At 45.5% G+C, this 122,697-nt stretch overlaps 15 protein-coding genes and 1 non-coding gene across 25 annotated transcripts; 8 read left to right on the top strand and 8 right to left on the bottom strand.

Moving 5' to 3' along the window:
- Nucleotides 1–2,281: 2,281 nt before the first annotated feature.
- MIR159B (microRNA MIR159b) lies at nt 2,282–2,479 on the bottom strand. Its single transcript, NR_126964.1, has one exon. It is a non-coding gene; the product is annotated as a microRNA MIR159b (primary transcript).
- Nucleotides 2,480–9,282: 6,803 nt separating this feature from the next.
- Nucleotides 9,283–14,735, top strand: LOC100830011. The gene is made up of 9 exons (XM_003567703.4): nt 9,283–9,682; nt 10,765–10,961; nt 11,603–11,775; nt 12,334–12,618; nt 12,851–12,909; nt 13,023–13,059; nt 13,170–13,241; nt 13,571–13,874; nt 14,049–14,735. Exons 1-9 carry the CDS (start codon nt 9,541–9,543, stop codon nt 14,415–14,417), a joined length of 1,638 nt encoding a protein of 545 aa, XP_003567751.2. The 5' UTR covers nt 9,283–9,540; the 3' UTR covers nt 14,418–14,735.
- A 2,681-nt stretch (nt 14,736–17,416) lies between these two features.
- On the top strand, nt 17,417–20,912 carry LOC100827574. Of its 4 annotated transcripts, none has more exons than XM_014898692.2 (8): nt 17,417–17,684; nt 18,305–18,538; nt 19,375–19,446; nt 19,591–19,658; nt 19,738–19,888; nt 19,969–20,049; nt 20,188–20,277; nt 20,502–20,912. In XM_014898692.2, exons 2-8 carry the CDS (start codon nt 18,311–18,313, stop codon nt 20,616–20,618), a joined length of 807 nt encoding a protein of 268 aa, XP_014754178.1. In that variant the 5' UTR covers nt 17,417–17,684; nt 18,305–18,310; the 3' UTR covers nt 20,619–20,912. The 4 variants fall into 4 exon arrangements, with proteins under 4 accessions (XP_014754178.1, XP_003567743.1, XP_014754179.1 ...); XM_003567695.4 differs by having other exon boundaries at nt 20,493–20,912; XM_014898693.2 differs by having other exon boundaries at nt 20,476–20,912.
- A 178-nt stretch (nt 20,913–21,090) lies between these two features.
- Nucleotides 21,091–24,039, bottom strand: LOC100825409 (EEF1A lysine methyltransferase 2). The gene is made up of 7 exons (XM_003567689.4): nt 23,582–24,039; nt 23,277–23,393; nt 22,917–23,051; nt 22,198–22,294; nt 21,931–22,034; nt 21,704–21,755; nt 21,091–21,432 (listed from the first exon to the last, which is right to left on the bottom strand). Exons 1-7 carry the CDS (start codon nt 23,887–23,889, stop codon nt 21,235–21,237), a joined length of 1,011 nt encoding a protein of 336 aa, XP_003567737.1. The 5' UTR covers nt 23,890–24,039; the 3' UTR covers nt 21,091–21,234.
- A 2,966-nt stretch (nt 24,040–27,005) lies between these two features.
- Nucleotides 27,006–28,331, bottom strand: LOC100846693. The gene has a single exon (XM_014898694.2). The coding sequence runs from the start codon at nt 27,964–27,966 to the stop codon at nt 27,379–27,381; it is 588 nt and encodes a 195-aa protein (XP_014754180.1). The 5' UTR covers nt 27,967–28,331; the 3' UTR covers nt 27,006–27,378.
- A 1,777-nt stretch (nt 28,332–30,108) lies between these two features.
- Nucleotides 30,109–36,706, top strand: LOC100837986 (eukaryotic translation initiation factor 3 subunit A). The gene is made up of 14 exons (XM_003567645.4): nt 30,109–30,268; nt 30,510–30,591; nt 31,204–31,685; nt 31,878–32,093; nt 32,169–32,537; nt 32,621–32,650; nt 32,732–32,959; nt 33,063–33,224; nt 33,876–34,097; nt 34,175–34,375; nt 34,545–34,748; nt 34,837–34,917; nt 35,188–35,389; nt 35,904–36,706. The coding sequence occupies exons 2-14, from the start codon at nt 30,546–30,548 to the stop codon at nt 36,410–36,412; spliced, it is 2,952 nt and encodes a 983-aa protein (XP_003567693.1). The 5' UTR covers nt 30,109–30,268; nt 30,510–30,545; the 3' UTR covers nt 36,413–36,706.
- Nucleotides 36,707–37,431: 725 nt separating this feature from the next.
- On the top strand, nt 37,432–39,755 carry LOC100846913 (sarcoplasmic reticulum histidine-rich calcium-binding protein). Of its 2 annotated transcripts, none has more exons than XM_010232086.3 (3): nt 37,432–37,588; nt 37,992–38,053; nt 38,683–39,755. In XM_010232086.3, exon 3 carries the CDS (start codon nt 38,711–38,713, stop codon nt 39,533–39,535), a length of 825 nt encoding a protein of 274 aa, XP_010230388.1. In that variant the 5' UTR covers nt 37,432–37,588; nt 37,992–38,053; nt 38,683–38,710; the 3' UTR covers nt 39,536–39,755. The 2 variants fall into 2 exon arrangements, with proteins under 2 accessions (XP_010230388.1, XP_003567721.1); XM_003567673.4 differs by having other exon boundaries at nt 38,649–39,755.
- Nucleotides 39,756–39,963: 208 nt separating this feature from the next.
- On the bottom strand, nt 39,964–42,590 carry LOC100844875 (fruit protein pKIWI502). Its single transcript, XM_003567666.4, has 5 exons — nt 41,933–42,590; nt 41,342–41,441; nt 41,171–41,266; nt 41,015–41,095; nt 39,964–40,528 (listed from the first exon to the last, which is right to left on the bottom strand). Exons 1-5 carry the CDS (start codon nt 42,415–42,417, stop codon nt 40,466–40,468), a joined length of 825 nt encoding a protein of 274 aa, XP_003567714.1. The 5' UTR covers nt 42,418–42,590; the 3' UTR covers nt 39,964–40,465.
- A 616-nt stretch (nt 42,591–43,206) lies between these two features.
- On the top strand, nt 43,207–44,608 carry LOC100843348. The gene is made up of 4 exons (XM_003567661.4): nt 43,207–43,567; nt 43,684–43,866; nt 43,961–44,020; nt 44,140–44,608. The coding sequence occupies exons 1-4, from the start codon at nt 43,331–43,333 to the stop codon at nt 44,425–44,427; spliced, it is 768 nt and encodes a 255-aa protein (XP_003567709.1). The 5' UTR covers nt 43,207–43,330; the 3' UTR covers nt 44,428–44,608.
- A 152-nt stretch (nt 44,609–44,760) lies between these two features.
- Nucleotides 44,761–47,960, top strand: LOC100840915 (alanine--tRNA ligase). The gene is made up of 8 exons (XM_003567652.3): nt 44,761–45,028; nt 45,149–45,301; nt 45,424–45,539; nt 45,722–45,811; nt 46,005–46,107; nt 46,178–46,252; nt 46,756–46,851; nt 47,564–47,960. Exons 1-8 carry the CDS (start codon nt 44,936–44,938, stop codon nt 47,621–47,623), a joined length of 786 nt encoding a protein of 261 aa, XP_003567700.1. The 5' UTR covers nt 44,761–44,935; the 3' UTR covers nt 47,624–47,960.
- A 265-nt stretch (nt 47,961–48,225) lies between these two features.
- Nucleotides 48,226–55,452, top strand: LOC100836760 (leucine--tRNA ligase, chloroplastic/mitochondrial). The gene is given in 20 exon segments (XM_024460233.1): nt 48,226–48,506; nt 48,859–49,003; nt 49,094–49,150; nt 49,801–49,920; nt 50,131–50,235; nt 50,374–50,597; nt 50,686–50,752; nt 50,821–50,975; nt 51,402–51,663; nt 51,746–51,940; nt 52,100–52,179; nt 52,435–52,544; nt 52,547–52,647; nt 52,910–52,987; nt 53,071–53,172; nt 53,250–53,422; nt 53,513–53,690; nt 54,188–54,265; nt 54,570–54,701; nt 55,043–55,452. Coding segments are annotated over 20 exon segments (2,877 nt in total). The 3' UTR covers nt 55,277–55,452.
- A 171-nt stretch (nt 55,453–55,623) lies between these two features.
- LOC100846082 lies at nt 55,624–58,230 on the top strand. Its single transcript, XM_003565223.4, has 2 exons — nt 55,624–56,460; nt 56,599–58,230. The coding sequence occupies exons 1-2, from the start codon at nt 56,334–56,336 to the stop codon at nt 57,840–57,842; spliced, it is 1,371 nt and encodes a 456-aa protein (XP_003565271.1). The 5' UTR covers nt 55,624–56,333; the 3' UTR covers nt 57,843–58,230.
- A 442-nt stretch (nt 58,231–58,672) lies between these two features.
- Nucleotides 58,673–68,034, bottom strand: LOC100830725 (SNF1-related protein kinase regulatory subunit beta-3). Of its 3 annotated transcripts, XM_024460236.1 has the most exons (5): nt 67,885–68,029; nt 66,531–66,644; nt 66,408–66,452; nt 59,347–59,394; nt 58,673–59,239 (listed from the first exon to the last, which is right to left on the bottom strand). In XM_024460236.1, exons 2-5 carry the CDS (start codon nt 66,630–66,632, stop codon nt 58,931–58,933), a joined length of 504 nt encoding a protein of 167 aa, XP_024316004.1. In that variant the 5' UTR covers nt 66,633–66,644; nt 67,885–68,029; the 3' UTR covers nt 58,673–58,930. The 3 variants fall into 3 exon arrangements, with proteins under 3 accessions (XP_024316004.1, XP_024316002.1, XP_024316003.1); XM_024460234.1 differs by having other exon boundaries at nt 66,408–66,944; nt 67,885–68,034; XM_024460235.1 differs by having other exon boundaries at nt 66,408–66,644; nt 67,885–68,032.
- A 1,814-nt stretch (nt 68,035–69,848) lies between these two features.
- LOC100828889 lies at nt 69,849–73,532 on the bottom strand. Its single transcript, XM_010232082.3, has 6 exons — nt 72,895–73,532; nt 72,738–72,800; nt 72,504–72,626; nt 72,202–72,339; nt 71,786–72,070; nt 69,849–71,344 (listed from the first exon to the last, which is right to left on the bottom strand). The coding sequence occupies exons 1-6, from the start codon at nt 73,079–73,081 to the stop codon at nt 70,149–70,151; spliced, it is 1,992 nt and encodes a 663-aa protein (XP_010230384.1). The 5' UTR covers nt 73,082–73,532; the 3' UTR covers nt 69,849–70,148.
- An 11,660-nt stretch (nt 73,533–85,192) lies between these two features.
- On the bottom strand, nt 85,193–111,665 carry LOC104582992. Of its 4 annotated transcripts, none has more exons than XM_024458251.1 (22): nt 111,616–111,665; nt 109,724–109,787; nt 100,590–102,063; nt 100,014–100,460; nt 99,760–99,924; nt 99,295–99,648; nt 98,808–98,890; nt 93,738–93,960; nt 93,246–93,587; nt 92,700–93,152; nt 92,295–92,435; nt 92,156–92,197; nt 91,650–92,042; nt 91,478–91,498; nt 91,329–91,393; nt 87,934–87,988; nt 87,453–87,848; nt 87,071–87,208; nt 86,791–86,969; nt 85,873–85,944; nt 85,578–85,676; nt 85,193–85,508 (listed from the first exon to the last, which is right to left on the bottom strand). In XM_024458251.1, the coding sequence occupies exons 3-22, from the start codon at nt 102,060–102,062 to the stop codon at nt 85,454–85,456; spliced, it is 5,196 nt and encodes a 1,731-aa protein (XP_024314019.1). In that variant the 5' UTR covers nt 102,063; nt 109,724–109,787; nt 111,616–111,665; the 3' UTR covers nt 85,193–85,453. The 4 variants fall into 4 exon arrangements, with proteins under 4 accessions (XP_024314019.1, XP_024314018.1, XP_014753861.2 ...); XM_024458250.1 differs by lacking the exon at nt 111,616–111,665 and adding an exon at nt 110,318–110,512; XM_014898375.2 differs by lacking the exon at nt 111,616–111,665 and adding an exon at nt 110,318–110,512 and having other exon boundaries at nt 85,193–85,676.
- Nucleotides 111,666–119,950: 8,285 nt separating this feature from the next.
- Nucleotides 119,951–121,199, bottom strand: LOC100845170 (tetraspanin-3). The gene is made up of 2 exons (XM_003565220.4): nt 120,477–121,199; nt 119,951–120,357 (listed from the first exon to the last, which is right to left on the bottom strand). The coding sequence occupies exons 1-2, from the start codon at nt 121,071–121,073 to the stop codon at nt 120,064–120,066; spliced, it is 891 nt and encodes a 296-aa protein (XP_003565268.1). The 5' UTR covers nt 121,074–121,199; the 3' UTR covers nt 119,951–120,063.
- Between the last annotated feature and the right edge of the window lie 1,498 nt (nt 121,200–122,697).

Below are 122,697 nucleotides of genomic sequence, written 5' to 3'. Positions count from 1 at the left end.
GAACATGCTAAGGATTTTATACTCGCAGTGCTACGCGTTGTACTTGAGCCAATCATAATTTGGTGAGTCAAACGAACGCAGAAGCTCGAAAACGAAAGGATTCTATTTTATTCTTCTCGCGGTCGCCCTAAACTCAGAAGAGCTCACCGTATTATGATTATTATTGTCGTGGTAACCGATTTGATGTATAAATTGCCGCTAATTTTTATTTTTCGCCGGCACGACCACGATCATGGCATGCGTCAGAGAAACCGCGTGGTCGATCGGTGGCGCGCTTGGGTTCATCGTCATTGTCGGAACTAGAAAAACAAAAAAAAAATTAGATGAACTAGAAAAACAATTAAGGCAGGCAGAAACCTATTAACCTTATTTCAGCTTGATCGCCGGCTTTGTGGGCTCGCATCGCGTTTGAAGCAGATCATGGGCCCCTCAGGGGCCTGAGGGGGAGAACCCTGCCCGGGAACGCAACGGACCGAATCACGGTTTCCATGGGCTGCAGGTTAAGGTATACGGCCCGTGGGCCCGAATTGCAACTAGTAGTTCCTACCATTGAGAACCCATGGTGACGACATACGTCTCGGCTAAACTCTTCGGAGATTTGGAGACGGAATTAGCTTGGCGTGCGATTCTTGTACGATGCAGCTTACCAGCCATTCAAATTGAAAGACTGAGCGGAGCCGACCCAATGATGCACATGATTTGCGTGCTAGGCTCTGAAGATCCGAAGCTCCTGGTGCGATGCCATTGGCCGATTTCCATAATGCAAACATTTGTATACGAAAAAAAATTGAAGTAATGTCGGCTGATAAGAGAGGAAGGACACAGCGCCCGTTATTGGTCGCCATATCACCTAAATAGCCAATACATACAGAACTTGGTTAACTTATGAATCCTTCAGTAATATAAAGATTGACATCGCTAGCTCTACCTCCTCTAGTTCAAATCTAGGCCAACCTTTATAAGACGGAAGGAATAGAAAGAATTCTGATACAGCCAATTGACGGCTAAAATTTGAGGTCGTATTGCAACTGATTCTTGATTCCCAGCCCGTTTTTCTTCTTTATCATGTAACTAAGCAATTATTTAGGTTCCTACAGAATGTTTGAATCACTACATTTTCCTATTACTGTGTTTACAAAATCACACAAATAAAGTTAGCGAGAACAAGTGGATTGGGTCTGACTATCTGATACTCGAATGCAATTTAATAGAACTGGTATATAAAAAGGCTAACTGTCTTCCTACAATATTCTTAATTATCTGCATACAGCAATTCCGGCTGATCTATACATCACAAAGATACAACTTTCATTAACGACAGAAACCACACGAATATATTCACTGCTTATAAAAGTTACAGATCTATCACCCATTGTTCTCTGGCCAGCAAATATCAACTAAGTACCCCCATTCAGTAGCATCCTTTCAGGCATCATGAACCTTTATACAAGAACAATGTAATAGGCCAATATTTCTTGCTAGATGTTGCTTCAACCGCCTCTCGAAGCTTTGCCAATATTTGCACGATTAATACAACCTACAAAACTGAAAGTCTGCTACCACAAATTAACCATGTGACAGGAAGCACGCGAGGAATCATACAACAAATCAACTAAAGCAATAGCATCTTCAAAGCACCTAAAATAGAATGCCAGGACAAGCTAGCAAGCAAAGGCAAGGGAAGAATCTTCTCAATGGAGCATGTGATGAATGCATAGAGACAAAAGCAAGCCCAGAGGACGCATGTGCCGCGCTCTTGATGCCAGATCCATACGGTATCTGATGCAAATCTACAGGCCTGAGCAAAAACAAATGAAAACCAAGAAAGAAACATGTGGCTGGCTGGCTGGCTGCAAGTAGCAAGAGGGGATCAAAGCGTCCAGAGCAAGATCTAACAGCCCCACCGCAAATGCACAATATGCCACAGGACCTGCAGGACAGGGGAAGGGGATAAAAAAGAACAGTGACATAAACATCTCACCAGCAAAGGAATAAAGCGTTGGGCAAAGTACCAAAGCACAACCTGAATCAATCTTTTTTCTCATTAGGAATAAAACAAATCGAAAACCTTGACATGCAAAACATAGATAAAAAAACTAATGAAATTAGTGAAGTAATAGACTGGTGGATCCAAGCAAGCAAGCCGCCTCAAGGGATCTGAAAACAGCATGAGCAGATTAACTAACTTGGCTCTTGGCTGCAAAAGGTTCAGATCTGAAGCGTGGTGTAAGAACAAAAGAAATGGGAAGTACTACATGGAGTTTCAACTTTGAGATAGCTAGAAAGATCAAGATGCAGAGCTCCCTTCAATCCAAACAGCGGTCGGCAAGGGGTGGATGCGGCTCCTCGGTCATGCAAACCACAAGCCTACCTCCTCCTTTCTAATGGAGATAGGATAAGTGGGAACCATGAACAAGCAGCTGTATCACCCTTCTGACAGACCTTTCATTGGAATGATAGGAGCTCCACCTCAAAACCAAACCAAAGAAACAAACAACCACATCAAAGAAAACACATCAAGATCAGAAAAAAGATGAGATCTGTGTGCTTCACAGCAACAAACAACTCAAAACGAAGCTCGAGAGCATGGAGGATGAACCCATACAATGAAGAACATGACAATAGGCTACATCTAGAAAGCCAAACTAGGCCAAGATGAGGCGAAAGACGAGTCTACATCTAGGAGAAAAAGAGGACTATTCTCTTGTGGTGTTGATGCGTGTGGAGGATGAAGAGGAAAGGGTGGCTTTATAGCGGGGGGTAAAGAAGAGGAGAGGAGGAGTCCTCTTTGGAAAGTGTTTAATGGAGAGTATTGACTGCCATTTACGATATTCCTGATCTCTCTCTATTTTTATTTTTCTGTGGTGCACGCACGAGGACGGTTTCGTATCTTTCTCCCCTCTCTCCGTAGCTGGAAGGAAGGGGGGGAAATATACTCGTGTTTAATGGAATGGTCTAGAGGAGATAGCTATTGATTTACTTGCCAAAGTTAGCCATCGACCGGCTCCTGTAGGTCCGTGGATACCTACCAACCCATATGGGTAGCGTACCGGCCTCTTCATGTCACAGGAGTATAGAATTTCTCAAAGTACCGGTACAAACAAAGCATCAAATGCACCATATATTTCGTGTACAGTAATATGTACAAAACTATTTTCTCTGATCTGAATTAATCGTCACAACTTTATCTAGACACACATGTTACTACCACAGTTGGTACCGTAACATGTTTAGAAGAAGAAGAAAAACTAACTGGCAGCCACCCATCCGCCACTACCAGTTTTTTCTTTTCCTTTTTTCTTTCCTCTTCACCATCAAGAGAAGTTGGAACGATTAAACATCCTACCGTGGGTGTTGCGGTGAACTTCCGATACAACGCAGAGGGGGCGTGCCAGGGCTTGCTGAGGAGAAAAAACCTTCTCTGATGTTCCTCCGTCTTTTGTCTTAACCGCCACTTATGATTGTCGTGAGGGCCATAAAGCTACTATGCCAGACAATTTGTAACGATGGAAACACCTTCTCTAATATCCTCCATCTCTTGTCTTAACTGTCCCTTACGGTTGCAAAGGTTGTAAAGTTCCTGCGCCAGACAATTTTGTAACGGTGCAAACACTTTCTCTAATGCTCCTACATATGTTGTCTTAACCGTCACTTATGGTTGCCGCGAAGGCTCTAAAGCTCTTGCTCCAGACAATTTTGTAACGGTGCAAACACTTTCTCTAATACTCCTCCGTCTGTTGTCCTTACATTCACTTATGGTTGCCGCGAAGGCTATAAAGCTCCTACACCAGACAATTTTGTAACGGTGGAAACACCTTTCTAATACTCATCCATCTCCTGTTTTAACCGTCACTTATGGTTACCGCGAAGGCTATAAAGCTCCTACGCCAAACAAAGTATGTAACGATGGACGGAACTAATGACAGTGAGTCATAACTTTTTCAACGATTGCTTACGACAATGCATATTAATGGCGGCAACCTCGTGCGGGGAGATTATGTGGGGATGCGGAAATCACAGCCAATGAAAATAGATTGTTTATAACGCCTCTAAACTATATACGAGTTCCCTAAATTAAATCTTCCTTAAAAAACTGTTTTCATTTATGATTTCCCTACTTTTCATGACCGGAATGACAAGTCACCCACACGTACCGAGTCCATCCATTTTCTTGGTTCAACTTCGACCATCGTTTACCAGATCAAGATTATGTATTTTATGTTGTATAAAAAACATATGTTAATTTTTTTTAGAAACACAGTACAAATGCAAATGCTCACAACACGCGCTGCACTCACCCATATGAAGGCACACACGCAAACCTAACGGCTACAAGCACCTCCGAGAAACTGAGTCGACTGATCTTGAGTGATTACTTGTGACAGATTGAGCCGATGGATTTAGTGATTGACGAAATCATTTTAACGGACACATCACCTAGCACTGAAATAAAAAACACCGATTAAATTCTGAAATAAATCCAACGATCACGTCTACGGCGATACAAGTTCTTCTAAATTCTTTCCACACGATCCTCCTAATGGCATCGAATTGGCAAATTACGGCAGTGGCAAAACGACAGACACTCAAACAAAAAGCTGAATCGCCAATACTTGTTCGAACACGTGGATCCCCGAGGGTTCGTAAGCATCGCCGGCTCACAGTAATGATGCGTGAATCGGCTAAAATACCGCCCTTTGGGAAAAGGAAATCGTGTTATCTGTCCATTCAACAAAAAAATGAGAAAAAGAAAGATACTGTGCTAGTAAAACCGTGGTATCTTTTATTTCCTTTCTTTCGCTCTAGCTCGCTCGATTCCCCCGAGCATATATTCATATTCCGTGTAATCCTTTCTTGTCGGCACGTGCAGCATTTAAGCATGGATGTCTGCATGGTAAAAACACGAACGCACGATCAGTGCAATATAACCATCGTCCAGAGAAAAAAAAACTGGACAACATTTCGTTTGTTTTATCGGTCGTTCAGTTTTGTGGTTCATAGTGTAATCCTGATACTTTGCGTAAAGTAAAAGTAAAACAGAGGCCGAAATCGGATGGTAAAAAAAGAGTCCTTCTGTGGTACCCTGAAATGAATAGAAGCCGTCCGTCCGTGGAGATCCAACAGTCCATACCGACGGAATTTAGACTAAGTTGTCCACTAGGTCTCTGGCCACCGCCGTCGTGCACCTGCCGGGGAGGTTTCCGGCCGTTGCCCGTCGCAGCCAGGCGCCTGCCTTCCGTGAGCCCGTATGCTCGTCCTCCAGCGTGCGAATTCAGGCAGGTCATGGGAGATCATGGCGATTTTACGAGTGAGAAGTCTACGAGGGATGGGACTGGCGGCAAGTTCAACGGACGGAGGTAGCTTGCCGGTTTTGACCCGTAGCCGGCGACCCATCAGGCTATCCTTTAAAATTCTCTGTGTTATTAACGTTTGCATCTTAGCCTTCGTCTCCGTCCTGGACCGAGAAATCATTTTTAGAAGCGCATGTTAAGTTCGGTATAATTTTGGGAAATTTGGACACTCGCCGCGAACACACACACCCACAGATACAAAAGACATGTCCCTAAACACCCGTTTAGCATCATCGCTCCACGGTTTTATGCTTGTCCTCTCGTCCTCGTAGATCTGAACCTGGATCTTGACCGGTCAAAGCATCACGGGGAGCGGCGCCTAGTGCGATGGCGCAGCCCGGCCATTGGGTGCAACGCTTGTCGGCCTCGGGAACCGCGCGCGTCGTGGCGGACGGCGACGTGACTCTGCCACCCACTCAGCCCCCTCTCTCTCTCGTAACTTGATTTCTCGCTGACCTGCGGGGCCGCGCGGGGTTTGTTCGGTGCGCGCAGCGACTGAGACGTGCAGGCACGATCCCCCCTTGGCCATTTATTTATTACTGCTGCACTTGTCCCCACGCGCTGCCCTGCTGCTCTGCTCCACGGGTGACGGGGAATTTACTGCGGCGCGGGCCTCGGGAAGTTGGGAGGTTGCATCGCGTGCGCTCCTTCCTTGGACGGAGCATATCATCTTTCAACCGCGACATGGAGCTGCTCTTGCCGTGTATCTGGTTGATTTCTAAACAATTAGAACTATTCTCTACGTTTCACAGGATATCTCGGATTTCTCTTGATCTAAGGGCACAAATATATACGATATATTCTAAGAAACGGAGGGAATACCCCTTCGATCGGCGTTACTTATCATCATTGTTTTAATACAAAATTGTATTAAATCAACGACACCTTCTATTGCTTTGATAGAAAAGAACAGTAAATTACAAGAAAGAAACTACACTTTCAACTACTCCTGCTCTTAAGTTCCCGTTAGTTTAGGGTCTTCTGTTTTGCAAGATAGAAAAACACATGAATGAGAAAGAGCACGTTACTCTAATATCACGTCAACTCAAATGTGCACCGAACTTTGTTTTGATTCAAATCAAGAGAGAACAAAATGGTGGAAAGTTTCCTATAAAATGTAGTGAAACGAATCCTCATTAAATTTTCCTATTAGACTCAATCATGTCAGTCAAAGGACCTTCTATCATGCATCATCCGATTTGAAGGATAGCAAACTGTATCATTTTCCTTGAGAATTTTTATGGTATCCTGGTACTCCCCAGAACGGGTCAAGAGTACAAACAAATCTGTCCATCCATCCGTTAGGATAGTTTAGACCTTTTGCCTAGAATGATTTGGACTTTCACGAGCGCCTCCTGACTGAACACCGCGCCGCCGCCTGATCGATCGAACTCCATGCTCCATGTACGAGAGTACATGACCAATCAAGTTTGCCATCGGTGGCTTGGGCTGGCAGCAGGCTCGGCCAGCCGGTGTGCTACTGCTTGGACTAAATTTTCTATATATTGGAGCCAAATCTCGCCACCTTAATACTGGCCGCCGTAATTAACTGCGCTAAGTCCGTCCATCCAGCACTTACCCGGTTAACCCCTGTCAATTGACTTCGTAATTACGATTTTAGCCCCACAAACGATGGTGCTCCCAATTATTGGTCGATGGTACTCCCCGGTTGCTACCTTGGAGTACAGATAAAATCTGTCCGTTAGGTTAGAAGAAATTAACGGTTTATTTTAGTTTGTGGGTACATTAAAAGTGCTCTTTTCCTTAGAATTCATCTACACTAAATTTCATGCTTTCCATGCCCGCAAATGAGTGATTGGAATTTGTATAGTGAAAAAAAAATTATATCCACCAAGTGTTCAATGTTCTTTCTTCTATGCACAAACAAACATTGCTCGAAAATTGTACTATTCAATACGACATGCCAATTTGATCTTGCATTTGTTTTATGAATTATGCGGATCAAAAAGGGCCGAAAGCACTCCTCTTGGGGCTTTGCCCAAAAGTTGTTACTCGGGCGATACCTGAAACCCCACGCACTAGGATACCCTATTAACACATGGAATTGCTACTACAATATGGAGTATTTTAATTTTGTTGACAACAATCTAATCTGCTAAACGCGCTTACTAATGGATGAGTGGTTTGGAACGCCCAAACTCTTTTCCCGTACGTCGACGTTGTTATCCGGGTGATGCCAACCCCTTTGACCTTGCGTTTCGATCGAGCGTGCCGTGCCCGTAATGCTGCTGCTCATCGACTGGGCAGGTGGCCGTAAATTAATCCACTCAATTATTGTACACGGTCGCTCTCTACGCCTCCCACTCATTTTCATATAACTGAAAAATATATCGTTTGATGTGATTAATTAATAAAGTGGTTTGATCTGTTTGTTACCCGTCGAATCGAAGCTTATCGACTTCGCATGGTTTGCCTGTCATCTCATCTACAGCGAAGAATTCCAGGATACTACTTGCAGTAATGTTTTGTTTAACGCGTATATGGGGGCCGCCCATATGGCCGCTGGGTATTGGTACGGAACGGAGCAGCGTGCACTTTAGTATAGTAGGAAACTTTGGGCCTGGAAATTGTGTGCTTGCGAAGGCCCGGTTAGTATAAGCTACTCGCCACTCGGCCCATGGTCTTGGAACGAAATTCGGCGAGCGACATGGGCCTGCGACACCGGCGGCCTGCACCGTTAACCATTCGCAGGCTTCGCTCAAAAAGAAAAAAGGAAAAAAAAACATTGGCAGGCGTTGACGGCCTCGCGGAAGGCCCGAATACACAAGGATTTCGTTCGTGGCAAGGCTTTTGGTTTTGCTCTGCCTCACTTCTTCTCCGTACTCCCCTCTCAGCAATAAAAATAAAAAAATAAAAATCTTGCCCGATCAGTTCTTTGCTTCTCAAAGCAATTGCATACCAGTCCTGCTCAGTTCGTTTCTTAATACTGCGGGCCTGCCTGGGAAGGACGACGAGCAGAGCTGGTGAGGCGCCACACGAAACGAGTTTGTAGAGTTAACCAAAATAAACCTTGAGCTAGGAAGAAGTAAGCACCTACTAGCAACTGCTTGATAATCTCTCCAGGAACGCCTCGATTTCGGCCACGTGTCGCCTGCACGTCCGGGCAGCTGTCTGTCTGTGTGTCTTGTATCCGTAATAAAGGGGACCGACCGATCAATACCGTTCGACAGACGCAGCTGACACGAAGATGGAGTGAGCAGAAGCAGCTGGTGCCAACGCTGTGTGCATGCAACACGGGCCGACCTCTTCCTCGACTCCTCGTGTCATCTTGCTTCGACGGCAAGGATTTCCGAACCTCTCTACAGCAGGCAGCAGCAGGAGGTAGTGGACTTCACAATCATGCACGAAAAAAAGCAGATTTCAACGCGCGAGATCTCCTTCTTTCCCAAGCTTTCCGCCCGTTTGCCCGGCCACGGAAAAGCTCTCCCGTTACCGCCCTTTATTGACCCAACTAATTCACAAAACGAAAAAAATTGAAAACACGGAAAGCTTTTCGCAAGAACGTGGGTATCGAAAAGTTGGTTGTCACGACGCCCAACACGGGCGACACCTGCATATGCGTAGAGGCTAGCTGCCCGGCGAGAGAGCGACGCTCGTTCCACGTATCCCCCCGTCTGTAGATCGGCCACGTAAAACCGGAACTCCCGAAACTACCCCCCTCCCTCGCAGAGGCCTGCGTGGGCCCAGAAGGCCCAGATCGTAATTTTAGCGCCGACAAGCGCAGCCCAGGTCCAGCGGGGCCCACCGGCCCGTCGTCGGCCCAGCTCGGCTTTTCACCTGCCACCGACGCGCGGGGCCCGGCGTCCACGTGTTCCCGTCTGCCAAGCGGGGTCACACGCGGCAGAGTGGCACGGGCGCGCCGCGGGGCTCGGGGCGTGTCGCCGCCATGTCGATTCCGTTGGTGAAGAATGCCTGAATGGGACGGGAGAAGAGAGAGAGCAAAAGCAATAGCCGAGAGTGGGAGTAGCTAGCGGAGCTCCGCGCGCTGTACTCTGTCGACTAGCGCTTGTGGTGGCGTCGTCCTTCCTTCCACAGTTCCACTCACTCACACTTGCGCTTCCCACTCCCGCCGTTTTCCTCTCGCCCCGAGGCGCCGCCGAGGGAACCTGGATGCGGGGGACGGGGTGGAGGGGGCCGTGAGTTCCGGCGCCGGCGCGTGCCGATCGACATGGGGGGCGCCTCCACCGCCGGTGTGATGGCTGCCGTCTTCGCCGCGGTGGCGGTGTTCGGCGCCGCGGCCGCCGCTGCGTCGGGGGAGGACTCGCTCGCCGGCCTCGCCGGGGAAGCGGGCGGGATCGACGCCGCGCCAGGTACGTCCGAGCCCCAGCCCTAGCGGCGGCGATCTGTTTGCCTGGTCGATCCAAGGAACGGACTAGCGAGCGAGGGGGATCGATCGGGTTGCCGCTGTTTCTCTCCAGTAGTCCAGTTCGATCGGTGGTTTTGAGGTTGCAGTCCCTTTCCGCGGCGATGGCCGGGGAGCTCTGATTCCGTTGTCCGTCTGCCAGTCAGCTGTGCGTAGGCGCCTCTCGTTCGACAGCAGCGGCCGGCGGTGATTGGGATCGTTCCGTCCTGCCCTGCCCTGTCCTCTCCAAAACGTGCGGTGTTTCGCAGTTTCTGGTTAAACCCCCAACTCCCAAAACAGGTTTCGTCGGCGTCTGCAGAGAAACGTCGCCTTCCAGCGATCCCCATCGCGCTCAACTCGGTCGATCCATTCGAGTTTTCTAGTACTAGGATTTAAGGGTGCTTGGCTTGACTGTTTCGTGCCGCGCGGAATTGTCTCCGATTTGATTCACTGCGCTCGTCGTGTAGATCCTCTCTTGACACAGTGTAACTAACGTCTGCTTGACTGATTCCTGCGGTGTGGAACCGCGCTAGTCTTAGATCTTCCCCCAGACAGCTTATTCTTCTTCTTTTTATCGCGTTTAACAAGGCCTCTGGGTCAGGGACGCTAATTTTAGCAAACCGTATTTTATTTCTGTTACTACTGCCCCCAAGTTAGAACTAGTCAACACTGGATATTTATATCCATGTCGGTGCTGTGATCTGCTCTCGTCTTCCTGACAAGTTTGACACTGAAGCATTTCCTCCTAGGAAGCAGAACTGCCCCTTATTCCTAGGATATAAGACTCGTCATTTTCACTGGTTCATGTGACAAAGGATCTACATCGTGGTGATTCATAGGAAGGCGCACTTGGATGCTTTTCTTACTATACAAGCAAGTGGCCAGCCATTTTGTTTTGTCTTTAGCCTTGTACTAGAAGCATGTGGAACTTTAATTGTAGCTGCACTAGTTTACTAGCATATCAGCCGTGCTGGTACTGAATTATTATTATCTTTTTGGAGATTGGTACTGAATTATTGTTTGTTTGTGCAAATATTTCTGGTGCTTTAGAGGTGAAGAGCTTGGGACCATGGGCGAATGGGCTGCTCAAAGGGATGCCGGCTTCGGCAGCAGGGCCGGCAGCTATGGGCCCCGTCGCCAAGTACCCTCTGGTTCTGGCGGAGGAGAGGACGCGGCGGCCGGACGTTCTCCACCATCTTAGAATGTATGAAGGTGGTTGGAACATCACCAACAAGCACTATTGGGCGGTATGTGGCTTTGTTTAAAACCTTACACATTTCATGGGTGTAGTAAAGCTTTAGTTTGTTAGAGATGTCATTATATGCCGGTTGTATTTATGTGGGTTGTTGGAATTAGGTTAGGTTTGGACCAGTACAGTCTAATAGTCTATACCCACTACAGATCCATCCTTTTGCATATTGAATACTGGTACTTTGAGGAATCAAGAATGATCAGAGGTAAATAAATCACCATGATGATGGAAAAGCTTGATTCCTTTCTTCCCGTGCGAGGAACTGCTCTATGGGCTAGACAGTATGGCACGTACCTAGTTTACATTTAATGGCCAAAGTGTGCCCACATGTACCGGGCGTGTACAAAGCTATTGGAAAGTTACATGATTTAAGACATTGAACAATGGACAGCTTTGTTAGACAAACTAGGTGCAAACGTTGACTTCGAATGTTATGTGAAACAAAATGGACAGTGGCATCATTGCATCAAAATGGACTGGAATGGCACAAATATCATATTTCTAGGCTTACATAATTAGCCACAATGATGAAACTTGTTTGACCATCATCTTTCAAGTCGTCTAGTTACGGCATGACTGCTTTCTTTGTTCATTCTGCATTGCACTGCTATGTTAACTGAATCAAGTATGTTTCAGTCTGTTTCGTTCACAGGAGTTGCTGGATTTCTTCTTGCTGCCTTATGGCTTATTTCATTTGGGATTGCTGCAGCTTCATTCTGCTTTTGTAAATCAAGAATGGGCAAAGGAAAGGTTTCTCATGCAGATGTAGCAAGGCCTGTATTGCTCGTTGTCGCTGCGCTTACTTTAATGTAATGCACTAAATCTCTTTACCATTCATTTGTTCTTCTGTTTATTTGTAAGTTTGGTAGATTTTTGGGTGTAAGCAGATGATTTAGTTTTATGACATCCATAACTCTAGTTGATGTTCACTCTTGATCGCCTCCCCATGGGTAACCTAGTCCATACATCAAGCCTTTTGCATTACACATTAGAAGTATGGGTCCAGTATTGTGTAAATAAATCTGTTCGTAGATGTAATTATCGTATAGATAATCACAAATTACGTTTCTTAGTTTCACAATACAAACTTTGGTAATAAATTTTTGCATTACGTTATTGTTAACTTGTAAGTTCCTGATTATATGATGGACTGATTTATAACGTGAAACGTTTGTAAATACCAAATAGTACAGTTTTTTTTTTCTCAATGTCCACTTAAATCTGATTCCGAATCTTTGTAGCCTTTGATAATTCAGTTGTTTTTAAGATATGAATGAGGAATTGAGGATTATACACCCATGTCTTTGCCCAAATTTAATCTGTGAACCACTAGTTCTAATATCTTCCATGATTTTTCTTGGTGCCAGAGCTGGATGCATCGTCCTTTTGTATGGGCAGAGTGAATTCCATGAAAAAGCTACAGAGACTTTGGATTTTGTTGTCAACCAATCTGATTTCACTATTCAGACACTGACGAATGTTACAGATTACTTGTCATTCGCAATGACGGTCAATGTGGCAGCACTCTATCTGCCATCAGATGTTCAGAGTCAAATTGACAATTTGAAGGGGGAGTTAAATAAAACAGCTGATACCATATCTCAGAAGACAACAGAAAACTACAAAAGGATCAGAAAAGTTCTCCATAATGTGTACGTTTGACACTGTCCTTGCTTACTCATCATTTTCACCTTCGGAATCAAGGAGAAATAGTATGCATGTGACTATTTATCACTCGGCTGAATCCTTCATAGAAAATAACACCAGAATGTTGGTGAGATGTGGTCACATAGCAAAATGATTATTATGGCATTTTTTTAATTTTTTTGTTACAGTATTGCAAATGGTATGCTTACACCTGAAAAATGATATTCATATTTTCAGGTCTGTTGCATTAATTTGCATCGCTGTGTTGATGTCTGTTCTTGCATTCCTTGGATATGGTATGCAGCCGACTCTCATAATGAATCTATACATGTGTTTTTTATGTTTACGTTTTTCCACTCTGAGTCTGTGACCACTCACTGCTGAGCTTATTTGTTCCTCTCTTATGCAGTGCTAGATCTGTACAGACCAAGACACACAATTTACATGTAAGTTTCCTGACCGAATAACCGAGTATTATCCTTTTTTTAACCGAGTATTATGTATTGGAGTGGGCATGTTGTGCACCAAGTTTGACACCTTTCTACTTCAACTTCAGATTTGCTACCTTATGCTGGACAATAGTGACAGCTCTCTTCATTCTTATTGGGATTCTTTTGATAGTGAGCAGGTAATGTTCACCTCACATACTGCCTTTCATATTCTGTGATGAATTATGTTTAGGAGTGGTAAGACTTCAGCGCTCTCTAGGTGACTAATCAGGCTGTCCTTCTTGCTGAACCTCTAGTCTTTTTTTGGTTATGCAACCATGGAAGCCAATAGAAACATCTTTGTAGGACTATTTGTAATGAATTTGCTTGTCAATTGATAGATGCTATGTTTCATAATCTTACCAATCAGCATAGGTTGTTTTCCCTGTCAAACTTGCAACATATTCTGTTGCTATGAAGAGGATGCAATCCATTATTTACTAATTGTTATAATTATTTTCCCTAACAGTGCTGCAAAGGATACATGCCAAGCAATGGACGAGTGGGCACAACATCCTCAAGCAGAAACTGCTCTGAGCAACATCCTTCCATGTGTGGATGAGAGCACAACCAATCGAACGTTGTACCAGAGTAAACATGTTGTGGTGCAGCTCGTGAGCTTAGTTAACAAAGCTATATCCGCTCTTTCAAATCGAAGACCACATCATATGCATCCCGGGCAGTTCATGCCTTACCTGTGTTCTCCCTACGATTCAAGTCTGAATGATCGGCAGTGCTTATCTAGGGAGGTGACATTTGACAATGCAACGACAGTAAGTAATTGTTATACTCGCATTACTTACTTCAGATAATGTCAACACCTTCCAGTTGAATTCTTTGTGTAATCTGTTATTCCTGTTGATCTGGGTCATCGCTTTATTTGGCTGCACTACTCATATTGTCGTCTGTACATATTTCCTTACAACAGAATAATTTCTACCTTTCAGGCATGGCAGAACTATACATGCATTGCACCTGACGCCGACGTATGCTCTGGCCCCAGAACCGTGACCCCAGAGATCTACAGCCAGCTTGTCTCGGCCGCGAATGCGAGCTACGCTCTGCACCACTACGCTCCCCTCATGCTCAACTTCCAGGACTGCAAGTTCGTCCGCGACACATTCAGCTCCATCGCCTCGCAGTACTGCCCTCCTCTAGAGCACGACCTCAGCTTTGTCTCTGCGGGCCTAGCCCTCATCGCCTCTGCCTTCGTGCTTGGCCTTCTCCTGGTGCTCTTTACGGACCGCCCCCGAAGGGAGGAGGTGTCCGAGCTGCCATCAGGGTTCCGGATCACACCTGTAAACCGCTCCCCGTGACAGACAGTGGGGATGCAAGAGAGTTTTACTTCCGTGGTTATCATATCCAAGTTAGTACAGTTCCATGGTTACCGAAACTAGTATAGCCGAGTTTCAGGATTAGTTAGGAATAGGAAGAAGGCCGAAAAGCAGCAGGGGCGCGAAGCAGAAGCCCCCATTTTGCAGTGGAGAGTTTAGGCGAATGAATGAGTGCTTCCTTCCATTCCGTGGTATTGTATATGCTGTGCCTGTGCTTCAGGATATAGTTGTAAAAACGATGGTAAAATCAGTATGGGGGGCCAAGACCCCCAGTTATGCTCTGGACTTTACATTCTGTTACATGACTTGCTCTACCTCCTGCACATTGTTGTTACTCCAGATTCTAGAACTGGTATGCAAAGTTCATCGAGCTGAGGACAAGGAGTCAAGGATGATGATCGTCAGAGCAGTAACACAATTTTTTTTTTCATCGACATGATCTCCGTGGCTTGAAAATTTTGCCACTAGACTCAGCCTGTGCCTGTCAGTCAGCCTACGAAATTACCGGGTACAACAAACATTGCAATTACAGTAATCCGAACGTACGGTACGGCGACATCATCCAAGATTGCATCTGTAGGACGAAAGTGGCAAATGGAGAAGTTCTCCAGGCAGCATCTTAAAAACGCCTACTAATAGATTTAGGGAAGATTTTGACTTCAGCTTCAAGTAAAACCATCTTTACCATTTTCACCGCACCTTTGGTGGCCAAAAAAGTTCATTGTTTTTTACTCCCGTGCGTTGCAAGCTAGGTTCCCTTTCTTACTCTGTTGGCGAGCGGTTAACTTGCACCACTGATGGCTTTAGCATTCACTGATAGCGTGTGGTAAAAGAAATCACAACAACGTCATGATTAGTTCACTACAGCTTTGTCGATGATCTTATGGTTACAAGGTTAGGTTTAATGCAGGGTTACATGGTATGCACAAATGCACCTGATAGGCTATATAATAGGTTTGGACCAAAATTAGGAGAATTGTTTCCCCTGATTAACTAAAGCTGGTCATGCTAAATTTGCATGCAGCCATCAGCCATGCATGTATGCTAAATCAGAATCCTCACATTTGTCAAAATGTATATTTTACTAGTGTTTCCTTTTTCAGTACAAAAGAAGAAGAAAAACTTAATTTCAGATGTATATATTTGATTAATTCATTTCAAAAATGTGCAAATGAACACATATATGTTCCATGCTTCCACAGGTACAGAACAAACAGAGACGAGATAATGGGGTGCGTTTGGTGTGAATACAATGGAAAATGTAATTCAGTACGGCACTTTCACAGGTGTGTTTGTTATGACTTACGACCAATAAGACCAAAGGCACAAGATATATAGGTCAACAAGAAGACATCATACGCACCTAAACAACTAGGTTTTCTTTGCATGATTCCATATGGCACCATGGCAGCATGCTTATATAGATGCAGCGAGACAGGTCGCTTAATTAACTGCTCTGGGGTTCACCAACCCTACTCTAACCAAAGTGCCAAGCTGACTTGTGCAGGCAAACTGTTTAGAAAATGGGAGCCCTCTTTTTGGCCAACTTTTGGGGGTCAACATCTCCATTGACCGAATCAGTACAGAAATCATTATGTTTTTTTTTCTCCTCAGGTTTCAGAGGAAGAAGAAAAAGAAATTCGTAGGGAGTTGATGATGTTTTTTTTTTCTGTTGTGCCATTTTGTGTTAGAAGAAAGCGTCCGGATAGAGAAAAGCAGTTGATCTTTGTGAGAAAGAGGGGTTTAATTTTGTCTGATCTTCCTAATTTAAATGGTGACCTCAGCTAGCTTCTAAGTGAAATGAACGGCACAGAGGCCTTGTTGAACCAACCCCAGCTACAGCACAAAGAGTCAAAGACAAATGGTTATGATGCCATGCATAACTTCCCTTGACCCAATGTAGGGAAAAGGATCAAATAGTGCACTTGAATGATTAAAAAAGCTTGTAAATCTGAGATCTGCATGGCATTGAACTCTGTCATAAGCAAGTCGATAATTACCCTGCCTTATTTTCCAACTTTGGAGCATTATTTTTCTCTACGATCAAGAAATTTATCGAATTATGCAATACGTGAAAGTAATGTCAGTAGAAACAAAGCTTAAAAGCATTTTCAGAGGAAGTGGCCGTAGTAGTGGCGGGAAACGTGTGCAGGCCGTTAGTTAACCTACTGCCTCCTACTCCTTAATCCTAGGACTGAGGGGTAAAACCGTAAATCGACCACCTGCTCGTGCAGTTAGTGGTGGGCCACCTACAAGGGATCCGCATCCTTGGAGCACACAGAATCTTCAAAGCCAACTAATGAATGAATGGTCTCACAATTAGCACGCAAAGCAGGTTACATCTCAGCCGTCTACTCCTGATCGTACGGTCTTGTCTTCGCGGCTGCTGTCTCTTCTCCACCACTTGGGTAAAATTTCAGATCTTTTCTGCTGCTTGAATACAACAGTGCTGATGGTTTACCTAGAAAATTCTGAATTGTGGCCTGCAAGTGTCAGTAAGAAAATAAGATGAAGAAATACACTTTGCCTTGATCAAATGGCCCTAGACTTGGATACTAAAAGTTTTGTTATGCAATAGTTTTACAGGATCAATCATACACTGCTATAACTGTAAATCATTCTGGGTAGAGGGTAGTACCACATGCATTTCAAATTAGGCAAACATCAGTCTGAAATCCTGAAGAAGCCTTGACAATGCCTCCAGCTTACTTGTTTAATCTGCCTAACCAAAGTAACCAATCTGTTCCCTGAACTCCAAAAAATAAAATTTCAGAAAGGGGAGAAAAAGAGAGAGGAGAAAGGTGGCTCCTAAAAGAATGGAAAGGCTTTTGGAAAGTGAGAAGGGATCAGAGGCTACACATTCCAAAGAATGAAAGATCACAAAAGAGCAGTAGTAGTATCAGTGAAGTTGTTGTGAGGTTGATAGATTCTGCTGCTGATACTTATTCATTCCCTCCCCCCAATCCTCCCCTCCTTGCCTCTCTTCCAATTTAAATCTGAGAAGAGTGAGTGGTTTTCCATTCCATTCCAGTTCATTTCATTTTGATCTCCCTTGGCTTGGCCTCCATTCTTTTCTTACATCCCCCTCCACTCCATCTCTTGCTTCCCTTAACCCCTCCTTCCTCCTCTCCCCCTCAACCTTGCCTTAACCACACCCCAAATCCACCCTTCAAAGCTTTCCTGTTTCCTCCTCCTCCTCCTGCTGCTACTTCCTGCCGTCTCGATCATCTTCCTGATAACTTGTGCAAGGTAAAGATTTCCTCTTCTTCTTCGTTTATCTACTTCTAAATAAATGCTGTGGTGGTATAGTTAGAGCATTGAAATCTGAAAGCGCTCTTTGCCGCCTTCATAGCCACGGTTAATTAGCTTCCCCTTCTGCTTCCTTGTCTCTTCTCTCTCGGTGAGTTCTTGCTTTTCGCGCTCAATTGTTCGTCTCTTTTATTGACAGGATCTCCAAATTTTTTTTTGCCTGAATATCGTCTCTATATCTCTCAGTCTCTCCATAGAAAGTCCAGAATTGGAGTATTTTACTGTATTTCTTGTACGCTTGATGCTGCTACTGCCGCTGCATTCCAAATTTCCAATGATTTCAGCTGCTTCAGATTAGTAACCGTTTTCTTTTAATAATTAATATCGATTCAGTGGCCGACCTCCCTGTTATCCTAGTTCTCTGCGGTTATTAAAATTTACTTACTACTACTGGTAGCATCCAGCGGTCGGATACCGTAGATTCCTAACGACAAGAAACAGTTGCACACCCTCATTGGCATTGCATCCCCTTCCAGCCAGCAACTGCTACTTGTCGGGCAACACGCATTGGTCTCGCCGAGGCCGCCATGGACGGTCGATTAACTTAACTGCGCTTGCAGGGCCGAATGGGGGATCATCTGGCGCTGCTTGTGGACCGGCTGCTGACGGAGTCGACGCTGGAGGCGGCGATCGGGAACAACAACAGGAAGCTGCAGGCGGCGGAGACTGTCGAATACTGCTGCGAGGCCACCGCCCTCTTACCGGCGAGCAAGATGGTGGAGTGCAGGATCTGCCAGGAGGAGGACTGGGACAACAGCATGGAGGCCCCCTGCTCCTGCCGCGGCAGCCTCAAGGTTAGTTAACACACCAACATCATTCATTGCTCTCCCTTTTATCCCTGTTCTTGAACGTGTGAAATTCGTAGCGAATTTGCGGCGATTTCACCGGAAGCGGTTGGATTATTCCTGTAGGAATCAGGAAAAATTGCCGGCGCTCCAGATGAGTGTGCAAAAGAGTAGTAGTGCATTGCTTTTTTCTGTTCTGTGGGATGGAAAGTTTGATCCTTTTTGTTTAGTGCAGGATGGATGGACTAGCTAATTGGTGTTACTGAGTAATTATTTTGGGGGTCTATTTTTGTTTCTGGTTTTATATTAGTGAGTGTGGTTTGACTTTGCTTTGAGGGATTGTTGGTGATTATGGTTGGGGTTAGATGCAGTAGGTTGTACTACAGCTTGATTAAGTATTATCTGAAAAGGGTTATTTGAGGAAGAAATCAACTGTGTTTTGACTCAGTGTACTTGCTTTGAAGGCAATGTCTAATATTGGCTTACCTTTTTGGATTGTGACATAGTATAATAAAGTGGAATAGAGAAAGTATTTTCAAAAACATATAATGGAAGTAGGTGTTTTGTTTTCGCGGAGTGGCTACTTGGAAGGAACAGAAAGAACTATATTTAGACCCTCACCTAATGTGTGAGACAACCGCTCACATTCTCTTCCATGCATGGTCAAACTGTAGTTGAGACTTCACAGAAACATTATGGCTTTTCCCCTTTCTTGATGATGCTTGTTGTATCAAATGATGCTTTATCATGGGTATGCTGAGAATTGACTAACATAGTAGCAGTATTTCAGTCGATAATACTGTTGAATTATCAGATTAAAACTCATAGCTTCTACACTACTGCAGTATGCGCACCGGAAATGCATCCAGCGCTGGTGCAACGAGAAGGGCGACACCGTCTGCGAAATATGTTTGCAGGTTAAAAAACAGCCTGCTTGGTCAATGTATTGATAAAAAAAAGCCCGTTAAAACGGATAAATATGTACAACAGTGATACATTTCTACATCAATGTGTAACTAGTCATGCAGGTGCTTATGTGAGTGTCCCCTCTGTTTCTGCAGCAATTCAAGCCTGGTTACACTTCCCCAGAGCAGCTGTTCCACTATGGAAGCATACCAATGAACTTCAGGTACTCATTTTGTAAGCCTCCTTTGATGGAAACTATGCGCTTCTGTTGTAAAACATCTCTTGTGTTGGCCCCTCCACAGGGGGAACTGGGAGATTGCTCGGCAAGATCTCCATGATTCCCAAGTCATAACAATGGTGCCCTCTGAGCGTGATTTCATAGACGAGTACGAGGACTATTTGCCCATCAGGACAAGAAGTAGCGCCCTTTGTTGCCGGACAATTGCCATAATTGTGAGTTCATCTAGGTGCAGATTGTGTTTGGAAATCCATGGAACTGTCTAACGTTCAATTTTGCCATTGTGATTGAACAGTTCATGGCCCTCCTAATTCTTCGACATACTCTTCCTCTTATGATTGGTGGGAACGGCGAGTACTCATTTGCTCTATTTTCGGTAAGATTTATTCCCAATGTCATGTTAAGATTGTGAATCACTGGCATCTTATTTTTCGAATTTGATCTCTCTCTTTTTTTCTGCATTCAAGCAAGCCACTGATATTGCATTTCTATGTTTTATTGGGGAAAAACAAAGCTTCTTGTGCTGAGGACCGCGGGAATTCTGTTTCCAATCTTGGTCATGGTGAGAGCGCTGGCAACCTACCATCGTCGTCGTCGCCAGCAGGTAATTTCAGCACTGAACGACCTGCCATTGTTGGATTTGGGACCTGTTCAGGCGTAGTGATCCTGATAACAGTTAGTTAGAGCAATGCAATACTGATGCCAGCAATAGCATGCTAATATCACTTAACACAGCACAGAGTCCCCTGCATATATGTAGAAGAGCCTACACTATTTTCTGATGCATAACTCTCGGGTCTAGATCATTTAACACTGCAGGAAAACCAGGAAACCTATATGTCTTCATCGGACAATGACAACGACGAGGAGGAAGCAGAAGAGGAGGATACTGACACCGATTCTGCATGGCTGCACACGCAACCACGCCTTGTGCCGATCTACTGACACCACACGATCAAGATCCGAGAGCAATGCCTCGGTGTTGATGACAGAAGCAAAGATCACAAGAAAGGTTCCAAGAAACAAAGGAAATGTGAAAAGGGATGACTATATCCTGACATGGTAGGGTAGTTTGAAGCCACTCGCTTCCGTGTGCACAAGAAGAATGTAGTGGCTCTGTACATATGAGAATACTAACCAAGATGATGTAACTGTTGAGCTTCCCTAGCTCTCCTGTGCGTTGAAGAGATTGCATAAAATTACTTGCAAATGGAAGGAAGTACAAGTTGGCCCCCTGTATTCAAAGGTTATCAATTGATGCCTCACGCCTGGCCATGTAATAATGTATCAGGCTACAGGCATTTCATCACCTCATTGATATGTGTGTGGACTGTTGACTGTTGATTCAAGTCTCCAATCATACACATTTAAGTGCATCTTATGCTTTCAAAGAGTGGAGGTATGAAATATCCGGACATAACAAAGCAACATAACAATGGATGAACCAATCTGACAATGTAAATTGATCCATAGAAGAACAGCTGTCATGGGGGTACATTGTTACTCACAAGTTTGATAAGTTAGGGATAGAAAGTGGGGAAAGGATAGATACATATATATTTCACATATGAAGGAAAGCAACGGTGGCAATGCAGGGACTATCCACGTTCGGGTAAGCTTGGACATGGTCAAGGTACTTGAACACCACAGCATCACTGCCCAACGCTCCTTCAGAGACCGTAGCACCTAACTTCCTTTGGTTGAAGTTCTCCACCTCTTGCACCAACTCATCCTTAGTTCTGCTGCATGATGTGATAACCTAAACATACGTGCAATGCAGGTGATATCAGAGGGTAGTCATCTTTCTCAATTCGCTTACAGGGATATCTTAATCACCAAATAAACAAGAAATATTTGCTGTAACAAAGTAGGTTATTACAGTTAAAGAAGACATCAAATAGAAACGTAGACAGCAATTTCAGTGAGTTATGATTTCATCATCAGTATGAAATAGAGGGGCTGTAATTCTGATGTAAATGTACTGCCAACCAATGCAATATTTTTAGTTGAATTTAGATGGAAGCACTGACCAGTACGCCGCCAGGAGAAACCAAGCTAGCCACTGACTGCCAATACATCATTCTGAAATACAGCAAATGAAACAAATTAGCACATGGAAGCAAACAAGTAATCCCATCCTTTATTCAAAATAAATCAAAGCAATTTAATGTGTTAAATTTTGTGCTACAAATATTTATGATAATGTCAGACATTACTTAAGACTAAGGTACACATCAAGACCTACACACGAATTTACCTCTTTACAGGTCCATCAGGATGGAGCCCAATTGCATCCAGAGTTCCTTCATCCATCACAAGTTCAAATCTTCTCTCCAATTTTGACTCCAAGACATCATCAACCTGTAATAGCAGCATTAATAAAAACTGAAAGGTTTTTTCTTCAACCTTCAATTTTGAGGGACCAGATTTAACATTAAATAAAAAAGCACAAGCAGGCATGTAAATATGGAAATGAAATATGATCATGCAATGTGAACGTCTAATGCTACACTGTTCAACCCACCAAAAAATTAATGTGCTCAAACCCATCACGGATTGAAAGATTTCGAGCATGTTCAATTGCAGCTTCACTATAGTCGATGCCTGTTAGATCAGAAAACCTGCATATTGACTTGACACATCAGTACTGCCAAAGAGGTATTAATAAATAATAATGTGGGATAGAGTACATGTGAATGAATTTTACCCACACAAAAAATATATGAATGAATTTCTCTTATATGCAAAAACCTTCTAACGTCATAGAGATGCAGGTGCGTTTCAAAAGGGACATGAGATTGCCAGCACGATCTTCCTCAAAGCATAGAAGTATTATCAGTTTCCAATAGCTAATCCATTGCGAGAATTAAAAATCATATGATCCTTCAGAACTTGTAACATGTCATACATAAACAGGATAAATCAATACGGACCGACTATCCTCGCTTTGCCTCTATCTGTGATGATTACATAAGCATCCAAATTGTAGTGTCTCCTACTAAAATCACAGGAGGAAACAAAATTTCAACTCAAACCATATGCTCAACTATTGCAAGGCATAAAAATCTAGGATAAAAAAGATAGCCTACCAGTTTATCTCATGTCCATTAGCAAACAATATACAAAGGAACTTTGCTAAATTTATAGATGTTTACAGCAAAAGCAACATTAATGCTAAGAGCAGGCATGGGAAATGGAAAGTAACAAGTTGCAGGGTCAGAGTTTTCTGTTTCCTCAACGTACCCTTGCTTTGCAAGCTGCTGCAAGAGTCGTCCGCTCCCAGTTCCGATGTCAAGTACGCTGCAGCCGGGCAAATTTTTGCTGGAACACAAGTTTGTGGTCCAGCCTACAAGGACATCCATGACCTCGGTGCCAAACCTGCAAGAGATGCCACCCAAACCATGATTTCGAATTGATATTATGCTACACATTTGTTCAGAGGCAGGAGAGTAGCTTAAGTGTGCTCCTTATAGCTCTTACTTTGATACTAACAAAGCTAGAACCAAACTTTTGTGGTTCCGTTAAGTAAGATCCACCTTTGAAATAATTGTTACTCTACATTTTAGCTAGTGCTGTGCTGCAGACATAGAAATATAATCTTACCAGTCATCTGCGTGGCTGCGTTCGTGGTAATGGGCAAGGTCTTCCGCGTACGCACCGTCATGATAATTATGCAAGCCTAGCATGGGCGGCACGACATCGGGCACATCCTTGTCAAAGCTGTTCAGCACGAACAAAACCAACAATTTTCGATCCACTCAGCAAGACCAGACGAAATAATATACTATCGGGAGACAAGTGGACCAAATCACACGCTTCGGGGCGCGAGCAAAAACAATCGTCCCCTTCGTTCCCCCAAACTGAAGGAACCAGATCAGGGTGGCACGGCGCGGATCGGGCGGGCTGACCTGAAGTCGGAGGAGTGGTGGGCGCTGAGCGAGGAGGCGGAGGAGGGCGCGACGACGGAGGAGGAGGCGGAGGATGCGGAGCAGGAGGAGGCGAGGAGGACCTCGGCCGTGTCGGCGTACCGCTGCTCGTCGTCGAGGGTGCTCCCGTAGTCGCTCTTGATCGACCACGAGTCCGCCGCCACGGACCGGTCGTCGTCCGACGCCATCTCGCCGGGGGCCCCGGCTCCTGCTCCTGCCCAGACGCCGCTGCCGAGCATCCGCGTCGGGAACATCTCCGGGTCCTCCGGCGGCCACCGTATCCCCGCCATGCCGCTAGGCTAGGCTCGCCGGAGATGGGATGCGCCGCGGCCGATCGACGAACCCTAGCTCGCGCTCGCCGGTGCGGTCGGGACTCGGGGACGAGAAGGGAGAGGGGATGTGACTTGGGAAGATCCGTGCGCGTGTGGGCGGCTGGGCCTGGCCCGCTTGTCGGTGGGGGTAAATGGTCAATGCTGGGTGAGAAACTGAGAATGGTCCACGGATAATCTCGGCCAAGCACCGGTATTGTGGGACCCGCGTGGCAGTGACGCTATTAGAAGTGGCATGTGGGATTTTGCGAGAAGACCCTCGTGTAGGCATTTCTGCTAGGCGTGTTATACCCTGACGGAAATTTAGAAGAAGAAAAAGTCCAAAAGCAAAATTCGATCCAGTAATCTCTCAGTCTAAACACAAATTCAGTTATCTTTATGTCATTATTTCTTTATTTCAAATGGTTCATTGATACATCACATGTCATCGTACGGTTAGAAAAACCACAGGATCAGACTTGATGGACACAGTGCCTCATGCAGTCGTCCATCGTATGATAGCAGAAGTTTTTTCCCGTCAGACAGCAATAGCAAAACGACTTTGATGTGCAAGCCGGAACGTTTCCCTCATAAGCACAGAGTCCATGTGGAAATTTAATCTTCTCGTCCATCTCTTCCATGGTTTTGCCTGTACAATGACATAAGCTACTATTGTTTAAACACTTTAGCATAATCCAAAGTATGAATAACAATCTTCCACGGCTTACATTGTGCATGGATACTGAAGCAGGTGAGAATAAGAAGCACCGAGAGCAGAGCTGGTGAATGGAGAGGATTCATGTACTTGTGCTCCATGGGATGCGGATGACACAACACAACACTTGGTGTTCTCGTGTGTTGTTTTGGCTATATTCATGCCCCATCCACGAGTGTCCATATATATACCAAAAAAAAGAAGGAAATCTAGTGCTATGATTACCATTAAATCCCCGAAATTAATTATCGTGATCTTGACATATTATTATCATCAATTGGAATACATCAATGCATGTTGGCATATCCTTCGCCATCTCGGACTACATTAATAGTGCTAGCAACTAGCAAGTCATTATTCTGGTAGATTACTCCATGTTTTAATTTAAAGGTAAGATTGTAGCTATATTTGCTAAACTTGTATGCATATCGGAATGTTATTGGACATGACAATGACATTGGTATTGTTCCTTTATTTCAAATCTTTCATCGATACATCACATGTTATCGCAACGCATGGTTCGAAAACCCATATGATCAGACTTGACGGGAGCGCAAAGGGGAACGGATCGGGGACGAGGAGGAAGAGTATGCTACACATTGTCTCATGCATGCGTCCATTGTATCATAGCATATGTACTTTTCCACCAAACAACAATAGCAAAACGACTTTGCTATACAATCGGGAATGTCTCCCTGAAAAACACAAAGTCCATGGGGTATATTGATCTTCTCGTCATTCATGTTTTCCATGCTTTTGCCTATACAATGATACAGATCAAATAACTATCGTTGTTTAAACACGTTGCAATTAGTGGCAGTATGAGTAGCGATCTTTTTGCAGCTTGCATTGTGCATGGGTACTGAAGCGCATGAGAATAAGAAACACCGAGAGTAGAGCTGGTGAATGGAAATGATTCACGCACTTGTGATCCATGGATGCAGACAGTACAACACAACACTTGTGCCCTTTTTGGGTATATGCATGCCCATCCATGAGTGTCCATATACATACAAAAAACAAGATAGAGGAAAAATCCAGTGGTACAATTCCCATTAATTCCCCAAAATTAATTAACCATACCTTGATATATTATCATTAATTGTATATCAATTTAGGTTGGTGATGCATATCCTTGAACTTCTCTCGGACTACATTAATAGTTGGCTAGCAACTCATTATTCCGGTAGCATCCCCTATTTTAATTTAAAGGTAAGATTTTAGATAAATTTGCTAAACCGGCCTAGATGTAGCTCTGAATGTTTTTGCTCTCTTCACTTTCCCGAATATTTGGGTCTTCATAAAGCGTAGAGGCGAAGCGCCCGGGTGACGAGGTATGGCCTCTGCCCCTTGCTCTGCCCTGTCCTGGTTCATTTTATGAGCCAAAGTTGATCAACTTGTTGACGAGCAAAAGCATGAACAATTATTTGGCCAGCCAAATTTTGGTAGGGGAAATATAGACTCAATCCAAACACACCCATAGAAACATGGAATCGATAGAAGAGCTACAAGACATTGCCTGGTATAAGTTGTCTCTTTGGGGCTGAGTCTTGGGTGGGCCGTGCAACATTGGGCCTTTTTCAGTTCTGCCCGATGAGTGGTAATACAAAATAGATCGATCTATTTCGACGTCGCTAGCTCCTCTAAAAATATCTATTTCGTATATAGTCGCTAGCTCGTCTTCCTCGATGCCTCGAGGTCTAACCGTATGTCCCTCTGAATTTCCATTGGCTTCCGTCCGGTCTGTCCCCTACTCCATTGGCCATACTTCCCACGGGCGGTCAGTCTGCAGGCCATACGCAGCCGGGGAAGCTACCCAAATTGGACGAACCGACGATCTCAGAACTCAGAATTTTAGATGACGCCTATGAAGAAGATTAGCCAGGTATTTTTCTATCTAGATACGTTCGCGCACATATTATATTTCTTGCAATGTCAATTAAATGTCGTGTCGTATAGTTTAGTGTATCCGTTAGACCGTTACTTTGCGCATTGTCACTTCTCGTGCTACCGGTTTCGCCACACCAAAATTTTAGTTCGTCCTCCGCCGCAGATAGAACGGATCAAGTGAACTCACAACCAAGTCAAAACTTCCTGATTAATCAAATGTGGAACTTGATAAAGGAGGCAGGGTGCATTGGCATATTATCTTTTTGGATATCTCATTGTTAGCCTTACAGGCAACATTGATTAAAATAAGGCCCATTTGTGGCTTGCCTCAGTTGTTCTTTTCCTGTCAAGTGGCATATGTACAGCCGAGGTCCAGTGCACAAAAGATATCCTGCTCAGCAGCACACAGCTGCTGCTCCAACTCCCCTCACTACAACCTGTGTGCCGCCTGGCTACCAATCAATCATGGCACACCAGAAAATAATAGGGACAGATATGAAACCAGTTCACAAATATGAGATCATTTTCACAAATCCTTTTGGACCACGTTGCACAAAAACGGTAACACTATCAAATCTACTTGGAAAAATGCAGTACTGTCAATTTTTTCTGCTGGCCAAGAACAGGATCAAAGTTTTGTGTCCAGGACCTTTTCTATTGTATATTTTTGGGGTTTTGGAATAAATTTGAGAACCAGTTTGTCAATTTGACATAGGCCAAAAGAATATTGGGCTTTACAGAAAGAGAAAAATATAATAAAGGCCAAAAAAGAAGAAGCTAGTCAACTGATGTACACTCATGGAAGAGCCAGCTCAAACTAGCTGCCTAGCACTATAGCAAAGCATATCACCAACCAGCCGTCGTCCTCACGGCGCCTCGTCGATCGTATCCAGCGCCGGCCGCCACGCCCGGTGCTGCCGCCTCATCAACCCTCCGCCGCCGCCGCCCGGCTTGACGACGACTCGAGCCGCCGCATCGCCGCCGTTATCCGCCTGAATCTGCTCCATCAGCCCGACCACCGGGAACACCCTGCCATCGGCGTCGCCATTGTTGCTGCCGATCCTCTGCTGCCCGATCCTCCTCCTCCGCCCGTGGCGGCGGCCGCGGGTGATGACGATCCTCTTCCACGGCGACGGCGCGGCGGCGCCATGGGAGGCGGCGGAGAGCGCGGCCATCTCGTCGTCCGTGAGCACGGAGTAGAGCATGTCGAGGGGGAGGAGGAAGTAGTCCGCGCGCGGGGAGAGCACCTCGTCGGCCCCCACGCCCGGCACGCGGCACCCCACGGCGAGCCGCGCCGCCTCGCAGAGGAACTGCCCCGGGTGCTCCGCCATCACCTCCGCCGCCCTCGCCGCCGCCACTCGCGTCAACCTCCCGTCCGCGTGCACCACCTTCACGCTCCCGCCGCCGCCGCCCGCCATGCGCGGCAGCTGTATGTAAGAATTCCTGTTCCCCATGGGCGCCGCAAGAGCGAGCGAGAGAGAGAAAGAGAAACTCAAAGTTGAGACTTTTGCGTATCAGGTGTTGGGGAGAGCCTGAGAGGAGAAGTACTCCAGAGTATATGAGGCTGGAGAAGATGAAGAAGAAGAAGGAGCTAGCTGGTTGAAGGTTGGTGGTGCATGGAAAAGGACAAGCAAGCAGGCAAGCAAATGATTAGTGCGTTGCAGGGGAGCAGCTAGCCAAGTCACAGCTACTTCAACTCAATTCAATTCAATTAGGAAACGAGCTTAATTGATAAGTATGGTTTTTCCCCAGCTAGCAGCTGATAGTAGCAAATCACGGGCGGAAGAACTGCGACGTGGCGAGCGAGAGGGCGTTAAGACGGCTTAATTAGCAATAACAAAGAACAGAGCAAAGGCGATTTGGATCTTAGTATATGTGACAGAGACGATGGGCTTGGTAAGACGTCACTGTATCCGCAGGGTGCCGAGATTGTTAATTTTAATACATGGATGGATGGATGGCCGGACGACGACGGCAAAAGCTTAAATTAACAGGGTTCGGTCCGGCACCAACGGCCGCTTTACTTGCTAGCTAGCCAGTGCTTAGTTGGAAACCACAAACACATCATCAGAAAGATTGGGCCAATTAAGCTGTCTGAATTCTGAAATGGAAACAAGCAAAAGGGGGTCGGCTGATGGAGTCAGGTTAAGAAGAGAGCTAGTAGCTCAGAAAGCAAAGACTGTTAATCTGAGGGTTTTGTGTATATGCTCTTTCCTCTGATTAATGTTTGACATTTTGCAGTGGAGCAAATGTACTATACTACGATCTACCCAAGACGCCGGTTGTTCGAGTTCAAAGGCTAACTGAAACCCCAGAGGTTTACAAGGAGTACAATATATGCATTAGCTTCAGCACATTATGTTTAATATATGGGGTATAATATATGGACGAATACAATATATGCAGGATTTGATGCTGTGGAGACTTGGCCTGGCAGGCGTTGCAGGGGTGGCGAATGCGACGGATCCAGCTTGGCGTCCATCCAACCTACTGAAAATCTGAGGACCTGGCACCATATATTCCCACAATCTCTGCCTGCCTACCTTTGTGTTTTAGACGGCAATCAAGGGAACATGCCTTTCCTTTCTTGTTTATTATTATTACTCGTATCAAGGAGTATTCAGCAATGCGACGTGTTAGTATCATCTAGCATCTGCCGCATGTGTATCTCAAATAGTGCCCTTTAAATTTGAAGGCCTACAGTCCTTCCAAAATCCATTTTCTTCTTAACAAGTGCTACATTTGCATATACTTTTCCGTCATGTGATCATTTTTTTCTTAACAAGTGCTACATGTGATCATTGAGCTGTAACAATATTATTTTCCCGTAGCCACCTTTTTTTTCAACCTGGGAAAAGTTTTTTTTCATCTGATCCAAATTAATTGTCACAATTTTTTAATGAGCGAACCTTCACACTGAAACGCGTATGGATACATGCGTATCTACACCAAATCTGACCAAATTAATTGGGATAAAAGGAAGTACCAAAATTTTCATAATTCGCTAATGAAAGAATAGAATTTTCATATGGACGAGACAAGGAGGAAATATCTCCTCAGGTAAGCTTGAAAATAATAATAATGAATAATTTCAAAAGTTTCGCATGTCCATTTGTTCCTTTTGGAAATGAATGCAAAACCTCCCGGGATCCTACATCCTCGGATTCGCACAATCATACTTTTTTCATAAATCTTTTGTGCCCTAGAAAACGCAATTTCCAATGCTTTAAAAATAAAACTTAAAGCGTCAAACTCTGGGCTCAAATCTACCTCAAATCTCCCCCAAAGTTTTCGCTGGGATTAAAACGGACAACGTGCTAGTGCGCCAAACTGGATTAGGATGGGCCTTTAGATCCGTTTAAGCAAAGGCCCAAGTAAGCATGCCAATGGGCCATACATTTTGCTCAACCCCCCCTTACTTCGTGTGGATTCCTATGAAATCCGGTTTTCTGGAACACACCCAGGAGAGATCGCAACCGCTCGCCTGAAGATCAGACGGCCTGAAAAGGTCCACGGCCCGCGAAAACGGACGCCCGCGGAGATCGGCTCACGTGGAGACCTGCGGGAAGCAAAATTCCTCAAATACCCCCGCATCTTATTTCTCTCTCGCAATCCCTTGGCGACTTCGTTCGCAGCCACGCACGCAACCCTAATAAACCCTACCTCTCCTCGACCGCCGCCGCCACTCCACCCCCGAGCCCTCCAGATCCTCGCCCCCGCCAGCGCTCCCCGCCGCCCGTCTCCGGCGATCTACAGGTACCGTAGCCTCCCAGTCCCCCGTCGGTTCCTAGCTCCTTACCTCGGTCGGCGGTCGTGCCACCCCCCCCCCCCCCCCCCCCGCGCCGTGGCGTCCTCGGTGATTTTATTTTTTCCGGGGATTTTCCGATCGAACCGGGCTGTTCGTCGAGTGATGGTGTTCTATTCGTGTTTTTCGGTTGATGTGCCGTGGATATGTGAGTTAATGCAGCTGCTGACGTTGGTTTTGGCTGGGATGCAGGAGTAGATCGCCCCCGGAGGCCTCCCCGATTCAACCATGTCGACATTTGCGAAGCCTGAGAACGCCCTCAAGAGAGCCGAGGGTGGGTCACCGGGATCCGTTTTAATTTGGCCACTCAATTACATCTATCTAGGCGTGATTTCTGATTGTTTTCACGGTGGCGTCGCCGTGTTGCCTACCGCCTTCCGCGAGTAGGGTTTGTTATGAACTTAGGACAGCGATATGTTTTGCTGTAGGGTCTATATTTGATACCTTGTTATGTGAGCTAATCGGTAGCTCAATGTCGCCACGTGACTGAATTCGCCGTGTACTTGTGAGCAGTGCGTTCAAAACGTTCAGTAGTTTGGAACCATTCAGTTCATTTCACATAGGGGAGAGTAGAACCAGTTGCAACTTCTGAACAAATATTTGCCATTTGAATGTCGTACCTTATTACCTAGGCAAAATTTTAGTCGCACTAGTTATTGCCTCCTATTGGACCACATAACTGAGCAAAGGCGAACCATCTGTTGACTTCAGTTTCATTTTGTATAAACGTCTTAGGATGTTTCAGGGGAGTCAGAATACTGTTTTTAACTTCTCACGCTAAAATAGTCCTCAGTATTTCTCTGCATATGCAAAATCTTGGATATATCCTGATATCACATTTCAGCAAACCGTGTTCACAATGTTTAACGCCTTTGATTTATTCCAGAGCTGATACATGTTGGGCAAAAGCAGGCGGCGTTGCAAGCGCTGCATGATCTCATTACATCAAAAAGATACAGGTCATGGCAAAAGCCTCTCGAAAAGATCATGATGAAGTATGTAGAACTGTGCGTAGATCTAAGGAAAGGCAGATTTGCCAAAGATGGCCTTATTCAGTACAGAATTGTCTGCCAGCAAGTCAACGTGTCCTCTTTGGAGGAGGTCATAAAACATTTTATGCAGCTGTCCAATGAGAAAGCTGAGGAAGCTAAGAGTCAGTCAAAAGCATTAGAAGAGGCCCTGGATGTCGAAGATCTGGAAGCGGACAAGCGTCCTGAGGACTTGATGCTCAGCTATGTTAGCGGGGAGAAAGGGAAGGACCGATCAGACAGAGAATTTGTCACTCCATGGTTCAAGTTCCTGTGGGAAACTTACAGGACAGTGCTTGAGATACTGAGAAATAACTCAAAGCTTGAAGCTCTATATGCTGTAAGCTCTTTTCCTGCCTTGCCCTTTCAATGTGTCTATTTTACTAATTTATCTTCAACTAAATGCTTTTCCCTAGCTAATGTGTGTCTTCTTTTTAAACCTTTCGATATGCAGCTGGCTTTTACAGCTTTATATTCTACTAAATGCTTTTCACTAGCTAACGTTTCTCTTTTTAAACCTTTCGATATGCAGATGACTGCGCACAAGGCTTTTCAATTCTGTAAGCAGTATAAAAGATCCACAGAATTCCGTAGGTTGTGTGAGATTATCAGAAACCATCTTGCAAATTTGAACAAGTACCGTGACCAGCGAGATCGTCCTGATCTGACTGCCCCTGAAAGCTGTCAGCTGTACCTTGATACTAGGGTTGAACAACTGAAAATTGCGACAGAACTTTCCCTATGGCAGGTCTGTAACATAACTTAACCAATCTTCTTTGCTCCAAGGAAATGAATTTCACCCACCAAACTCTTCTTCGTGCAGGAAGCCTTTCGATCTGTAGAGGATATCCATGGCTTGATGAGCATGGTCAAGAGGACGCCAAAACCATCTGTTCTGGTTGTATATTATGCCAAACTAACTGAAATATTCTGGATATCTGAAAGTCACTTGTATCATGCATATGCGTGGCTTAAGCTTTTCAATTTGCAGAAGAGCTACAATAAGAACATAACTCAGAAGGATTTACAGTTAATAGCATCTACAGTTTTGCTTGCTGCACTTTCTGTGACACCATATGACCATAAATATGGTGCATCTCATCTTGAGCTTGAAAATGAAAAAGAGCGTAGTTCGCGCATGGCTAACCTTGTCAATTTCTCACTGGACTCCAAGCGTGAGAATAGAGAAACGGTCAGCCTTCCAACTGTTTCCTGAGTGAAGATTATTTTCCATGACATAATATTTGTTTTCTGATAATGTCCTCACTTTTTCAGGCTTCAAGGGCATCTCTTCTTTCTGAGTTGGTATGTGTTGAATCCAGTTTTGGTGTCAGTTACTTTTTTTATAGCTCGCTTGCTCGTATTTTGACTGTAACATGAATTTAGGCTGCCAAGGGGGTGATAGCTTGTGCTTCCCAAGAAGTGAAAGATTTATACAACATTCTGGAGCATGAGTTCCTTCCTCTGGATCTAGCATCGAAAGTAGAGCCACTGCTTGAGAAGATATATACGGTTACAGGAAAGCTTTCAGCTGCCTCTACAGTTCCGGAGATTAAGTTATTGCAGTACAAATCTGCATTGGAGAAGCTTACGACGTTGAGGGTGCTGCAGCAGGTCCTATTCTATCCACTAAAGAAAATATATGTATTTGTCACTTTATCATACTCTACATTATCTTTAAAACAAGCGGGTCAGCTCTTCTTTTAATCATTTTCAGGCCTCTCGGATTTTCCAGTCCATGAAAATTGATATGCTCGCAAGTATGATCCCATTCTTTAAATTTGATGTTGTGGAGAAGATCTCTGTTGATGCTGTTAAACACAATTTCGTTGCCATGAAAGTGAATCATTTGTCTGGAGCTGTTCATTTTGGCAACATGGTATGTGGCTCTTCTGTGCACTCTGACGTCTTCTCTGTGCTTCTCAGTGTCATCATTGAAGAGGAGTGTTCTTGCTTTATTATCTATATATGGTCAAAATGCATTGGCTGCTCTGCTTTTATCATTTGTCTTTCCTATCTCCTCATGTTTCTAATGTAGCTCTGGGCTTTGTACGTTTTATTCCAGAACCGCATGGATTGTAGTGAGTGGTTTTAATTTTATTGATCTTATCAAATAAATTAGTCATCTACGAAGCAACGCCGTCCAAGCATGCATTGAAAGTTTGACTACTAACATGCAAAAGAATAGTTTGATTGGTAAGGTAAAATAGTATCAGTAGACTTACTCATGAAAAATATTTTCATATTATAACATTTTATAATTTTCTACAATATGCGGAAAAATGTAACGGTGAATGATACATATTGGAGGTGTCTAAAACGGCATCTATCTACAAATGGATGGAATAAATGTCTGCGTTGTTTCTTTCACTTAATTTGACATCCAAACATTTGTTGAACTCTAGTTCTATATATTGAGCTGATTTTGATGTGCTATTTCATCTTATTACAAATACATGAAAATTCACCTGTGCCCGATTTTTCATCTTCTCATCTATTTGGTGTTATTCTGACTGAATTTTCTTTGCAGGACATAGAATCTGATGGGCTTAATACTCACCTTAGTGTCCTGGCTGATTCTTTAAGCAAAGCAAGGAGTCTCATCCATCCACCTAGGCATAAGCCATCCAAACTTGGTGAAAGTTTGATTAGTCTCGCTGGAGTGGTGGAGAAAGAGCATAAAAGGCTTCTTGCGAGGAAATCAATTATTGAAAAACGCAAAGAAGACCATGAGCGCCAAATACTGGAAAAGGTTTCCTATTTGCATAGCTCCACGCGCTTAACTGTTTTTTGAATTCTTTATTTATGGTTTATAATTCTTATTTCCAGGAAAAGGAGGAGGAGACAAAGAGGCTGAGTATTCAGAAGAAATCTGCAGACGAAGAAAGGGACAGGCTCTTGAAGGAACAAAGACTTAGGGAGCAGACTAGGATCCGTAAAGAAATAGAGGAAAAAGAGATGAGGGAAGCACAGTCAATGCTAGATGAAGTTAAGCCAAGGAAGAAAGGAAAGAAACCTGTCATTGAGGGGGTAAGGAACAACTTAGGATTTCCAATAATTAGTGGTCCATGCTAACTATATATACGCACTTAATATTTTTGTGTGTAATCACTGCTGAGTAGGGACATGCCTGTGCTAGGTAGTCTGATCTTTGTAATGATGCTTAAAGCCTGTAAAACTCTATTCCAATACATGACAGGAGCTTACAAAACAAAGCATCATGGAAATGGCATTGACTGAGCAGTTGAAGGTGCGCCAGGAGATGGAAAAAAAGCTGCAGAAGCTTGCAAAAACAATGGATTACTTGGAGCGGGCAAAACGGCAGGAGGAAGCACCACTGATTGAGGAAGCTTTCCAAAAGCGCCTCGAGGAAGAGAAGATTCTTCATGAGCAAGAACAACTGGTTTGTCTTTATTGTTATGTTGTTTACAAGATGCAGATGCTGATGTTTTTTTTGCATAGTCACATGTACATTATAATTTTTTTCGTAGAGAGAAATTGAGCTCAGCAAGCAACACCATGCGGGTGATCTACAGGAGAAAAATAGACTTTCTCGGTTGTTGGAGCATAAGGTATGTCACCGTAAAAGTGTGTTTTGTTTGGATTGTTAATGTGTTGTTGGTCTACTTGCTGATGAGGTTAAAAGGGCTTAGGTTTAAATTTTGGCATGTATTTTAGCTTGTAATTTTTCCTTTTTTTAGTTTCATGGGTATCGTCAACCTGTGAGATTTTTTCATCATGTAATGTTTACTTGTTCAGACTATCTTCACCTTGTTAAACTTGTCAGAAGATTGACTTATATTTGCTCATTTGTTTTATCAAACCTGTTTTTGCTATTTCAGAATGCTTTCCAGGAAAAAATTGTCCAGCACCGTGAAGCTGAGTTTAGTAGCCTAAGGAAAGAGAGGGATGAAAGGATTAATCAGTTGATATCATCAAGGAAGCGTGAAAGGGAAACTGTGCGGAAATTGATGTATTATCTGAACCTGGAGGAACAGCGGATCCAGAGGCTGCGTGAGGAAGAGGAGGCTAGAAGACGTGAAGGCAAGTGGATTCTTGGACTAGCTTTATTATTGCTTCTACTTGCTGGGCACAATATTAGAGCTTTATTATTGTTATTCTTGTTCTTGCTTTTGAACTGGAAAATTGGCTCAGTTTTCTGTTGTCACAATATAGATTGCTCCTACTTATATTACGCAAGACTAAGGCGACAAGACAGTTCTTATTTGACTGCGCTAAGATTAATTGCTCCAAATCAAAATTGATCATGCTACTTTGTGTTATTATTACAACCTTAGATGAGCGACTGCAGCATTGTACTACTACCTCCGATCCTAAATTCTTGTCGTGGTTTTAGTTCAAACAAGAATTTAGGAGGGTTTATTTTATTCTCATGTTTGGGTAATGGATCGCTGAAAAATATATATTAGTAGTCATATGTAATTGTGATTCTCTTTTGCTTTCTTGCTATTCTGTTCTATTTGTTGCCCTTTAGAAGCTAGGAAAATCAATTCTAGGTGATTGCTGTTGCCAATGATGTCGCCTCTTTCATTTGCAGAGGAAGAGAAGAGGAAGAGGGAGGAAGTCGAGAGGAAAGCCAAGCTCGATGCTATTGCAGCTAAGCAGAGGGAGAGGGAGAGGGAGTTGGAAGAGAAGGAAAGACAGAGAAAGGAGGCTCTCTTAAGAGGGGCAGAGACCCCGCGCAGTCCTGATGCTGCACCTGCAGCTGTTGCACCGCCAGCTCGTGAACCACCAGCTGCAGCTCCAGCCGCTGCAGCAGCAGCTGCTGCTCCTGCTCCTAGTAAGTATGTCCCCAAGTTCAAACGTGGTGACAGCAGCAGCCAGAGGCCAGCAGTTGCACCTGAACAAGACAGGTGGGGTTCTCGTGATGACCGTCCCCGTCCGGATGTGCGTCCACTCCGCCAAGATGCTCCTCCTGCACGCCAAGAAGCACCCTCTGCCCGTCAGCAGGATGGTGCTCCAGCTACTACTGACCGCTGGCGTCCTGGATCTAGGACCTCGACAAATTCTTCATCCTCTTCATCCACCTGGGGGAGGCGCTCTTGAGGGGAACTTTGAGCTGCCTGTCCTGAGATGTGCCCTGCCAGGTTGTTGAGATTTTTGCCATCCTTTGAGGCCGTACACAATGTCTGCCTGTGATAATGTTTAGTATGGTTGCTTGAATTTGTCTGTTGCGCACATGTTCCTAAAATTTTGAAGCAATGACTTCTAGGTCCAGTGGTACCTTTTTGAAGTTATGTTTGATATTTCGAGGCACTGCTCCATACTTGTCATGTTGCTATTTGTTATGTTACTTAAAACTATGCTACTGCTAGTATTACCTGACGTATCTTGCATGCATTTTGGTTTTGTCTCATGTGCCTGTTGTTTTTGATTATTTCGAACGCCATTCAGAAGAAGCTGTTGTCACGCAGAGAGTTCCTAAGATATCTGTTTTGGAAATACGTACTGGAAAGTATTTAAGGTTTCCAACCATGATTCCAAGTTTCCAACAAGCCCTGTACACCAGTTGCCTCAATTCTTGTATTCAGCATGTATGTATCACTGAGCCTCTCACACTGGTGTACGCCGTGGCAGTCGCCAGCCAGCTAGTTCAAAACAAAATATTTGTAAAATCGCAGAGCAAAATAAGTACAACTTGGTAAACATCGAGGTAAAATTGTTCGAACACATTTTGTGAACCGGAAACTAGTACATTATAAAGATTTTTTTTTTGTGGGGAAATATAGCTTGTTCGATTTCAGCTCGAAAACGCAGGATTTGTTGGATGGAGCAATTGTTTGCCATGGTTCTCACTTGAACAAAGGAAAATTTTCATGAGGGAACTCAAATGTTTGTGTTTCTCATATACTTTCTTTGCCATGGTTCACCTGTTGACTCTTGACTTTTGAAGACGAGCCGTGCCCGTGGGCATCGACGGCCACGATGGACCCATGGACGATTGGACGGGGCCAGCAAAGCTTGGCAGCCGTGTGAGCCCAGCCGACTTACAGGAAAGGGGACCCACCTGTCAGCGTCTCGGCTCTTCGTCTATATATCTCGTTCGGGTCCATCGCAAGTCGCCTTCCTCTCCGCAGCCCAACCGAACCCAACCCAAGTAGCACTTGTCCTCTTCCTTCTCTCCGCTCCTCTCCCCCCTGAGCCTGAGGCCGAGGCGGCGACCGCGGCAGGAGCGCGCCGCAGCTACCGTTCCTCCCCCGCCGGCGATCTCCGATCTATCCGGTGAGTCGCAAGTCTCTGCCCCGGAATTTCCAGTTACGTGTCTCCTACCCCCGGGAGACGATCCTTAGGAAGGAAGGAACGCCGGGGTGGGTAGTATGGCCGCGGGTTCTTAGATCGCGGCGGTGCTGCGCGACCGTGTAGGGGTCCGGATCGGGATGGGTAGAGCTGGATCCGAGCGGTGATGTTCGATTTTTTTTTGAACTCCGTGGTCGGTTCGTTTGCAATTCTAGGGTTTCCTCTGTCGACGATTTGGATCTCCGGTTGTTCCCGGAATTTCCGTGGGGGTGATTTCGGGACCCCAACGTTTCGCCTCAGGCGTTTCTAAAAGAAAAATCATTCCTTTAGCGTAGAAGACTTTCTCGAAACAAATCTTTACGTTGCCCTGGAAATTCTGTTCTTGCAGGCGAATTTGGGGCGGAGGAAACGGGAGCAACCCTCTCTCGGTACCTGGAACTTCAGGACAAGGTAAGAAAGTGTATAATCATGCATGTTCTGTCTGTGCTTCTGTTAGTGCCAGCGGCAATTATTCCTAGCTCTCTTTTTTTTCTTCTGAATGTTAGTCAACGCTTGGTTGGTGTAGCTAACAAAAGCTTGGTTTTTAGCTAATGTGTGGTTGAGTGCTTGCATCTTGGAATTGTTTAGGGGGCATAAAATCATTAAGTCCTTCGGTCACATATAATTGGTATTACTTTCAAGTTAAACCTGATGCCATATGAAGAAACCTTATTCTATGGATCAATAACAATTGACAACCTTTCTCACATAGGGTAACTAAGGTTGCTATTGTTGGCATAGTTTTTTTGTAAGCTCTAGAAGTTTAGCAGCCTTGAACCTTTGAGGTACCTTTTTTTACATTAGGGAAGTGAATTACATGAATCTAGTTTTGTACTGTTTTCGTATTATCCTAGGCTCAACTCACTTGAAATTTTCTACATTCAAGGATTAGCTTCACTATATTTTGGTATGCCTGATTTGGTTGCACACTTAACTTAATTTTCTGCTAGATTCCTAGATTTTAGATGTTCAATGAACTAACAGTGTTTTCTCTCTCTTCTATGAGATGCACTTCCTTGCATCATTTCACGGCCCTGCAGGTTTAAAGTCTTTATCTGTTTCGCCTGGATGGATGCCAAGAAGTTCCTGCAGATGGTTGAAGAAAAGAAGAAGAGACTCCTTGATAAGAAAGAAGCACCACTAAAATGGCAGCAGAAGCTGGAAGCAGCAATCAAGGCCACTGAAGCAAAGGAGAAGAAGCTGAAGTCAAGAAAGCACAGGAGGAGAGGTGACTCTTCCTCTGAATCTGATAGTGACTCTGAGAGTGATGGTGATCGGAAACATAGGAAGAGGAAAGACCGCAGAAGGCACAGGAAACATGGTCACTCTGAATCTGATGATGCTAGGAGGCACAAGCGCAGGTCAAAGAGGAGGAGCTCAGACTCGACAGATGAGAGTGACAGCGATGAATATGGGAGTGGATCTGAAGTTGAACGGCGAAGGAAGAAGCACTCACACAGGAGAAGGCATCGCCGACATTCTTCAAGATCAGATTCTGACTCTTCAGACTATAGTAGTGATGATGAAGAGCGGAGATCAACCAAGAAGGACCATTCTAGGAGCCGTAGGCGCCACCGCCGATCATCAGATGATGACTCTGAGGAGAAGATCAGGTCGAGACACAGGAAGCGTCACCGATCAAGTGATGAGGATGCACCATCAGATTCCAACCACCATAAGCGCCATAGGAGCCGCTCCCTGGGGGAGTCGACAGATGATGGAGCTGCCGGTGAATCAGAGAAGATGAACAATGGCAAAAGGTCTCATAGGAATGGACATGGTCACCACCGCCACCGCCATCATGATCGCCATAGCAACTCCGCTGAACCTAATGACAAGAAGCAAGTCGTGAAGGATGGCCAGGAAGCCCTTGAAGGTGTCAACGCTGACTAGAAAATGGTGTGCAGAAAAGAAATGAACTAAATGGAGTGATGTGCTGAAGGAGCTAAATTTTCTTACATAATGTGACCGTCCTGCGGTTCAGGTTGTACTGGTGATACATTGGTGTCATTTGGCGTTTAAACTTAGCTCGTGTCATTTGGCGTTTAAACATTAGATGTTATTTCATCATTTGTTGTGCAATATCAACCTTTGGGTTCTTATTCACCGTAAATTCACTGACACATTTTCTTTCGTTGAGTTCTTCTGTTATGATCCAATTTTGCTGCCGTTACCCTCCCGCATGATCTCTTGGAATACGCCATAAATAGGGGAAATATAAAATATCTCACACATTAGTCCCTCGAAACTATGATAAGCAGGTAGATATAAATCCATAGATCAAATAACTTTCTTTTGGAAGTTGAACAAAGAAAGAAAAATGCATCCAAGAGTGAAAACACAGCATTCCACTCGAATTTATGTTAAATATCATATCTCTAAAACACCAAAACTTCAGCAGCACAGGTACACCTGACCGATCATATCTGAAGGCGTGCTACATGGAAATGATTCTATTAACATACAAACATACAACCTAAATTTCCATCTATTTTTCTGAAGGGGGCCTTTTGGAATACATCCACCTCCTTCCCAGTGGTGGTATTGTCTCAGATGCTAAAAAACATTTTCTCATCTAAGGACCTCTGGATTCAGATGCCCACAAAGTGTTTGAGATAAATACATCAGGTTATCAACACCCAGCAACAAAATTGTTGATATTGCAACTCCGAACGCGAAGGAAAATGAGTTGCCCTTATTTGTAAGTACGTAGCTGTATCTCTTTCACGAGCTTAAGTCGCACTTGATGTAAAAGAATTGCCCTCAGATTGCACTGGTAAGTGTACAAGAGCCAGAAGGGCTGGAAATGTGTTCTACTAGCAGTCAGAAGTTTGTTAAGATTTTATCTTTAGTCATACCATCAGCCACGAGAGCTCTAGTAATTTCCTGCAAATATTAATATAGAGGAATATCAGCATGCAAGTATAGAACCAAGCCAGCAAGTTTAGAAGTATGAACACACAGACTCATGGAGTACTGCTCCTGAATGACAACAATCACCATCATTACAGGTTTCCAAATCAAAACTATCCAAATATTAAAAGAATTTGGCTTTAAATCCTTCAAATATTATGTAACTGCAAACTTCTAAATGATGGTACTGCAAATTGTTTGGTCTGGGCTGCAAATTTGTACCGGTAGCCTGAATGTAGCATCAACTCTAGAGCATCAACCACAAGTCCAGAGCAATAACAGTATGTGACCCACAAGATATATGTAGCTTCATATACAGCAAATTTAAACTGATCCTATACTACTGTTAGAAGGTTATGGTGTTGAAAAAGCATTCTGACACATGGAAAACAATCAGTTCGCAACCCATATCATTAGCTTCAATAGTTAGAAATGTAAACAGAAGAAAGCTTCACATACCGCAGACATCTGTTTATGTCCACACAAAATTGCTCCCATTGATGAAGGATCTACAACCTTCTTCATCCTTGAAAAAGCATTCTGCAATATGCAACATAACATATAAGTTACACCGAAGCACAATAAGCTACCCAAATGGCGAGAAGATAAGATTACCTGAACATAGCCTCGCTCGCCTGTCCATTGATCATCTGGTCTAGAGAGAACAGGTATAATTTTTATTCCTCTCGATTCCCAGTCACTGAACCTCTCCTGTCAGAGCACAACCTCCTGCTGTTATAGACAGAAAAAAGAACCCTACGGAATGTAGACCAAATGAACACCTACCTGATACGCCATCCTCTGAAGGTTTCTAACCCCATAAAAGAGGCTCACATCAATCTCCTTATTTTTGCCAAATCCGGATTCGATGAGTGACCGAATAGGACTACATAACAAGCCAATGCAGAAGAGGATATGTGAGTAGAATACCAGATGCTTTTGGTCTACGAGCAAATGTTGAAGAGAACACATGAGCAACAGCTATGGGTTGACACGGATGCAGCATATGCAGAGAGCAGAATTCCAGATGTAGTAACATTGTTCCAACTGAACAGATCAGATAAATGTATCCACAGGAAGGATATTGCTCATCCAATCAAAGTACTCCAGCATTAATACAATCAAGGATGGGTAATCACCCATCAACAACTTGGTATGCGGTAGCCTAAGAACAGATTCTGCAGTTACAAATATGGAAGTAACTGATGAAACCGTCGTGCATTGTACAATTTGTGCCTATGTAGACAAATTGTGCATCTAAGATTTGATCAATTGTGTATGCCGCAGTGCAATTGATGCGGTTTTGACCCATGTCATTGGTAGGCAGAAGCAAATGAAGGAGGTCACAGAAGCACAAGGGTGAGGTAAGCTAGGCACCTGATCCCGGATCCGGTGGCGAAGACGAGGACATCGCGGGCGTCAGCGATCCTGCCGACCTCGAACCCGCGGCCGACGACGCTGCCGCCGACGCTGACGAGGTCGCCGGGGCGGAGGTCGCAGAGGCGCGCGGAGGGGGTGCCGGGGAGGCGCTTGACGAGGAAGTCGAAGGATCCGGACGCCGGCGGCGGAGGGGAGGAGATGGCGAGGAAGATGGGGTAGGGCGCGGAGGGGAGGCGGAAGGGGAGGAACTGGCCGGCGGCGACGTGGGAGGCGAGCAGGGAGCCGTGGGCGGAGAGGTCGAGGGAGACGTGGAAGAGGGATGCGTCCGGCGTGGCCGCGCGGACGCGGGAGACGGGCGCCTCCGTCCACTCGGTCGGGGAGAACGGCGGGGGCGCGAGCGCCGCGGCGGCGCCGCTGGAGAGGAGGTGGTGGTGCGGGCGGAGCAGGTGGAGCCGCCGCGCCGCCGGCGACCGGAGGAGCATGTGGGAGGGCGGCGGGAGGGGGTCAGGAGGAGGGAACGCCACTGCTGCCGTGCCGCTGCCGGATCTCTGTCTCTCCCGCGAGGAAGCCAAGTTTGTACAGGATGCCTCATGTTTGATTTCTTCTCCTTTTCCTTGGTCAGGAGGAAAACTTCTCCCCCAGAATAGAAGAGAAACAAGAAAAAGAAAAAAAAAAGGCTATCTGAACAGATGAAATTGTAAACGTTACGAGCAAAGTAGTGCGACAAAATTGCCACAGCTATAATTATGATGATTGCCATGTATCTTGTAAACATTCCAACTATAATTACGATGATTTCATCATCGTGTGTATAGATTAAAGTAGCACGGCAACATTGAACATCGAAGACACAAACCTTGTCTCCTCAGTCTCATGATTTTATTAATATTTGGTCTACGTTTGCAAGTGCAAAGATGTTGGCTATCCCCGACGGTTCCTCCTCCACCACATCACAACGTGTCCTTGCAATTTATTCACGCAATCTTCCTCTTAAATCCGCCGACGAAAAAGTCGTGAAAACACTCAAACGACGGGTGCATACATTATACGTGAGAACACTCACATCCGAATTCCACCTACGAATCAAGAAAAACACACACAAAAAATGCGAATAGCGGTGAATGATGAAATTTGGTACGACGGCTACTAAAATTGGTCCTTCTGTTTCCACAATACATACGATCGTACGTACGTACTCCAGTTCCATTTACCTCAAAATTGGAAGTGGAGTTTCCGAATAACGGTGGCCAAGTGGCAAGTGGTGGCCTTGTCCACGTCCGTCTTCCTCCACAGCCACACAGACACTGGCTCGTCTCTCTCAGCTGCCTTGCTACGCCTCCGCCGGCATCCAGTGGAAGGAGAAGAACCAGAAGTCCAAACACAAAGAAGACAGCCATGGCTTCTTCATCCGCCTCCCTGCTCCACTACTCTTCCACGCTCCCCGCTGCCTTCTCGCCGCCGCAGCTTCTCAGACGCGGGCGCGGGCTCCCCCCGCCACCGCAGCAGCTCGACCTCAGGCCCATCCGCCGCTCCAGCCGCGGCCTGTCACTCGCGGCCTCCGCCGCCGCGTCGCCGGACGTCGAGGAGGAGCCCTCGCCGTCCCCTCAGCCGCCCGACGAATCCGCTCTCTCGGTGAGTAGTTCGTCCCCTGCCAAGCGTTGATTTTCTTTTCGTCAGTCCTAAAATACCTGAAACCTACTCCGATTTGGTTTGGAGAGATGAGAACTTGTTGCTGGATTCTTGTTCAGGCCGTGGCGGAGAGCGTGGCGGTGCTGAAGGCGGCGGCCAAGACGAGGAAGGTGCCCGCCACGGAGGTGCTGTCGGCGCTGGGCAAGATCAAGAAGGCCAAGCTCGACACCTCCGCCTTCTTCAGCACGCTCGGCGGCACCGAGTCTCCCGGCCGCACATGGATGCTCATCTTCACCGCCCAGGTTCTTCTGTCCGTGCTTCATTCCGGCTCTCGCATTGCAGTTCGTGTTATTGGTTGATTTGGTTCTAAAACGGCCGTCTTGCATCGCATCGCAGGGCCGGCTCGAGAAAGGAAGCTACTTCCCGGTCACCGCCGTGCAGCGCTTCGACGCCGCGGTGAGCTTCTTCTGGCATGCGATACTGGATGAAACAATGTCCATGAGCAAAGGATGGTTCAGCAATCAAATTGGGGGGGAATTAATCGATGTGTTGCGAATTTGATTTTGATTGGGCAGGGGAAGAGGATCGAGAACGGGGTGTACCTGGGCCCGGTGGGGAGCCTGACGTTCGAGGGGCGGCTGTCGTGGAAGAAGAAGAAGATCCTGGCCTTCGTCTTCGAGCGCCTCCGCCTCAAGGTCGGCCCGCTCGGCCCGCTCGAGATCGGGCTCGGCGCTGCCAGTGAGGAGGAGCCGGGCACCAAGGACCCCTTCTTCGTCTGGTTCTACGTCGACGAGGAGATCGCCGTCGCCCAGGGCCGCGGCGGCGGCGTCGCCTTCTGGTGCCGCTGCCAGCGCGTCCCCTGAAATGTTGAAGGTTCAGTTCAGTAACAGGCCGTTACTTACTGTAAAGAGAAACAGAATCCTTCTCTTTGCCTAGTGTATAGCTAATGTATTATTTCATCTTCATACTTTGTAGCACTTTTAGTCAAGGTTTTTGATCCGTATGGACTCGCTAAGATTCAACCCAAGATACTTGTCTTCCCTTTGAGCTGCTGTCTGTCTCTCTGTGTGTGTGTTGTCTCTGTTTTGTTTCGTTGGCAGAACAGAACTCAGAAGGAAAGTTCAGAACCAGTCAAAATACTTACTTGTGGATCCAAATTCATGATGATCACCTGGAAATTTCCGGGAACCAAACCTGCAATTGGAACATCATTTTCACCTTAGCCCCGGCCGTAATCGGATTGGCTTTGCTTCTTTTTACTGCACGTTTGAACCACTCGGAGCCAGCAGCAGCCGCACTACCTCGGAGACCCGGTCCCTTACGATCGGCGCGCGCGCGCGGCGCGGCGCCCACCTCCGCGGCGGCGGGACCATGGCGGCGGCTGCGGGGCCTACTACGAGACTGGCGTACTTCGACGACATGTGGGCCGTCCACTCCCAAGCTGCCGTCCTCTCCCTCCACCAGGTTCTGCTGCCCCCCTTCCTCTTCTTCTCTCCTCAGGGTACTCACACCGGTCGAGCTTCCGTGAGGCTCAAAAGTCAAAACCCTAGGAGGACCCTGATTCCTGTATGGGTGTGCCGGCAGGAGGAGGGCGGCCGGCGCGCGGTGGTGCTGGACGCCACCATCTTCCACCCGCAGGGCGGCGGCCAGCCGGCCGACACCGGGGTCATCTCCGCCGCCGGAGCCGGAGCCGGCGCCAGGTTCCTCGTGGAGGATGTGCGCATGAAGGATGGGGTGGTGAGAAGAACCGAGACTTTCGCGATCCGTAAAGAGGGGGACTCAGAACTTGTGAACCGATCATTGGCAGCGTGCTGAATATTTTGCCATTTGAGACTCGTCTGTGTTACGTTGATGTCTAGGTTTTCCACTACGGGAGATTCGAGGATGCTGCTGGAGATGGCTGCAGAACAGAGCTCATCGAAGGGCAGAATGTTACCTTGGAAATCGACGTGGAACGGCGCAACCTAAATTCCAGGTATGGAGCGCGCACGATAGCAGACCATTCATGATGTCTGTCTTCTGTGTTAGCAATTCAGCAGGGGAGAGGGAGTTTACATGATCTCCAACCAGCACCGTTTTTCCGTTATGTATTCAGTATTTGCCTTGCTCTGCAATTTTCGTGACTGTTGTTTGTGCTAAACCTGTATAATGCTGCAGGCTTCATTCTGCAGGGCATTTATTGGACTTCTGTGTGAGCAATGCTGGCCTTCACTTCGAACCTGGGAAAGGATACCATTTTCCTGATGGGTATGAGCATGGCTACTTTTTTTTTTAGGTTCTTCATTGTACTGTTCTCTGTACCTCTGATTGATTGTCTCTAGCTCCAGCTTTTATGTATGTTTTCTTTACTCGCTACAGGCACTCCAGTTGATGTCAATTTTTTGCTATCTTGGTCAGAACTAAATTACTGAGTATGCTGTTTGGCTTTTGTGCATTGCAGACCTTTCGTTGAGTATAAAGGAGTTGTTCCACCAGATCAATTGCAGGTTAAGAAACAAGAGTTGGAAAAAGTGGCAAATGAGCTGATTTCAAAAGGAGAGAAGGTAGAACATAAGAAACTTAACATATAAAAGTACAAAGCTTGAGATGTTTAATTACTTACTCATGTTGCAGGTTTTAGTCTCTGTTTTTCCTTATGAGGAGGCAGCTAAATTATGTGGAGGTGCTCTGCCTAGCTACATTCCAGAAGTTAGTTCGTCCGGTTATGTACTCCTTTTACGCAAATTTGTGTTGCTTGTACTAATGTATACTCACCCAACATCATGGATAGTTCATGTATGTTTGGATGACTTCTCAGTAGTTAATATTCCATTTTAATGTCCTTTCAAAAATTGCAGAAATATTTCATATCTCATGATTTATTGACATGCATCTGTTTGACACTGGCAAAAAGAATTCAATTTGAAAGCATGCTTGGTTGCATCTAAAATTTGCAGAGTGTTTGAATTCTGTTGGGAGTCCATCTTGAATTCTCAAAGAAATCAAGAATCGGCAAAATAACTATTGTCTGGAATAATCCAAGAGTGCTTATTAACATCTACTATTAGTTTCGAGTTTTATCCTGCTTTATAAACATCAATCCTGTTATATTGATAGTGCCATTAGTGTAAATTCCATCCTTCAGTTTTGTTTTTCTCTAACTCCAGCACTTTTATGAATTAAATAACGTTCTCTGTTGCCTTCTATTACAGGATAGCACTCCCCGCATTGTGAAATTTGGTGATCATCCTGGTTGTCCCTGTGGTGGCACTCATGTAGCTGATATCGCAGACATCGGCAACCTAAAGGTAGATTCTCTGGCCTAACAAAATTTCCTGAAAACGTAACTGCAAGTCATAAAAACTACCCAGCTCAGAAACTATGAGTGTTGAGTGGCTTCTCTGAGGCTGACAACGAGTTTAAAATAGAACTTAAACATATAGTCCTGTTGACGATGGTTGGGATAATGCAGATGGTAGTTTTGAGCAATATTCATGAAAAATGGACATCCAGAAGTGTTTGATGCTGCTAGAGGGCTAGTCCCTGTATATTGATCGACTCTCATCTCTGTTTAACTGTGCTCAGCTAGTCAGCTCCACAGTATAAGCAACATGCTTTGAAGGACTTTTTTTTTCAATAGGCCAGTTTGACCTTTGGGGGAGATTTCAAGGCCAGAATAACAGTCAATTACAGTAGCAAACTATGAAGTCCAACTATTGCACTTTCGATTAAAAAAATCCAGGTCATAAACTCATACAAGTAGCATTGGCCGAAATGACTTACTACCTCAGCTTATATAACATGACTGTTTGGTAAGAGTAATCAATAAATCTGCGGACTTTAGGAAATGAACTAAAGCAACATAATGGTCTAAGCATTCAATTGTGTCAAAATAAATAAATAAGAGAAGTTACACTAGAAATACATTCACTTCGATTTTGTTTTGGCACATGGTCGTCTGATCATTTGCTTTGTCCCGCCCTTTCATATATCAGACTGATTTCATCTGCCATGCTCCAGGTCACAAATATGCGAGTCAAGAAAGGCATTACCAAAGTCTCCTACAGCATCAGCCTATGATCTTTTCCACACGTCCTTCGCACCATGGGATTTCTCAGAGAAGTGAAGGGATGATTGTTACTCAGTGATTCAGAAGGCTTGGCATTATCGTTTCATAGACACTGTTTTAGGGATCACACAAGACATGTGCCATCTGGAGGGACAAAATAGATTATCACGTGTAACATTTTATGATAACTTTGCTTCATGCTTTTCGTGGTATTATTATTCGATGCCCGAAAAACTAGTGCTCTTTAACTTCTGTGGGGGTGTATAACAAAAATAAAATAAAGGTGTCATGAGAAAAATCCAGATGTTATTTTTTGTGTGAAATATACGATCATTCTCTGTTTTTTTAGTACTCTGTACAACTTTGTACTAAATCAGCGACAGTTATTATGGATCAGACGAGTAGCAAATTGTTTATTTTTAGAAGGCTAGAAAATTGTTTCTAAAACCTTAAAGTAGTAGTACAGAAATGGGCCAATTCCAAAACCTTATCCCAAAGCTCTCATCGTCTCCTTCTTCCTTCCCGCAGAGCCACCTCCCGCTCCCCCTTCATATTTTCCTTCTCCACACCCTCCCGCTGCTCCTCGCCCGTCCTGCCCGAACCCAGGACCCCGATGGCTCTCGCGACGCGTCCGCCGCTCCAGCTCCACGCGCGGCCACCCGCGCTCGCCGTCCGCGTCCTCCCGCCGCGCCGGGCTCGCCGCTTCTGCCGCTGCCGCGCCGTCGCGGACGCGGACGCGGGGAAGGCGAGGAGGGCGTACCCGTACGACGAGATCGAGCCGAGGTGGCAGGCGCACTGGGAGGAGCACCGCACCTTCCGCACCCCGGACCTCGGCGACGGCCTCGACACCTCCAAGCCCAAGTGCTACATCCTCGACATGTTCCCTTACCCCAGGTACTCCGTCGAGTCTCTCCTCCGCCGCGAGGTCCGTGCTCGAATCGCTCGGACTACGTGTCTACGTGTTCTACTTAGCTACTCCAGCCACGAATTTGTGCTTGCATTGCATTGCGAATTGTTTTGAGTTTATTGTGACTTTGCGTAGCGTGTAATGCTATGCGATGTGCATGCGGTGCTGTAAATGGGTTGTGGTCGGCCTGAGTTCTAGGACACAAGGGTGTAATTTAGTTTTACCAGATAGTACATAAACTCATCCGGAATTTAAAAATCCTACTAAGTACTAACCTTCAATTAGATACATGATGTTTGTTTGGTGCTTCACATTCTGTCAAAAAACTTTGTTGTGCAGTGGCGCCGGGCTGCATGTTGGGCACCCCCTTGGGTACACGGCGACCGACATTCTGTCGAGGTTCAAGCGTATGCAAGGCTTCAACGTTTTGCACCCGATGGGATGGGATGCGTTCGGTCTTCCTGCTGAGCAGTATGCTATCCAGGTAATTTGAAATCCTCATCCAGGGTCTAGCTCGTTGTTGAGCTTATTCTTGTTCGTAAGTTCTGTGATCTGAACGGTATACTCTGTGCAGACGGGAACCCACCCTAAGTTTACGACTGCACAGAACATTGACCGCTTCCGCACACAGGTAAACCGTAATATAACGCATACTATGTTATGTTGCGTCTCTTGCTTCCAAGGTTTAGTAGATATTACAGATTTGCATTAACCAGTCAACTATGCTCTCATGCTTCATTTGGGTCTGCCAATTAGATATGCTTTGCACCTACAATTTCGAGCGTTTCTTGTCCACTAGGTTTGCATAACCAAAACAGAGTACCTCTTGCTGGCTGTATTAGCTCTGCTACTAAGTTATGCATGGCATTTAAGCTACATTGCAAATATGACATTATCCATTTAGCCAAAAAGGTCTTTGTAAGTTGTAACGGCGTAATCGTGGATGCATTATAACTTACTACAGCTCTTTAGATGAGCTCTTCCCCTGCGATGCTTGTAGGGTCCTTGTTCTGATTGATCAGTATGTGATCATTTCTATTAGTTTACCTCGCCATACATATCCCGTGGCTCATACTGTGGAAGTCCTTCATGCTCTTTGCCACGATTCAAGTAGTACTTCTATGAGTCACACAGTTTACAACCAACTTGCTCCTTCATTTGTAATTACCATGAACAAGATATAAAGCATGTGACTGTTCTTACGTGAAAACAAAAGTTAAATGTTGATGTGGTACTTTGACTACTGGTGATTCATTAGGAGAATGATTTCTTGTGTCGCAGCTTAAATCATTAGGTTTCTCATACGACTGGGATCGTGAAATCTCCACAACAGAACCGGCCTACTACAAATGGACGCAATGGATTTTTCTTCAACTACTGAAAAGAGGACTGGCTTACCAGGTTAGAACTACCAGTGTCCTTGCTTGTTGGATATATTGAGTTCCAAACACGTTCATCGTTTGATATGACACTTTCCTGTTTTGCATTTATTTTATTTCAAGTGGTCATTTGCTTTGTACCATTCATTTTTAGGATTCTGTTTTTAAGTTCTTAGTGTTGTATCTGTGGTTTTCAATGATTTTTAGGCTGGCATTCATATCTTACAATCAGGCCGAGGTACCGGTTAATTGGTGCCCTGCTCTTGGAACTGTTCTGGCGAATGAAGAAGTAATTGATGGTGTCAGTGAACGTGGTGGTTATCCTGTTATAAGAAAGGTATGGTGTCAGTAATCCGCTTTCAGTTTAGCATATCCTTTTTTTTCTATCTATGTTCTGCTATGTCAATGAACCTGTTGCTCAACACCTTTCTACAAAAGACATATTATATTACCCACTTTATATTCTGTTGTCTAGCCAATGCGCCAATGGATGCTGAGGATAACATCTTATGCTGATCGACTTCTTGAGGATCTGGATGATCTCGATTGGCCTGAGAGCATAAAAGAAATGCAAAGAAATTGGATAGGGAGATCAGAAGGTGCTGAGCTTGAATTCTGTGCAGTTGACCAGGAAGGACATGATTTAGGTGCTAAATTGACAATTTATACAACAAGGCCTGACACCATTTTTGGTGCAACGTGTGTATTCTGGATTCTTTTTTCATCAGTGCCAACTTGTTTCAGTTTCTAGATCCAGGAAAATATTGAACTGCCTTTTCTGCTGCAGATATCTCGTTGTGGCACCTGAGCATGTTCTGTTGCCTTCTCTAACGTCTGAGGAACAACGTGGACATGTATGTATTTTTCTCATGTTCTTACTTCAGCGTCATTGAACTTTAATATGGACTAATTGGAAAAGCAGGTAGAGGAATACACAGAAGTTGCTACAAGAAAGAGTGAACTTGAGAGAACTGAACTTCAGAAGGAAAAAACCGGAGTTTTCAGTGGTTCTTATGCTAAGAACCCAGCAACTGGGAAGATTATTCCAATTTGGGTGGCAGATTATGTCTTGGGAAGGTTTGTCAATTTATGTTTGTCTCTTGTTTCTTTCATTGTTGTGTTGTGCATCATCATTGTTTTCATGCTCTTAAGAAATTGAAGTTCTAGAAAGTCTAGACTTCACAGGCTTGTAGTGAAACCTAGAATTCTACATGTAAACAATAAATACTTCATGCTGCTTATTGTAGCATTTAACACAAGAGTCCAGTTGTCGAATCCAGTTTGTCTACTTCAGTTTGAATTGTTGTTATTATTTACTTTTTCTGCCCATTTTGAACTTGCTTTATCCAGATACACGTAAATGGGCTTGACAAAATTTTCAGTAAATTGGCCAAAGAATTATAGGTTGTTATCTCTGTCAATTTAACTAATACTGAGAAAAATGAAAACCTTGTTTTACATGTTAGCTTTGCTCTCCCTAAGCTAATATTCACTGCTTTGCAGCTACGGCACTGGGGCTATCATGGCAGTGCCTGCACATGATTCCCGTGACCATGAATTTGCCTTGAAATATGAACTTCCAATCATTAAAGTTGTAAATCCACCCAATGGCAATTGTGATCCTAAGGAGGCTTATGCAGATGATGGTATCATGATGAACTCATCCGATTCTTCATCTGGATTAAATATCAATGGCATGCTTTCCCAAGATGCTGCTCTAAAAGTTACTGATTGGGTAGAGAGTAATGGCTTTGGAAAGAAAAAGGTGCATTCCTTTTCCCACTTCATCAGATAGCATTCCAGATGCTTCTTTCGTCATCAATTAATTGAGCAGATCCAATTACTAGGTAAACTACAAGCTTCGAGATTGGCTTTTTGCTAGACAGCGCTATTGGGGCGAACCTTTCCCTGTGGTTTACCTTGATGATAGCAATGAAATGGTGCCTCTTTCAGAAAACGAGTTGCCTTTAACTCTTCCGGAACTGGATGACTTCACTCCCACTGGTACTGGGGAGCCCCCTTTGACCAAAGCAACAGAGTGGGTATGTGTTTTCAACAATTAACATATACCTCGCTACTTGAGGTCAAGATATCTAATAGAAGCAACTGCTTTTTAGTAAATTGGCATAAACATATTTGTGTTGAGTTTCATTTAGATTTGCTCATACACAGCACATTAAAATGTTCTGCTGCCTTTTCAGGTTAAAACCACCGATGTTGTAACTGGGAAGCCTGCAAGAAGAGAAACAAGCACCATGCCACAATGGGCTGGCTCATGCTGGTAACTTTTGTCATGATATACTTTCAGCTATTAATACTAAGCTAATAAGCTGTAATTACTTAGACAAGTTGTGTTTTATAGTAGGAAGTAGGAACCTTTTATCGTAGTGTACTGTATACATATTCATAATTGGCTCCAACATGAGTACAGTTTCCCATGCTCACCTTAGTATTGCAATTATAAGCATCATCGTTCCTTGTGTTTGTGAGTGCCTTCTGAACCGTTGCATTTTCCATGTTTCAAATGGTTATGCAGGTATTATTTGAGATTCATGGATCCAAAAAATTCCAGCACATTGGTTGACAAGGCTAAAGAAAGGTGCATACTTCTTTCATATATGATCTCCAGAAGGGGATGCGTGTATAACTTTGGTTTGTATCATGCAGTTATTGGGGCCCCGTTGACATCTACGTTGGTGGTGCTGAACACTCTGTCTTGCATTTGCTTTATGCGAGATTTTGGCATAAGGTTCTTTTTTTTCAAATACAAACATCTCCCCTTCTATAATTCCCTTGAAGACTATGGGAAAGTTTGTGACTCGACTTATGAAATGTATGCAAATCATATAGCTTAACTTTTTTGTCGTTGCTATCAGCTTGCCACCTGTGCAATTGTATGAGGTTTTGCTTCTCCAATTCTTACCATGAATTATTATGATGTTGTCCTCTAGTACACAAATCTAGTAATATCGTTTGGCCCTATGTTTCTTCTAACCAAATGATGTCTGTAGGTTCTGTATGATATTGGTGTGGTCTCCACTAAAGAGCCCTTCAAGTGCCTGATAAATCAAGGATTAATACTAGGGGAAGTAGGTGGAGCTATATTTTCTTTGAGGCGTTCTGCATCTTCATTGTGCATTTTGATGTTCCTAACTAATAGATATTGTAACAGGTTGAGTATACTGCATATAAAGACAGCGAAGGCGGATGGGTTTCTGCAGATTCAGACGCAAGTTTGATTGATTACTACCAAGAAAAAGTACCTGCAGAAAAGGTCTGCTCTGGTCCTTGTATGCCACTTGGATAATAAAAGTTTGGAGATTGATATTTGCTTGATTCTATGTTTTTAAGGTCACAAAAATTGGAGATCACTTTGTGCTGAAGGATGATCCAAACATACGTCTAAATGCCCGTGCCTACAAAATGAGTAAAAGTCGAGGAAATGTCATCAACCCTGATGATGTGGTTTCAGAATATGGTGCCGATTCTCTCCGCTTATATGAAATGTTCATGGGACCATTGAGGTATTTTTCTTTCACTCAAAAAGTTGCACTGAATTTTACAGATGAAATAAAACTATTTCAGAAACTTAACAGAATATTTGATGCCTACAGAGATTCGAAAACGTGGAGCACAGGTGGAATTGAAGGCGTGCATCGGTTTCTAAGTAGGACTTGGAGACTTGTAGTTGGTGCACCATCATCGGATGGATCATATAAAGATGGAACTATAGTCACCGATGATGAACCAACCTTTGAGCAGCTTCGAGTTCTTCACAAATGCATTGCAAGGGTAGGTCACAGTTGTCACCAAGGTGAAATAACATCATGCAAATTGTTGGATTTATTATCTCTTTGCCTATTTGGTTCGGGAACTCCTACCATGTTTCAACTTCCAAGTACACAATAACTGAGAAACTAAGATACACTATGTTCATTTGGGCATCTAATTTGGCGTGGAAAAAAGAATCTGTACATTTTTAGAACTCATACCGCCTATCATTTCAATTAATTTTGGAACTCACTATGATTCCAGTATGAGGGTGGAGCAAACAAACGAAACCTTACTACCTTATTTTGTACCTCTATATCAGTTACCATGTGCAATCTTTGCCCACGTATAGATGGACTTTGGCCCACCTGGTTGTTACCGAAAGTCCTATACATTTTTTTTTCCAATCTTCAGTATGATCTTAGTGCAACACATAATTGGGAAGTGATCTCAAGTTATGTTGTTGCGATGATAATTACTTTTGACTCCTGTCAAACGTGTAATGTTTTCGTTTCCAGGTCTCGGAGGAAATTCAGGAAACTAGATTTAATACTGCAATTTCTGCAATGATGGAATTTGTGAATGCCGCATATAAGGTAAATCAGGCATCATCTTTACATCCATTTAGTGCATGCAGTATCTCATCATTCATTTATTCAGGTTATACCTGGTAAAGTATATTAGCACAGAATATCCTGTAAACTGGTCAGTAAATTTCATAGGATGTTTATGTCTGAGAGTATTCAGTGTAAGCACAAAAAGGAAGAAGATATCATCTGTTTCAAACAGTACTGGCAATCAAACGTGTGTCTTTTAGCAAACATACTTTTCAACTTCTCTGGTTGCACATTCCACATCATTTATAGAAGAAGCTGACGTGACATTGTCTTTCTTTTGCAGTGGGACACCCAACCTAAGTCGGTCATTGAATCCTTTGTTCTGCTGCTTTCACCTTTTGCACCACACTTGACTGAGGAGCTTTGGTTTCGCCTTGGACACTCAAAATCATTGGCTCATGAACAGTTTCCAGAGGTAAGCTTTAAACATTTCCTTCTCCTGCACGTCACCCCATTGCAGCCAAGCGCCCATAAATTGCTGATGTGTTTGAAGATGAGAATTTTGTCAGAAAGGTTGGACTGTTTGAGTAGGTGGGCAGGATAATTATTTATGCATAAAACAAACTCTCATGGGTTGAAAGCTGTTACCTAGCAGTTACTGATGAATTGCTAGCTATACCTTTTATTAGGGGCATCTTTTTGGATTGCTATCATATTTGCCTATTCAACATATGTGCTTATTTTTAAAATGTCACCAAGGTGTGGAATTTTGTTTCATGGCACATCAGAAAATTTGATTAAGTGTTTCCTGTCCAGGCAAAAAGTGATTATTTGAAGGAATCAAAGCTTGTACTACCAGTCCAGATCAATGGGAAGACTAGGGGTACAATCCTTGTTGACAAAGAGTGCTCTGAGAATGATGCATTCCAAATAGCAGCCACAGATGATAAACTCTCCAAATATTTGGATGGGAAAGGCATCAGAAAGAGAATTTATGTGCCTGGAAGGATCTTAAATGTTATACTAGATCAACAAAAGGCTAGGACCTGATTATTGCTCTTGATTTTCCAATTTCCATAGATCTTGCTATGAATCCTGGGAGAGTAGTTGATAGAGATAATTGGGACGCCGCAGATTTGTAAATTTTCATTCTTTCTAGCATTTTTGTACTGTCATCGAATACAACTTTTAGTGGAAATCTGCAGAAGCTTTTTTGAGAAGTGAAATGCAAGGTTACACTTGAACTCTAAAATTCTGTTGGGTTACTAAAAGTACTACTGAACCTAACTGAATATGTTTGCCCATTTATTTCTGCAATTCTGCTGCTGCTCAGTGCATAGTTGCTTCACATTTAGGCAAGGATGATTTGACTGTGAGCAGAATCCTCCATGTAGTTATTCTAACAACGAGCTGGACGACCTGATTGAAGCAGTACTTTCTTCAGTGTTACAGCTAACATATGAACTGTTGCACTGATGTAGACGTTTACACAGATCTGGCACATCCGTGTGTGTCCACCAATTATTCTGCTAGACTGATATACAACTTTGTCTGAACAGGTATATCTTCAGATTCCGCTGAACATGTTCTGATTACTTCTTCTGCATCATGTTCTGTTTTCTGCACTAAATTTTATTTAGGTATGTGGAATCGTTATGATATGAGACCTGCAAGCCTGTTCCCCGTACTTGAGTTATTTTGTTCTGGAGATTTATCTGCTTTGGTCTCGGGATACCATCAGTCGTCAGGTATGCAAAACTTTACTGTATAGTGTAACAAACCTGGAGACTTTTAACTGCAAGAGAGACATAATTGTGCCATTCCTTGTCCCTACCAATACAAAAGGTGAGAGTGACACATGACTTGCTTCATTTGTTGCGCCTTTACCCTGGTGGAGTTTGCTCGTCCAACTTTACACAACATATAAAATCTATTCTAGGCCTTAGCTGCATATTCTGCTGTTGAGTCCTAAGAGATCTCCCTAACAAACATTACCTGTTTAAGTTGATGCTTGAACTAACAGAGCTGGTGAAGATGGATATAAGCACAGAAAGTCCTTGCTACTCTTTTGTTGATTAGTTATAGACGAGGATCCCAGCATTGCAAGATGCCGAGTGAGAAGAAGGTCATCAGCAGTTTCACTGTGAAGGTCGGATTGGCGCTGTTTGCAGGATGCATTCTTGCGCCGATTTCGCTCATGACGATGTTCAGGCTTGCAGTTCCTCTTCAAACATGTAAGTTGATGTTGGATCAGTGTTTCGTCATATTAATGAATATAGACCGCTCCTGGCAGTTGCTAGAAAAGGAAAACATCTTGGTGTCTTGTTTCTGCCTGTCTGATGTTTTAACTCTTTTTTTTTTTGAGGTTGCAGTGAGGTTGCTGTTTTCAGTTGGTTCAGTGTCTTCAATGACACTGGGAGAACAGACGGGCTCTGCAGATGGAGCAGCGCTGTTCTGTGACATGTCAAGCCCAAGGTCAGACGTCTGCGAGCTGAAAGGCGACGTCCGGGTTTTCCTTCCCAACACCACCATCGTCTTCCTCCATCCCACCATCAGGCGTCGGTCATGGAGGATGAAGCCGCACGCGAGGAAGAACGACCGCCACGCGCTCTCCAGCGTCACTGAGGTGTCGCTGTCAGTCGTCGCCTCGTCGTCATTGCGTCATGCTCCGTCAGGCTGCACGGCGGAGAGTGCCGCCCCTGCTGTTATCTTCTCGGCTGGCGGCTATGCGGGCAACATGTTCCACGACTTCACTGATGTGCTCGTGCCGTTGTTCATCACCGCCAGCCGGTTCCACGGCGAAGTGCACTTCCTCGTCAGCGACGCTCCATCGTGGTGGCTCGACAAGTACCAGCCACTGCTCCGCATGCTCTCCCGCCACGCCATCATCGACATGAACCGGCGGAGTTCAGAGGTGCTCTGCTACCGTCACGTGATCGTAGGCCTCAGATTCCACAAGGAGATGAGTATCGACGCCGCCAAGACTGTCGGCGGGCGCTACTCCATGGCCGACTTCGCCCGCCTTGCCCGGACATCCTACGGCCTCGAGCGAGACAGAGCCATCCAGCTGCCACGCAACGATAACAACAATGGCGGCAGTGGTGTCGAGAGCCACCACCGGCCCAGGCTTCTCATCATATCACGGAAGGCAACACGGGCGTTCACCAACGTCGACGCCATTGCCAGGACTGCATCCATACTGGGCTACAATGTGGTCGTCGGCGAGGCAGACCAGCAGTCAGACCTGGCCGCCTTGGCGCGGCTGGTGAACTCGTGCGACGTGCTGGTGTGCTTGCACGGCGCCGTGCTGACCAACCTGGTGTTCCTCCCGGCGGGGGCCGTGGTGGTGCAGGTGGTGCCGCTGGGCGGGCTGGAAGCAGCGGCCGTGGAGGCCTTTGGCGCCCCGGCACGCGACATGGGGCTCGGCTATGTGCAGTACAACATCGCCGTCGAGGAGAGCTCGCAGGCGGCGCGCGTGCTGGCGGAGCCGCCGGCCGTGAGGAAGGAAGGGTGGCTGGCGCTGTGGTCGGCGTACCTCGTCGGCCAGAACGTGACGCTCGACGTCGCTCGGTTCCGTGGCGCCTTGTCGCGCGCGCTCGAGCTTCTTCGCCACTAGACTACTAACTCTGCAGGCCGTAGATGCTACAGCAAAAGCTTGGGCTATGGCAGACGAGACAAAATTAGCTTGATTGCAAATCAGGGATGTTGAGCGTGCTAATAACGACGGTGGACATCAATCCTGGGGAAGATTCAAGGAGTGGGCATATCACAGCACAAGATGAAAGTGGGGTTCAAACTTGTAAGGAACATTCTGAACTGGAATTGAAACTACTCCTAATACTAGCAAAAATTCATTCATATCCGTATCCATCGGAGTTCCATGCCAGTGGTTTGACACAAGCCGCAATTACAGGCTACTAGTACTGACTGACTGTTGGTGTTTCCATCACAATTATGTGCTTTGATCAACCCATTCATATTAGCAACTTTCTTTTCAGTTTGTACTTCTTTCTTTGCGGCTTTCACGTGAATTTTAGATCTTTCCTCAAATCTGCAGTTTTCTAGTCCCGAACGGCCGTGCAATTTCCATCGTACCACACACAAAAGCAAGCAAAGTAATACCATTCCACAACACAATTTGAAGCAAATATCACCCGACTGACGCTTTGAAAAACCTGTTTCAACGAGTCATCTCATCATGCTGATTTCATCTTTGAAGATGCCTTTGCAGCTTTGGCGTGAATTGTTAAAATCTTTCCTCCAATCTCTAGTTTTCTGCAGTTCCAAACAACCGTGCAATTTCATTTGTACCACACACAAGAGCAATGTAATACCACTCCACAACGCAATTTGAAGCAAACACCAACCTGCTTCAGCAAGTCATTCGATCATATGCTGATTTCATCTTTGAAGATGCCCTCCACGGTTTCAGACATGCATCACAACTAGGTAACTTGCTCAACATTTGCAGAGATGATAACCATCATTCAACTAGACCATCATCATCATCAAGACCAGCGGCAGTCAATTAAGTACAGGACTAAATCATTCGAGTCTAGGTTTCTCTCTCTCTCTCTCACTCACTCTGTTTCTCCAGGACTACAACAGTTGGGGTTCTATTCGTTTGGTATGTCGCTACAACCCCAATGGGAACCAAATGGAACAAGGCAGGAACATAGAGTACACAGATGTTCGCCACCCGCCCTACCGCCTCTGTACTGGCTTGTAAAGCACAACTGTCACAAACTTCGCCTTGAACCGGTGCGTTATACCCAGCGCCACCACGGATCTCGAGTTCTCCTTTTCTATGTAGAGGTGGTTGAGTACCACGGGTTGGGGCGGCGGCAGGCTGCTCGAGTCGTCATGGCTCGGCGGGAAGCTCAGTAATGTATGCTGCAGATGAGGAGGAACCAATGGAGGCTCTCGAGCTTCATCTTCGTTTCCAGGAATAGGGTTACTGTAGCTTGAATCTGGTGATGTTGGGACTTCAAACCCAACAACGCGCACTCCTTCCTGCACCATAAATACAGAAATAATCAGGACTGTGCTTTATTATCAAAGAAAGCTAGGAGCATATTTGGCCTCTGAAAAAAAATAGGAGCATATTTCAATGTACTTACATGGTCCTCCCTGCCTTGTGGGTCCATATTGCAGCAGGACTCTCCTGCCTATCCTGATGAATAGGCATATGAAAATAAAATTGATGTCAGTAAGAAATATGAGTAATTTGTATGCACTGGGAAATTCAAAGTAGAATTTGAGCTGATATAATTACAAAAGAGTTACAGGTTTGCAACTTGTGTATTTTTATCATTCACTCCATATAAAAGATGTTTTCGAAGTTCTGATGAAGTAAATCGATCTGAGACACCATTACAAAAACAGCAGCAAGCTTTGTGACATACATGAAAGGCTGTGAACATAATAGCTAAAATAATGCGGTGCATTGATTCAAATGGTGTTCTCCCTGCTGAGCAGATTTAGCCCCAAACTGCTCCAACAGGACGTGAGGGATCATGACCATATACAAAAATATTTCCTTTTAACACATGAATTCAAATTTATTTTCCCAGTGACAGATTTTCACCCGGAACTAATCTTTTAAAAGGGGCATGATAAATTATACCAGCTAAGATTTCAATTCTAAAAACTCATTCAAGCTAGGCAACTCAGCCTGCAATGATAGTTGTGGCTTTCACAGAATCACTTGAAGTTGATAGAAAGTAAACAAGAAAAATAGAAAGTTATTAACAACACACAGCAAAAAAGGAAACACCATGCCTCATTTAGGCCTATATACAAAGTACAAAACTAAAGGAAACTCTTAATTTCCACCACAACAACACCTGCCTCATACAACTGCTCTACTTAGCTGCATCGGCATGGAACAGAGATCCATCTGAATTGTTTTATTCTGTTAGTAACTGGTAAGGAAGCCAAACATGCTTTGATTCGTTTTGCTTTCATCTAGTTCAGCTGTTGATGTATGGTAGGGGCAATAGAATTAAAACCTTCCTCACATGACAATACTACACCCAGTTGCATTGAATTGTCCACTTATTCAATTTTTCACTGGTACTTCACTACCCTGAATGTAATCCATCCAGCCATTCATATGTTCTGGAAGCCAAGGCACATATCATCCCACCGCACAACCTGAACAGCTACGCTCATTTTACCTCCCAATTCCTCAATGCTGTACCATAACAGGTGGTTAGGCCCCTTGGGTAAGAAAAGACAGATATCACAGCAGGGTTGGTGGGGAATCAGCAGATGGCTTGGCGCTGCTTCATGCCAGAGCAGCAGCAAAGACAAGCTGGAGCTAACAGAAGCAGCACCGGCTGCAATAGCATGGCAGCTCAAACAAGGGTTTTGGATATCATTTCAAAAGGACACTGGGTGTGGTGATAAGAAAGGTTTCGAAAAAAATATGAAATTGTAGTTCCAAGTAAAGTAAAAAGGTGAGGGCTCATGAGAAGAGCAGAATAACACTCTCAGGGTAGTGGTTGAGGTCATGCTCCTTTGGCGTGGCATTGCAGGTTCGAATACCCCCATGCCAATTTTTTAGTTTGGTACTATCTATATCATTACCTGCTAGTATCCACATGCCAGCCTGTGTCGCGGACAAATTAGTAGTGAAAAAACAACTTAACGTGTGAACTGTGAAAAGTGGGATTTGAAACCGGGACCACTTGTGTGTAAAAGCTAGCGAATTATCAAAGAACTAGCACAGGAGATGTTTCCTAATTGTGAATAGCACACTCATTTATTTGCAAACTTATGAGTTTAGATTTGAATTTCAGCGAGATATTTGACCGGTACACTAACTAATCAGGGGGCACTGGGATTTTCATAAAACTCAGCCGGTTCCAAGAACCCTGGATCAAAGAGAGCATCTGTGAACCAACCAAAGGTTCGGGCCAAAGTGTGTCCATTATCTCTTAGCTTAGCTCGAATTTTATGCTAAATTAATCATAGCGGAAAGATGAGTGAGTTTGAAGTGAATTGAGAAATTGCATTTTTGCCAAGTAAATGGACAAGCCACATGTGTGGGTACTGGGAAGAAGCCAAAATACCGGCAAATGTCGTCTAGTTACTGCGTGGAATCCATTTATTCTGATGTGTTAAGATCGGTTCAGGACTTCATTTGTTGCATGTGCGCATAGAGATAAATAAAAGGAAATATGTACAGCTTCCCTAAGCTGTGTTGCTAGTTATCTTATTGTTTCTAATTTGGAAAATGCAGGGATCAGGGTTTAAGGGGCTGTTTGGTTTAGTACCAACCCACACCCAGCCAATTTTGGCACGCCTGTTGCTCCAAAGGCTGCAGTTTGGTTCATTGCCCACGGATTGGCTTGCCAACACGTCGCCTGCAAAAAGTCGCTCACAGTAGTTCATTTCTACGTCCACGCGCGGGCGAAAAGCTGGCGGCGAAATCGTCCGCCAAATCCTGGGTGAGCCATGTTTTGGTGTGGTGGGCTGAGGCTAAAACCAAACAAGCCCTAAGATGTAGGATACTACCACTGATACAGTATGCAAATGGTCGCTATAATTGTTGCTGCCAAGGCAAAAGCTCAGGAGATTTCTTTTTTGGTTAGCTTGTTTTCTGATGCATTACTAAGTTGAATTGCAGCGAATAATCAGTTTGACATCCATGGAGAAGCCATATATAGCCCACAGCATATATAAATGATGTTATAATCTGTCTGGCCATAGCAGCAAATTCAAGCAAGTGAAGGGTTAACAGCTAGCATACCAAAGCAAATGTAATAACTGACTCACGGGCGGAGGACCCAGTAGGGCAAGGTAGGGCGGCCGCCCTAGCTTGATTTTTGCCTCAGTTACGGATTGGGGAGGCCGCCCTACCTTGATTTTTGCCTCAGTTACGGATTGGGGAAGATTATGAAACGGGGAGCTAAAGGGCGGAATCCGTTCGTTGGGTGATGGGAGGAGAAACGGTCCGGAGCGAGAGAATCGAAGGGGAGATCAACCTGCGGTGGAGGCGCTCGCGCGAGGAGGAAGACGATGGGCGCTCGGCCAGCGGGATGGGCGGCGGCGCTCGGCCGAGAGGAAGAAGATCCAGGGAGCGAGGGGGCTGGGTCGCTTGGCAGAGGGACGGAGGGGGTATTTTAGCAGGAGTAGTAAACCAGCTCGCTTACGCGTCAGTAAATTACAACACTTTACTCCATTCATCCGCGTATGTTTCGGTTTAAAATTTATCCTTTCTCTCTTTTAGACTAAAAATATGCTTCTCTCATCGCACAACAGAAATCAAACCAAATAACAATTTTTCATGCACTTAGCTCGTTGCATGTAGGGGAATTAAAAAGAAAAGAGGTGGTGGTTGGCATCTTTCAATGATTTTTTATCCCAATGTTTAATTTTCTTGAAAAACCCTAAACATACACTCTTTCGCCGATAGAGGGAGTATGTTCTGATCATCGCTTAAACACGCAAAAGCTCTCATCGGTGTAAAAACGCTTCGCTTAGGTCCTTTTTGGTTGGGCTTAAAACCGCTTTTTGACTTTTGACTTTTAAGCCACAAAAGCATCTATTTTTAGATGATGGTATAAACAAAACCCAAAATCAAAATCACCTAAATAGGAAAATCACCTAAATATGTGCTTTTGTGGTTTACAACCCAAAAAGAAAAAAAAAGATGTTTTAAACACAACCAAACATGGCCTACTACTTAAGGGTTGATAAGGCTCATTAGCACAATTCTCTGCCGCAGGGCGCCTTCTCTCTCTCCTACCTGATTTCCTAAGGATCCCTCCAATTTTTCCAATTCACCTTTTTCCTCCAAGTATCCCATCAATTTTCTCGGGGCGGCCAACAGAATCCTACCAATTTCTCCAATTCGCCTGGATTTCCTCTAAGGATCCTGCCAAATTCTCCTGGGCAAGCAACAGTGTCTCTCAGATTCTCCAATTTTCCTTGATTTTCTCCAAAAATCTCGCCAACTTCTCAAAAAAAGAGTCTGTACGGAACGCTTAAGCTTCAGACACGACTTAGTGTATAGATGCATTCAAATTTAGTCAAGGTTGAGACATCCTTTGTTGGACGGAGGAAGTACTAACTTAGTACAAAGTTGTATTAAATGTGAGACGCTTATTTTGGATTTCTTTTTTGTGCGTGTCATCCGTGTTCGTGGGTCATTTAGTTTCTATACATGCTTATATTTGCTACTAAAACAACGACTAGTATTTAGAAACGGAGGGAGTAGCAAGAAAACCAACCTAAGAATCATTATCGAATTTACCAGTGGTCGGGTTCCCCTCTCCAAAAATCCACCCAATCATCTTGTACATTTTTCCTCGGCTACTCTGACGGTTTCATCTAATTAATCTACGCACCAGTCCTCCGTCCACTGCTCACTTCGCCCGCCATATCTTACTTCTCTTTGCTTAACCAGTATACATATGTATTAATTACTTTACTTACTACTACGAGAAGAAAACTAGTGAGTACAGTAGAAGTGTCAAAACAAGCGATTAGCAATTCACTGGAGCTTCTTCTTGTTAGCTCTGACATGAGCGAAGGCCTTCTTGAGCAATGGCCTGCGACGTCATGCGGGGCGTGCACGGCGCCGGGCTGACGAACATGGTGTTCCTGCCGACCGGCGACAGCTCCGCGAACGGCGCCACCTCGTGGTCCCCTTCGGACACGACGGCCTCAAAGCCGACCTTCTCGGCTCCGCGCACGATCTCGGCCAGGTTATCGAAACGGCGTGTTCTGGCACGGGCGCCATTGACGGGGGCTGCGAGGTCTGAGGGGGAGCTTGTATTGTATGTCTGCCGCATGAGCTTGGTGAAGTCGACCATGGAGTAGCCGTTGGGGGATCGGCTAGGGTCGATGCTCAAGTCGGCAATTTTTAGGTGTGATAAAAGGTTTCTGGTTTTTCCCCAATTCCAACTATTCTAATTAAGTTTGACCAAATTTATAGAAAAGAACAACATTATTTACAATATCAATTGAGTATAATTAGATCCACTATGCTTCTTTAGTGTGGTAGATCGATGTTAATACTTTTGACTATAAACTTAGCCAAAGTTTGACTAGTCACCAAAAGCACAAAAACCAGTGGATTAAAGAGGCACCCCCACTTCACTTTAACGCTTGCTCTCTGTCCAAGCAAAGCAGCATATGCCATGAACTGTCACCGAAAGAAGAAAAACTTGGCATTCGCATTATCATTACAGAGCGCATTTAACTACAAGTGTGGCAATGCGACATACTACAAGGAATTAGCTTCCAGGTCTCTCCATTAGACCATGATGACATGCGGCCACTCTGCAGTGATGAGGAAGTCGGCACAGGGGAAAGAAAACAAAGGTAACAAGACGCAATTTCTTGCTTCCAGTTCGTTCATGTCGATCACAATTTCATTAATTGTGCTAGCTCTGTGGACCTCTTCTTACCAAAAAAAAGCACTGTATGTAATTAACAAGGTGAAGAAGACCCCCTGGCGGCTGTCCAGGAGCTGTGGAACCTATGGGAGATCCAGTGCCTGATCCTCCTCAGCCTTTCCCTGCAAGTCTTCCTCTTCCTCACTGCGGGCATGCGTAAGCGCAGCACATCCATGGTCCTGCGCACACTCCTGTGGCTGGCCTACCTATCGGCCGACACCGTGGCCATCTTCGTGCTCGGCCACCTGGCGGTCCGCGCGAGCGAGCCCGGCCACCAGCTCATGTCCTTCTGGGCGCCGTTCGTGCTGGTCCACCTGGGCGGTCAGGACACCATGTCCGCCTTCTCCAAGCAGGACAACGAGCTGTGGACGCGCCACCTGCTGAGCCTGGTCACCCAAGTTGGGGTCGCCGGGTACGTGGTGGCCAAGGCGTCGTCCTGGCCGGACGCCCGGGTCACGGCTGCCATGGTCATCATGTTCCTCTCCGGCTTCTTCAAGTACGCCGAGCGCACCTTGTGCCTCTACCGTGCGAGCCCGGCGAGCCTCAGGTCCGATGCCTTGCATAGTTTGTCAGGCACGTTAGAGATCCAACAGCATATGCAAACCAATCAAGCCGAGATTTTCGACCGTCTTATGTCCATGGGATACATGAGGGGCATGCTTCATAAGATGTCGAAAGGTAGATCGATTGGATTTGATAGAAGCTTCAGGTGGGGAACAGCCGGTAGCGAAGCCAAAGCTAGTTCACTTGGTCTGGGCAACCAAACCAAGGATACCGGCGCCGCCTTTGACATCATGTCAGTCGATACCCCCATCAATAGAGCCGAGGTCATTCTTGTTGCAGACGATCTGCCAGTCTTGCTGGCGGAGTTCATGTCTAGCGCAAATCGCTTCAAGGCCTACGACTACGTGGGGGCAATTCTGGTTCGTTGCTACAAACTCCTCTACACCAAGAGCCCACTTCGACAATGTCTGTGTAATTTTTACAGGGAAACCTTCTTTCATCTTGGTCAATCCTTCTGCAGTTTCCTCTATGCAACCTGTCTATTCAGCCCTAGCTTGCTATACTTCCTTTTCCAGTATGCTTCAACCCCAATAGCCCTTGTGCTCTTCACGGCCGCAGAAAAGGGAGGGAAGCTCCATACTTCTAGCAGAGTTGATATCATAGTGTCCTACATATTGCTTGTAGGAGCAATAGTCCTGGATGCGTCCTCTGCCATCATGCTCATTTTCTCCAACATGTCATTAAATCTTCCTGCGTGCAGTAGCAGGAAGCAGTGGTCCGAAGAGCTAACACAATACAGCATGATCAAGAGGCACGCCGTGCAAGAGACTTCAGGATTGGCATCCATACGGCAATGGGTCGGCAAGCGCTTGGGTTCCTGGGGTTTCAAGTTGGGTTTCGGGTTACTTGAGGTAACAAACACACCCGTCACCAAAGATCGCACACACATCAAGGAGTTCATCCTCGATAATTTGTTAGGCTCTGGAATAAGAAAAGAATGGAACATTGCCAGCTCCCGCGGTCGGCTAGCGCTTCAGAAGTGGATGGACGGACGTCGATCAGGTCGTCCAGAGTCTGCTTCAAGGGCAACAAAAGCACTGGTCGGCAGTGTCAGCAGCAGCATTGATTTCCCAACAAGCGTGATCCTCTGGCACATTGCAACAGAGATATGCTACTACTTTGGGGACAAAACCAGCACTGATGATTCTGATGATCAACTGAAGAAGCACAAGGAGATGAGCAGAGAACTATCAAGCTATATCGCGTACCTCGTCTTCAAGTGCGGTGTGATGCTTACTAGCAACTCCCAGCTTCTGCATGACAAAGTTCATGATGAAATCAAAGAGCAGCAACGTGGTAATAATCCAGGTGAGAAGGATGTTGTGAGCAACCTGTTCAAAGCCAAGAAGGATGAGGAACAGCAAGACTCCACGGTTGAAATCCAGAGGAATGAAGAGCCAGGTGACTGTGACAACGCTGACGATGACAGTCATATGCAGAAACTCCTGCAGAGCTCTCAAAATCTTTATGCTCCAGTGTTGCCCCGTGCATGCGAGGTGGCACAGGAGCTTATTAGCATCACCAATGATGCTGAGCGTTGGGGCCTCATCGCTGCGGTGTGGTCGGAGATGCTTTTCTATACAGCGCCTCGTTGTGGAGGTGCTTTCCACTATGAACACCTAAGCACCGGTGGGGAGTTCATTACCCATATTCTCCTCCTCATGTTTCATCTAGGCCCTTTCCTACCGCCACCTGATTCTTAAGCACCGTCTCGTTTTCTAGCTTTAGTGGACAAGGTGATCCTCCTGCGATTGTATACATCTTTTGTCGGCACAAAGAATCACTACATGCAGGCACCTCTAATAGGTAGGCTACTCGTTGTGTATTTTGGGGGAACGTCAGGTTCTGATTCTAAAATTTGGGACCTTGGAGTTTATGGATTGATTAAGTTTGAGGTCTCTAGTTATTTTTATATAATGAGGTTGATTGAGGGAAACAGCAGGTTTTGGTTCTGAAATTCGGAACATTAGATTTATTGATTTGTTAAAGTTTGAGGCCATGGTTGTCTTTTGTATAATGAGGTCTAGTTATTTTTGTGCAATGGTTCAGACTTCAGTCTGAGACAAGTTTCTGTTATTTTTGTATAATGGTGCAGACTTCAGATTGGGACAAGGTTCAGGTTAAAGTTTGAGGTATCTAGTTCTGACTAGTTCTTTTTATATCTAGCCGAAAGTTGCAATGGTAATTGATCTATATCAAATTTTACAGTGGAGAGAATTTCTGGGATTCCAGGGTGTATTTTTTACTAAGATTTTATCTACTGGTAGGGTGCTCCTATGGATAGGTTTTGCTTATATGTTTGATTTCTCGAGTGGCAGCGGACCGCGGTCGTGCCGACTGTTGCATTCAAGTGTGGGGAGTAAGATTGCTCGGGCAAATAGTGAGTGATTTGTTCGGCGTGACTTGAGGATGGAGGCCTTGTTGCAAGACAACCGAACATATGATGGGCGGTGGGCAAATGCAAATTTTGGACAACTGCAGAAGCTGTACGAAGAAGGGAATTTTTATATCTTGACTGAGACCGGACGCACAATCTACAGTCGGCCCTAAAACCTAGTAGTACCAACTTGTCGAAACTACAGTGCATCGCTACGGCCAGCGGGGCTCGGCGGGCGCCTGACACAGGTTATGTGGCGGGAGTAAGGAGATGATGATGATGGTGATGGTGATGGTAAGGGAGCTCACCAGGCTAGCTAGAGAAGCGCCGTCGGAGAGGCAGAGGCGTTGGGGTGCGCCGTCGATTCCAGTGGCCGGAGGAGGAACGTCGCTGGGGAAGGGGGAGGCCGGAGGCGGAGGCGAGGGGCAGACCGCACCAGGGGTCTGCTCGGTGGTGGGCCGGGCAAGCCCAAAGCCAAGCCCACTCCCTTTTTCCTGCTCCTATTTTCCAGAAATTCCTTCCTCTCAAAAAGGAATTTTTTTCTTTCAGAAATTCATATTTTCTCCATTAAAAAAATTCCATAAATAACCATAACGATTACTGAGGGAGTAGTACATACCAGTGAGTAGCCACGTATTTGAATGTATTTTTTATATCGAGGGATTATTGATTTAGTTTTTCTTAATTTTGCGCTAAGTCTTGATTTAGTTGTCGTCTGGACAGAATTTTGTCAAGTACTCCCTCCGTCACATATTAAGTGACGTTATTACATCTATCTATCTAGACGTTTTTTAAGCATAAATACATGTATATTTGAGTAAATTTGAGTCACTTGATATGGCCGGAGCGAGTATTTCATAATTTTTTTCCACGACACAATACTCCAAACATTGTCGTTCGTACCACCAGCTAGCTAATTAATCAATCAACCAACAGCAGCGGCCCGATCGATGCCCGAGAGTGCGACCAAATTAAGCTATAGACAGATCATCACTATCAAGCAGCCGTTTTCATGGAATGGAATGCCGCAACAACCATACCATATATGAACTGCAGCATATATATGCCACCACTGTATCCATCGACCGGCCCATCTGCAATGTACGTAACGCACACATGCAACGACACAACGCCGGCCTGTATTACATGCTGCACCTTGCTTAATCACTCCTGGTACTACAGACTGCCATTGCTTGATTACTTGCTCCCTCCGTCCCAAAATAACTGACATAAATTTGTATAGATTCTTATATAAAAAATGTCTATTCCCTTTTTCCAATAAAAGATGTCTCAAGTTTGTTAAAATTTGAACTTAACTAGACATGACTTAGTGTACAGATGCATTCAAATTTAGTCAAAGTTGAGACATTTTTCGTTGGACGGAGGGAGTAGTTAATTACTGGTGGTACTACCTGTGCTGTTTATGGGTTGACGATCTTCTCCGGTCCGTACCTATCTTCGAGATCAAGCTAGCAAAGGACGATGTTCTGACCGTCTGGGCGTACATGGGGACTGTAAATGGAGTGTGTTATACGATCAGATGTGCAGTATTCATTGCACTCGGCCGGTTCTTGGTGCAGCTTAATTGCAACCACACACTGACACTACCGGGCAATGAAAGTTTCTTTTTCCGGCCAGGCGCGGAAAATTCAGCTTGCGAAAGGCTCTGCCAGGAACAGCCGCATCTGGAAACAACCGAGGACACAAAAATGTCCCTCCTCCATTTATGTTCTTCTTCCATCGTAAAACTTTTTTTGATATGAGTATACTTGTAAAACTTTCCTTGCAAGATCGAGTTAACACGGTTGGCTAGCTTTCTGTTTCGAAGCCACTAAATTAACTGATCAGTCAGTCAGTCAGTCCAACGGGGACCCTCTAGCTGTCTATTTCTACACGTACGTGTTCCAGCGGAGAAGAATGAATTTGGGGATTGGGGACTGGTGATGGCAATTAAGCAACGGAATTAGCCAAGGCATTTCCTGGAATTGACCTCTTTCGCCACCAGCCAGAGCAAAGGAAAACGATGAGGAATACCGATCGATGAGGAAGACCGATGGCAACTGCTAACCGTGAGCAAGAAAGTTAGTTAATGCGGACAGCGGAATCATAAGCACATTCCTCAACAAGGCAACTCTCTTCTGTGCGTGTCCGTGTCCATGGGTCATTCAGTTTCTATACATGCTTATTACTATATAATTTTTTTTATTTAAAAAAGGGAATTTCCCCGGTTTCGTTAAGAAAACCATGCTTATTACTATTTGCTAGTAGTAAGAAAAACAAACAAAGAGTCATTAATCGAATTTACCAGTGGTCGAGTTACCCTCTCCAAAAAAAAACATCAATCCATCCATCATCTAAGCTCTTGTACATTTTTCTTCCTTGGCTACTCTGACCATCCTCCTCATCTAATTAATCTACGCACCCTTCTCCATCCACTGCTCACTTCATCTTCTTCCTCACCGTGCCCGCCATATCTTACATCTCCTTGATCTCAATCTGCCTCTCTAATAAGTACACTTACACGTATATATTAATTACTGGACTACAAGACGAAAAACAAGCGATTAGTAATTCACTGGAGCTTCTTGTTGGCCCTGACATGAGCGAAGGCCTTCTTGAGCAACGGCCTGAACCGCCTCATATCAAGCTTAACATCCTGCTTGTCAAGGTACGCCTCCTTGAGCGAGTCCCATCCTTTGCTCTTGACCCCTTCGGGGTCGGTGAAGACGGGGTGGTCCGGCGGGTACTGCTCGGACAGCGAGCTCTCCGCCGGGGCGATCCGGTACTCGAGGTACCGGAGCCCCATGTCGGCCGCCGGGCCCCGGAAGTAGCCGGCCACGAACTCCAGCCCGCCCAGCGGCACCACCTGGATCACGGCGCCGCCGGTCGGCAGGAAGATCATGTTCGTCAGCCCGGCGCCATGGACGCCCAGCATGACGTCGCAGGTGTTCGACAGCTCCGCGAACGGCGCCACCTCGTGGTCCCCTTCGGACACGACGGCCTCAAAGCCGACCTTCTCGGCTCCGCGCACGATCTCGGCCAGGTTATCGAAACGGCGTGTTCTGGCACGGGCGATTATGAGGAGCCGGGGCCGGGCGCCATTGATGGGGGCTGCGAGGTCGCGGGGGAGCTTGTATGTCTGCCGCATGAACTTGGTGAAGTCGACCATGGAGTAGCCGTTGGGGGACCGGCTAGGGTCGATGCTGAAGTCGGCGTGGCAAGTGAGCCCGACCTGGACGTGCTTGAAGCAGTGTACTCTGCTGTCGGCGGCGAGGTCGATGAGGGGATAATTGGACAGGGACTTGAAGACCGGCATGAACTTGCCGATCCACCACATCTGGAAGTCGGAGACCATGAACTGGACCTCGCCCGAGTACTGCCTGGCCGTCAGGAACAGCGGCAGGATCACGTCCGTGTAGGCGTGGAAGTAGTTGCCCGTGTAGCCGCGGTCCGAGAACACCAATGCCGGCACGCCCTCGTGCCGCTCCGTGCACGCGGGGGCGGCATTGGCGGAGTTCGGCGGCGTGGAGCGCACGGTGATCTCGCGCACGAAGCGCATGGCGCTGGCGTCGGCCTTGCGAGGGTACGGCTTCACGCGCCACTCCTCGGCGGCCATGGCGGCGTCGACGAGCGTGACGGTGCCGTTGGCGCCGTGGACGCGCACGTCGCCGTCCAGCTCGCACCAGTCGATGCGCCGGTTCGACGCGAAGTCGCACAGCGGCTTCCATGGCCGCCGCCGCGCCGCCGCCGCTTCTGAAGAAGAAGAACCTGTTGACAGAGATTAATTAAAACACGTTGCTTGTTATCAGAATGATTGGAGCACGGAGATAAAAGAAAAAACTTTTTTGTGCGAGGGTTCACAGACAAGAAACATTGTTCGTGTAGGACCCCCACGAAATGATCATCAAGAGGTCTAGAAATTGGGCAATCCATCAGCTATGGCCCTATGGGAACCCACATTGCTCTCCTCTCAAGAAAGCTGAGGAGATAGAGTCAGACTCACAAATGGTAAAACACAGAGTGGTCCAGAACAGGAACACCATTGCTTGTGTTTTTTTAGGGACTTGGAGAAAGTAAAATGGGTGAAAACGCAACCAACATTTTACATCTAAAAACCTGTTTTGTACAATTGGTTTTATAGGATTTGAAAAGTTCTAGGGAGTAGTCAATTTACAGACTGAAATGAAATGCAAAGTTTTGTTAGTATACCTGTCTGCTTAACCTCTGGGGTAGGGGGAATCAGCTGAACTGGAGTTGCCTTGACCTCTTGCTGCTGCACTGGAGTTGGAGGAATCTGCTCAACTGGAGGAGCCTTGACCTCCAGCTGAGGTGTTGGGATCTGCTGGGCAGGAGCAGGAATCGTGGCAGGGTCCGACTGAATCACCGACGCCGGGGAGCTGCTGCCATTGCTGCCGCCGCTAATCTTCTTGGAAGCATTAGCAGCAGCAGCAGCCATGGCATCCTGCACCTGCAGCTCCTCGTCCTCAAGAACACCTGAACCCAGCAACGAATCCAGCTTGTAAAATCCAGCATTACCTTCGCCCTCTCAGGAAAGTAGTAAAAAAAAAGGTAGGGGTAAAAAGAAGTAGACGTAAAATGTGGCAAGTGGTTAGTTGGTTCCTCACCTTGTTCTTGCGTGCTGTTGGTGGATTCCTCGGGCGACGACAAGGGAGGAAGAAGAGTGCCGCCTCCTTCAGCGGTGGCATTCGGCGGCGCCCCCGGAAAAGCCTCGCCTTCTTTCCCCGTGTCCCCCATTGACGCATCTAAAGGGAGGAGAGAAAGAGAAATAAAAACATGATTCTTTTTCATCATATTGCCTGGACTCCGGAAGGCCGGCCGGGTAGCGTGCGAGCCAGGAGAAAGAATGAAAGAAGCACCAAAGGGAAGCAGTAAAAACAGCTCGAGGTAGCCATGGCCAAATAATCACCTGGCCCGGAAGAAGCGGGGAGATTCATCTTGCGGCTGAATTCGTCGTCTGTGTCGAGCACCTCCGCCTTGCTCCCCTGCTTCGAGAGCGCGTCCTCCGGGTCCTGTGCGCCCAAATCTGGACCTGGACAGAGCAAAGAACAACAACAGGCAGTAGCAGCAGATAGGCCGTCAGAGTCTTGGATTGCTAGAAATGTCGGTGCTGCTGATGGAAATACACGGACGGATGAACCACCTAATCGGTGCCCGGAGCCGTCGAAGGCCGTCAGCGGCGAGCCAATCCCGTTCTTGGAAGGCACTGCACGTGAGTCATGAGCCGGAGGAGATTAGAGGCGCAGGAAGGGGGCCGGGGAAGAAGCCAATGCAGATGGGAGGAAATTAGGGGAACTCACTGAGCGCGATGTGGATGGCGTCGAAGTTGGCGGTGGAGAAGTATGCGCAGGTGACAAGGAGGAAGCCGGCGACGAGGCCGATGCCGAAGTTCCGCGGCTCCACCGTCCGGCTCAGCGCCTTGAGCAGCCGAGCCGTCTCGTGCTGCCCGCCCCCGCCGCCGTAGCCCATCTTGCCACCGCCCTCCATGGCCGCCGCCCTCTGCAACAAGCCCCTCTCTCTCTCTCTGTTTTTGCAGAGTCGTGGTGAGACTTTGGGACAGCTTTGAGCAGAGGGGCGGCCCGGCCGCGTATATAGCAGCCTGACTGAGACCTCACGTGATAAGGAGTAAAAGAATGCTAGAAGAGCTAGCGAGCAGCGCCGCCCGCCGCCCTGGGAGATTTGAGGTGGAGCTGGTGCGTTTATACTATACTCGTCTCGTCTCTTGAGCTAAGCTAAGCAGAGAGAGAGAGCGAGCCGAGGAGCGTGTGAGAGAACGGGAGGGGGCGAGCAAGAAGATGGAAGCGGGCGAGCAAGAAGAAGAAAGTGCGGGGGGATGGCATTGCGACGGGAGGCCTGCCTGCCTGCCTCCGTAGATCCCTCCTTAACTCGTGGCTTCCATTGATTACTACGTAGTTTATTACCCGGATTTTGCTGACTAGTACCGGTGTGCGAGTGAGTGTTCTGCTCCTAATTAGCAGCAAGTCGTAACGTGTGCAGCTCGTGCGTCTGACTGGATCCATGGATCCCTCTGCATCCGGTGCATGCATGATTGATTGCCTGATTGGGGGGCCGGAGAGATCGGAGGCGAGTCGAGATCTGGCGGCACACGGCAAGGAAGGAAGGAAGGAAGGAGCACCGACGATGCGATGCTGGGAATCCATCCATCCTACTTATTACTGCATGCACGAGCGTGACGAGTTTTAAGTTAGTATGCTAGTAACGACGGCTCTGCGTCCATCGTGTGACCAACCAACCGGCCAAAGGCTGGATTGGATCCATCTGCTGTCTGTGACGCGTGCGGTGTTGCCGCATCTTTGCCGCTATCCGGGCTTTGGATGGTGAGAGAGACCAAACGAAGGCCGTCAGTCAAAGCCGTCCGTTACTCTCTTTCGTCGCTCCGCGATTCCTGTGTCCACTCCCGTTCCTTCGTCGTCCCACGACAAGCAGACAACGAGCGGCATTAATCGCTGGGCGCCTGCCTAGCTTGCGACCCCGCCTTGCCAACTCAAGAACGCTCGTGCACCGGATTTCATTTACTCCGTATTTGTTTTGTTACTACCACGTGAGTTTGTTTGTTTTTATTTTTCGAGGGAAAAAAATAGTGAGTTTTTTCTTTCACGTAATGGGACGGAGATGGTACGGGCCTGTTTGCTCTGCATCCGGCTTGTGCCTCCCAAAAGTTGTTGGCATGCCAACGCTTCGAGGGCAGGCGTTTGCTTCAGCGCCAGAAGGTTGGCGAGGACCTGGGCAGAAAGCACTGTTTGGTTTGAACCAAATCTAGCCCTATCAAAATATTGGCGGCCCACTAAAATTTGGTGCTTGTTTACTTTGTTGTCAAAAATTTGGTTGCCAATAAAAATCTAGCCATTCCACAACGAAGAACGGAGATCAGTCGTCAGTCAATCAATTGCACGGTCTTGATCGAATCGCTCTCCTCGTCTGTACCGATCCAACCGGTTAAACACAATTGGACGGTCATTTCAGGTTTTTTCATTCCCCTCGTTTTGTGCCCATTTTGAAACATTGACAGCATGTTCTGTGGATAGTAATGAAACCGTATGTCTTTTTGCAGACACGGTACCTTCAAGACGGTGACAGATTAAGGATCTCTTTGATTCGTAGGATAGGAAAAACACAGGAATAGAAAAATCACATGATTGCAATGTCATGCCCATTCATATCCTATAGGGGTTGTGTTAAACCAATGTTTGTTTGATTGAACACAAGAAAAACAAAGGAATTTGAAAAAGAGGTTGGAGTGGATGGAAAAATTCCCATGAAATTTAGTGCAATGGAATCCTTAGAAAAAATTTCCATGGATTTCAATTCTACAAATCAAACAGCTCATATAGGAAAAAATCCTAAGGATTCAAATCGTCTAAAATTCCTATAAAAATCCTTTGAATCAAAGGTTCCTGATCAGTGGTAACAAGAACAAACGTCATCTGGTTCGTTGCCGCACGGACAAGCTCCTAGCTTGAGACTCCACGTCTCCCCCTGGTCAACTTTGGCGTGTACAAGAGACCCCAAACTTGGGGATTTTTTTTTCTTTTGTTTATCCGAAGCGAATCTCTGGAGCGTAGAGCGAGGTCGAGTGGTAAAAGTTTCTTTTATAATTGCGAGGGGGGGCATGCAGATTATTTATTTACCTTTACCGAGATTTTGCGGGTTGGAGTGGCAAAAGAAAACGATTAACCTTTACCTCGGACTCGGAGTAGCAAGGAGGAGGAGATACTAGCGTGATAGCAGCGCACAAGCTTGGACCGTTGCCGACGAATCTGCACATGGGACAACGTGAGCACGTTTTCGCGCTCGCAACTCGCAAGCTACTTCAGAGTTTCAGTCTCGATTGCGTCAATCAAGGAAGCAACAAGCAGCATTATCAAATCGTAAACACTCCTACCAGGACCACTTAAACAAGCTGCTGACACCATCACACACACACGCTAAAGCACCCGCTCTTAAATCTTGATCAGCCCCTCATCCCTCGTTAATTAGGATTCCGATCGATCAGGCACACTAGAGCGCACAGTGAGCCATTGATCTACCCATTAGTACTGCTTCATGATTGCTTTCTTTTGGGTCGCCCCTGAGGGCACGAGGAGGGCACGTACGACGCGATGCCTGGCCGGCTGTCTCGTGGGGAACTCGGCTCAATTTGGTTGGTACAACTTCAATGGAGAAAGGACGATGCTAGATGCCTGTAGATAGCTACAAGTAATTGACTCTGGAACTTACATGTGGGCCGTTTGCCTAGCTTTGAATACGTGTCGGCACACCGTACACCCGTCGTTTTCTCCCAGAACCATTGACAGCCTCGGCACGTACGTTTCGTCATACAAACGTCGACGTCCGTTGATCTGGTATCGTGTCGTCGACGATGCACGCTGATTGCATCGATGGAGGAAATCATACGGGAGAAATGACGGCATGCAGGCATGAACTAACCGGCCGGCCGGCTGCACCGACGGCTCCGATTAAAGGCAGCGGATTTGGATCATACGTCGTGCATCTATAGTGTATATTGACCGTATATATGTACCGTGCCAACCTTCTAGTTTAAGCCGGGGTATTGGCCTGCCATGGATGCACGTTGGTAGCATCTAGATTAATTAATCATCGTGCACGGATCAAGCAGAAGCACATGACCCAGGAGTGACCTGAAGAGGTGGCATGCAAGCAAGCACAGGAAAGAACGTGTTGAGATTGAGCAAGAATAGATGGGGTCTACGGAATCGTCTGGCTGCTAGTAGCTATCGAGATAAACAACGATTAGTAAAGTTGATCCCTGAACTGTTCTGAAAATCTCAAGGGCGAAGCCCATCAAGCCATGTGTGTGTGTCAATAAAGTGTCGGTTCGGGTTTCGGGCGCCGGTTTCAGCGTGGTCCGAACCCACGAAAGACTGTCTGCCGTTGGACTGGCAAAGTGGCAATGCCCGAGCTAGTACTATAATGTTGACCTGAAATTGAGAAAACAATTAATCAGCTCAAATTAGTTTCATGTTTGCACGGGTCGAGACAGAGAGCTTGCCGTTGTGTCACGTGAACGGCGCTGTAATTAACACGGCAAACGACGCGCCAAAATGCATCTCTGACTAGTCCTCTGTTTTACAGTGAAAAGGACATGGTAATACTGCCCGTGCAGAACAGACTAGTCAAGTCCAGCAGAGACGCCGCCGGCCGGCTTTTAGCTAGCCGAACTCTGCCGATCTTTCTCTTCCGTCCTACGACTTCGCCCATCAAAGTTTGGCGTATGCCAAGCCAGTTCTTCATTCTCGCCGCCCCTGCTGCCGTCGATCGCGGGCAGCCAGGCAGGCAGGCAAGAGCTAGCTGTTCATAGACAAACAAAGAACGAACCAACGAACGGAAGACGATGAATATTGATGCGTGCTGGTGGTAGACGTGGGCGGCTATGTATGTACTCCTTCGTTCCATAAAGAACTCTAGTTTGTGCTAATGGAACAGAGAGCATGTCAAAAGTCGTGGCGTTGACGATGGATCGACCTTGACGTGCGTGCCCGTTGGCGATACAGCCATTTCATTTCAGGTTTCACATGCTATCTCCAGGAGGATCCAAGAGAAGAAAAGGCTGAACGCGTCGATCGGTCAGGTGTAGACTCATATATTGTACGGTGACCGGTTAATCGATCGGTTGGCTCCATCATTTCCCTTTCAAGGTAGAACGGTCCGAGAAATGTTAGGCGGTACGTACGCATGTCTCCGGCCGCCTCGTCGTGAACGTGCAGACCACAAGGGAGAAGAAGAAATTAAGAAGCAGTGCCCCTCTGCCACTAGTATATACTCCTCCGTACTGTGCTTCTTTTCCGGTCAGATTGGCCTGGAAAAAAGAGGCCACACGGGCATTTGACGACGGAGGAATTCGATTCAATAAACTAAGACGCCTTTTGTTTCTGTTGCGGAGCCGGCAGCAAATGCAGAGAACATACATGCATAGCATGTGTGCGCCGCGAGCACACGGAGAGGGAATCGCGGCGCAAAGAACGCAAATACGGCGATCGAGCCCACCCGCCGCCGGCCGCGCGTCGTGCGCTTTGGAATCTGCAAGGGTTCAAGTTCAACTCTTCACCGGCCTGGTATGTTTAGTATTGTTGCACGAGCAACTAACGGATGCTGTGCTGCTGCACCCGGCACTCTAACCGATACGTACCCCTGTGCCGGTACTCTGCTTGTACCCCTAAAAAACCCTACATACACTGTTTCATGGATTTAGCTCTTTTTTTTTTGGGAGAGGACTTCATGGATTTAGCTAGTGAAGGCCTCCAGCGGAAGCTTCGCTGCGAAGCCCAACTCCTTTTCAACAAACTACTACCACTATAGAAAGAGCCCACCTTGTCACTCACTGGCCCACAAGCGAACAGTTGTGCAAGAAAGCCAAGAAGAGACGTGCGCTGAGCTGGGCTAGGCCCAGGAGATGTAGAATCGTAGTAGGTCGTTTGTTCCTCGGCGGTCGATGTGCTTTCGTACGCTCCAACTCCAGTAAATCTAGGCCCAAGAAGAATCGTGCACCGAGCTTAACGCAGCCCATCAACCATCGATCAATTATTATTTTTTATTTATTTATAGCTTTTTTTTATTCTCAAAAAAATTATACAGTAGTTTATTTTTTACGATGATAAAACCGGCACACTTCCATGCAAATTTGGGCTAATCGAAAATAAATGCCGAGAAACGCATGGACACGATTGTTTTTTCTTTGCTTCGTAGTTCCGTTCAACCCAATCTGCACCTGTGCGTTTGGTTTCCTCCGAAGTAGGCCTGGATAAAAAGATCGAAGTTCGATAATCTTATTGAACGTTCGCTAACTCGGTTCGTTAAGGTCTCGGTATAGAGAAAACTATACCGTCTCTACATTTCGTAAAGACATTAAATTGTGTCTTTATATTCATGTGCTAAAAAATATACATTGAAAAAATCATGTTGAAATCAATCCTCGAACTCAAGACCTTAAGGAAAATTACACACTCACCTAACCATCTCAACCTGATACCAATTATTACTTATACTTCTAATGAATCTATTATGAGTAGTCTGCTACATGTCTCAAACTTGCTAAAAATGTTTCTACACAACATAAAATTTGTCTCAAATAGTGTCTCTAACCATACTGTAAGGTCATTTCATCAAGTATCTCAAAACCTTGTCTCTACATGAGTCTTGTGACAATCTATTAAATGCCTCAAAAAATGTCTCTACACCATAATGTCTCAACTAGTATCTCTATATTTAAGACATTATCCATAGTGCCTCATGTACTGCCTCTACATGAAACTCTGTCTCAAAATTGTCTCTAGGTAGAGACAAATAGTATATTGCCTCAATAAAAATGTCTCTATAAGATATTTGTGTTGTAGTGTACCCTGACTGCCTCATTCCTACGCAGCCACCAACTTTCCATCGAATACAGCGATGGCAGTACAAACCTGGCGAGCAAACACACACTGCGAAAAATTATGCACAGCACTCTCAGGCTATGCAAACAAAATGGGCACCACTTGTTGTTGTTGGTCAAGCCTTTCTTCTCAAGGAGGTCAGCCGTGGGCACCCTATGCTGGACAATGGAGGAATTCAATCCAATAAATTAGGACGCCTTTGTTTCTAGTTTCTCCGCAGCTCGCGCGCGAAAAGCTGGCCGGAAGAATCCCACCTTCGCCTGTCCGCCGGCAGCAGATGCAGAGAACATAATAGCACGGAGGGAATTGCGGCACAAAGAAAGTACACGGTGACGAGCCGCCGCCCGTCGTGGGTGTCATCTGGCCTGCCTGGGTGGAGGCCTGGAATCTGGAAGGGTTCAACTCCGGTTGTTTGTTTTCTCTCTGCGCACCCCTCACAAAAACGACAAACCCTGCTTTGTGGATTAGTGAAGGCCTCGAGCGAAGAAACCGCGAGAGAAATGCCTTGTGATGGATTAGTCCGATGGAGAAAAAATGTACTCCCTCCATCCCATATTAAATAACAAAATATTATATGTATCTAAACGTTTTTAGGACATAGATACATTCATATTTAGACAGAGACTGAGGAGGCACACCGTAATGAAGAAAAAACGGTTTGGGGAATTTCTAATAGCCCAGCCCAAACCAGACGTTTTAATTGGCAGAGTATATAGCCCAGCCCAACTCTTTCTCAACAAACTACTGCTCTGGTAGTAATAGAAATAGCCCACCATGTCACTAACTAGCCCATAAGGGAATAATTGTGCCAAATAAACAGGTCCATAGGGGAACAAGAACCCAAGAAGAAAAGAGCACCGCGCTACTGTATCTTCAGTTCTTCACATGCTACCTCTTCCCTCCTGCAGCTTGACGCCCTGCCGAGGGGAGAGGATAGCAATGCCAAAAAGAAGTTGGAGCTTACTATGGGTGAGGGGCACCACGGCTTGCAGCTGACCGTTCCCCCTCCGCCACCGAAGTACGTGCCCCCCCGGGACAAGAAGCGGGTCAAGAAAGGCGATGATCAATCTGCCGATGCAGCAAGTACAAGCAACCAGGCGGCTTCCATGGTGGAGGACCGCCAGGCCCAATGAGTATCTTTACGTGGAACTGTCGCGGCTTGGGCAAGGCGGCGACAGTTCGTGAACTTCGCGATCTCGCGAAGGAGTGTGCCCCTATGATTCTTTGTGTAGTGGAAACTCAACTACATAAGGATAGAGTTGAGTGTCTAGCCGGTTCTCTAGGCTTTGATAATGCTTTTGATGTAAGCAGCTCGGGCCGCAGTGGTGGCATCGGGATGTTTTGGAACAACTCAATAAAGTTGGAAATTTTACCTTATTCTCAGTATCATATTGATGCGATTGTAAGGGAAGGAAACTACGATACCTAGCGCTTCACCTGTGTCTACGGTGAAGCCCAAGTCAGGGAACGGCATAAGACGTGGGATATGCTTAAGTTTATCCGCGTGTCGAATGATCTACCATGGCTCTGTATGGGTGATTTCAATGAAGTATTACACCGTGATGAACATGTTAGCGTCAATGAAAGAAGTCATGCCCTGATTAGGGAATTCCGGGGGGTGGTGGACGTGTGTGGACTCCAGGACAATTGGTTATATTGGAGTTCCCTGGACTTTTGGAAGCGCGTTGCTGACGGCTTCTTTTGCCGCGTGCGGCTGGATAGGGCACTCGCGTCATCATCCTGGTGCACGCGGTTCCCTGAAGCGGCGGCGTACCACCTGACGGCTGCCTCTTCTGACCATTGCCCGATTGTGCTGTGTTCGGCTCCGGTGCGCACATCGGGGAGGAGAAAGAAACCCATTTTCAGGTATGAAATTATGTGGGAATCTCACTCTGATTTTGCTCCGATGTTTCAGCAGGCCTGGACAGCAGAGGAGAAGGCAACTACTATGCCCGATCTAAACTCTAAGGCTCTAAGCTCCAAAAGATGTCTGGATCTCTGGATACGTGGGGTGTCAATACTTTTGGCCACGTCCGAAAGGAGATTAAGAAGCTAAGCAAGGACCTTGCCGAGCTTCGTGCCGCCCCGAACCGGCAAGGACCTGTGCATCTTGAGTTAAAAACCGTTGATCGCCTGAACGAGCTGCGTGGCTGTGAGGAGATTATGTGGCGCCACGGTCTCGCATTGAGTGGCTTTCAGCGGGAGATAAGAACACTCATTTCTTCCACCAGCGGGCCAGTAGCAGAAAACGGAGGAATAAAATAACTAAGCTGGCTCGGCCGGATGGAACTTTGACAGAGTGTCCGGTTGAGCTTGGACATCTCACGAACCAGTTCTATGGGAATTTATTCGCCTCAGAGGGTGTCAATAATATGGAGGATGTCCTTGATGTTGTGCCCAGAAAGGTCACTGATGAAATGAACTGTAATTTGGTTGAGCCCTTCAGTGCACAAGAGGTGAAGAATGCGCTGTTTCAAATGTTTCCATGAAGGCGCCAGGGCCGGACGGCTTCCCCGCCCACTTCTTTCAGCGCCATTGGGACATATGCGGGGAGGAGGTCACGGCGGCCGTCCTCCGTGTTCTTGCTGTTCACGATGATCCAGCATGTATTAATAAGACTTTCATAGTCTTGATTCCGAAGGTGGCGTCACCTGCTGATTTGAGCCAGTTCAAACCTATTAGCCTGTGCAACGTTATCTACAAGATTGCTTCCAAGGTGCTGGCCAACAGATTGAAGGTGATTCTGCCAGAGATTATTTATGAAGAGCAGTCAGCTTTTGTTCCAGGGAGGCTAATCACAGATAATATTATTGCCGCTTATGAATGCCTGCATTTCATGAAGCGGAATGGTGCTAAAAAACACCAAACTTGTGCCCTAAAGTTGGACATGAAAAAAGCTTATGATCGTGTTGAATGGTGTTACCTCAAGGAGATGATGCTCAGATTGGGGTTTCACAGGAGACGGGTGGACATGGTTATGCGGCTGGTTAGTTCGGTCTCTTTCTCAGTTTTGCTTAACGGTTCCCCACTTGAAGAGTTCCACCCCACCCATGGCTTACAGCAAGGGGATCCTATCTATCCCTACTTGTTTTTGATAGCAGCAGAGGGCCTGTCGTGCCTCTTAAAATCTTCTCAGTCATCTGTTCTCAATGGTATTAAAGTGGCTCACTCCGCTCCGGATGTGAATCACCTGCTTTTTGCCGATGATAGCCTGATGTTTATTAGAGCAAGTCCAGAAGGAGCCGCCGAGGCAAAGATTTTGCTTGACCGTTACTGTGGTGCGTCGGGCCAGCAGGTTAATATGAGTAAGTCCTCTGTGTTCTTTAGCAAGGGGTGCCCCATAGCTACTCGACAAGAGGTAAAGGACATCTTGCTTGTTCAACAAGAAACGCTTAGTGAGAAGTATCTTGGTATGCCCTCTGATGTTGGGCGATCAAAGAGTGGTGCCTTTAAATATTTGAAGGATCGCTTATGGAATAAGGTCCAGGGATGGATGGAGAAAACTCTTTCGGCCGGGGGGAAAGAGGTCCTCATCAAGGCGGTTGCCCAAGCAGTTCCAACTTACTCTATGTCTTGTTTCAAGCTACCAAGGGGACTGTGCCTCCATCTGGAATCCCTGATGCGCAAATTCTGGTGGGGCAGTAAGGCAGGTGCTCGCAAAACAGAGTGGGTCGCGTGGGAGACTATGACGAGGCCAAAGTATGACGGCGGGATTGGCTTCCGTGATATGGAGTTATTCGATCTTGCGCTCCTTGCCCATCAAGCGTGGCGAATACTTCAGGAACCGACTACTCTCAGTGCTCAGATCTTGAAGGCGGTCTATTATCCCGAGGGGGAGTTTTTGGAGGCGGGCGTGGGCAAGCACCCCTCGCAGGTGTGGCGCTCGATTTGCGAAGGGAGAGATATGCTGCAGCAGGGGCTCATTAGAAGGATCGGCGATGGATTGTCTACGCATGCCTGGAACCGTAACTGGCTGCCGAGACCGTCGCGGATGCGCCCGATTGCCTGCCCCGTGGTGGTTCCACCGATCCGGGTCAAGGATTTTATCAATCAAGCAACCGCTAGCTGGGATGTGGAGAAGCTCCGTCAGTTCTTCATTCCTATGGATGTGGAGGCGATTGTCTCGATCCCATTGTCCACTAGAGTTCAGAGCGACTTTTGGGCTTGGCAATTTGAGAAGAATGGCGTTTTCAGCGTCCGGTCTGCGTACCGATTGTTCATCAAGACGAAGCTGGAAAGGGAGGCGTGGTTGGAAGGCCGCCCGAGTTCGTCTGATACCGTCGGTGAGGGGCGAAACTGGACCATGCTTTGGAAGATTAAAGTTCCCTCTAAGATTAGGGTGTTCTTATGGCGGTTGGCGCAACAATCTCTGCCGACGGGAGACTTGCTAGCGCACAGGCACATGGCTGATTCAGCTTCGTGCGCCATTTGTGGCGAGGCGGACTCATGGCGTCATTCGCTGCTCTCGTGCACGATGGTGAGGTGCGTCTGGGCCCTTGTGGACGAGAAGATTATAGAGCACATGGTCAGCACTGTCGAGCCTTCGGCGAAGCAGTGGCTCTTTGTGATGATGGAGTCTCTTGATCATGGAGAATTCATAAAGATGGCTGTCACTCTGTGGGCGATATGGCATGCACGGAGGAAGGTGATTCATGAGAGTGTTTTCCAGAGCCCGATTTCTACCTTCGCCTTCGTGGAGCGCTTCTTGCAGGACCTACCGCCGGTGTGCCCACCTGCGAAAGCCACTCCGGCGAGAAGAACACCCGCGCCAAGATGGCTAGCTCCGCCCCCTGGGTGCACAAAGATTAATGTGGACGCGGCGGTGGCAAAGTCTGCGGGACTCGGCTCAGTTGCAGCAATTGCCCGAGATTCGGATGGAAATTTTGCTGGTGCATCGGCAGTGTCTACCAGTGGCATTACGGACCCGGCTACCCTGGAAACTTTGGCGTGCAGGGAAGCTTTGGCCCTTGCGGCAGATCTCGGAGCCCAGCGCCTTGTAATTCCTTGTAATTGGGTCCGACTGCCTGGAAGCTGTTACGGCAACCAATGGCCGGAGTACGGGTCGTTATGAGAGTACGGATGCTCATAAGCTAGCTAGAAACACCTCATCGCTTGATGTTGGTCGCCGAGTGTGGTTTTCCCATCCGCCGGATGGTCTTTGTATACCTCTCCAGGTTGTTCCCTAAATAAAGCAATCTATTGATTAAAAAAAAACATGCTACCTCCAGGAGGACCCAAAGAGGAAAAAACAGAACGTGTCGGATGGTGACCAGTTGAGTTAATCGATCGGTTGGCTCATTTCCATTTCAAGACGTGCGAGCGGAAAACTGTTGTTTTCTTCTCCCGATCGCTAGGCAGCCAGGCTCGGTGCGTACACAACAGGAGCAGCTCACCAGACAAGGAGATCCAGCTAGCAGGAGCGGATCGAGGAGATGGATTTGTCGCTCAGCCTGTTTCCCCCTCTTTTCTGGGCTTAAGACGAATGGATATATAGGCCGTGTGCAAAATCTCCGGGACTCTTGGCCACCCCTGTGGATACGCCAATAGGTTCCAAATCAACGGAGATACCTAATCATCATGTGGGTGGATATCACGTCGTACAGCCGTCCGACACTGGTTCGTCCTAAGTAGAGTATTACATTAGTCCTTCCATGGCATTGTACGTCGTTTTAGGCTGTTCATAGTGAGAGTAACTTAAGCAGTAACATAAGTGCCAACTAGACAATTTTGTGATGTGGCATACTAATAAATGAAGAAAAAGAGAAAGGTGGTAACTAGATATGTTATCATAACATCACACAAACCAAGAAAAGATGAGTCTACAACTTAATAAATAACACAATGCATGGCACCACCTATATGTTATTACCCACTATGGAGATAGTAATTTATACTAGTAACATATACATATTATTACTGTAAGTTACTCAGCATTATGACCCGCCTTAGCTCAAGCACAGATACCAAGGAGCAGTTTCAACGTTGGAATGTACTAGGCCGATTTAAGGAATTGACTGCTCCGCTAAAAATCGCTTGGAGTAACTCACTGCATGCATGCCATTACTGTCCTGGCTGAGCGTGCAGGCGTACTCATAGATGATTTTTTGGAGCCTATCCCCGTGCACGCTTGAACGCAATGCGGCATGCAGCATACACACGGCGCATAAAGAAGATTCAGTGAAAAAGATGTCTGGGGATAATTTTGCAGGAATTAAGAGGATAATAAATGTCTGGAAACGTAAATAATAGATCTAAGGAAGCCAGACTGAAGGAAGCTTATCTAGCTGCATGAACTAGAGAACTGAGGAAATGAAACGGTGTCAAATAGCATTACATTGAAGGTCGACCCTGAACTTGGTGCTTATATCACCCTAGAGACGCCATCTTTTATTTTATTTTAATTGTTCTTGGAGAAACCCAACATCTTTAAGAAGGACGTTGATGTAGGTTAAGTGAAAGCAGAGCTGTTTACACAATCATCGCCGAACTTATTAGTTCCTTCCCTGTCGGATTTGAACTCATTACTGAACTATAAGTACTTGACCAACTGTTTGTTTGAAGACTATGCAGACCTGATTGCTTTTACGGCATGTTCCCCGGTTTCAGCTGGTTTCACCGGGTCTTCGTTCATTTGCATGATCGCAATGCCGCCACTACATGTGATCGCAAGGCTACAAAGATATGATGTTCCAGTGAGTATACAATAAAACGCAACACGCTGATATATATGAAATTAAATTAGTACATGAAATTGGATGTAGTGAAAAACGGTAGTAGAAAATTGTCTGTCGGAAACCCCATTTGGCTCCCGAGATCCAATGCTCACTGGATCTCGGGAGCCAAAAATCCATATTCATTGTCTGTTACCTTCTTTTGCGATCAACCTCAACGCATGCAAAACCCTTGGCGTGTCCGATACCAAAGTTAATTTTTTCATACCTGCAAGTTAACAATGCTAATGTTATTTCTAAAGCCTATGTGTTACAAGCCTCGACGAAGTGTCGGTGGGTGGCAGTCAATGCACATGGCACATCAGATTTATGACAGGAACATTCGGACACCAATATTAACATCGCTAGTATGTCACCGGCGCACACAGCCAATAAAATGAATTGCCTATGACTACCTAACTACTCCCCTTCCGGTCCATAATAAATATCTTGAATTGAATACGTACAACTTTGTTTTAAGTTAGTATAAAATATGAAACACTTATTATGGATCATAAGGAATAATTTTGTATAGTCAGGACTTGGGAGCATGGTCAACCCTAGAATCCAAATCGGGTCATCATGTTGAGGTGTATCTAATAAAATGCTTGCACACCAAGGAAACGAAAACAAACTTTTGAAAATAATAATAAGGGAACGTCTATTTCTCAGTCGACTTACAAATAGTTATTTCTCTGTCGACGATCATAGCCATCCAATTAAAAAAATATTCTCATCATTTATGCTTGTACGAATCTTGCACAAATTTCAGTGATTGGATTGGATGGTTGTTATTGTCGACTTAGAAACAATTATTTCTCAGTCGCCATAGAAATAGCAAAAACCGAAAAAAATAAAGTGATAGATTTTTACATAAGAAAGTATACCAAATATATATTTTTCGTCTTCTCATATGTAAAGGATAACAGCAATCCATAGAGTTTCAAATCGTGATACGCGTGAAAAAACAGATATTACTGTCTTAGTGAGTACTCCTTTGCTGTTGGAATTGCCAACAATCAACCGACAGCACGACATTAATATAGTATACATGCAATAGAATAAAAAATATTACCTGGGTTTGTAAGTAGTGGCGTCAAGAAAAGATATAACCTCATCCGCCGAAACAGTAAGCAAAACTGGATTCATATCTGGGGCACAATCGAACAACACACCAACGACGCTTTTGTAAGGCGCTGGTGAATGGGGTTCCTCGAGTACTTTAATACATTTTAGGGAAAGCAAGTCCCAGACCTAAAAATAAACGAGAGTATTAAAGGCAGCCGGCTTGCAACCATAGTATTAGGGCATATATAACCGTAGAGTAATAAGAACATCAAAGATGGAATATATACACGCGCATTGCCATTCCGTGATCCGGTAACCATATACTGCCGACCACCCTGGACAAAATAAGCAAAATGCTGCTGTTCTTCTGTACAGTACAATTCAATGGGCTCGGCACTTTTATTGTCATCGTGAGTCTTCCAGATCTGTGAATTTCAAATTTAACGAACTATTAATTAACACCATCACGCGGCCCAGAATGTCACGGGCCTGTTTGGTTTGCTACCAAAACATACCAAATCAATTTTTTGGTCACTGACCAAAATTTGATGTGTGTTTGGATGGTGACCAATATTTGGAATTTTTGGTAACATAATTTTGAGCTCAAACCAAACAGACCCGTAGACACGAGAATGGATTACGTTTGAAAAAACGGAATGCTTGAATAACCTTTACTGTGCCGTCATCGGAAGCGCTGGCGAAAGTATTCCCATTGTCATGCGGGTTAAACATGACATGATTTATGTAGTCAGAATGTCCTCCAACTGTCCGCGTCCACTGCCACCGGTTGTCTTCTCGGTTGACGTCCCAGTTCCAGAGCCTGATCCGCTTATCCGCAGATGCCGACAGCACAAACGGCTGATTTGGGTGAACCGCGAGCGACGTTATCGGATATTCAGAGTGATTTGGTAATGTCATTATCTTTTCGCGTCTCGCGTATGGAACCACGTAAACGCGTCCGCTCTGACAACCAACCACAGCCCATTCCTCACGCGCAATGAATTTTGCCGCACGAATGGAACGGGTAAGATTAGTATGAACGTCTGTTATCTCCCTCTCTATTGCCTGCACGCGTCCAAATTATAATCGGTAATCACTAATACTATGTCCAATATATTCCCTCTCATTATGTACGTGAATGCATACATACCTTGGTCTGGTAGTTCCAAATGGATAAGTCCCCGTTGGAGTAACTTGCCAAAATCCTAGTGACGCAAGAGTGTACACTTCAGCTTAGGAAAATAAAAATAGAAAGATCGATCCAATGTTTCATGCATCCACACAATAAGAAATAAATACTGTTGTTGACGCAACTTTTAGGGTAAACCATCTTGAATCACTGCCCTTATCAGTGAAAAACTAAGAACTGTTGAAGTATAAGTGGATTACTTAACCTTTCCATCGATCGGTCTTTTGTTTGTGTTGGCTAGCGCGTGAAGCTATTCATGATATCAGAGCTAAGATGTCTCAAGTTCGAGACCTGACTGGTGCAATTAAATTGTACCCCACTTTCGGTCCACATTTACGCCTATGAGAGCCACACGTGAGGGTCTTTTGCTTGCGTTGGCTAGCGCGTGAAGCTCTTCAAAAACCACCTTTCGATGACGGTCGGCTGGCGAAGCCATCTTGCCACAAGCAACAGTTGTGGTTCCCAGGTCGTCAAATGCGGAACTTCCATTAAAGGGTCACCATTCAGCGCTTCAGTGGTGGTTTTCCTGGTGAGACCCGCCACTGCAAGAAGCCACTGATTTATTTATCAGTGACGGGGCGTCACGGCAGGTCTTGCCCTCCATATCATTTTGACCAGCTGCGGCGCCTGGCAGGAGCTGAGACGGAGCCAATCTTTTTCCTCTTCTTTCCCCTCCTCCATCTTCTTCTTTTCATCTGTCCAATTTAAAATGTTCCCACCACCTAGGATAACCAACCTAGGATTCTACGTACTACTTTGTTTCTCATCTGGAGACGGATCCATTCTCCTTGATAATTCAAGCAAAAAATGGATGATGTACATCCTGTGGAAGGAACTTAAGGAAAGTGAGCTGATGAGGCTGTCACGGGAGATGCTGAATCTTCATGCGTATTACATAAAAGCATCGGCTGATTCTAAAGAGTATGTTCAACTTCTCGCCTATCAAAAAAGTCATCAACGATGCTTAGAGTAAGGCAGAATGGGTGGCTGGTTGTGTTGGAACGGGTTAAGAGGGTGTTATTGCAGAATAACTAGTCTAAGAGGGCATTGCTCTATATTAGCCCCACTCTCTCTCAATATATATATATGCGCACACATTAATTGAAACTGGAAAAATGTTTTTATCAGATGGTAGTCAGACATTCAGAAAGCTATTATTTCATTGCAGCTTTTTATTAACTAACTGTGCTCAGGATGGTCTTTTATCAGAACTGAAAGTAGTTAGCTCATTACTAATCTTTTCGTTTGTCAAAATGGCTACCTCACGCAGAAACTGGACTCGAGTATTCATACCATACCAACAATGAGTACTCCAAAATAAATGTGGCACTTCTGACAGTCATGCATGGTTGATAAAATGGCATCCTCTCAGAATAGAATTGCAGAGAGAAAGCAAAGATGTAGGAACCTGACGAGCCTGCTTAATTTACTGCTGAAACAAAGAGGTGGAAAGTGATTTGAGAGGGTTGTTTTCGAGTGCTTAATGAAGCTCCTACTATTTATTTATTTTGAACAAATCTACTATTTTGTTTCTTGTTAGATATCTCTGCATGGTGCGTTGTCTTTATAGGTTTTGCTTATGTTCCAATGTCTATGACCCCCCAACATAGTTATAACAATGATGACAACATAAGCACCTAGCTAGCTAGTAGTTTGTGTGTTGGGTCTATGATAATTTTTCTGACATTTATTAAGGTGGTTTTGGAAGTGTTAGACTTAGCATACCATGTACCATATTTACTATGACTTTTGATTTTGGAGCTGAAATTTTGTTTATAGATATATCATGGCTTTTGAATTTGGAGCTGTAATTTTGTCCCACTGAGTTATACTAATAACTATACTCTGTATCCAGTACTACAAACTCGGTTCACTCTTTTTTTTTACGGAAACACGTATATGGTTTTAAGCTATATCGATCAGTGAACATAGTATATTTAGGCCAGCCGGTTATTTTACACTTAAATCAGTAAACCATGGTTGTACTTAACTTTACTATTTTTATCAATTGTCTTGAAATCTTTTTAGTCCAAGCTATCTTGGCCCAGGGCGTGAGCAATTCCTGGCTCCGCCCCCTGCAAAACAATAGCTGAGAGAATGATTTTGTTGAGCTGATCATACTGCTAAAGACGAAGCATGGCACAACACCGTAAGAGCAGTACAACTATTTGCTTCAAGTCACTAAGTCAGTATATAAGTACATATGTGTACAGTGTACTACCCATGGTGGTACTACCGGCCACCACCACTTCGATAGCACTAATACTATGTCACTCAACCAGAACCGGGAACTGGACATCACCAGTACAAAAGCATCAAAATAAAGCAATACTAAAAATGTCTCTATTTTAGGCATAACATCTTTTATAACCATAGCAGTATAGTACAAAGTATCGACTAAAAAAAGAACTAACTTATCTATAAAAGTTAAGCGTGACATGTTTTATAACAATATCAGTACAAATTATAAGGAAACAAATCAATACTAAAATATTTCTCTCTATATATCCACAACAGTACAAAGAATCAAAATAGAGTTTTTGGATTAAATATCGGATACATATTCTGCGTATTTGTGATTTAATCTTTTGTATTTGTTAGTTATGTCAGTATTGATTCTAGATTACCAGTGCTTACATCATGCTCCCTCCGGTTCAAAATATGGGGTATTATAGTAAAATTTCAGACAAAATAAGGAGATAATACAATGAGGCATTGACATTAACTGTCGTCTTGGGTTGACATTAGCAATAATAAGGATAGGGTCTCCACGATGACATTAATTATCATGCAGATACAATGGGCCAATGCAATAGAGGGGTAGAGATCACTAGATACTTAACTCTTCCCTCGTTTTTCTTCAACTTTAAATATGATTAGCAAAACGATGGGGTAAATGGCTGTCTCGTGCATCTAGAATGCCCTATAATTCGCCATTGGCCCATATAAGCTGAACCAGAGGGAGTAGAGAACAAGTCCATCCTTTCAGAGAACCATAATATTGTCTCTGATGGTTTTTTCCAGTGCGCTAACAGTAGTACGGAGTATATTCATTTTGAATAATGAAATCGGGTTCTTGTGGATTGAATGTGGGAACGCGACAGTAATAAAAAGCTCAGTGCAAGAATGCTGGCTGTTTGCCATGATTAGCTTCAAAGGTAAACCAAATTACCTTGCCGACAAATAACTACTCCTACATATCGTGACATTCTAGTGCGTTCATTGTACCGAATCACCAGGTAGGCGCCACGTGCCAATAGTTTTTATAAGGTTCGATTTTATTACTACAGCGACCTTCTCACAAATCTGTGTAGCCCACGTAAATAAATGTTAAAATCGAGTAAGTGTAAGCTTACCAAGGCTCAGTTGGGTGCAAATCCGTTGACGTTATTGTACAATCATGCCCTGCCACCATTATAATCTGTACTAATCAATGTCGGTAAAACTGCTCAACATATGATGCATAATAAGTAAGCACGATGAAAGCAAGACATGAGTTTATCACCTCGACTTTTGGTGGAGTTCGCTGCCAGATGAAAAGTACAACCATACGTCAGGCCGAAAAAAAGATGAAAATAAGTAAGAATGTCGTCATACAAAATAAATCATGGTGTCTCCAGGGGAACTTGATTAGTTCTTTGTTCACCCAAAAATAAAGAAAAGACCAGCGACCTAACCTCTTCATCAGAAACGTTCTTTGTAGTTACCGCATGCATATGATCTTGGTTAGCAATGCACTCGTTGGCGTCCATGATCTTTTCTGCTGCGCAGCTTTCTAGGATCACGGAGAACGCGTTCATGTTAGTTGGCTTATGTTGCGGCTTTTTCATCACAACAACATAAGTGCAAGTGGATCTTGGTGATAGAACTCCATTGAGGTGGCCCAATTCCTCGAAGTATCTCTCTGAAGTGCATGGCCGCCACCTCAATATGACATAGTCATCGGTCCTGTTAGTTAGCCGTAGTGGGCAACATACCGCCCTTTTTGGGGCCCAGCGGCATAATACCACGAAAGTTTCTCGCTTGAAGGGGAAGTGGAGCTGAAGGGGGTAGATATCCAACAAGTCACTCTGCATGTAGCCAGAAGCCTGATCGTTATGAAGCAGAATCAAGGTGCTTTTTACAGGGAAGAAATAACACATAGTAAAATTAAGCAAAACAAGTTGGTGACTAATTGCCGCACCTGGTCAGTCGACGTCTCTGTCACGAGGGATTTTAATTTGGTCTGTGGAGAAAGGAAATAATGTAACATACGCGGTTCAGATTGGCATTATTTTGGGTTGATGTCGACTTACCTAGAAGTAGTAAATCATGAAACTAACCTCAGATGTCATTGTCCCGTCCGCTGGGTCGCTAACGATGGCCTTTAGTGTTAGCTCGTACAAATATTTGCTGTCTCCGCGAAAGATGGTCGCAAAGAACTCGTCGAACTCCTCTTTGGTTCCTGGTTGTATCGGCTTCCACTAAATAGCACAAGGCAAAAAACAAAATAGTTCAGTTAGGAACTACTCCCTCTGATTCATAATAACTGGCTCAGATAATAAGTTAGTACAACGTTATACTAAATCTGAGACACTTATTATGGATCTGAGAGAGTAGCACGTAATGGTTTTTTTTCTTTTTAAAGAAAGGTGCACCAGAGCCGGAAAAGAAACTGAAAAACAAAATATCATAAAAAGTGCACGTGTAGGTTCCAGTCGATTTCCCTGGATGTAGTAACAACTAACCTCTGATACCCCACCGTCCAATTCTAACGTTGCGTCTTCAATTTCATTTTCGGCTCGATTACAAAAGCTGTCTTCGGCCTCCTCTTCCTGCGACGCGGCACAGCTCTGTATTTTGAAGGAAGGAGGCTTTCCTTCCAGCTTTATAAGGTAGGTCGAAGTGGAATCCGGCGGCAGAATGCCCTGGAGTTGCCAGGTAGAGCCACGGTTTGCTCGGTTAAACAGTTGTGTCGAAGTGGAATCCGGCGGCAGAATGCCCTGGAGTTGCCAGGTAGAGCCACGGTTTGCTCGGTTAAACAGTTGTGTCGATTTGCCACTGAAATGGTCGAGACACCGAAAAGCCACAAGCTGATCATCTGACGTATTGGTAAGGTGTAGCAGCCCGTGCCTTCCCATGATCTGAGTTATTGTTTGGACAGCCAGCAACCTTTTCTCTTTGGGCGTGTCCGTTTGAATCTGCAAGCACGGAAATCCGACAGAATTACTTACACAGTGTAGGTTAATTTTGGACTTTTAAAAATAAGAAAATGTGCGGTTGGTCTATCACACCTGACTCATCGATGACCTTGGTAGCGAATTGTTCGGTTTCTTCCGGTATTTCTTTGCTGATGGAGGGCTTTTCTCCCGGTATTTCTTTTCTGATGGAGGGCTTTTCTCCCGGTATTTGCCAGTGTCGTCAACAGTAACACGGATATAACCAAAGCCTTCAACAGTGGCAAAACGGACTTTGTCCTTATGATCCTCAAAACAGAACTCCAGACCTTCTCCATGTATTTCTTTCTTTTTTCTATGTATTTCGCCAGCGTCTTTTGAAGACAGAAACGGATGGTCGACTTTTGCCCGAAGTTTGAGCCCGTGGTGTGATAAACAAACTGTACGGAAGCAGTCCACCTGTATCCAGTTTTCCATTAGTGGGGTGGTAAAAATAGAGTCTATAGCTGTCAAAAAAAAATAGAGTCTATAACTTTTTACAGGGGTGGTGAGAAACAACAAAACAAAGGAACGGAGCAGTCGGGAGGACTTGGTGCACGATGTTTTTACCTTTATCGAGAGTGGCGAGCCGACAGGCCACTCAACGTCAGATTGCGCGAGTGGAATGTTAGAACCAGTGGATGAGGGGATAAGCTCCACTTTGTCTTCAATTTCACGCCTGAAGAGCACCGCGCACTTCTCCTCGCCGCTCGCGAGTTTGCCATGCATGGTAATTTCGCCGTACAAGTGGGTACTTCGGAAGAGGAATGCATCGATCTGAACTGTGGCCATCCTACATAGGGCGTGTTGCATCAACTTCTACACTTGCTATTTTCCTTAGATACATGCTTACAACAACAAACTAGCAAGTTTTCTGTATATTAAACATGATCCACAATGTCGTGCATGCATGAGAACTAGATTTGGTAAGATCGGAGTATATTTTTCTACATCTAGCAAGTATTTAACTTGAGGTTTCGTACGGTACAATTTACTACCACCGGTGGAGAGTAGTATTGGCGTGGGTGTTTTGGTTATTTGACATGAGGTTGTTTTAATTATCAGGATTTATAATAAGCAAACGTTCTTTCTTTAGTCTCTCAGAGCGAACGCTCTATTGCCCATTCGATCGGAAAGATTTATGGTTGGGATCGTGCCACATGTCTTCGTGGGGTGGCAACTTTTAGTTATGTAGAGTGACAGTTTAAGTCTGTGAAGGTGGCAACTTTAGTTCTACACGGGTGGCAACTTTGCCCCGACGCGCTAGAAGACTAGGGAGCGAACGTTTAGTTGCATGAGATGACAACTTTAGTTCTGTGAAGCCGGAACCTTTAGTTTATGATGGTGGCAACTTTAATTCTACCAGGCTGGCAACTTTACCCGTCGCGCCTGAAGGCTAGGGAGCCAACATTCGCTCCCTATTCCATCCCTTTAATTATTTGTTTGGAAAATCTAATTACACGCCTTGCATGCCAGAACTGCTCCTAACTTTAAAAAAAACATATTCCTGGATTTTGCAATTACCTATTTTGCCCTTTAGTAGGAAATATTACTTCTTTGGTCTCCTAGTATCGACAGTTTTCAGCCCTTAGATCTGCTTAATGCACGGCTTATATTCATATGTGCCTACCGTAAAAGCCTCTTTAGCTTTCATTAAAACAACAAGGATATGTTTTATCATCGCAAAGGAAAAAGCTACAAATTGAGATGGACAATCAAGGCGGCAGATACCAAGTCACACGAGATGTGCAGTGTTTCAGACATTTGACGTCAATGCTAATAATGGCTATAGCCTGCGCCCTTTAATTTAGAATTGCCATTGAAATCATCAAATAAATTCTATATGGCAGGCAAGCCCACGAAATACGATTCCAACTCCATTACACGGATTGTGTAGCCAAACGTCCGTTAATGAGCACACTTCAGAAGACTAGTCATGAAGCAGCGAACCACTACATGTTAAAACATATTTTAGATAATATTGCTTCTGTGAATAATAAAGAAACAAATATAAATGAGCATCTGCTACATATATAAAGAACAGATCGAAAATAATCTGCCTCTCTTAAGGTTTATTTTCATACTATTACTACATGTAACTTTTCAGAAAACTATCTCGAGGAGCGGGAATAAATTACTGTCTTTAAACTATATCTCGATCCATTGGTTTATAGTGGAATACATGTTAAATAGCTTATCCTTATCCTTTAGTGGGCCAAAAAATTCGAGATTTAAATTACTTAGATTTTTTTTTGTCAATCTGGAACATTAGATTTTCGTCCCGTAATATAGATGTCTACCCATTCATTCGAATGGGATGATTTAGAAGTCCATCTAAATTTCTAAATTTCTAACAAAAGAGAGTAGAAGAGGAAAAAAACGAGAATCTTGTGATTGCATTCATGGATAAATGGAGAAGTGATTTACCTGACAAACTAAAGTGAATGCAGAAAAACAACATCAATACTAACATGACAAACTATAATTTTGGAATCCGTGATATCAATATCATGGTCATCAATGTTAATTAGCTTTAAACTAGATTTTTTTTTGTATCTGCATGTTTCTTTCGTTCTGCATGTAGTTAGGAGCTCGTTTTGGGCAGAGCAGCAGCGACGCGAGATGCCAGGTCGTCGTGCGATGCGACGGAGGTAGGGATATCAACGGACGCTTACACGGACGCCACCAAGCCCGTTTAGCCCTGCCATGCAGCCTTTGACAGTGAAAAAAAAATCAAAACTAAAAACTGTACGGAAGTTGATTAAGCGGGCTTGGCGGCGTCCGTATACTCATCCGTTGACATCCCTAGACGGAGGTGAGATGCCGTTTGAGATGTGTGAAGCGGTATTGGCGCTGCTGCTGCCCGGAGCTGTGGAGCTGTGGAGCTGTTAGTCGTGGAGAAGAAGATGGCCTGAGTCGTGCTGCTCGTGGAGAGATTCCAGGGGTAAACGAGGCAGCTGAACACTGGTAGTTAAGTGCATGCGTGATGGCGCAAATTCAGGGTAGATTGGTTTAGTTTCCTTCGTAGATGTGCTCTATTTAAGGCATTGTAATCACGTTGTTTTTGGTAACAGAAAGAGAATAGAGAAGAAGAGAAAAAGATGAGATGAAAAGTTGGGCTGCGTGAGGCATCCTGAACATGCATGCAAATACAAGAATCAAGGGTATTATAAAAGAGGTCAAGTAAAATTTGAACAAAACACAGATGTACTTTATCAGATGGACAACGTACCAGGAAATTTTCATTTTATTTTCAAGTGTTTTTTCAAATCATGTGAATATATATTTTGGATAAAATAGAGGTAAATCATGCATGCAGTTAGATGTGCTTGATTATTCTCTATAAATTTTTTTCTTGGATGGGGATCAATCTTATATTATGATCTTACCTGAAATTCCCATATTTCAATACACATGTAAGTTATTTTTATACCTTGCATATTAAACTGTACACTAATGAATTTTGCCTTTCCTTATCTCGTTTTTTTTTAATTCTGCATACCATTTGGGATTAAGCCTACAAATGTAATTAGTCTAAGACTCTTCATTTCTTTCAAACTAAAGTGTGCCAAAAATATGCTCAAAGGACTTGTCATATTAACTCTTTATTTTTCAAGTTAATATAGCATTTTATGAAGGTTATTATCCTCTAATGTATGTTGTAAAACAAAAAAACTGGGATATCAAAATGTTTTGAAGGTGCTTTTAAATTTTGAATTTCATGAAACACTCTCAGTTTTTATTGATTTTAGGGTTGACTCAACATATGCTTTTGTGATGTTCTGGAATTTATACTTGCTTTTATTTTTAATAATATGGCTTCTGATTCAACTAGTCGACACATTATTTTGATCCATCGCAACCAGAAAGTTGTTTTCAGATTTCACTCTTTTCTACTTGGGCTTTTCCTCCCTCTGGAAGCCCATTCAGATTGGCCCTTGAGCATAGCTGGTCTATTAGGGCGAAACATAAAAAAAAACTCATTACATAGTTCATTTTTGATCAATTTAGTGAATTATAATATGTTTCAATTAAGGATTGCTGGCTAGGATTTTTTTCTCCGGTTTACATGATTTTTTTTAGGAAGTCTCTAATTAGTATAGAAAACTAATCTTGACCATTATAACCTTGTTCCATGGAGGGATTATTGCTAGTATGTTTTACTTTTTTTGGATAATTTCAGTAGAGTTTCTAATTAGTATAATACTCTGTAATAGATAGATCTTTTTAATTAGTAAATTAATTAGTAAATTAATCTGTGACATTTAATCTGGTTCCATGGAGGATTGATGGCTACTATCTTTTCAATATTTTTTTGTTATCTTGAGAGTACCTAATCAATACAGTATTAGATAGATGGCTATACCAAATTGGAAAAAATAAAAAAGAATCCAATTGATTGCGATTAAAAAAAAGCCCATTCAGATTGCCCTTTTTAGCAAAGCTGGCCCAGTATGCCAATCGAATTAAAAAAAATCTAGTTAGTTAGGCCATACTACCACTATAATCTGGTTATACGGGTATAAATATTTTTTAGATTAACATGAGAGTTCATAGAGAGTGTTTAATTGGGGCAGTAAATTAATCTTAATCATTACAATCTGGTTCCAGATAGGATTGGTAGATAGTTCTTTTTTTTTACTTTTTTTTATTAAGATAGAACTTTGCAGAGAGTTCTAATCGGTAAATATAAAAATTTGAGGCTCCATATATATCCACCTCGTCATAATTATCCTAAGCATTGAATTTATGTAATTGATAAAATTTATATGGTTTAGATAAATGCACAACTGTTTACTTTTTTATGTATGCAATACCGTGATCCGCGCATACACAGAGTCCTCCTGGCGTGATCTTTTATAATCGTTACGCATTTAGACTCATATAGCCCCGCCAATAGTTTCATGAAAATATGGAGAAGGAAGTTTTGGACTTTCGGAAGTAAAGCCCAAACTAACCAATGCTTACATGGATGCATTGGTTAGTTAATGCTAGAGTACTTATAATCAGTACAATAATACAATGTCCCGATTGTGATGATGAGGTGAAAATTTTAAAACATATCAGACTTTGTAACGTGTCTGTTTTAAAAACCATGATTCAGAACACAACTTTTTATGCATATTTTGCTAAATATAAACATATAAAAAGTCAGTGATATGTATATCACGTAATAATAACCTAGTAGTAAACTAGTAATTGATTCTAGCCCGTGCATTGGTATACGACTAGTTAATAAAGTAATAGATAATAATAGGAAAGAGAAAAGAATAATCGAAAGAATAGCTGCTATATATTTTCCTGATCAGCACAGCCTAGGTCAACTCAAGGCCTCATGGTCATGCATGGTTAGGATTAGGAGAATCCTGACCCACGAATCGAAAAATGAAAACAATACGTACTAGAACTGATCACTAGCAAAATGTAAACTCACTAGTACGAGATGAGTAGTAGTATGAAAGAGGAATAGAAACGACGCCCTATGCATAGATAATAAGTGCAATTTTGGCAGGAAAAAAAGGAGATATAGGATAACATGTGCCATTTTTCTACAACTAGCAAAATTTCTCACTTGTCTTCCACTTATAGATTGATACTTTAAGTCCATACCGCACCACTACAGTAGAAGCGTAAACTTACAATGACTCCTCCTCCTCCTGATCCTCCTCCTGGTGCTCCTCATCGTTTGAATGGTCAGACCCCGGGCTAGCGCTAGGAATTCTCTGTATGACCACAGTTGGTGAAACCTTTCAGCGCAAAAATAACAGGATGTAATTAAGAATAACAAAGAGATTTGTCAAGTGTAGGTCGCATCGGCTGCGGGTTACAGGCTTACAGCACAAGACCCAGAAAGACGAAAATGGAGAATAAATACTCGCTCGGAGGTACTTTCTCTGTTTCATAATAATTGTCGAAAAATTACATGTTTTTTTTAGCTCAAGATGGTCGATTTCCGTCGCTCGATTAGAAGAAAGAATTGATCTGTTTATAAGAAAAACACGGCCAAAAAAACTGATACGGTGCATGTATCTAAACGCTTTTTAGAAATAGATGCATCTATGTTTTGGCAAATTTGAGACAAGAATTATGAAACGGAGGGAGTAATATATAAGTTGGGCACACACACCTCAGTTGTGCCCGGCTGGTGAGCTCTGCAAACAGTCACCGGTAATGTTACCGCTCTAGCTTTGTCCGGTCGCAGAGAGGAATTTATATCATCGTCCGGCGACGCTTCCCAACTGATCCATATGGTCAGAGAACCGTCGTCGTTGGATGGTGGCATGACAAGGTAGGTCATTGTAGAATCTGGAGGCACGGTGCCGGATAGCTCCGATATTCCATTGCACCGAAACTTGGCAGTCTGATCTGACGTATTGATAAGGTGCAGTCGGCAGGGCATGAGCTTGTATTCCTCGACTTTGAAGGTGAGGCGGCGGGGGTGGATAAGCAGCAACCCCGTCTCGTCTAAAATGGTTTGGTCCTGCAAACAATTAACGGGAGCCGATACACTTTTAATATTAACACAATGTGGGTTAGTTGATATCGAATTTAATCAAAGATGAAATTTTACGATTGTTGATCACGTACGCACCTCAATTTCATCAATGCGCAAAGACCATGGTAACGAACCGTTCGTTTCCTGCCTGTACCCGCGAGTGTCGTCGACACTAACGCGGACATAACCAACGCCTTCCAGTACAGTTTGAAAACTGACTCTCGGTCCTTGTTCCTGGAACGAGAACGTTCGACCGCCCACCTGAATCAATTATTTTAAGAGTTTGTCAGTCGATCGAGTCTAACACAAACTAGGGAATTGAATACGACTTTAATTTACCGGGGTGATACCTTTATGTCGAGCGACGAGCCGAGTGGCCACGCAACGACAGACCGCGAGAGTGGAACGGTCACGCCATCGGGCGAGCGCTCCAGCTCCACTTTGTCCGCGTCTGCAGCACTTGGAAAGAGCACTACGGTGGCCTCAGGCACTGGGAAGAAATTGCTGTGCGCGGTGATGTCGCCAAGTTCGTCGGCGGTGACGGGTTTGTCCCCGAATAGGAAAACCCGGACCTGCACGGTGGTCTCCACGGCGCTCCTCAGCACAGCGTAGGTCAACAAGAGGTCTTTGGTGATCTTCTTGGTGTGGACCTGGTCATAGTGAGGCACATACTCGTCATAGGGGTTCCATATACCAACCTCGTCTTCTTCTACTTTTGCCGCGTCGTCGATGATTTCAACGCAGACCATCCCGCTGGCTGAGATGGCTCTGTATGGTCCGGTGAGTACCAATCCACTCTGCATAAGTACATGCATGAACAGGGCACCAATTAATCAGACCGACCTAGTAAATTAAGTACCAGCACAAGGAAATGATTCTACTACTGTAGTTATGAATAATGCGGAGCTTCATATATATACGAGTACCTTGCTTGGTTTGTTCCGGTAGATGATCTGCCCGCGCCTTCCGTCGAAGACGGTGATCCTGCTAACCGAAACCGAACAGCTCTCGTCGCCGTCGACACGCAAATGAAACACCTCCACCAAGCTTCGGGCATCCAACTTCCGCTGGCCTTGATCCTCCTCCCGCTGCACCTCGCCGTCATCACTAGGCGGTGGGACACTGTTATTGGCACTTGTAGTTGGTGGTCCATTGCCATTACTCTCACTAGTCGGTGGGCCACTGTTATTGGCACTTGTAGTTGGTGGACCATTGCCATTACCCCCACTAGTCGGTGGGCCATTATTAGGCGGTTGAGGTCCCCTCCGGTTATTGTCCCCACCATTACCATGACCATTATTATCCTCCCCTTGATGCCCCTCGTCGCCAGAGGTTGGATTCTCCTTCTTCCACTCGGTATAGATACTTCCTCGTTTCTTAACCCCTTGATTCTTAACCCCTTGATTCTTAACCCCTTGATTTAATACCAGGCAAACTACCCCTTTTGCGTCGGCGTGCTTGTTGATCCTCAGTTCGGGCATCCCTATTGGATATTCGCTCCACCCCAGCATCGCCTTGGACATTTGCTGCCACTTTTTGATGTATTTACCCTCCAGATCGCTTATTCCGCGTCCAGCTGGGTCGTTTTCCGGGCTCCCGCTTCCAGACGAATCCCAACAACTCTTCACCGTTTCCATGTGTAAGAACATCCGTGCAGACTCACATATCATCACAGCCAGCTTCGCCAACGACTTTCCGGGGCACTCTCCTTCTTTCTGTTTTTCTGACTTTCCGGGGCACTCTCCTTCTTTCTGTTTTTCTGACTTTCCGGGGCACTCTCCTTCTTTCTGTTTTTCTGACTTTCCGGGGCACTCTCCTTCTTTCTTTTTTTCTGTTCCGTGGGCCCAGAGACGATGCACGGCATGTTCTGCGATTTCCCTTCCTAGTGGATTAACATTCTCTACTCCACGATCTGATGCACCTTGGTTTTCTGTGCCACGAAGTACTTCAACTTTGTTTTGCTTGGAACGACCTTTCTTTTTTGTGGCACTAAGTAATTCAGCATAGTGGAAATCAAAACCTAGACGACAGGTGGTTTTCTTCGGAGAATCAGGCGACTGATAGATTGGTACGGTATCCTTGTCAGCAAACCCGTACCATTCACCATGCTTGTTCCGGAAGGCCATAAGGTACACGTTGTCATCACGGACGGCTAGGGTTGTTTTCTTTTCTCCATGGTTGAGGGAAAGCTCGATGTAGATCCACCTCTTCGGCGTACGCCCTGATTGCTCGGGCAGCAAAGGATGATTTTGGACAGCCTCATTTTCCTCACGAAACGTTTCCACGTTCGAAAGGTGACTTGGGTTGTCACTGAGCACACGGCGAAGTTTCGTGATGAATTCTCCGTAATCACCATCATCAACGCTGAACTTCACATCAGGCTTATCCGGCGTTCCCATCCTGCAGAGTGTACGTGCGCTCCGTCAACTTCATCAACACGGATCGATAGTCGGATAGATACATATCACTAAAACGGGAGTGGGCATGTGGGTCATGGTATGCTGGGCTGGATCGTGCGATGCAGCCTGCCTTGGTTCTGTGTTTGGTGAGTCGGTTTGGTCGGTGCATGCGAGTTATCCTGTGTTTGGTGGGCTGGTGGAATAGATTTCGGAAGGTCACCGGAGGGATACGTGAACATCCATAGACGGAGGAAGTTAAATTCGAGCGCGCGCGTGAAGGGGAGACTCGCTGGGTGACACTCTGCTCTGCAGCATCGCCGGTACGTGTGCTCTCACGATGCAGCGCCAGGAGTTTCCTCGCACGTGCACGCATTTTGAGATATGGAGCCTATCAAGCAGCGGTATGCAAGCTGCGTACATTTCGTGCGATGCAGCGGTTAGCAAACAGTGCACGAGTATACTGAAAAGAGACTCCGGACTTCACTAATGGTGTGTTTGGTTTTCTGGGTGGCTTTTAGTATAGCCTGCATTACATCTGGTGTCCTGGCTCCTGGCAGCGGAGGCAGGGATGGGAAACAGGGGCGGACGAGGGGATGGGGAACGACCCAACGAGGGCAGCGGCGGGAGATGGGGAACGAAACAGAGAAATAACGGGGAAGAGGAAGACTAGCCGCGACCGCGAGCCTACATGCGGAGAAACGCTGGAATTCGGCTCAGCCAGGCTGAGGTCAGGGTGGGCGTTCGGGTATCCCGAAATTTCGGGGCCGGGTAATTCGGGCAACAAGAAAATCGGGTTTTCAAAATCAACATTTCAGCGGAAATTTCAGGTTCGGGTATCGGGTAATCCGGATTTCCCGAAATAGCAGAAACTGAACAACTAAAATTGAGTTCAAGCACCATAGCATCTTCAGAATTCACGGAATACTAGTTTTAGGACTCACATACGTGCAATTGAGCCTCTTACACAAGATCACACACGGACGGATCACATAGAACATGAAGCCTTGAACTTGCATGAACCACCCAACAACTCAGCCTGCCCTGAAGATTGACGAGTTGGGAGTGGGAGCCGGGAGGGGTCGCGCCGTCGCTGCCAGCTTATGCGTTGCGGGCGCCGGTCGATGGCTGTGAGCGGCAAACGGTCACGAAATCACGGGGCCGCGGCGGCGAGGGTTGAGTGGGTGGGACGTGAATAGGATTGGAAAGGGAAGGGTCTCTCAGGGAGCTGGGTCAGTGGGTTAGAGCATCTCCAACAGGTTTTCTAAACCTGATTTTCTAAAACCAGTTTTTGGATAGAAGAGAGAAAAAATGTTGGCAAAAAAGTAGCTCAACTCCAACGGGTTTCCTAAACTGATTCCCTGTAATTTCTCTCCCATCTCACTAACCAAAGGGCCTCACTTGTCAGCCTCACTCACGGAAATATCTTTGCCTCTTCTTCCTCACGAACGAAACTCTCTGCCTATGCCTTGTCCCCAGCACGCTGCCACCGCGCCGCCGAGCACGTCGTCGCCTTGCTCGCGCCTGCTGCCGTGCTTGCCGTCGCCGCGCTGGACGCCGCTCCGCCTCTCTACGCCGCTGCCAAGTTCTTGGAAGGCGACTTGGGTTGGCTTCGTGCGCAGCCATGAAGGAAGGGGTCAGGGTCGCGGGAAGCTCCAGAGAGATTCGGTGGCGGCCGGAGCTGCTGCGCCGGCACCGGGGCACAGGGCGACGACGTCCTTGCGGATCCGGGCAAAATCCTCGTGGGGAGGCCACCAAAGCGGAGGGGGAATGGGGTCGCGGGGCCACGGAAGGCCGCCGGGGCATCCTGGAGACGCCTAGGAGGCCACGACGGAGCTCCTCGGCGGCGGCGCTGGCCGAATCGAGGGTGGCCTGGCCTGAATTGATGGTGGCGGGAGGCGGCGGCGGGGGCAAGATTCCGTCGTCGCCAGCCCCGATTCAGCCCGGGCATGGGTTTGGGGAGGCTCTCGGTGGCATGGGGTGGTCTTGGAGGCGCGGCCATGGCCGGCGGCGGCGGAAAGCGGCGGCGCGGGACGGATCGGTGGAGGCGGACCGACGCGGAAGGCAACGGAAACGGGCGGTTGGGTTCCCGCGCGAGCATTTCTTCTTTTAGGAATGGGGCTTCTCGTTCTCTACATTCGGGGAACGGGAGAGAGAAAATAGAAAAGTTTTTTTAAAATTTAGGGATTGGAAATGAGATAGAAAACCTGTTAGAACAGTTTTTGTGGTTTTTAGGAAATGAAGGTAGTTATTTTAGGGAATGTAATTTTTTAGGAAACCTCTTGGAGATGCTTTTACTCTCACTCCTATGGGCCTATGTGGGCTGTTTAATTATTTGTTGGGTCGGGCTGAACTGAAGTGGGAATTTCAGGTATTCGGGATTTTCGGGTACCGGAAGTTCAAATCCGAATTACCTGAACTAATTTCGCGTTTTGAGATCTGTTACCCGATTTTTTCTATCGGTCTCCGGACTTCAGGTATTTCGGGTTCGGGCTTCCGGTAATGGGTTTTATGCCTAGGACGAGGCTGAGGGGATTATTTTGCATGAGTTGGACCAGACCGAATCAACGGTGCAGGCTGCCAAACAGGTCATAACTTGCATGACCATGCGGCTAACGAAACAGACCCGAAGTCCCAGGGGTGTGGCCTCAGTGCACTTCGCCGATGGACTGGTTCGTGAATCTCTCTCTAGATAATTGCGCCGAGACCAAAGAGAAGGCGCGGTCCATTGCCACCATCACCCTCCGGGAGCTTTGGCTTGAGAGGAACAGAAGGATCTTCAAGGAAAAAAGAGCTGCCGCAGGGGTGCCTTCTGGCCAGGATTGCGGACGTGGTTCAGCTCTGGAACATGGCTAGACGCTAGACGGGGAACTTAGATGACGCGAGAGTAGATCCTAATGGCAACTCCAGCAGCGCGGCCCATTTCCACTGGGTCGGTCCATTTCGGAAATGAGGGACGAAACTGTGGCCCAGCGGGGCGACTCATTTCCACGCATTGATGCGCGGACAGTCAGTTTCGGTCTGCCGATACGCATAGCCAACCCAAATTTGGTCCGGCTTTGCGTCGCGCGCGGACGGCGAAAACGAGCGCGGGTGTCGGCACGCGCTATACCCTGGGCCGTCTGTCTGTGAGCGAGAACCCATTTCACTTTCCCTCCACTTCTTCCCATGCCCTTGGCGGCTCAGGCGGAGCCCGCGGCGGCGGCCGTGGCTGCAAGCACGGAGTCCAGCGTTGTGAGCCGCCCCCCGCGTTCCCGTCCGACGACGCCTGCTGTTCAGGACGCGCCGCCGGTGGGTTCCTCTTCGCGGTCCAACTCGCCAGATACCGCTTCTGCTACCGGCATCGACCTCAACGCGTCCCCAGCGGCGACGACGCCAGTTCTGCCGAGTAAGGTGCCGCGCCCTTTCCCTGCCTCCTCAATTCCGCCAGGCCGCAACCTATTCAATGAAATAAAAGCCACGACCACGGCTGATCCGAGCAACCCGGAGTACTTCATGGATCAGAACCAGATCATGGAGGACATCATCGGCAACAACGAAGGCCAGGGAGAGGAGGACATGGGCGAGCAGTGGGGTGAGGACACACAGGACGGCGTGAACATAGACTCCGCGCCGTTGTATGCCGATGCCCTCGAGCATGTGGGCCGGCTATAGAAGAAGGGCAAAAGCAAGAGGACGGCAGCCTATGCCGCGTGTGAGGACAAGCTGCAGTGCGAGGCCTGACTCGAAACTGGACATGATCCAATTTGCGGTGCCGAGCAAAAAGGGCAAGCTTATTGGAAGCGGATCTTCAATTTCTTCCACGAGCAATGGCAATTCCCGCCATACAACTTCGCTAGCGACCGAGGTGAATTGTCCCTTCAAAAGAGATGGGGGTCATCCAACAAGAATGCAACAAGTTCGTGGGCGCCAACGATCATGTGAGGGACATGCCTCTTAGTGGCGTCAGCATCAAGGACTTGGTAAGTGATATTTTTGATGTTCTCGTCCTCATGAATGGTCCACTATTCGTAGGCATTCCAAACTTGGGAGTACTTCAAAGAGATCCATGGGAAGCCATTTACCATGCCCCATTGTTGGCGGATCCTCAAGGAGGCCCCCAAGTGGCAGGAGCTCTATGTCTCCACGAAGAAGGTCGGTTCCAATGGGAAGAAGCTGGACGCTAGCACCATCGACCTCGAGGCATCTGGCCATAACGAGGCAGCATCACGTGCGGTCTGGCCGAGAGGAAGGACCAACTCCAAGGTCGATGCCAAGAAGGAGGCCTCCAACCTCGCATTCGAAGAGACGATCAAGAAGATTTTGGCCGACAAGGAGGCGGGGAGGGAGAAGTTCCAACAAAAGAAGGAGGAACAAATGAACAACTTCCTCGATCTTCAAAAAAGGAAGCTCGCCATCGAGGAGGCCAATGCGGCGACAAGGATCAAGGAAGCCGAGGCTGCTATGCTCGCCGAGGAGACAAGGATCATGACGTCCGACTTGAGCCTCCTTGACCCAGAGAGGCGATCTTGGTTCGAGGCCAGGAAGAAGATGATAAAAGATCGAGATGCGTCCTCGCAGTACCGAGATGCGGCCACGCGAACTATGGTTGTTTGCCGGTGAGGCCTAAACATTATTGAAACGTTCATTTGCTTGTTAATTTGTTTGCTAAAATTTGGCCAGCGATTGGCCCCAATTGTTGCCGGCAGCGAAAAAACAGGAGACATTTAAATTCGGACATAAAAAATGAATCGTCCGAAATAGGTAGCAGCGCTGGAAAGTTGGACGACCCAAAACGGAAAGGCCGGACACGCAGGGGATTTGCGTCCGGCCGGTGACCCAAACGGACCAAACTGGAGTTCCTCATGAAATGAAACTCAGCAGTAAAAAAAAAAACAGATCCGGTTCTATCTCCAAGCATGGCCGAACATTGGCCTATAGCGTCGGCTGGTAGATCGCTTGTTTGCACTGGTAGTGGTAGTCGGGTGGACGCGAGCCGAGCCCGCCAAAAGCTAGCTGGGGCTCGGCTCGTTTCTCCGGCGAGCCACGAAACAGAGCTCGGCCCGATCTTTTCGCGAGCTCGGTTAATGCTCGGGTAGCTCGACGAGCCCAGCGACTGCAGGCCGCTGCCATGTAGGCCAAGCATCGCCTACCGGCGGCAGATCGAAGAAAGTGGACGCGGATGAGGGGGCATGGGAGGAAATGAAGGACGCCGGGTCGTCGCCATCGGCATGGCAACCGCGCTGCCCAGAGACCGCTCGCGCGCCGTCGATGTCGACCTCCCCTCTATCGTCTTCCCTGTCCAGCGGAGTAGGCCGGCGGCGCGGGGCTGTTCGGCAGCGCGGTCTTGAGCGGCAGCGGTGCAACGCAGAGAGGTGCGGCGGAGCGAGCCTGTGCGCGGCGGCGGGACCGTAGGGGCGGTGTGGCGGCGCAGCAACCACAGAGGGAAAAGAGAGAAAACCTAGCTAACGAAGTGAATGGGTATCGATCGCAACGGACCGAAGGAGTTGGGGGTCTCGGGCCTCGGGGAGAAGTAATGGGTTGCCCATGCGGGATTTTGTGATGGGCTGGGCAGACAAATGTTTGAGCTTTAGTTTTGCCGAGCAGCCCGAAACAAAAAGAGCCCATTTTACATGCTCGGCTCAGGATTTGCGATCTTCGGGCCGAGCCCGACCCCAGAAACTCGGCCCAAGTGTCCAGGCTGAGCAGTGTGTATGCCAAATTATATTCGTATAGGTAGTTCTAAAAAAAAAAACGTAGGTAGGATTTTCCACCTCTAAAAAAAAAGGTACGATTTTCCTAATAATAAATCATAATGCAAGATTAGAGTTTCACTTATTTATTCTATCAATACCTAGAATAAATTTTAGATCGATCATTTGAGTTAGTTGTTTGTTTTCTATGATACTTCCTAGCGATATTTGATTTGGACGTGCTTGGTTCGCTAGCCAGTCATTCGCTCATAGTTACGGTAAATTAGTAGTCAGAGTTAAAATTTGAGGCCACTTGGAATGCAATCCACATTTTTCATAGCAATTATATATCAGTATAAGTAATAACTTCTTAAATATCGTTAATAAGTCATCTTTGCAAATTTTAGATTATGGCGAATGAAAGATTGATGACGTATTTAGCCCATATTTATCTAACCAACAATATATTGGTATACATAGTTATAGTTTTTCAAACACTGTTACTAACTCGTATTTGTAAAAATATAAATCATAGTATTGTCCTTCTATTATATAATTGTTTACACAATTCACATGACGTGTATTAGACTCACATGTCATTTATAGGTCATATTAGCTTAATATTTATAATTAAATTCAGATCACCTATCAACCTCTGGTCTTTACTTGATACAGATGATTACACATGATACGTCACATATGTACACTAATTAAAGTTCAGATGAGAAATTGGTGAATGTGAATTTAATGTTTTACGCGATTATTATATCGATACTTGGATTAAAATTTTGATAATGAACTAGTCTTTTTTTTAGTTTGTGTAGATATTTATTATTAGGTGTTTGGTTCGGTAGCGAGTCATTTGTTTGTAGTATACGCTGTTAATTAGTAGTCAGTGTTAAATTTTGGCCGCATGTTGTCACACAACGTTATAATTCTTCAAATATCCGTTAATACCTCATTCTCTTGCAAAATAATAGATATAGACTGATATGGAGCTAATATTTTCATGACATGTGCGGAAAAATAATGAAAGATAATGTTGAGACGTCATAATATATTGACTGCCTAACTCATTTAGCACAATAAAAACAAATGCTAACTTAATCACCATTGATCAGGGGCGGATCTGAACCCAGGGCCGCCTGGGCAGCCCTGGTCCTGGCCTAACAATCATTGGTAATTTCACTAGTAAATCACTAAAAACACTAAGATCTAGCAGCTTAGTTCTGGATATTTGTTCAGATCATTGAAATTTAGCCGTGGTCACACCCAAATCCTGGGTCCGCCACTGCCATTGATCATAACATATTGGGCCTATGTGGGCCTTAAAATTGCTTTGATGTCTAGCGTCGAATTAATCTGGACCGTTATAATCTGGTCCCACAGATGATCGATGGCTAGGAATTGCTGATTAGCGTCGAATTTCTAGAGTCTCTAATTAGTATAGTACTCTCTCCGTTTCATATTCTTTGGCACGGATTTAGTACAAGATACAACTTGTATTAAACCCGCACCAATTAATATGGAACGGAGGGAGTAATAGATAGATTGCCCACTCGCGAAAAAACAAAATATGTGGAATAGTGTGGACAAAAAATAGAAGAATTAATCACAACCTAGAATTTTAATGACGGCAAGAGGACATTGGCGAATACATAAAGGCATTATATAGAGGTAAGCACTCGTTAGTTGGCGGATTGGTAATCCATCGCATGTTTCGAATACCAATACGTACTTGTCGAAATTTTTATGTTTAATCCCATGTTTCTTATTTGTTTGGAACACACTACAAAATTTCATGTAAACTAAATATTTTCAAAGCTTAGCATGGAATTCTTAAATTATTTCCAAGACCGTGGGGCTGCACCACTTGATGGCTAGCGGGGTTTCATGGACATAGAAAATAAGATACCGTGCCAGTTTATTCTCATTCATGATTCTTCTGATACTGAACATATAGTAAAAGAAATAGCTAGTCATAAGACAAACCTTGAGAAGACCTTCGCCCTAATAATCAGGACTTTAGAGCTCAAATCCAAAGCTTGAAATACACCTAACAGGATAGGAAGAAAGCTTCCATCACAATCAAGCATCTGAATCCAGATGATAAATAATTTCCCCAAAAAAGAACATACTCCTACAGAGAAAAAAAATTAAAATCGCTTTGGAAAAAAATGGTTTGATTTTGATGTTCCTACAGAGAACAAGCTCTTTTACATTGACACCAGGGGGATGTAGAAAAAATATAAAGTACAAAATACATGAAAATACTCGTTACGTTATCCACAATGTCTGTGGGCAGCGAGCACTCAAATTTGTGATCACTACTCGCAGATTCTTTTCTCTTTATCATGCCAAAGCAGCCCAGAATGTATACCGAAAGCTCTGCTTTGCTTGCAGGTATCATAGGAGACAAGCATAACTGCATAAGTATATAGGCGGGGAAGGGATCGATTCAGAATAGGAGGGCCAAAAGAGTAACCTCGGATTCATGGCCAACTGCACAATTACAATTTTCCCGGTAACTAGCTAATACGCAGAATTAGTAATAACCTGTACTGGCATAACTGCAGGTGGCCTTACCGCAAATTGAGATTTCACAAAGGGCAAAAGGATTTGTACCCTTTGCAAGCTGCAGCTCGTAGTTGCTCACAGAGTCCTGGCATCCGGCCATCATACAAATAAGACCAAGGCCTCGGCCGCCCGCTTTCAGATCTAATTTCCGCCGTCCCACCATCACCCCTTGTTCAGGGGATTTATGCGTGGAGCGGCCGATGCTTTTTGTTAGTCTTTTAGGGTTGGAGCGGTGGTTTTCTAAGTTATACGCTAGACAGAATATGTTTTTTTTTGAGCGAAACACACGGCTTTATTACTTAATAGACATAGGTACAATAGCATCGGATCGATGGATCCCAGACAGGACATGTGAAGGTCGCATTGGTATGTTGGGCCAACGGTGGTTGGCTTGATGCGTACTTTAAGTTAAACAGTTCTAAATTTTAGTTGTCCCGGCCCAGCTGCCCGTGACAAACCAAAAAAAGAGGAAGAGTGAAGTTTCTTTTTTTTAAAGAAAAAGATGAAGAGTGATTGAGTGAAGTAGGCAGGAGAAGCCGACTCCGGAGCACACCCAACGCACGAAGTAGGCAGGAGAGGCTGAAGCCCAACATATTCCAGCCGGCGTCTTCCGTGTTTCTTTGTCTGCTCATTGTAGGCGGACAACCTCCTTTCGTCCACAAAACACAAATAAGTGGATCTTTAGATTTAGAATTTGTTCACAAATAGTATATTTATCTTTTATTAAACACTTTAAAGTAAGAAATAATGATTCTCTCTCGTCACACGAAAATTTGTCCAATAACATTTTTCTTCATTTTCGAAGTGCATTTAGCTCATTGTTGGTGGGGAAATTAAAGAGAAAAAAAATGGTGGTTGACACATTCCTAATGCACTCTCTACTCCCACTTCAGCTTGTCTTAAAATTCATGTATGTTCACTTATTTGTGAACCGATAGAGTAGTTGCTTTTGGAACTCGTGGCTCCGGGATCAAGAGATCCTTTTTTTTGAAAAAAAACTTTTTCCTAAGTTTAAAAAAAAATCTGTTTTTTTTCCAATGCAAACATAAAATCAGAAATTTTGAAACTTATAAATATGATTATCCTCTTTTCCTCAAATAAAAAGAGCCCGGACGTACCCCGGGAGCCAAAATCCATTTTCACTTCTGCTATCCCTATAACCCTATATACTACAGCGCCTGCCAACTATTTTTGCAGGATAATAAAAGGAGATGGCAACGATTTTTTTTGTACAAGTATATATTACTAGGCATAATTTCACAAATTAGTATTGTAGAGGAGCTTACAAGCAACAAAATTAGATGTACCTGATGAAGTTTACCACCAGATGTAGAGGTTTGCCTTCCAAGTTCGCAACTCCAACTAAAGTACTCCTATGGAGCATTGGGCGATGGATATATATACTCGTGGAAGCAGTTCATATTGTATACATCGTGCCAACATCAGAGCTTTCACCGTCCCCAAGGACAGATCGGGCCAACAATAACTTAAGTTACATATGCCAACCCACTATCTCACGCCAACAATAACTTAAGTTACATATGCCAACCCACTGTCTCACGGTAGACGTTTGCGAGCACTATGTTAGCCGCACTTTGCTTAAATATAGTTAATTTTGGTTTTTAACCGCACTTTTAGCACTTCAACCGCAGAATTTGCCAATAAAAATGCGTCAAATACTTTTGCCAACACGAGTATATTCAACATTTTTAAAATGCCACGAATATGAATTTGACGCACTTTGGAATGCGTCCAGTTATCTACCGTGACGCAGTGACCGGCACGTGAGGAACAGCACCAGCGATTTCCAGAAGGCACATGCGGCTGCACGCCCCTCCGCCGTCGTCCTGCCTCCCATGTTTCTGGCTTGCAGAGGTACGGCAGATCCCGGCTGCTCGTCGGTGGATGGATGTTTTTTCAGTATTTTTTTCAAGATTGCAAGGCGGCAACGACACCTTAATAAGGCCTTTCCCGTCTTGTCCTCGCTCCGATGGTGTGTCTTGTGCCGGCGAAGGGCGCAAGGAGTTGCATGTCCGGGTCCGGCAAATTTCTTGGGATTTGGCCGGTGTTCTAGGTTTCCGCCGAATTTCTTGGGTTCCGATCGGCTTTCGTGTTCGTTGGTTTGATTTCAGGTCTGCCTCTTACGATTCATGGCTCTTATCAATGGCTATGGTTACCGCTCTGCAGCGCTGGTCCCCTGGAGCCTTAGCACAACGACTTGCTTGTCGTCTACTACAGACAAGCTCTCTTTTCGCAAGCTTTGCTCCGGCTCCGGTGATGAAGTGGCAAGGACGGTGGCCGCTGCCTTTAGCTCGTTCTAGTGCTTGTTGTTGTTGCTAGGTGATCCAAGAACTTATTTGCAATTTTATTACTTTTTAGCTTTTTTACTGATGTTGCCGATTATTAATAGATCAGTGGCCTTTTCGCAAAAAAGATAACTGAAGTTGTCGCTCCAAATTAGTTTGTGTATGTCTTTTCTCTTTTCTATTTAATTTGTCTACTATTTAAGCTCAATCCTACATGGTGTAGTTCAGAAGTTTTTTGACACAAAAGCGTTTGAAAGTGCCGTCATATAATTTCAGATCTCTCCTGGGCACGTTCTGTCTCCTTCATATATAGCCATATTGGAAATGGCATAATATGGTTGATAAAAAAATGCCCTAATACGTCTCAGTATTAGTCGTACTGGCCATTTACTCTCCGCAAAAAAGTCAAGTACCGTTCCCAAGCAAGCATGAGTGCCCTACTTGCATGGCTTGGTGACAAGCAAAACGCCACTTAGAGTACCAAGAATTCAGATTTGGCAAGGTGGTCAAAAAATGAATGAAGCTAGTATCAAAACCACTTTGTTTTGGTACAATATAATCGGCAGCGCAATTGAACAATCATGACACTACCGCTATTTGGGGGCAACGTTCCACTCATCCTTATAAATATATGAGCCGTAGAGTCATCATTTGGGGGCAACGTTGCCCCCAAAATGATTTTTTCTTTTTGAGGAATGCCCCCAAATGAAGTTAGGAAGCCGAGGAAAGAAGAGGGACGAGAGAAACTGTGACCAATTCTATAAGAAAAGATACCAATGTTTAGAATATTAAAGTAGTATCATTGGATTCTTTATACTCCATATGATACATTTAATAATGTATTTATTTGGTATGTAGATATTATTGTATTCTTGTATATATTTTGTCAAACTTTAAAAAAATTGACATAAAGTTTGACAAAAATATATACAAGAATACAATAATATCTATGGAAGACCGACCAATTTCAGCAAATAGAGAACTAAAATAAAGCAAAGTAAACTAAATTAAATACAAGAAAAATAAAACAAGACAGTAATAAAAGCTTTAACAGGTCTTCCGAAGAGAAAAATGTCACAATCAAGTTGAGGTGGTGGACTTTCCCCAAGCTTATTTGATTGCTAGAAGTTTGATGATTGATTTCTATCTCCCCGAAACGGCGCCGGAAAATTAACTCTCTTCATGGCACCAATCTGTATTGGACACCTTTGTTGGGACTCCAAGCGTATATTGATGTAGCAAGCTTGTTTTCCCCACAATGGTAACTCGGGGTTTAAATATCAAACTCTTGGGGAGATGTGTGAAGAGAAAACTTCTCGCTCCTAGGTCCAGTCAAGGATCTGCAAAACAATAATTAAAACAATCGTGTGCCCCCGATATCAAGTGGTTGTCAGTCACGGTCAGAATGATATATAGGGCAAAAGAAATAAAAAACTAGACTCAATACTGAAATTAAACTAAAGCAAACATTCAAATAAAATAGTAAAGTAATAGGCAAGCCAATGGACGAGTAAATAACTGCTAAAGGGTTTTTAATTTGGGTTTTATGACACCGGCAAAATCTGGACACAGCAAAGAAATAAATGCAAAATAAATATAAACATAGTTGTTTTTGGTGATTAAAAAGGTCCCAGGGCTTATGGGTTCACTTGTCTACTCTCTCATAATTTTGGTGGCACGAATATAGCATAATTGGATAGTTATACAGCAAGACAGAGATTTCTTTGATAATATTCATGGGGGCATCACCACCACGCCAGAATGGAGCTCTCATGGACGACCTCCAGTGGCGGTTCGAGCGGGACAAACAAATCATGTGCGGCCGGTCCAGCACCAGTGGCGGTGGAGATGGTGAGAAGAGAACCACCGCCACTGGTGCTCCCCCCACCAGTGCTTGTGCCCGTCCACTGGTGCTCCGCCACCAATGACTGTGCCCATCCACAGCCACTGTTCTAAGCTCAAAACAGCCACGGGTGACCTCACACTCGAGACCCCTGAAAATCGTAAAATTCATAATAAAATATGATTGTTTTTTGTAAATTATTCACTTTTCATGCTTTATATTATGGAGCAATAATATAAGTGATTTTGGTTGGAATAAGTAATTACTTTTTTATTTATTTCATATGTGATGATTATCTTGGTTGTAAATCCCTTTTTCCGAGAAACACCATGTGATATTTTTGTTCCAACATGTTAATCAATAAAAATGAAGACCTCGGCAAAAAGAATCGCCGTTGTTTGATTTTTTCTGAATTAGATATGAATTTTCAAATTTCAGCGGTCTACAAAGGGTCACCACTGGGCGTCATCTCTTAGATTAATATTCAAATTGGAACTGCAAGTGTGTGATAGTTTGTTCCTAAAAAATAAAAAACATCATTTTAAGGTACCCAAGTAAGAATTATGTAAGATTCATACAAGGTGATGAAATATTCAGCACCTTGTTATGGAAAGATGTGCCGACAATTTTCACCCCATTTTGCGAAAATTGTAATAATATGAAAAAATGTCAAAAAAGTCTATTCTTTGGTATGAAGTCCTTTTATGTGTACTAGTTCCAAGGAAAATTGATAAACTTTAATTTTGACAGCCGTTCAAAAAAAATTCTTCACAAAATGACTATCGGGTATGAAGGTTTATGGGTTGTAAGTCAAATGACCAGAATCACGACCATTTCTATGTCATAGTTCATGACAATGAATCTAATTTTTGCACAGAGGTGCATCTTTCCATGCAAACAATGTTTCCAAAGATGTTTGCAACTTTTTTATTATAAAAATAAATTTTCCATTTTATAAACGCAAAAACGGAGTATTTTGTGAAGCAAGTACTTTTAATATAGTTCGAAATTGCACCCCATATTTACACAAAGAGGACAATACTTATATACTTATGAACCAATTTGGTATAATCCAAAACACAAGTATATTGTACTAAACAATAAGAATTATACAAATTTTACACACCTCAAATGGTTGTTTTGCCATAAAACCCGCCAGTGGAGATAGTAAGCACAAAAGAAGCACAATCCGGATGAAACCAGATGCGGATCCGTGATTTGGTCAGGATGGGCGCGGTGGATCGATGAGCTGGCATCTATCTCTTGTTCTCTCTTTCTTTTATCCCCGTGACTCCCTTCTCTCTCCTTCCCCAGTGACTCCCTCCTCTCTCTCTCTCTCTTTCTTTTCTCTCCTCGCCGCTGAGCTGCTCTTTCTTCTCTCACTCCCTTCTCTTCTCTCCCTCCTTGAGAGGCTGAGACCTCCTGCTCCTCCTCCACCCCACCGGCCGATGCCACCTCGCCTCCTTGCACCATGGACCGGGCCGGATCCGGTTGACCTCAGGACCGCCGCCGCCGAATCCGGCCACCCGCGGGCTTGCCGCCGCGGCTCCTCCTCTCCTACCGCCATCCCCCGTCGACGTGCAGCTCTGCCGGCTCGCGCGGATCCCGCGGCTCCCGGTGACTGGCCGTGGAGGGACGCTGCCGTGCTGGAGGCCAACCGCTGGCCTGTTTGAGGCCCGATCCGGCCGGCGAGGACCAGATTCGGCCTCCCCCGAGCTCTTCTTCACCGGATCCAGCCGCCCTCAGGTGCACCAGAATTGGTACGATTTTCTTTTCTCTCGTCGGTTTTCTCTGTCATTCTCTCTCACCCTTTCGTCCTATCTTTGGTGGCCAACCTGTTCCCCGGGAGCGAGATGGCAGCGGCTCAGTGTGGGCGTCCGGCGGCGGTCAAGTAGTGGTGGATTTGTATTCTCGGTTAATCGATGTGTAATCGGAGGCCAGGAACATGATATGTTCTATTTGTTTCTCGCTTAATCGATGTGTATGATTTCTATTCTATGTATTGGATCTGTAGTGGATTGTAGTGGATTTGTTTCTCTGTATTTGCTCCACCTTCATCCGCGACGTTGTAGGGCAGGCCCGTGTGGCCTGCTTTTAGTTCATCCAATTTTTACCAGTGGCGGTGGCATCGACCCGCTACTATTGTCGCAAACCACCAGTAGTGGTGTCACAAACCTGCTATTGTTGCCTCACACCAGCAGTGGCGGTGCACCGACCCGCCACCGTCGTCTGTTAGCACCAGTGGCGCGTGGGTAGTGGCGGGCCTGCCACTGACCACTGTTTCCGACCACTACTGGTGTTAGTTTGTGTAGCAGTGCGCGTTTCATATACAGAGTGCTTTTACACAACTCACTAATGCTCAAAAGGTAAAGCAAAATTGATCTAACAATACCAATCGCCGGCTACTGCGGACGGAGCCCAGCTCACCGGCGTCGAAGTCGTGTCGGGCGATTCCAACGATGGCCTTGAAGCCGGCGTGGTCGGCGGGGGTGGCGGTGGGCGGCTCACCATGCTAGACTTCGTGCTCGCCGCCGTGGCCGGCAAGCCGTCGGGCGGCAATGCGCCCTGTGCCAACTTGCCAAAGAGGAGAATGGTACGCAACGGCAAGGGTAGCTTCCTGGAGGCACCGCTCCCTTTCCTCCTCAAGCTCCTTCTCTTTGGCGGCGGCTTGCTCAGCATCCCTTGCCAGCTTGCGCACCCGCCGTTGCCCCCTCTTCTGGGACTCGATGGTCCTCGCCTGCGGGGTCATCTCCTTCTTCGGTTTCCTCGGTCGAGTCAGGGCGGCGGGAACAGCTGGGTCTAGGGCTGCTACGACTGCGGCGGGGGCGGCTTGCTCGGGGTTGGCGCCGGCGAGAAGGGCGGGATTTCTTGCCGCCATGAGAGCAGAGCGCGCGGGAGGCAGTGGGGAAGAAAGGGTGGCAAATGAAATTTAGGTTGGGTCGCAGATAGGGGGGCTCTTGTAAAACTACCTCTTATAGACACCTAAATCAACGTCATTATACATGTTCTAAGTTTCTAATTAACTGCTTTTCTTCAATCATAACCACCTCGGATTCCTTTGATGTGTAATCCGGTGTGATTCATATGTTTAAACTTTTTCCTTTATCATAATATGATACCAGTAATAGACATGCATTGCCACCTAGATAATAGTAATATCATAATATGATACCGGTAACATAACATTTTTCAAAACACAATGTCTCATGTAATGCAAATTAATGAATGCACTAGGATACCAATTCTATGATATTATTCCCACTGTGACCAGATCGAGGTATCGATTCCGACGAAGGAGCATGTCTACAGCAGAGGCTCGTGCAGTCGTGCTGCCTGCTGCGTTAGAAAAATGGTATCACATGAAGATGAGTTGAACAGCTAGCAGCCAAAAATGATGAAAAGGTACTTCTCACGTGCGCACGTATAGAAAAAGGAGTCCGTAACTTTTACACAAAACGATGACATACTCAGTACCGCAGATTTTTCTTACAAGTGTCCTTGTCGTCGTCCGAGGAATCACCAGCAGCACGCAATAAAAAGATTAGGAACCAACCTTTGGTAAAAAAAAATTAGGAACCAACCAACTAACTAATTGCCATTTTACTTCCTTCTTCTTTTTACCTTCTTTACTTTCCTGAGAGGAGAAAAAGAATGTGCTTGATTTGATGCTTGCTTGTTGCTCGGTTCAGGTGTTCTTGAAGATGAGGAGCTGCAGGTGCTGCAGGCCGGCCCGTTCTTCATCTCGCCGCCCCTGCTGCCGTCGATCGCGGGCAGCCAGGCTAAGCCAGCTGTTCATTGCCAAAGGAGAAGCAATTACTTTCTCTAAGACATTTGTTATGGATCGGAGAGAGTAACAAAAAAACATAGATGCATAGATTGATTATGTTTGTTCTATTTCGCCGGCTTATTTGTGTATCCACAATCGCTGATCGGTAAACTGCATGACTTGTATTTCTTTAAACACTGCAATAAAAGTGGTTGTGTGCATCTATTGATGCAGAGGCCGGGGATCCTTTCTCCTTTTCGAAAAAAAAACCAAAAAAACATAGCATTGGGCACACGAGGAGCACGGAGTAAAATAAAAAACATACGAAGAAAAAAGCACGGTGATCGAGTCCACCCGCCGCCGCCCGCCGTGCGTATCTCTGACTGAGTGTGTGTGGTGTGGAGGCCTGGAATCTGGAAGGGTTCAGTTAAACGCTTCGCTGGCCGATGCATGTTAAGAGCAGCTCCAGCGGGACGACCCAAAAGGACGGCTTTTTGTGTCCGTTTTGGTCGGTTTGGGTCGCGGGCCGTACAGAATTGGCTCCGCTGTCCGGCCTTCGTCCGTTTGGGTTGCCCACCACTCCAGCGGTGCGACCCAAACGCTGCGGCTCATTTTTGGCGCCCGAATTTAAATCGCTCCCCTGTTCGCGGCCAGACTCCCCGCCGGCAAGGATTGAGGCCAAATCGATGAATCGATGGCAAGGAACGGCGTGGGTCGAGTGGAGCTGTGGAGGGGAGAGGGTTGACCAAATGTTGTGCGGTGCGGGTGGAGTGGCGCAGGTCGAGTGGAGGAGATTTGGTTGGGCTGAAGAACGCGAAATAGACGACGGGCCTACGCAATGTTTTAACGAAACGTTTCTCTGGATGACTTACCGGTGGCGGAGGTTGTAATTCCAGCGAAAAACAGGGGCAATAAAAGTTGACGAACAAGAAGCCCCTTTTTTCTTTATTATTAGGTATAGATTCTCTGAAGCCGAAGCCCATCTTTATTAATCAAAGAAGATGTTGATGTCGATTCTCTGGAGAGTTCGTTGGCAGGGTGGACACCTCACGGCCGGGGCAGTTGCTGTCGATTAACACAGCGCCGGGGCAATTTGATGTGGATGAACATGGCATCCATGTCCACATCGCGAATCGTCCCCAACATCACTTCTAAGGAACCGCCGCCGGTAGGCTCCCTAAGTGCCCGCCCCCACCGTCCTCCGGCTACCACGCACGCCCCTTCCCACGCCATGGGGCTCCCTGCACGCTCCGCCCGCTGCCTTCTTCTGCGCCACCCTGGGAGCCAGAGGCTTGTCAGATCGATTCGAGGACGGGCGATGAGGACGGAGCCCTCCCCGGCGGTTGAGGACATCTACGTCCCCTCTACGGAGACAGAGCTTAGGATGGGAGATTTTTTGCGGCATTGCGAACTCTGGTGGCGGAGGACGACATCCCCGGCGGCATCTGAGCTTGTTCCCGAGAGGTGGAAACTCCCCTTCGGTTGCGGGAAACGAGCAGGGAAAAGGAGGAACAGAAACAAAGGGGAAGGGGCGGCGCCGCGCTAGAGGAAGGTGGCCGCGGCCGGGCTGCTGGACTGGGGGTGGGGTGGGGGTGGAGAGATGGGGAACGACGTCCTGGAGTTGGTCACATGGGGAAGGTGCTGTCGCGTGGAGAGATAATGCTTCGTTTTGACTTGGCGGTGGCAGGGGAAGTAATAACTCCGAACTTGCAGGGCAGAACCGTCCAAAAAAAGAAACGAGAAGAAGCCCATTTTTACTTTATTACTAGGCATACCAGCTAGAGATACAAACACAGGTGGTGAAAGCTAAAGCCCGAGACTTTAGCTGAACATCGGCGGCTCAGCCGGAAACTTCAAACTCGTCGGAGCAAAGGAAAACCACAAAAACTGGGAACACTACGATTTGCAGGATCACAATGGAAAGCATAACGACGACAGGCTTGCTCCAGGCCCTCTGGATATCGGCGAGGACGGCTGCCTTGCACGAGTCGCACTGGAAACATAGCGTTTGCTGGTCGTTGCTCCACCTGCCGCAGTCGTCGGTGTTGTTGGTTGGAGCGCCATGTGTTGGTGTCCACATCGTCTGATTCACGTACATGAATGCACACGATAATGGTGGCTTGCAGCATCCAGACTGCAGCAAAATTCATATGCAGTACAAGATGAAGTCAGATTAGCAGTATTCCACTTAACACAGCTGATCTTGTTTTATTTTTTTTCGTTCAGAGATAGACGAAGCATGCAGTTACTCACCTGGATCGGCGACATGTCCTGCTCGGACAAGAGAAGGCTTGTGTTTGGGGCGCGTACCATCGGGCTCATACCATCGCAGGCGTGCCTGTGGCGCAGGCACTTGCTGATTTTGGCCCAGTACCGAGCATCAGCCACGCGATGCCTGAGCGAACCGCCGTAGTCACTGAGGTTGAACTCGTGGATCCGGAAGACCTCAACGGGATCGACGTCGCCGATGTTGCCAATGTCCTTGAACTCGAGTTGCTGTTTAGTCACCGGGATGCCCGTGAACTTAATTTTGATGGACACCAAAGCGAAGATGATTAAGCAGAGGAAGACGAGGAGGCCCGAGCACTTCAAGCACAAGTGGCAGATTAATGCTTTTTTGAACAAGGCCTCGCCGCCGCAGAACCCTACGGCTACGAATAGGATGAAGCCGATCAAGAAGAGGAGACCAATGGAGATGAAGGACCACTGAAGAAAGGGGATGCAAGCCGTAGAGTCGCCTCGCTTGGCTAGTCCGCTTCCCGCGACGAGGCACCCGATCGAGAAGATCAAAGACCACACAATGAAAGCAACCTTCATTTTCAGAATTTCTATTCCGCCCGCTGACAGCATCGCGCTCTTTCTTGCTTGCTTGATTGAAGAAGGCAGGTGCTTCCTCGATCGCTTATATTTTGGTACTAACTATTAAACGGGCAGAGAGGCAGTTTGATTCCATGCAGGACTGATCGAGAGTAGTCTGTATATAACAGTGCTTCTGCCTCCACTCCCTATTATATAGACGCCGATCGTACGGAGAAAAATATTAGAGTAGTAAAGCCCCTCGCAAGTGCATGCATGCTGCAAAAAAAGGTAGGAACACGCTCATCTTTTAACACATCAGAACATTTTCTGGCCACCTCAAAATAAAGGTATTTGGGGACAATATATAACATTTAATCCACTATGGATTATATATATAGACGCTGATCTCGTACGGAGAAAATTATTAGAGTAGTACTAAAGCCCCCTTGCAATGCGCATGCACGCCGCTGCTCAAAAAGGAACGAACATACACTCATCTTTAACACATCAAAAGATTCTCTGGCCACCTCAAAATATTGGTATTTGGGGTCAATATATAACATTTACTCCACTACGGATTATAAATATAGAGACCGATCGTACGGAGAAAAATATTAGAGTAGTAAAGCCCCTCGCAAGTGCATGCATGCTGCAAAAAAAGGTAGGAACACGCTCATCTTTTAACACATCAGAACATTTTCTGGCCACCTCAAAATAAAGGTATTTGGGGACAATATATAACATTTAATCCACTATGGATTATATATATAGACGCTGATCTCGTACGGAGAAAATTATTAGAGTAGTACTAAAGCCCCCTCGCAATGCGCATGCACGCCGCTGCTCAAAAAGGAATGAACATACACTCATCTTTAACACATCAAAAGATTCTCTGGCCACCTCAAAAATATTGGTATTTGGGGTCAATATATAACATTTACTCCACTACGGATTATAAATATAGAGACCGATCGTACGGAGAAAATTATTAGAGTAGTACTAAAGCCCCCTCGCACGTGCGCCTGCACGCCGCTGCTCAAAAAGGAACGAACACACGCTCATCTTTAACACCATCAACACATATGAAGGATCATATACGCGACTAATAGCATCTCTAGTCGCGTCCCCAAAACCTCCTCAAATCGCGCCAGATCGAGCGTTTGGGGAACGCTTTTTCTTCGTGGCGCGTTTGGGAGACGTCGCTTCCCAGTCGCGTCCTCCAAACATAAATTTAGATTTTTTAAATTTAACCGAAAATAGTCGAATTCATTCAAACTTGTTATATACTATATGGATTTGAAGGAAATTCGATGAAATTTAAACCTAAACCCTAATCTACTAGTACTTGCGGTGCCCAAAGGGGTCGTAGTACTGGTGGAAGTTGTACAGGCCGTCGTCGACGACGTCCTGCTTGCCATGCTCTCCGGGCTCGTCGGCGGGCTCATCCTTCACCGCGCCGCTGGCCCAGCTTTGCCGACGTCATTGGTGAGGTCGATGAGTGGCATCCCAGCGTCGCGGATGGACATGGCGATCGCCGCGTTTATGTTGCCCTTCCAGGCATCCTTGTCGTTCAAGGACGCCATGAATCCGCATGCAACCCTAGGCAGTTTGCCTTCACCACATTGAACCACATTGAACATGAGACTGTTCATGACATTGAACATGAGACTGTTCA

The sequence above is a fragment of the Brachypodium distachyon genome, chromosome 2, assembly GCF_000005505.3.
Source record: "Brachypodium distachyon strain Bd21 chromosome 2, Brachypodium_distachyon_v3.0, whole genome shotgun sequence".
Taxonomy (NCBI): domain Eukaryota; kingdom Viridiplantae; phylum Streptophyta; class Magnoliopsida; order Poales; family Poaceae; genus Brachypodium; species Brachypodium distachyon.
Note: the sequence above shows the minus strand (reverse complement) of the source record. Positions and strands in the feature narration are given on the sequence as shown.

Excerpts from the sequence above, each read along its gene's own strand:
- LOC100830011 (XM_003567703.4), top strand. The coding sequence starts at position 9,541 with ATGGGGGGCGCCTCCACCGCCGGTGTGATGGCTGCCGTCTTCGCCGCG. Across the intron at positions 9,683-10,764 it reads CGGGATCGACGCCGCGCCAG|AGGTGAAGAGCTTGGGACCA; the intron begins GTACGTCCGAGC and ends CTGGTGCTTTAG. Across the intron at positions 10,962-11,602 it reads CCAACAAGCACTATTGGGCG|TCTGTTTCGTTCACAGGAGT; the intron begins GTATGTGGCTTT and ends AGTATGTTTCAG.
- LOC100827574 (XM_003567695.4), top strand. The coding sequence starts at position 18,311 with ATGGGGGATCATCTGGCGCTGCTTGTGGACCGGCTGCTGACGGAGTCG. Across the intron at positions 19,447-19,590 it reads TCTGCGAAATATGTTTGCAG|CAATTCAAGCCTGGTTACAC; the intron begins GTTAAAAAACAG and ends CTGTTTCTGCAG. Across the intron at positions 19,659-19,737 it reads AGCATACCAATGAACTTCAG|GGGGAACTGGGAGATTGCTC; the intron begins GTACTCATTTTG and ends GCCCCTCCACAG.
- LOC100825409 (XM_003567689.4), bottom strand. The coding sequence starts at position 23,889 with ATGGCGGGGATACGGTGGCCGCCGGAGGACCCGGAGATGTTCCCGACG. Across the intron at positions 23,394-23,581 it reads CACCACTCCTCCGACTTCAG|CTTTGACAAGGATGTGCCCG; the intron begins GTCAGCCCGCCC and ends CGTGCTGAACAG. Across the intron at positions 23,052-23,276 it reads CGCAGCCACGCAGATGACTG|GTTTGGCACCGAGGTCATGG; the intron begins GTAAGATTATAT and ends CATCTCTTGCAG.
- LOC100846693 (XM_014898694.2), bottom strand. The coding sequence starts at position 27,966 with ATGGGGAACAGGAATTCTTACATACAGCTGCCGCGCATGGCGGGCGGC.
- LOC100837986 (XM_003567645.4), top strand. The coding sequence starts at position 30,546 with ATGTCGACATTTGCGAAGCCTGAGAACGCCCTCAAGAGAGCCGAGG. Across the intron at positions 32,538-32,620 it reads AGCGTGAGAATAGAGAAACG|GCTTCAAGGGCATCTCTTCT; the intron begins GTCAGCCTTCCA and ends TCACTTTTTCAG. Across the intron at positions 34,918-35,187 it reads CTCGGTTGTTGGAGCATAAG|AATGCTTTCCAGGAAAAAAT; the intron begins GTATGTCACCGT and ends TTGCTATTTCAG.
- LOC100846913 (XM_010232086.3), top strand. The coding sequence starts at position 38,711 with ATGGATGCCAAGAAGTTCCTGCAGATGGTTGAAGAAAAGAAGAAGAGA.
- LOC100844875 (XM_003567666.4), bottom strand. The coding sequence starts at position 42,417 with ATGCTCCTCCGGTCGCCGGCGGCGCGGCGGCTCCACCTGCTCCGCCCG. Across the intron at positions 41,267-41,341 it reads TTCAGAGGATGGCGTATCAG|GAGAGGTTCAGTGACTGGGA; the intron begins GTAGGTGTTCAT and ends GTGCTCTGACAG. Across the intron at positions 41,096-41,170 it reads GCGAGCGAGGCTATGTTCAG|AATGCTTTTTCAAGGATGAA; the intron begins GTAATCTTATCT and ends TGCATATTGCAG.
- LOC100843348 (XM_003567661.4), top strand. The coding sequence starts at position 43,331 with ATGGCTTCTTCATCCGCCTCCCTGCTCCACTACTCTTCCACGCTCCCC. Across the intron at positions 43,568-43,683 it reads CCGACGAATCCGCTCTCTCG|GCCGTGGCGGAGAGCGTGGC; the intron begins GTGAGTAGTTCG and ends ATTCTTGTTCAG. Across the intron at positions 43,867-43,960 it reads TGCTCATCTTCACCGCCCAG|GGCCGGCTCGAGAAAGGAAG; the intron begins GTTCTTCTGTCC and ends ATCGCATCGCAG.
- LOC100840915 (XM_003567652.3), top strand. The coding sequence starts at position 44,936 with ATGGCGGCGGCTGCGGGGCCTACTACGAGACTGGCGTACTTCGACGAC. Across the intron at positions 45,302-45,423 it reads TGCGCATGAAGGATGGGGTG|GTTTTCCACTACGGGAGATT; the intron begins GTGAGAAGAACC and ends GTTGATGTCTAG. Across the intron at positions 46,108-46,177 it reads TGATTTCAAAAGGAGAGAAG|GTTTTAGTCTCTGTTTTTCC; the intron begins GTAGAACATAAG and ends CTCATGTTGCAG.
- LOC100846082 (XM_003565223.4), top strand. The coding sequence starts at position 56,334 with ATGCCGAGTGAGAAGAAGGTCATCAGCAGTTTCACTGTGAAGGTCGGA. Across the intron at positions 56,461-56,598 it reads TGCAGTTCCTCTTCAAACAT|TGAGGTTGCTGTTTTCAGTT; the intron begins GTAAGTTGATGT and ends TTGAGGTTGCAG.
- LOC100830725 (XM_024460234.1), bottom strand. The coding sequence starts at position 66,632 with ATGACTGTCATCGTCAGCGTTGTCACAGTCACCTGGCTCTTCATTCCT. Across the intron at positions 59,395-66,407 it reads ACACCGCACTTGAAGACGAG|GCAGGAGAGTCCTGCTGCAA; the intron begins GTACGCGATATA and ends TCATCAGGATAG. Across the intron at positions 59,240-59,346 it reads CACAAGGCAGGGAGGACCAT|GAAGGAGTGCGCGTTGTTGG; the intron begins GTAAGTACATTG and ends TTTATGGTGCAG.
- LOC100828889 (XM_010232082.3), bottom strand. The coding sequence starts at position 73,081 with ATGGAGGGCGGTGGCAAGATGGGCTACGGCGGCGGGGGCGGGCAGCAC. Across the intron at positions 72,627-72,737 it reads CGGCTCCGGGCACCGATTAG|GTCCAGATTTGGGCGCACAG; the intron begins GTGGTTCATCCG and ends TGCTCTGTCCAG. Across the intron at positions 72,340-72,503 it reads CCCCGCTTCTTCCGGGCCAG|ATGCGTCAATGGGGGACACG; the intron begins GTGATTATTTGG and ends TCCTCCCTTTAG.
- LOC104582992 (XM_024458250.1), bottom strand. The coding sequence starts at position 110,471 with ATGGTGGGACGGCGGAAATTAGATCTGAAAGCGGGCGGCCGAGGCCTT. Across the intron at positions 99,649-99,759 it reads TGCGCATTGATGAAATTGAG|GACCAAACCATTTTAGACGA; the intron begins GTGCGTACGTGA and ends AATTGTTTGCAG. Across the intron at positions 98,891-99,294 it reads ACCAGCCGGGCACAACTGAG|AGAATTCCTAGCGCTAGCCC; the intron begins GTGTGTGTGCCC and ends GTGGTCATACAG.
- LOC100845170 (XM_003565220.4), bottom strand. The coding sequence starts at position 121,073 with ATGCTGTCAGCGGGCGGAATAGAAATTCTGAAAATGAAGGTTGCTTTC. Across the intron at positions 120,358-120,476 it reads AGGACATGTCGCCGATCCAG|TCTGGATGCTGCAAGCCACC; the intron begins GTGAGTAACTGC and ends ATTTTGCTGCAG.